Source organism: Columba livia, chromosome 4 (assembly GCF_036013475.1).
Source record: "Columba livia isolate bColLiv1 breed racing homer chromosome 4, bColLiv1.pat.W.v2, whole genome shotgun sequence".
NCBI classification, from domain to species: Eukaryota; Metazoa; Chordata; class Aves; order Columbiformes; family Columbidae; genus Columba; species Columba livia.
In genome coordinates this window covers 50823914-50965374 of record NC_088605.1, presented here as the reverse complement: position 1 = coordinate 50965374, position 141461 = coordinate 50823914, and the positions used below count along the sequence as shown (strand labels likewise).

General features: G+C 44.1%; 4 protein-coding genes, 2 long non-coding RNA genes and 1 pseudogene across 20 annotated transcripts; 5 read left to right on the top strand and 2 right to left on the bottom strand.

Annotated features, from left to right (window-relative positions):
* The first annotated feature begins 32460 nt into the window (after window positions 1–32460).
* LOC110365867 (uncharacterized) lies at window positions 32461–34443 on the top strand. The gene is made up of 2 exons (XR_002425766.2): window positions 32461–33173; window positions 34150–34443. It is a non-coding gene; the product is annotated as an uncharacterized LOC110365867 (long non-coding RNA).
* On the bottom strand, window positions 34062–35781 carry LOC110365868 (uncharacterized). Its single transcript, XR_002425767.2, has 2 exons — window positions 35160–35781; window positions 34062–34303 (listed from the first exon to the last, which is right to left on the bottom strand). It is a non-coding gene; the product is annotated as an uncharacterized LOC110365868 (long non-coding RNA).
* A 1257-nt stretch (window positions 35782–37038) lies between these two features.
* LOC110365866 (sulfotransferase 1B1-like) lies at window positions 37039–39996 on the top strand (annotated as a pseudogene).
* Window positions 39997–40118: 122 nt separating this feature from the next.
* LOC102090609 (sulfotransferase 1B1) lies at window positions 40119–42738 on the top strand. Of its 6 annotated transcripts, none has more exons than XM_065061647.1 (9): window positions 40119–40149; window positions 40253–40394; window positions 41183–41331; window positions 41429–41557; window positions 41664–41761; window positions 41868–41994; window positions 42080–42174; window positions 42250–42430; window positions 42503–42738. In XM_065061647.1, the coding sequence occupies exons 2-9, from the start codon at window positions 40288–40290 to the stop codon at window positions 42613–42615; spliced, it is 999 nt and encodes a 332-aa protein (XP_064917719.1). In that variant the 5' UTR covers window positions 40119–40149; window positions 40253–40287; the 3' UTR covers window positions 42616–42738. The 6 variants fall into 6 exon arrangements, with proteins under 6 accessions (XP_064917719.1, XP_064917717.1, XP_021156086.1 ...); XM_065061645.1 differs by having other exon boundaries at window positions 40124–40149; window positions 41180–41331; XM_021300411.2 differs by lacking the exon at window positions 40119–40149 and having other exon boundaries at window positions 40236–40394; window positions 41180–41331.
* A 231-nt stretch (window positions 42739–42969) lies between these two features.
* LOC102089270 (UDP-glucuronosyltransferase 2A2) lies at window positions 42970–63764 on the top strand. 5 transcript variants are annotated; one of them, XM_065061640.1, is made up of 9 exons: window positions 42970–43901; window positions 48698–48857; window positions 50035–50922; window positions 56629–57273; window positions 59233–59381; window positions 60657–60788; window positions 61210–61297; window positions 61440–61659; window positions 62367–63764. In XM_065061640.1, the coding sequence occupies exons 3-9, from the start codon at window positions 50190–50192 to the stop codon at window positions 62641–62643; spliced, it is 2244 nt and encodes a 747-aa protein (XP_064917712.1). In that variant the 5' UTR covers window positions 42970–43901; window positions 48698–48857; window positions 50035–50189; the 3' UTR covers window positions 62644–63764. The 5 variants fall into 5 exon arrangements, with proteins under 5 accessions (XP_064917712.1, XP_013225682.1, XP_005511978.1 ...); XM_013370228.3 differs by lacking the exon at window positions 56629–57273 and having other exon boundaries at window positions 42970–43896; XM_005511921.4 differs by lacking the exon at window positions 56629–57273 and having other exon boundaries at window positions 48729–48857.
* A 1193-nt stretch (window positions 63765–64957) lies between these two features.
* On the bottom strand, window positions 64958–87289 carry YTHDC1 (YTH N6-methyladenosine RNA binding protein C1). 2 transcript variants are annotated; one of them, XM_005511925.3, is made up of 17 exons: window positions 87131–87289; window positions 83104–83205; window positions 82055–82380; window positions 81568–81922; window positions 79719–79808; window positions 79153–79206; window positions 78456–78550; window positions 76431–76539; window positions 76213–76330; window positions 75011–75095; window positions 72713–72879; window positions 70112–70194; window positions 68608–68644; window positions 68476–68515; window positions 68309–68371; window positions 66675–66809; window positions 64958–65981 (listed from the first exon to the last, which is right to left on the bottom strand). In XM_005511925.3, exons 1-17 carry the CDS (start codon window positions 87156–87158, stop codon window positions 65757–65759), a joined length of 2112 nt encoding a protein of 703 aa, XP_005511982.1. In that variant the 5' UTR covers window positions 87159–87289; the 3' UTR covers window positions 64958–65756. The 2 variants fall into 2 exon arrangements, with proteins under 2 accessions (XP_005511982.1, XP_005511983.1); XM_005511926.3 differs by lacking the exon at window positions 79153–79206.
* A 126-nt stretch (window positions 87290–87415) lies between these two features.
* Window positions 87416–137600, top strand: LOC102090794 (transmembrane protease serine 11E). 5 transcript variants are annotated; one of them, XM_065061642.1, is made up of 13 exons: window positions 87416–87468; window positions 90709–90798; window positions 110850–110981; window positions 116974–117075; window positions 124682–124805; window positions 130442–130557; window positions 130970–131037; window positions 132339–132502; window positions 133565–133603; window positions 134496–134676; window positions 134926–135191; window positions 136062–136204; window positions 136616–137600. In XM_065061642.1, exons 4-13 carry the CDS (start codon window positions 117001–117003, stop codon window positions 136775–136777), a joined length of 1338 nt encoding a protein of 445 aa, XP_064917714.1. In that variant the 5' UTR covers window positions 87416–87468; window positions 90709–90798; window positions 110850–110981; window positions 116974–117000; the 3' UTR covers window positions 136778–137600. The 5 variants fall into 5 exon arrangements, with proteins under 5 accessions (XP_064917714.1, XP_021156080.1, XP_064917713.1 ...); XM_021300405.2 differs by having other exon boundaries at window positions 87427–87740; XM_065061641.1 differs by lacking the exons at window positions 87416–87468; window positions 90709–90798; window positions 110850–110981 and adding an exon at window positions 114555–114605.
* Window positions 137601–141461: the final 3861 nt, after the last annotated feature.

Sequence of the window (141461 nt, the reverse complement as noted above, 5' to 3'; positions counted from 1 at the left end):
AAGCAAGGCAAAGTAAGGCAAGGCAAAATTTCAGAGCAAGGCAAGTCAAATAGCAAAGCAAGTTAAGGAAAGGCAAAAGCGCAAAGGAAGGCAAGGCAAGGCAAGGCAAAAGGGCAAAGCAAGGCAAGGTAAAAGGACAAGGAAAGGCAAGGCAGGGCAAGGCATAAGGGCAAAGCAAGGCATGGAGAGGAAAGGCAAAAGGGCAAAGAAAGCAAGGCAAGTCAAAGCAAAAGGGTAAAGCAAGGCAAAGTAAGGCAAGGCATAAAGGCAAAGCAAGGCAAGGCAAGGCAAAAGGGCAAATGGGCAAAGCCAGGCTATGCAATGAAAGGCAAAACAACAAACCTAGACTAGGCTAGGCAAAAGAGCAAAGCAAGGGAAGGCAAGAAAAAAGGGCAAAGCAAGGCAAGGCAAGGCGAGGCAAAAGGGTAAAGAAAGGCATGGAGAAGACACGCAAAAGGGCAAAGCAAGGCAAGGCAAGCCAAAAGGGTAAACAGGCAAAGCCAGGCTATGCAATGCAAGAGGAAAAGAACAAGACTTGGGGGGCAAAAGAGCAAAGCAAGGGAAGGCAAGGCAAAAGGGCAAAGCAAGGCAAGGCAAGGCAAGACAAATGTGAAACAAGGCAAGGCAAGGTAAAAGGGCAAAGAAAGGCAAGGCAAGGCAAGGCAAAAGGGCAAAGCAAGGTAAGGCAAGGCAAAAGATCAAAACAAGGCAAGGCAAGGAGAAACGGCAAAGCAAGACAAGGCAAGACAAGGCAAAAAGGCAAAGCAAGGCGAGGTAAGGCAAGACAAAATGGCAAACTAGGCAATGCATGGCAAGGCAGAAAGGCAAGGCAATGCAAAAGGGCATAGCAAGGCAGAGCAAGGCAAGGCAAAAAGGCAAGGCAAGGCAAAAGGGCAAAGCAAGGCAAGGCAAGTCAAAGCAAGAAGGTAAAGCAAGGCAAGACAAGGAAATAAAAATGGGTAAAGCAAGACATGCAATGATGAAAGACAGTAGGGTAAGCAAGGAAAGGCAAGGCAAAAGGGCAAAGCAAGGCAAGGCAAGTCAATGCAAAAGGGTAAAGCAAGGCAAAGTAAGGCAAGGCAAAAGGGCAAAGCAAGGCAAGGCAAAAGAGCAAAGCAAGGGAAAGCAAGGCTAAAGCGCAAAACAAGGCAAGGCAAGGCAAAAGGGCAAAGCAAGGAAACGCAAGAGGACAAGGTAAGGCAAGGCAGGACAAGGCAAAGGGTAAAGAAAGGCTTGGAGAGGAAACGCAAAAGGGCAAAGCAAGGTGAGGCAAGGCAAAAAGTCAAAGCAAGGCAAGGCAAGGCAAAAGGGCAAAGCAAGAAAAGGCAAGGCAAAAGGGCAAAGCAAGGCAAGGCAAGGCAAGGCAAAAGGGAAACAAGGCAAGGCAAGGCAAAAGGGCAAAGCAAGGCAAGGCAAGGCAAAAGGGCAAAGCAAGATAAGGCAAGGCAAAAGGTCAAAACAAGGCAAGACAAGGCAAAAGGCAAAGCAAGGCGAGGTAGGGCAAGACAAAATGGCAAATTAAGGCAATGCAAGGCAAGGCAAAAGGGCAAAGCAAGGTAATGCAAGGCAAGGCAAAAAGGCTAGGCAAGGCAAAAGGGCAAAGCAAGGCAATGCAAGGCAAGGAAAAAGGGCAAACCAAGGCAAGGCAAGGAAATGCAAATGGGTACAGCAAGGCAAGGCAATGAAAGACAATAGGGAAAGCAGGGAAAGGCAAGGCAAAAGTACAAAGCAAAGCAAGGGAAGTCAATTCAAAAGGGTAAAGCAAGTCAAAGTAAGTCAAGGCAAAAAGGCAAACCAAGGCCAGGCAAGGCAAGGCAAAAAGGCAAAGCAAGGCGAGGTTTAGGCAAGACAAAATGGCAAATTAAGGCAATGCAAGTCAAGGCAAAAGGATAAAGCAAGGCAATGCAAGGCAAGGTAAAAGGGCAAAGGAAGGCAAGCAAAAGGGCCAACAAAGGCAAGGCAAGGCAAAAGGGTAAACGGGCAAAGCCAGGCTATGCAATGCAAGACAAAAAGAACAAAGGAAGACTAGGCTAGGCAAAAGAGCAAAGCAAGGGAAGGAAGGCAAAAGGGCAAAGCAAGGCAAGGCAAGGTAAAAGGGAAACAAGGCAAGGCAAGGCAAGGCAAAAGGGCAAAGCAAGGTAAGGCAAGGCAAGGCAAAAGGGCATATCAAGGGAAGGCAGCGCAAGGGAAGAGGGCAAAGAAAGGCAAGGGAAAAGGGGAAAGCAAGGCAAGGCAAGGCAAAGGAAGAGGGCAAACCAAGGCAAGGCAAGGAAATACAAATGGGTAAAGCAAGACATGCAATGATGAAAGACAATAGGGAAAGCAAGGAAAGGCAAGGCAAAAGGGCAAAGCAAGGCAAGGGAAGTCAATGCAAAAGGGTAAAGCAAGGCAAAGTACGGCAAGGCAAAAGGGCAAAGCAAGGCAAGCAATTCAAAAGAGCAAAACAAGGAAAGGCAAGGCAAAACCGCAAAGCAAGGCAAGGCAAGGCAAGGCAAAAGGACAAGGTAAGGCAAGGCAGGGCAAGGCAAAAGGGTAAAGAAAGGCATGGAGAGGAAAGGCAAAAGGGCAATGCAAGGCAAGGCAATGCAAAAAGGTAAAGCAAGGGAACGCAAGGCAAAAGCGCAAAGCAAGGCAAGGCAATGCAAAAATCTAAAGCAAGGGAACGCAAGGCAAAAGCGCAAAGCAAGGCAAGGCAAGGCAAGGCAAAACAGTAAAGCAAGGTAAGGCAAGACAAGGCAAAAAGGCAAAGCAAGGCGAGGTTTAGGCAAGACAAAATGGCTAATAAAGGCAATGCAAGGCAAGGCAAAAGGGCAAAGAAAGGCAATGCAAGGCAAGGCAAAAGGGCATAGCAAGGGAAGGAAACAGAAGGGAAAAGAGCAAAGAAAGGCAAGGGAAAAGGGCAAGGCAAGTCAAGGCAAGTCAAAGCAAGAGGGCAAACCATGGCAAGGCAAGGAAATACAAATGGGTAAAGCAAGACAAGGCAATAAAAGACAATAGGGAAAGCAAGGAAAGGTAAGGCAAAGTGGCAAAGCAAGGCAAGGCAAGTCAATGCAAAAGTGTAAAGCAAGGCAAAGTAAGGCAAGAAAAAATTTCAGAGCAAGGCAAGGCAAGGCAAGGCAAAAGGGCAAAGCAAGGCAAGGTAAAAGGACAAGGAAAGGCAAGGCAGGGCAAGGCATAAGGGCAAAGCAAGGCATGGAGAGGAAAGGCAAAAGATCAAAGAAAGGCAAGGCAAGTCAAAGCAAAAGGGTAAAGCAAGGCAAAGTAAGGCAAGGCAAAAAGGCAAAGCAAGGCAAGGCAAGGCAAAAGGGCAACTATGCAAAGCCAGGCTATGCAATGGAAGGCAAAACAACAAAGCAAGACTAGGTTAGGCAAAAGAGCAAAGCAAGGGAAGTCAAGAAAAAAGGGCAAAGCAAGGCAAGGCAAGGCGAGGCAAAAGGGTGAAGAAAGGCATGGAGAAGACAAGCAAAAGGTCAAAGCAAGGCAAGGCAAGGCAAAAGGGTAAACGGGCAAAGCCAGGCTATGCAATGCAAGAGGAAAAGAACAAAGGAAGACTTGGGGGGCAAAAGAGCAAAGCAAGGGAAGGCAAGGCAAAAGGGCAAAGCAAGGCAAGGCAAGGCAAAAGTGAAACAAGGCAAGGCAAGGCAAGGTAAAAGGGCAAAGAAAGGCAATGCAAGGCAAGGCAAAAGGGCAAAGCAAGGTAAAGCAAGGCAAAAGATCAAAACAAGGCAAGGCAAGGAGAAACGGCAAAGCAAGACAAGGCAAGACAAGGCAAAAAGGCAAAGCAAGGCAAGGTAAGGCAAGACAAAATGGCAAACTAGGCAATGCAAGGCAAGGCAAAAGGCAAGGCAAGGCAAAAGGGCAAAGCAAGGCAGTGCAAGGCAAGGCAAAAGGGCAAAGCAAGGCAATGCAAGGCAAGGCAAAAAGGCAAGGCAAGGCAAAAGGGCAAAGCAACGCATGGAAAGTCAAAGCAAGAGGGCAAAGCAAGGCATGACAAGGAAATACAAATGGGTAAAGCAAGACATGCAATGATGAAAGACAGTAGGGAAAGCAAGGAAAGGCAAGGCAAAAGGGCAAAGCAAGGCAAGGTAAGTCAATGCAAAAGGGTAAAGCAAGGCAAAATAAGGCAAGGCAAAAGGGCAAAGCAAGGCAAGGCAAGGCAAAAGAGCAAAGCAAGGGAAGGCAAGGCTAAAGCGCAAAGCAAGGCAAGGCAAGGCAAGGCAAAAGGGCAAAGTAAGTCAAGGCAAAAAGGCAAAGCAAGGCCAGGCAAGGCAATGCAAAAAGGCAAAGCAAGGCGAGGTTTAGGCAAGACAAAATGGCAAATTAAGGCAATGCAAGGGAAGGCAAAAGGGCAAAGCAAGGCAATGCAAGGCAAGGCAAAAGGGCAAAGCAAGGCGAGGTTTAGGCAAGACAAAATGGCAAATTAAGGCAATGCAAGGCAAGGCAAAAGGGCAAATGGGCAAAGCCAGGCAATGCAATGTAAGACAAAAAGAACAAAGGAAGACTTGGGGGTAAAAGAGCAAAGCAAGGGAAGGCAAGGCAAAAGGGCAAAGCAAGGCAAGGCAAGGCAAAAGGGCAAAGCAAGATAAGGCAAGGCAAAATGTCAAAACAAGGCAAGATAAGGCAAAAGGCAAAGCAAGGCGAGGTAAGGCAAGACAAAATGGCAAATTAAGGCAAGGCAAGGCAAAAAGGCTACACAAGGCAAAAGGGCAAAGCAAGGCAATTGAAGGCAAGGCAAAAGGGCAAAGCAAGGCAAGGCAAGGCAATAGGGCAAACCAAGGCAAGGGAAGGAAATGCAAATGGGTACAGCAAGGCAAGGCAATGAAAGACAATAGGGAAAGCAGGGAAAGGCAAGGCAAAAGTACAAAGCAAGTCAAGGCAAGTCAGGCAGTCATGATGAACTGGTTCTCCAAAGTTACCACTAAGGAAAGAAGCTGGGTTGACAATGTTAGTGAGATGATTTCTACACCATCTTGTTAGACCCTGTATGGGACACTAGCACAGTTATTTTCTGACCTATGGTAAATCTCCAGGCCTCTTGTATATTCAGTACCACTGCAGCAACTGCCAGCAGGCATCCAGGCCACCCCTTTGCAGTTGCATCTAACTGTTTGGAGAAACAGGCCACTGCTTGTCGATATGGGCCAAGATCCTGTGCAAATATACCCAAGGCTATTCCCTGTTTCTCGTGAAAGAGTAGGAAAAATGGTTTACTCACATCTTGGAGACCTAGAGCAGGGGCTGACATCAAAGCCTTTTTAAGTTCTTTAAAGGCTTGTGTGGCTTCCTTATTCCATTGCAGGTGTTTCTGGTCCATAGGGTCCAGGTCACGCACGTCTCCTTGGTTCTAGTAGAGATTAAAATTTCATCCACATATTGTAGCATCTGTCCCTCATCAGATGAGGCTTCCCAGGATTCAAAATCTTCTAAACGCTGCCAAACATTTACAGTCACCACAGGGACTTGCAGGTTTGCTTTAAAATGTTCCTGAAGAACTCAACAAGGAGCTCAAGTGACTGATAATCCAATTGACCAGATCTAAAAGACATTCCTATTGAAAACTCTGAAAACTGGTTTATGGACAGAAGCAGCTAACCGTGAGGGTTGTGCATGTGCACAGAGCAATTTGGAAAGAAAAGGGACTTTTGAACTCTCAAGGCAAACATATCAAACGTGCGGAGGAGATATTGAAACTACCGGAAGCAGTTCAACTTCCTAAGAAAATGGCAATCATGCATAATACAGCACACCAGAAAGTGAGCTCGGAATCAGAAAAGGCTGGCGAACAGAGAGGCAAAACAAACGGCTAAGCAAAAGGTAAAAACAGAAAGTGCTCTAGTCCTTGGGGGACAGGTCTCTTTAAAAGGTAAGCCAGAGTATACTAAAGGGAACCGAAACTCATCATAGATTTAGAGGAATAATATAATAAAGAAGGGTGTGTTCACACCCGTCAGGGAAAACTTATTGTCCCCTTTCATGTAGTTTGGCCTTTAGTAAGGGAAGAACATAAGAAAGGATTTTGGGGAATAGAACCACTATGCAAACATTTGATCAGGGAAAGAGGAGCTAGAAATTTGTACATCACTGTAAAACAGGTGACAGCAGTGTGATCTTTGCCTCCAGACTAATCCCAAAAATATGCCCAAGCTAGAAATGGGTCAAATGGGGAAGGGGAATAGGCCTGGACCACAATGGCAAATTGAGTTTTCAGAACTCCCAGGAAAAGGGGGGTACCAATATTTGTTGGTATTAACCGATACTTTTTCAGGTTGGCCAGAAGCATTCCCTACCAGGACAGCAAAAGTTTAGGAGGTGACTAGAACATTGATACGTGAAATAACACCAAGGTTTGGAGGTCCAGCTGTTATATCCTCTGATAGAGGGCCACATTTTATTTATGCGTATGTGAAATCTTTTGCAGAAAACTTTGGAACCATAATAGGAAGGTCCGTTTCAAGACCTCCTTCACTGCTACCAATATTAAAGAACAAAATGCCTGGATTCATCATTCTAGATTGAAGAAAGCCTGTGAAACACCATGGAGGGTAACCCGGGTGCAACCTGGAAAACTATATTTTTCACAATCACCTTTTAGTCCTTCTGGGTGACCAGCCTGGTGGTGCTTACCGCATTGGTAAGAAGAAACCTAAAAGAACAAAACAAGTAGAATTTTTGGTAGATATGGGGGCAACACTAACTAAAACCTGGAAAGAAAAAACTCCAACCCCATGATGGGAGGGGCCTTTTCTTGTTTTGTTAACTACAGAAACAGCTGTTCGGACTGCAGAGAAAGGATGGACACATGTCTCTCGAGTTAAAGGACCACTGATGGAAGAAAGAACCTGGAAAGCAACTCAAGAACTGGGGGAATTGAAATTGAAATTGACATGGGATCGGTGATGTAACTACTATTAGTATTATTAATGTGAATGCCCAGTATACATGAAAATGAGAATGGTTTAATAGTTAAATGTGTTGAACCAAGTTGTATATGTAATTCTCTATTTATATTTGATGTTTAGGTTGTAAATGGACTGTGGTATAAGCATATCCACAAAGGGAACTTACCAACAGGATTGTGTAATGAATGTCTAAGAATAGAAGATAAGGAAACCAGAGCTAGGTTGAGGATTCTAGTCGTCATTGGAAGAACAGAAAAGAATAGCGAAGAATGGCGGGAAGTATTTACTGAAGGGGTGAATGGGAATTTAGAGAGTCCACCAGTGATGAGAAGAATAGAGTGTAGAAAGAGAAATCAAATTCCATGTTGTCCTGTTGCTCCTGGGGAGTGAAGGCCAAGAGTTTGGAATACGATAAAAAGTCACCACCTAACGGCAAAGATAGGAAAGGCGGGGACACTACACTTGCTGATGAACTCTGCTGCCATCTGCAACCTGGTAGGCCAGAGAGGCAGAGGGTGTAGAAACCTGGACCTGATCCCCTTGCTAGGAGTGGTGACTTATTGTTCCCAACTTAGCCTGGCCAACCCCTGTACCAAATGCTATGAGCGCGTGAGAATAGGACGACTGACATAATATGTTCTCAGTTATCACACTCATGTTAATTCTGGGTGTTATGACAGAACAAAATTGGAAAAATGTGAAATCCAAGGGCAGAAGTTATGGGTGGCAACTAACCTAGGGAAAGGTGGACTCGGTGTAGGCTCTGTCTCCTGCCCTAGGGGAGAACAGAATATCTGTTTTACACAAGCTGCTATGTGGCGCTATTCAGGTGGAGGGGAAGGCAAGATCAGTATAAGGAGGAGTTAGTTAAGAGTGCCACTCAGGAATTGAAAAGAAGGCAAGAGAAACAGAAATTGGTACGGAAAAATAGTGATTGGTATGAAGAAATAAGGAAAAAAGGACAAGGGATTACAATTACCAACAGTAGGGAAAAACCTGTTTATAGATCTTATGGAAAAGATAGCCCGGGAATTAAATGTCACATCATGCTGGATATGTGGGGGCTCTCAAATGGCAGAACAGTGGCCTTGGAGAGGGGAGAGTGTAAGCCCAGAAGGATTACTGGTATGGAACAGAACTCATGTAACTCGAGAAAAAAGACCAGAAGGATGGGTATTAAGTCACTTAATAATAGGGCAGATATGCATATCAAGGGATGATGGTAAACTGGATTTTACTGAATACGTTGGACAAACCCCTTGTAAGTTAGTGTTACGAGCAAATTCATCAAATAGCTCTATTCCTCCCACTTGGTGGCCAGGTCCACCTAATGGGTATTGGTCTCGAAATTGTAGCCTGGGAAATGAAACAATATGCTGGAAGAATCGAAGCAAAGCAAATCCCTTTGAGGAAATTGGGGATTTAAGGAGATACTGGCAAAATCCTGGCTCTACTGATGTAAACAAACCATGGAAAGCCCCTGATGGATTATTTTGGATATGTGGGAATAGAGCTGATAATGAGTTAATGCCTAAATGGAGAGGGTCTTGTACAATAGGGATCGTACAATTCAACCAGCATTTTTCCTTTTACCAAAGGAAAAAGGGAGTCATCTAGGGAAACCTCCATATGAACCTTTGAACAGAGAGAAGAGGGGTTTAATAAAAGCCCCCATAGGAGGAACGCAAACTTGGGAAGATGATGAATGGCCTGCAAAAAGGGATAATTGAATACTATGACCCAGCCATCTGGGCCCAAGATGGAAGCTGGGGATACCGTACCCCAATATATACGCTAAACCGAATTATCTGGTTGCAAGCAGTGGTTGAAGTAATAAGCAACCGGACAGCTGAGGCACTGAATCTCATAGCAAGACAATTGTCTCAGACCAGGGCTGCAGTGTACCAAAATCGGATAGCCTTAGATTATCTTTTAGTTGAAGAAGAGGGTGTCTGTGGGAAATGGAATACTTCTGAGTGTTGTTTGGAAATAGATGATAATGGGGAAGCTATAATGAAAATAGCAGAGGAGATAAAACGAGTTGCGCATGTACCAGTACAGAAATGGAATTCTATACTTACTAGCCATTGGTGGGATAACTTATTTAGGGGAGCCTGGTGGAAGAAAATAGGATTCATGATAGTATGTGCATTTCTGGGTTTACTGTTTGTACCATGTATGATCCCGTGCTTTATTCAGTTAATACATTCAGTAGTCCAAGGCATGCAAATCTCAGCCATGCCTATAGATCCTGAAATGGCAACAAAAGGAACAGGGTATAAATTGATGATTTTAAAAGATAACACCAAACTGGACCCAGTCGCTGCTAGGCAAGTACTAGCTAACTTTGAGGCCAAAGCACGAATCAATAGGATAAAAAGAAAACGAGGGAATTGTGAAAAATGCTGTTGTGATTCGTGCTAAGTTGTTTAATGTTTACAGATATAACCAAATGAGGCACGGGCTCTGAACCTGGAAAAAGGAAAAGGTGGTTAAGCTCCATGAAACTTGTATATGAAGTTATATTGACAGAGGGAACTAACATTTTAAGGGTTAACTAAAACTTATAATGGGTGCCTATTAACGAACTAACACTTTAAGGCTTAGTCACACAATAAATGCTTAGTTTAGAGCTTTATGTTAAGAAGAACAGAACCCCATTGAATGCCAAGATAAGAAGTTTTACTGCACCTAGCTGTAAACTTGAGGAGACAAGATAACGAAGATTTACTGCAAAAGGGGGCACCAGTCTGCTTTTAATCGATTTGGCAGCTTGGGTTCCAGCCAATTCAACATAATGAGCCAAAGATAAAAAGTTCACTGTGACAAAGCTGAAGGAGCCTTCATCCAAAGACCCCCAAAGACACCTCCTCAAATTCACCAAGAGGCACTGCGCAGGCGCAACGGGAGGGTCTATGGAAATGGTTATCTGAGACTCATTTTAATCAGAAGCGGGGAAAGGTTATGAATATGTATAGGTGTTCCTGGGGTCATTATGAATATGTAATACCTTACTGTATTTAAGCACACTTCTTATTGTTTAAAGGTGTGTGTGTTGGGCGGAGTGAATCCCTCGCGCACCCAGTGCTGTTTTGCTTATGCTCTAATGAACACGTGTTTAAGGAATACAAGGAATTGGATTAAATGTTGTTTATCCATAGAAAAAAACGTAAGTTATTTATTTCACTTCTCAAAACATTTTTTAAAAGGTAGGGAGTAATTTGCTGTCATTCTCTAGCAGATTGCTAATGGACTCGAGAACAGTTTAAATTCATTTATCTGAGTTAATAATCACATGATAATAAAGAATGAAACATAATTTAGAATATACTTTTGCTTTTTTTTTTTTTCCCCAGATGGCTAACACCACATTTGTTGGTAATGATGGAGAGATAATAATACCAGAGCAAAACAGATAGAAATAAAAAGGAACTAAGTACCAGTGTTCACAGACATCAGCAAGAAAGACAGATGGGTACAAAATAGCAAACTATTCTGTCCATTCTCACAAGACGTTTTAAGATACATTTTCATTCCTACTTCTCATTGAGACACATCTATAGACCAAATAGTATTTCTGTTCATAAAGCAACATTATGCATGGCTGGTTGCTTTCTCTCTGGATTTTGTTTTCTGTTATTCCATTTCACAGTCTTAGTTCCAAGTCAACAGTAGTAGCAATCTACATTCTTCAGTCTCCTCCAGAGGCTTTATTTACTGCTGTTTGCCTGCTTTCTGCCTCCTTTCTCTTTGCTCCCCAGTAAGCTACATGAGCTAAATCCTGCTCTCAGTCCTAGTTCTGTAACTCTACTGTTGCCCACTGGAGACACAATTAAAAATTCATGGGCAGTTGTGGCAATCTACCACTACTGCTTGTCCAAGGTTGGTTATGTAAAACACTGCAAACTCCTAAACAAGTAACAAGCACCAAATCATCATCAAACTCTAGAGGTTTTAATGGACTTCTTTCCCTGGAGATCAAAATCCCATGTGACAACACTGCCTTTACTTTTTTCTTTTTTTCAGTGCTGATCTGGTGCCATGAGTATTGTGGACACATTGGGAAGCTGCTTTGAAGGCAGGAGGCTCAGCTGAAGAGCAGTTTAACAACATACAAACTTTTTCACTGACACAGGGCACTGTACTGGCCCAAACGCATGACATTTTAATCATTAATTGCCTGACTACACCAGCAACTTTCAAGGTTGGACTTTGTTCAAAATTTAGAGCAGCTTTCCCACTGCTGAATTACATGCCTGACAAAATTCCGTCATCGGGAGCTTCTGTAAAGGGCTGCAGTGAGAGACACAGTTGTCAATTTACCACAGTCCAGTCCCTGAGGTCACTGCCCAAGGTAAGAAACGAGGACCTGCAGTACTTTACTTTCCCGTCGGGGCATTCTCTGTCTCAGTCGCAAATTTCCATGGGACTTTAGCTGCATCCTGCTGGTGTCCTCACAGTGTCTTCTCCTGATTTGGGACTTGGGTGTTAAGCCTGGATATAAAAAATGTTCCAAAGTCCATTAGCTTTGCCATGTTCTGGTACTGAATCTGAATTTAATGCTAGAACAAAATAGCATGCGCACTCTTGCCAACTTACTGGCATCATGTTGTACCAATATTTTGTGCATGGCATGGGTTTTCTGAGGGTTTTTTTGTGCTTGTAATTTCTTTCTTGCTTTCCAACTGAGTCACAGCATGAGGCAGTTTAACTATATACAACATTGATATTACTTGAACATGTAATTTATAATAACTTTTAAAGCCTTCAGCCCTGAGCTGTGAGGTATGAGCTCACAGCTTCTGTCAGTGAACAAAATCAGTTGTGGGTCATGCGAATTCCTCTCCCCAGTGGCACCACATCAACCACAGTTTGGAATTACCTGGAGAGCCTGGACACTCACGACAGCTTGCCAAACAGAGGCTTGGGCAGATGGCTCTGAGGTGAAGCAGAAGTCAGGGTCACAATATTGCTTGGGGTGCACTTGAATTGTCTATTGGCTTCCTGACAAAGGCCAGTTTTCTCTCTGGATTCCTCAAACACAAAGAAATATGCTATGTATGGACCTAGGAGAGTGAAAACCAGTGAGCTACGACTGCATTAGGAAACAGAGTGTGTCTCAAGAGTGTGTTCTCAAGACATTGTCTCAAGAAAGTAATCTTAAAGGGCTGGAGAAAGCTCTTCCTGTGTAAAGTACCTGCTTATTTAGGCTACTACCAACCCAATGCCACTGCACTGGCAGTACTCTGTGGTGGATGTGACATACCACACTGTCAATTAACAGAAATTGATTAACATTGCACATAGTTTGTAACAGCAGCATGTACAGGATTATAGATGCATATTCTTCAAATATAAGTTTTCATATAAGGTAGGAGAAGGTCTTCAGCTGACTTACACCCTTTACTGTGTCAAATTTTCAGGAAGTTGCTGTTACAGTTCCCAGTCTATGTAATTTCACACAATTATTATCAAAATATGACTTAAATACAGATTTCACCTCACCACTGAAGCACTTGCATAGCTACAAACTGTGTGCCTGTTTTTTTGCTGGACACTGTGACCTACGAACTTAAAAAAAATCCCGCCCTACCCCAATATCCACTGCCCTGATCAAAAAAAAACAAACCGAACCAAAACCAAACAAAAGCCCAAAACCCTATTCGAAAATAGCTTCAACTCTAATAACTGATCATTTGTAGCCTTTCAGGCATTTTGGCTTTGAGTTTCCCAGGGTCCTCAGTCCAGCTAGTACCACTTTCATACAGACATGGGTTACATCTGGTTCACTCCTGTTGGGTACCACTGGTCTTCTAGCAAGCTTGTAATCCTGTGAATCAGGTCAGGAAAAGTGAACATAATTGAAATCAGAAACTATGCTTTAAGCTGTTTAGAAACAGCTTCAGGGTAACAAAAACGCAAAGCAGATCTGTAGCCCACACCAAGATCTTCCAGAAAAGGCTGAGAACACACAAAAATTTCAACATTATCCATCTTCATGCTGGGTAGGGGATAAGAGCCTTTAACTTCTGCCTACAACACATCTCTGACTAATAGACAACCAGATGAGAAAAATGGTCTGACCAAGGAGGGGAATTCCTCTAACTGCAGCGTTTTTTCAGAGGAAATTGTCTTGTGGGTTTTCTAATAGGCACCAGCTCAACACATGAAATCCATGCAGAAACCTGCATGACACCTCTCTGCAAACAATGGCTCCAGCTGTGCTCTCACACCCTTGCACATTTAGCAAAGACATTTGGGTTATGCTGTTATAAAAAGGGTGCAAGTCTTCTATGTAGGTCAGGCTGGCAGTGCACCCTAAGCATATATGCTGTTTGTGGATGAACAGTGGTTTCATTAAGTAACTCAAGTTCTGCTGCAAATGTTTTTAGAAATTGATTTCCCATGGTTAGCTATATAATTTGTTCAATATTTAAAACATGCATACAGCAGAATCCTCACCTCCTCTGTCTTCCTTGTTCATGTGTGTTTTTTAACCCCAGAAAAGGCCAGATCCTGCTCATTTTTTTTTCTGTTATTTAAAGTTTGGTTTCAGTTGGGGACCCTGCTATTGCAGGGCACATTCATGGTGTTCTCTGCCCATGCTGGAAACAGCTATCATGTTATACTTGAACTGCCCAGGCAACTTTCAGCCAGAAACATTTCTGCTGCTGAGGCTTGTTAGAATTGCCATGCTTTGATAAAGGCTCAGAAAACACCTGACCAAGCAGGGCTTTCATTACTTCATTGGAAAATATGGGTTTTTCCACTCTCGAATGTATCCCACTCTTTCTAGAGTGCATCAGTTCCAAAAGTTGCAGCTGTCCCTAGAGCCCCCGATGGGCTCTGTGCTCTAGAGACACAAGATAGGTGTCTCACTAACATCCGTACTACTCTACACAGTGACACTCAGGCCAGCCCTTGAGCATCATGAGCCCACCAGGGTATTACAGCCATATGGAATTGATGGGCATCTTTAACTCAATGGCTGTTCCACTAAAAACCCTCTCATTTTATCTCTCTCTGATTTATTCAAAATGTTCCTAGAGATGAGTTTTTTGCAGAAAGGAGGGGCACGTGTCCATATCTGCAAGTATATAAAAATAGGAGTATTTACAGGGCTGGAGCTGAACCTTTCAAACAATCCTGGAGAGAGGACTCAGGTCATATTTTTATTAGAACCTTAGAAAAAAAAATCCATGGACATGCTCAGCTCGTAAAAAAACCATCAGTTCAGGCAGGGCTGGCTGGGCAGTGATCAGGGAGCCTAATTTCCCTTTAAAAATGTGCCTTCCTTGAAACTGAACTTAGTGAAATTGTATTGATTTGGCAAAACTTTATGTCAGAGGACAAGACAAGGAAAATAATTCTGACAGTATTAGAACATGCCATTTTTCATAATAGCCCACTTTCATAACAACATAGTTCTACATGTTTTATTCAGTAATTTCCTATTGTACAGGAAAATATAGACTGTTTAAATGGACTCAATTTCAGACTTATTTTACTGTTTAGTATGAAACTTAATTTGGAAATCTGAAAACCCACAGCCAATCAGACTTTCCATTCTCTGCTTCGCTTCTACTCAGATGATTTGTGTAATATTTTTCTAAGCTACCAGTTTTCCTTCTGTTGATTGGTGAAAGCAAGAATTTATAGAAATTGTCTGTGTCATAGTTGACAGAAATCATTGTGCACAAGGTGCACAATTAAAAATCTGACTGCAAGTCTCTATGGTGTAATGTGGAGATAAGTGTAGATAAGATTAATGAACACGAGTTGTGAGAAAAACATAATTAAGCTGTTTCTGATGTTTATCAGAATGGAAGGAGCCATGAATAAAACACAGGCATTTAATCCACGTGGAGAGATGTGCTTATAGCTGTATGTCTGTCGCAAGCAGACTTCCCCCAGTTCCTTTATGAAGCTGTTTGTCTGGAGAAGCACAGCACAGCGTGATGGAAAGTCGTGGCAAAAGGGGGCATGTACGGAGCATACCTCCATGACTTCAGTGCCCTGCAAATGCATTTCCCTGGTGGGTCTGTCATATGGCAATAAATCAGACCACAGATACATTCCTGCCTCTGTAGAACGTGCTTGGAAAGAGAATATGGGAGCTGCAGCATGGTCATGAACTGTAGTCATTTTGATTTGCTGGTGGCACCCTTGGGACTCAGCATGAAACTGAATGTCTGGAAAGCTGATTTCCCCAGGTGGCACCACAGTGTGCCACACAGAGATTGGGTCATGATTTTCAGGGCCTTTTTCAAAAACATGTAGGAAAAGGGGAAAAAACATGTAAGTGCTCTCCCACTCTGAAAACATCCATCTGTCTTGTCAGCCAGGGGCAGTCCCTAAGACAAAGGGGAATGGCAGATTCAGCATCTTGAAAGGACTCTGAATTACGTGGGAGAGTAAGGTAAGTTTTCAGCACGGGACAGAAGAGTGGACCGCACACTGTATTGACTGCAAGGATGGTCCCAGTTAAGTATCTGACCCAGTGTGTAGAAGCTAAGTTTGCTGGCTTATTTTAGTGTGACAGTGACTGGGCACAGGCACAGCTGCCCAGAGAGACTGTGGAGTCTCCATCCTTTGATATACTCAAAAGCCAACTGGGCATGGTGCTAGGCAGCCTGCTCCAGGTGGCCCTGCTTGAGCGGGAAGGCTGGACCAAATGACCTCCAGACGTCCCTTCCAGCCTCACTCACTCTGAGATTTGTGGCTCAGTTACATTATTACTGTTATTATTGTGTCCACTTGCTGCTTCTCTGTAAAGAGCACAGCAGAAACTCCCTCTTCCAACCTCTGTCCTGTCCACTCACATCCAATGCCGTCCCAAAGGCAGGGAGAATCTCTGAGTCAGTAAGGTTTTCATGAGACTGTGATCTCAGAGGCAGTTTATAGCAAATATCGTATCACTGCATTCATTCTAACAGCCTTCTCAGTTATGAGAAAAGGAGACAGGATTTTCACTGTGTATCTATACAAAGCCAAAAGCAAAAATTTAAACAAGGTAGAACCTCTGAAGAAGCTTGATTACAACATCTCAAATACATTTCATATGAAGCAGCTGAAGAAAAACAGATATTACTTTCTTACCATGCATCCTTTCCTACTGTTGCAGGCTAAATAAATGCCCATAACTGCCTCTTTCTCCCATGTATACAATAAACACCTGTATCAACATTGCAACACACACCCTTTTTGCATCAAAAAACTCTTTCCTATGCTTACCATTTTAAAAAGGCTTTCAGGGCATGATGTGGCCTTGTCCTGGAGCTCTGGGTAAGTCAAACATGGTGGAAAACAGGTTTTGCTGCTTATTCTCATCACCAGTATGTCTATAATCTAGAAGTCAAAATATCCTAAGGTGGCTCACACAGATCCTATGAAATTGTTACACATTCTTTAGTATTAGACATCTGTTTGAATGACAAGAAAATTACAAGCCCTCAAGCAGTTTTATGTCATAGAGTTCCACTTCTAAGTTCATACCATTTTAGCAACAGCTGTAAGGCTCCATGGCTTCATGGTCAAGCTCAACTTGACAGATGGAAAAAAGCACTTGAAATGTACTTTAATGCCACACAACCACCATGCACAGGAGTACAAGTCATCCTGGTGGTCACAAGTGTTGGTATATCTTGGCACACAACTATCGGGCAGTTTAAATGCTGCTAAGAAGTGCCTCATTTTACCAAGGGACCAAAGTGTGCACCAAGTGTCACTCTGGCAGCATTTTATGAGCAAAATTCCCCTGAGATGTGAGGAAACCCTGAGCAGCTTAGGCTATCTCACACCGGTAGCTGGAGATGGACTTTGAGGTTCGACATCAGCCCATTCACCACAGTCCTTTCCCTTTTCTGCTTTCCATTGATTGCAAGCTGTCATTTAACCTTTTAAAACTCTTCATCCTGTCAGATGTATCTGGAACAGCTTTAGAACTGCCACAGCAAATGCTGCCTTAAACACCCAGGGACCAAACATCTGGAAAATGTATACTAACATCTCTGATTTCTACTGCACAGCTCTAAATTCACCCCACTAATCCCCCCTCACAGAGTTGAGCCTTTTCTGGGCAGGTTGAAGTAAAGTGTTTCTTTCCCTGATAAAGGAAAGTAAAATAGACAAACAGTGAAGAGGACAGCAGAAAGATCGATACATCTCACTTTTCTAGCTTTCTGTGACATTAGGTGCTGGAGAGTGGGTTGGCTAAAGATGTCACTGTTCAGCTAATGCACTTTCAAAAGGCTGTATCAAATACTTATGCTTTTTATTCTTCCTAGATACAGTTTTTTTTCGTTGAAGACAGCACAGCTCAATTCAGCCCTGGTGTAATTACAGCGGCTTCAGGGAGGTTGCAACCTCCTTACAACCAGGCTAAAATTATTTGTTCATTCCACATTTCCTTTTTTTCTGACAAACCATAGCTCCATTGTCCTGATTTTTAACTCTTGTACCAAACCAGCAATTGCTGCATAAAATGCTTTTTTTGTCCATTTGCAAGGGGTGACCTCCTTTTCCCTTGGCACAAGTCCCCAGGTGGAAGTTTAATCTTTCACAGCTGAGTGACTTTCAACATACAGGCAAAAGCAGAGTGAAAACCTTAGCATTGCTATTAAAGCTGCTCTCGATAAACAATTACTTGTCTTAATAGGGAGTAATGTAAGAACTAATCCAGTATTGAAGCAAAGTGAAACCACTGCAAAGCCTGTCTTGCAGCTGTGATTTCCTTCCGCAAATAGAGCTGTGGAGCTACCAAGTCAGGCATTCTTCATCAGGGAGGTTATCAAGAGAGGGAGAGTGAAGAAACAAACTGTTTTGATGGCTTGTTAGCAATGGAATGCTTACGGAAGACTTCAAATAAAGAAAAAATGACTAGTGTGTGCAGAGCACCAGAACAAGACAGAATAAGCTAGGTAATAACTTTTATGTGGTGAATTTTGAAGCACAGGCAATTCATTAGGAGCAGCAACAACACAGAACCAACTACTCAGAGATGCACTTGCATAATCAGCTAGATTAAATGCAACCTTGTGGACCTCTAATAAGATTACATTTCAGTGAGCTAATTCAGGCAATGTTGTGATTAAATGGAGTTAAAATAGACTGTTAGAATAGAAATAAGGCCAGTAATTTGGATGGAATTAGTAGTCTGCCTTTTCTCATTTTTACATTTCTTAAAATTCAAGCTTAGTGCTAATGGTTTTACAAAATCTTTTCTTTATTATGTTCTATCTGTTTATTTGCCATTCACTAGGATAGCTTTGTTCAGGCAAGCAGAAGTATTAGTAGAAATCTCATGCTTTGTCGTAATGTGTGAAAAAGTGACAACATCTGGGGAGATCCAAGTCTCGTTTTGCTAAGGGGCAGCAGTCATACAAAGATGCTAATGACCAAGTAGCTCAGGCACAGCCTTCTTCAAATGCTGTGTTTTGGACCACGCAATGCATCCAACTCAATGTTCTGATGACAGTGCTGGTCTGCTGTCTTCTAAGGTCATGTCTGTCTCACCTGCCTTGACATATATGTGGCTCGCCTTCCTCAGCTTCTCCATGGAGCTCAAAAAATGGCTCTGAGCTTAAGTGATTTGCAGCTTAGTATGGCATTTGCGAGTCCTACAGAGCTGTGTGGTTTCCCTGAAGAGCACACACATGGGCCTCAAGCAATGAGGAAATATCCTTGTAATCCTTTCCTAACACATTCCTGCAAGAAAAATGAGCCAAGATTTCATGGCCTTAAGAGCCAGTTGCCAAAAGCAAATCATAGTGTGTACCAGCCTGCTCCCATTTCAGTTGCACTAGCTGGCAAAGCTGAGCCTTGCAAGGATCCTGGTTCTCTGTGCATTGTTAAGCTGACAAAGACTAGAATACAACTAATAGTGTTCAGTGATGGTGTGTCAGCCAGTCTGATCATTTTGCCCCAAACTTTACTCAGGGTTACCTCTTGAACCTAGTATCCAAATTTAAAATTCCCTAACAGCATTAGCAGTCTAAGCTGCATGTTCTAAAGGAGACGAAATCAAGCTGGGCTATGCAGTGACTCAAAACCTTTGCAGATGACTGACCTTTGGCTGTAACAATTTCAGCCTCCTTAAGCAAACATAGCCGTTAAAAGACACAGTCCTGCCCTTCTCCTTGATCATTTATTTCTATGCTTCTTTCTTGTGCTAGCACAAGCTTTTCTGTGAATATACTGGGGTACTGAGCAGGTTGAAAAACAAACCTATTTTTTGGCTTTGTTGGCCGGGCTGTTCTCCAGCTCCTCAAGTCTTGCCTATCACTCAACTGCACAAATACTTGTGCTCACCCGAAGGTAAGTTTAAGGCCAGGAAAACTGCAGCCTTCCTGTTTGTTGTCATATGTGCAGACTTTTAAAGGCCAAGTAATCTACCAGTTGATCTCTGTCAGCAGCAGCGCTGTTTCTCCAAGCGAGGGCTGAAGTCCCAGCTTCAAGCCTCGTGCCACACTATGGCACTGTCATGCAATAACATATTCAGTCTCTGCAAAAGAAAACTACTATGAGTAAATGATCCAACAACAGCAAAATAGTGAGAGTCATAGATCAGTATATAGCTCGAATGACAGTTTCTCCTCCCATTAATATTAGGGGATTTAGATCACATATTTTCACAAAACTGCCCTAATTGATTTTTGCACAGGCCTGGTGATTTTGCTCTTGAAACTTTGCCTAGCAGGAGCTGCTGTTAAGAGATAATTGAAAGAAGGAGAAAAGGGACTTTCTAGTCTCCCTCCTGAATAGCTATTTTGTTCTGTCTTTGATATGTCTTCTCCATTCCTTGGTGTTCCAGCAGTAAGAGAGGAAAACCCATTTATTCTTGAAGTAAAGCTGTGAAATTAAAAAACCTGAGAAGGCAATGTTGAGCACAGCAAGTCATATAGGACAGAGGATCCTAGAATTAGGAAGACAGGACAGTAAACACAGCACCAGTTTGAGCCCAAGATCATCACCCTCTAAGCCAAAGGTAATATTTATAATCCTTCTCGGACAGTTAATCACCAGCATTTTAGCGACATTTCTCCATAGCTCGCTCTGCCTCCGGCTGCAGCCGTGGCAGAAGGGGGTTTGTACGGGTTCGGCTGCGTGGATGGAGCCGTGCTGGAGTTTGCAAAGGGCTTCTTGTTAGCACGGTGGTGACGGTGCAGAGGCGGGACTGTCCTTGTAGTGGCCGAAGAGGCTAATAGCGGGCTTAAGGGCTGTTCTCCCCGGCAAGTCACCAGATGGCGATGTAATGTCAGCAAAACCAAGCGCTGCTGGCAGCTTCCCACCTGGAGAGGTGCTGGGTCTGGCATGGTGACCATTACCCTTCTCCGAGCACGTTTGATGGTTAAATACTTGATAATGTCAGATATTTCCTTAATTAGCTCTCCCTCTCCTCACTACCTGTATTCACTGGCTGAATCTTTTCTTGCTGCTGTGAGACCTCCTTGCAAATTCTGTTCAGAAAGGTGCAGAATTTTTTTCTAACACATTCCTCTCACTTTATTTTCCCATCTATTTTCTAAAACATAACCAGACAAAACTATTACTAAATACAGCAATTTTTCCTGCATGCAGCCTGTCTGAATATTTTAATTAACTATGTACTTTGTTGTAGTTTGTAGTTAAGATGTGATAAGAATATCGGTACCTAAGACTTCCTTTGAAGCAAAGCTGCTGTTACATTCAGTCACACTGAAGTGACTTGCAATGGTCAGAAATCTCCAGTTCTCTCAGATCAGCTGCTTGCATTGTGTCTTAAACCACCTTTCCTCCACTATAAGGAGAGTGTGAGATCACGTTCCCCAAGTTTGGAAGGTCTACCTCTGCAAAAGCATCCAGCCCCTTTGAGAAAAAGATGTTTGAATTCAAAAAAATCTTAATACAAATTCCACCTGTATCTTCTAAGGATGCAATTAATTTTCTGGAGTCTGGCACTGAGACTACTGCTGTTATGTTATTACTCATGTCCATCCTTTCTGTCTGTTCACAGCTCAACAACTGTTTGTGAGTCAGCTTAAACACCCAAGGCTCCTCCTTGGGAGAGAGCTGAGAACAAATTTTCATAATATTTGAAATTAAATATTCTGTAAGTTAATTGTGGGATTTTTTTTTTCATTCTGTAAGGCTGCATAGCTCTGCAGTGTGTTTATTGTCATAAGTTGCCTTCAAAACCACACGACTGGTAAAATTTCAGTCTCACAACAAAATGTTTTCATTACAGTAATCTCAGTTCTGCTGGATGTAGCTTTGCTTTACCAAGAAACTGCAAAGCAAAATTCACAAAAGCTGCACAATTTCTAAAGCTACACTGAAATGGCTTAGTATTGAGCACAGCTTTTTGAAAAAAAAAAAAAAAAATACCTACCATTAATAAACAGAAAGGGCACATTAAACTTTCCCTGATCTCTCCTCACTTTCTCAAGCCCTGCGATGAATACTTTCTAAAGGCAAAGAATGAGGAAAGAAATCAAAAGGGATGAAATGGTCAAACAAAGCAAGTCAGAGAGAATTTCAGGGGCCTCGCAGACATGCTAACAAGAAAAATGTTGGTAGGGTTATTTTGGCAGGAAGAAGCAGTGACTAACCATGCACAAAGGAAGCCTCTCAAGTGTGGGAGTTTGAGGTGCAGGTGGGGTAAGAAGTAAAAGGATGCCATCAGGAGAAAGAACATTAACATTAGCATGACAGAGAATTCACATTTTCAGTGTGTGGCTGGGATTCCCTTCATGATGTCTCAATCTGTGTCAGTAGTACTCATCAAATCCAGAAGCTGCCATGATGGAATTTCAGGCAAACTCATACCTGCCTTGAAACCCTACAGACTTAAAAGAACAAGCAGAGAGCATTACATTAGATGCTGAGAATTCACATTTGACTGAAGAGGAAGAGGAGGAAGGAAAAAAGCCCATTATCTGCCAAATCTGCTCCTGAAGTCTAGCCGTGCCAGCCCTTGGGAAACCAGCAGGGAAATCCAGCTCCTAGGCACTGAAAATACCATAGTGGAGCTATTACAAACACACAGACCACAGCAACCTTATACCTCCTCAAGTTGTTTCCCTCTCCTTAGGTCCTTAAATGAATTAATTTCTGACTTAGAAGTGGATTTTTGTTTGCCTAATACACTACGCTGTTATATGCTATGCGGAGGAAAGTTTATTTTACCTTAAACAAATGAGTTCCATGTACCTCAACAAAAGCAAGAGTTACCCCAAAATGTTCAAACCTGTCATTCTTTTAAAAGCAACTGGACTTAAAACTAAGACCCAACTATATACTTGTCTGGTGATATAGAGGTATCAATGTGTGTGTCTGTGCATGAGCAACTGAAGGCAATTTGTTTCTGGGTCACCTGTGTAGACCACAAGTAAAATGTTTCCAGGGCCCAGAAATCCCAGAATACATGAAGAGAACTTATTCTATGAGTTCCATTTGCATCTGACGAACACATCACAACCCACTCTCAGTGCAACCTCAGAAGTGACCAGAGATTTTCAGCAGCACTCCCTTGTCTGAAATATAACAGAAACAACCAAGGCAGGCCTGAATCGCGGGGTGTGTGTGTGTGGGTGTGTGTGTGTGTGTGTGTGTGTGTGTGTGGTGTGTGTGAAATGAAGTGTTAAATAACTGTTGGGAAATAGGTGGACAAAAAATATTACATTTTTAAAAATAAAATGGAGCTGACCTTTTGAGAACTGTCTGGAGTGATTTTGCCTCAAAGAAGCAGCTTGAAAATGTAAAGAATAGGTAAAAGTGTTCCAGGAGAGAGAAGAAAGTATTTAGTCTTTTCAGAGCAATTGAAAGCAATTGACCAGGTAACCATCACAAAGATGTGATTAAAAAGCAGACAAGGACAATCACTGAAATGACAGACGGTATATAAGGAACAGAAAAGCAGGATAAAAAAAACCCTCTACATTATTGATTAGTTTCCTGTAGTTGTCTATGCTGTGGTTGATAGCTTAGATCTGGTTCTTCTATATAGTGGGTGGTAACCTGGGCACCCTGCACCCGCACCGGTATAGTGGTCAGGAGCATAAGCCAAGCTCATCTGGGAAGGTGTGCACAGATGAGCACATGTATGTTAGTCAGGATTAGATATTCAAGTCCCAGTTTACACTCTATCAGGCTCATCAGATTTTCTGCTGGAAGTGTGTTGTTTCATCTGTGCCTGGAACCAAAATTAAAACTACCAGAAGATGAAATATAATAACAAAGATGTCCTGTACCTCAGTCATGAAATAACCTGATTATATGAAAGATATTGTTCCAGGTTAAATCAATCTAAAGCAGGCTTGCTAGCTGGCTTACTAACATTCTAGTCTGAGAAACAAAAAAATATATATATTCAAGCATCATCTGAAGAACAGAATATCCAGCAGTTTTACACTTTGGAGTCAGTAAAATTATTATCCTTAAGACTACGATTTTGCCTTGAAATTTCTGAAACTATATGAATGCCCCCCCAAATTATTCAGAACTCAGTCCTATGGCATTTGCAAGACTTTTCTTGACATCAACAGAGATCAGTACCATTATATCTCAGAGTCTTATTGTGTAGCGCTCTGCAGCCAAATTCTTACACACACACACACACACACACACACACAAAGAGGCAAGTTCAGAGGCACATGAATGTGTCCTGAGGCTTACAAACATATTCCTCAGCTGTGGAAAAAACAGAGGAAAGCTGAAACTGTATTTCTGCTCATATAATTTTAATTTTCAACAGAAAATTTGAATGGGGGTCATCCACCCCTGCTGGGCAATTTCTAAGAAAGATAGTATGTGTAATTGTGTGGTTGTTACACTCTGTATTGTATGCATCTAAATTAGTAGGAAAGCTTGTAAGTAACAATCTAGGCCAACTCTTAGTCTAATCAGTCTATCATACTTACTATAAGTCAGTAAGGAATTGCTGGAAGGACTTCTTGAAGCTGTACAGAAAGGGTTGGAAAAGAGACAGTCACTTTACACATCTGAGAATGTCACCAGGAAGAGGGGAATTAGATGTACAATGTTATTACAAACAAATATTCAGATCACTCCCAATGTTTTTATCACACTCTACAATACACAAAGGTGAATAATTTGCAGTAGGAGCACAGGGACCGTCAGTAGTAACCTCTGCCTTGGGAATATTTTCGTCAGATACTTGCAGCCTAGGCACTTGCAAAGGAAAACCCAAATTAAATCATTCTTCAGAATTACTTTTAAAATCAAAGTCAGTCCTGCTAGGTATGAGTTGGAATTATTCAGAGGGGAGAATGCTACTGTGGTGTGTTTGGAGGTAACTGGTTTGTTTTATAAATCTCAGGGAAAATAAAATCTATGCCTGATATATCTAAGACATGTTCCCAGTTTGTGGCCTGCATATTCTGATCTAAATAATTTTTTAAAGCCTACAGTAAGTAATGCAGAAACATTTCAGTCTTGTCCAGTTACTTTGAGATTTTGATTTCTTGGATACTCTTCTGTGTTCCTGGGTGATAAATTAACGAACTCAAGGTGCAAAACCTGACCACACTCTGCTTCAGCCTCTAAAACAATATCCTGAAAACCCTGAACCAGAGCTGGACACAGGGCTCTTAAATATTCCAGTGTTCACATGAGAAAGCTGGGATGGAAGAATCGGAAGTTTCGAGCTGCTCTGAAATGGCATGTACTGCAGCAATGCCCAGGAGACAGACACCCTGGGGGCTCCCTCACTGCTTTGTGGACCTTGTTGCTGGCAACAAGAATGTTATGGTCCCCTGGAGCAGCTGCCAAGTGAGGGAAATATTTTGGTTTAAATATATTGCATTCAGGTGTTTCTGAAATAAAATTTTCTTTGATTTCTTTTTCACAGGTTTGTGCTTTAAATAGAAGAAATCAAATTCAAAGAATCAAATAACATCTCATAAAAAATGGACCCTGGCTGTGCAGCCATCTTTACTGTTCTCCAGAATAAGAGATGATTTGAGGACAGTTCCCGTTGCTTTTCTGCTGGTGGATAAAACAATAACATGGATGCTGGGTCTAGCTGTATTGCAGCTTGCTTTACTTCCACAAAATAGCATGAGGTAACTGCAGCCTTAACACCTGTGTAAGAAACCATCCACAACGTTGCCAACATCAGTCAATGCAAGACTCTTTAAAACAATGTGTGAAGTGGGAGTAGAAAACACTCTAGCTCTAATCCATTACCGCTTTCTCTCAAATAATGTATTAATTTAAAAAACATTACCTGTGGCAAACTCTAGCAGAGCAAAGAAGGAGGCAGAGCAATGAATTTACATCAGTGGCTGCTAGCTTTCCCTTACGAAGAGCCCAGTTTGGTAAACCTCTACAGGGATCACCAACAGGCCTACTGCTTTCCTTGCCCTTTTCTGAATCATGCCCTATCTCTAAATAATTTCAGCTCGCTGCTGTAAGAGTCGATTCAAAGAACAGTATTTGCCTGAACATCGCCATCAGGGACTTGGAGAACAGATGCCCTGATAGAAAGGAGAACAGATGCCCTGATAGAAAGAATTGTACAAGGACTTGGAGAGAGGCCTGAAGAAAAGTATTGTGTTGTACAGGTCTCTCTGACCTAGGGCTACAGGTAACAATAGCTGCTGTCCAGAAGATGGATTTCACCTGCTGCCTCAGCCAAACTTGCCCCCACCTCATCCCTCTTACTAAGGCCAACGAAGAAGAGCATGTGCAGAGGCTCGCGGAGGGTCTTGAGGTCACCCAGCGGACAAGTAAGAGACCCCTGAATGCAGGGTGGCGCAGGCGCAGACGGGTTCTGGCAAGCGAAACGGGGACTCTTTGGGCCTGCACAGTTAAGCCTGGATTGCGAAACAAAGGCGGAGATTGGCCTCAATCCATGGGAGAGAGGAGGGGTGAAGAAGCGTAAAAGATGGTTCCCAACTGGATATCGTTGAGATCTCCCCACCAAAGGACCACAGATCACAACAGAGGACCAGCAGGATGCTGCCTATGGGACCTGGGACCATAGGAACACCTTTGGACTTGTGGTGGTAGCCAGCCCTCTTTCCCCCTTTCCTTTTTCTCCACTTTCTCTATCGTGTGCCGCTTTACAGGGAAAATAATAAAGTAACATTTCTTGATAGAATTGTAACCCCTTTGGCATTTTGGTTGCCTTAATTTTGTGCTTCAAGATCAAAGTAAATGAACTATCACGAGCCCACCACTGAATGGACCATGACACCCACTCAGTCTTACCTCAATGAAACTTGGCACTGCAGGAGCAAAGATGACTGAGGAATTGTGCTCCTTCCCCAGGCAGCACACTGCAAACCTGCTGCTGCAGCCCAATCCATGGGCATCCTCTCTATCCAATTGATGTCTAAATAGCCAAATATTATTTTGCTGTTTAAAATGCAGCTTCTGGGGATGAGGTCAAGCAGGCAACTGAAGCAGAGTTCCTCCCTCTCCTGCCATGCCTGGCACCTACCAATCTCCTTTTGCTCTCTAGGCAGCTTAGCAGGCCAGCCCTTGTCCTCTATGCAGCAGCTGTGTGGTAGAAGTGGTTTACCAAAGACTGGCAAAGTAGTCTCTGTTTCAGAGAGGAAACAGAGAGGCAGTGTGATTTTCATTTGCCATTCTCTCCAGCAGCTCTGCAGAACGCCTCTCACCAGCAGGTGGAATCCAGCCAGTTGCAAGACCATGGTGCTACAGCCTCCAATGAGCTGATGTGCCAAGTGGAGGGTACAATCCCACTCTCAGGTGTATGCCCAGCCTTTTCCAGAGGTATTTCATAGAATCACAGAATCATTCAGGATCATCAAGTCCAACCACAACCTAACCTAACTCTAGCACTAAACCACGTCCCTAAGAACCTCACCTAAACACCTTGCAAGGGACATCTGCTGTCCCTGGAACAAAAGGCTCAGTAAGGCAAAGGCAAGTTTCTTACCCAGCTTACTGAAAGGAGGGGAAAATATGAAAATTATAAATTACGGGGCTTCCTTTGTATAATAATTTTGTATGCCCTGCTTATTCCTACTCAATAGTACAGTGTTAGATTCCTTTAATCCATTAAACAGGTATATTCATGGTACAAAACAAATGAAGTGGAACAATTTTGGACAGGACTGCCTTGTTGCAGCGTGCTAATGCACATGTGCCATCAAGTGGTGCAGCAAGAAGGAATCTGGCAAAGAGTTTCAGCTGATTACAGCAGATCTGGTGTCTCCCAAAGTCACCTTCTCATCCATAAATAACAGGTGACAAATATTGATGTGCCACCATACCACTGGGTGGCAAAGAGCTCTGTGGATGCAGTTACCGGGCACAGAGCTACAGGGGCAAATGTCTATTAATTCAACGGGCTTTGAGGCACTTATAACAGGCTTATATGAAAAAAAAAACTTTTTAAAAGTCTGCCCAAGTCCCTAGTTATACAGCGTGGTGCGTGTCCCACATTAGAGAACACAGCAGCTCTTGAATGACCCTTCTGAGGAGCTGGGGAGCAGCACGACTGGTTCAGACATGGGATGATGATTTGGGTGCAGCTCTATTAATCCTGGAAGGGAAAGTGCTGCTGTCTTTCTGTGATTTTATAACATGATCTGGGAGCCGCTGGCAGTGCCTGGTTGGTGACAGACTTGTACCCTGGTGCAGGGATACCAGGAGACTCACCATCCTGCTCCTCATGTTCCTTTCAGCCATGCTGGAGCTGAGTTCAGCTCCAAAATGTCTGACTGGGGTCAGGGATACAAAGGGACTAATTTAGAGAATCCCTGCTGGGGATTTCTTGGGGACCAACACATCATCCGCCACCAAAGCACCTCAGTACCTCAAACGTGAATACATCAATCCCTGTGTTACTGAGAGGAAATGTTTTACTGCCTTTTTTTTTTTTTTTTACATCCAGGTAACTTGAGCACATACAAGGTTGTACTTGAAGAGTCTGGCATATTTTTTACCTCCTCTATTTCTATTTCTATTACTATTGCTATTGCTATTGCTATTTCTGTTATTTCTGTTTCTATTTCTATTATTTCTATTTTTATTATTTCTTTTTCTATTTATATAGCACTTATGTGTTACTGCTGCATTTTCACTTCTGGTGAAGCTGAACAGCAGATATGCCCCGCTGGCAATCTCACTTGTTCTAGATTTTCAGCATTTGCTTGATGCAGCTGAGATGAATGCAGCACAATTTTCATTATCTCTTTTTTTCCCCCATTCTAATTAGAACTTTCCAGTATATGCTGAATGAAACAGAAAAACTCTGAGAAAGATAATTTAATATTTTAATATAGCCCTGCACGATAAATAACAATGGATAGCATTCAGGTAAAGATTCTTTAAAATGACTGAGACAAAGTTACCTTCTAAACACAGCCTGAATTGCTTTTATGGTGACCTTCCACTTCACTCTCGGACAATTATTTCCCTGGATATTGGCCAATGCCAAGCACATGCCCACATGCCTCCTTCTTTTGATAAAAAAAGGTAGTGCAAAAAAAAAAGTTGTGTGGTTAGCAGGTGATTGCAGCTGTGTTGAAGCAAACATTTGAAATAACAGAACTGCAAAATGTCAAGGAAAAACAACAATATGAGCAATAACTGAAAGATTGTTTGGAGAGTATAAAGGGGGCCCTAATTTACTCCTTGGGGAGTATTTGTTAATACCGACATTCTGAAATATCCAGGAGCTCTTTTCTCCTTATTATCAGCATTTACCAGGGCCAGAGATAAATGAAGTAGGAAAGCAGAGGAAGAGGGGAAATACCCATTTGATTAGTTTGAAACACAGTGATAAAATGGCTTTGTATTAAGACAAGCAGAGTACTATTAATATTGTCTGTTTTTGTGCTTGCTGGAGGATTCTAAAAAGTCTGCTCTCTTTTCTTCTTTTTAAAAGTATAATTCTTAACAATGCCTCCCACTGAAAAGCAAATAACATATGATACACTTAATGGATTTGCAAATTAATTATTAAAAAAAAAAAAAAATCTAAGGATTGATTTAAAGCTCACAACAGTCTTACCCCTTTAAATGCCGGAACCAAAGAAATTAAGAGCAGAAAAGACCACCAAGTAAAACAAAGACCAGAAAATACACACACATATCCTCCCCCCACCCCTGATCAGGCCAAATTACCTGCATTATAATTTTTGCAGCCACAGATGAGAGAGGGCCTAATATTAATTACTGGTGGAATTTAGTGACTAGTTGTGCAGAGAAAAGCAAAGGTGTATCTTCACAGCCCAAACTGAAATAAAAAAGCTCCTGTAACTCTTTATCAGACTGATACAGATTTCAAAAGTCCATCTATCAGCTCATATAGAGATGTCACGCTTGGGGTGACACCTCTCCGGAGAATTGTAATAAATGAGAATCTCCGTGAAGTCACCAATAACCTATAAGCTCATTTTTAGGTGAGTATCCTCCCTGCTCCCCATGGCAAACTAGATAAAATGTTTATTTACACAAATTTGCTTTTCCTCTTGTTCCGTTTTAATTCTGATCACAGTATCACAGTATGTTTGGGATTGGAAGAGACCTCAAAAGATCATCTAGTCCAATCCCCCTGCTGGATACCTTGAATTTTTGTGTTATAGAATTTTCATTCAAAAATTTCCATGCCTTTTTTCAAGCATTACCCAGAAAAGCCTGGAGACGCTTTGACAATACAGGTAAGAATTTCTCCTACTTTATGCAACTGAGGTGGGCAACACAATTCAAGTTAAAATAAGAGCTTAGTAACTTATAGCACAGAACCTGAGACTTTTGACTTCTGTGTCCCACTTCTAATTAAAAAAAAACAACACAAATACCTTCTGTGACATACTGCTCTTCCCTCCAAAGTGTATAGCAAATACAGGTATGAATTATTCCTAGGCCAGATTAAGTCTGTGATCTTCAGTATTTTGCTTCAATGGTGATGAATTTTTACCCTTTGATGATTTTTATCATCTTATTTGACTCTTTGCAGAGTCAAATATCTGTGTAGATGTCCCTCTCTCCTTGCAATGAGCTGGATTATGGAAAAATCACAAGAGAAAAGTCACTCATACAGACGAGCATGAAGAAAGTGGTGAAAACTTTTTTTCACAAAAAGCATTTTCTTTAATACAGAAAATACTTTTTTTTTTACTTTTTTTTTTTCTAGGTGACATAAACAACCCTCTAGATTTTTCATCTGAAAACTTTTGATTTACCAAAAAAATGAATATGTAAGTGTTGCTCAGCCTCCCCACTGCATCCTGCTTTCTCCAGTTCAGCCCAGTATCACTGTCTCGTGCCCTGTAAACCCTGTGTAGTTCATCTGATATCTGCACAAACGCGATGCAGATGTACTTAACCTTATGTGACACAGTGTGTCGGAGTAGAGTATGCCAGCCCTCATCATAATAATTGTGTCTTAAGTGGTTTGGGGATTTTTCTGTCTTTTTTCCTCCAGCATCCTCAGCCAGCAGCCCAGCAGCTCCATTGCTACTCTTCTCCCCATCCAGGGACGAAAATAGCGAAGGAGCTTAAAACCACACAGACTTAAAACCACATGGACACACTCACCCCCATGTGGCACTAAGTGCTGTTGGTTTGTGGTGACATAAATTCAGTGCCTTTGCTGCTGGAGCAAAAATAGCATAAATAAGGAGAAAAATCACCTCAAGTTTTTTTAAAGGGAAAAGTACTGTTTTCATACGCAGTTATTTTATGGCAGAGGTGCATGTAAAGGGTGCCCCTCCTAAACCATACTTTGGGATGCCCAGTTTTCTTAAGCAGGACTGAGAAGTGTAAGCCATCGCTTTTGGGGTGTCCCAGGCTGGGGGTGACACAGAAATGAGCAGAAGGGTTGAAACCCTCAGTTAAAAAAAAGCTTTTTAGAGGTGACTGATGTCCATTAAAGTCCTGCTTGGGTGAAAACACCAAGCTCCAAGGAACCGCTGGTTCTAGGTTTTGCGGCCCTGGGCCCCTTCAAGCAGACCTCACTTCTGCTGTGTCTCCACCTTTCCAAACCTTTTTAATTACCTTTTTCCTTTTAATTGTGTCACTTAGTGTGATACCTACAGAATTATCCCAAACATTTTTGTTTAGGAATGATCAGAGGCAAGACAAAAAATAAAGCTCGAGGATACTGTAACCCACCTGTTGCTAGAATTAAACTTTCATTTGCAACGGTTATTACATGTACAGGTGTCATGCAACCCAGGTTACATTTGCCATGCTGCCTTAAGAACTGAAATCTGGCAGTTCTTTCTCGGTTTGCATCTTTTTCTTCCTAAGGAAGATGCACATTAAGAAGACTTCAAAACACTATGGGAATAGAAATACTGAGCATCATTTCGAGGGACCTGGATGGTGCTGAGGTGCTGACCTGGCATTCCTCACCTGTGGATGGACCAGCCAAGGGCAGCTCCATTGTTTTTTCAGGAGATCCTCATGAATTAAGTTTGGCCGAGGTGTTCAAACAGATGTCCCCAGCCTCCCCTGCAGAGCATCCCCCAGCTGGTTGGTAATGGAGGAAAGAGCCCTTGGTGATTGTAATTCTTGCTTTTTAGCTTTCACATTTCAATGTTCACATGCAACTCCATGCAAAAGAGGAACTGTCATATTAGTCTCACGTTGGCAGGGGAAATGGCAGGATCCTTTCCACCCTGGGCTCTCAGTGGTCCCTGCTGAGGGACAACAAAAAGTCCTGAGGACCTTTGAGGGGGTGTTTAAATAGCATATTGGGCTTCCAGGGGCTCGAGTACAAGCAAAAGCCCAAATATGACTGGCAGCCTCAGTTATCTGTGTTAGGTTTGAAAGAAGAATGATTAGCAAGGCTTATTGTGGACTGAAGCACCGAAGATTTCTGCTGGGCTTGCCACAGGCTGTTCTCAGGCACATGAGAGGAGGAACCGGGGTTAATTCAAAGATCATCGCTCCATTTTAACCACAGTGACTTCACCTCCTCAGTTCATATACTGGGATAGCATCTGGTCAGTATTTTTTCTCCTTTTAAATGACAACTTTAGTCACTTTATTTTAAGACGTATTTTAGAGAGTTCGCGAGGTTTGTGCTGTACTTCACAGCCAGAGAAACTGACAAGAGTGTCTAAAAAAAAAAAAAAGCCAGGGACACAACGAGGAGCGGAGTGGCCGCAGAACCTCCTTTTTGGAGGAAACAGGGCAAAAAAGCAGCAGGAAGCGGAGCCCCGGGTGTCCCGGGGGAGTCGCCGGCGGGGAAACCGAGGGGGCCAGGAGCGAATGGTGGAACTCGGGGAGACGCTGCGGTTCGGGGGCCGGGGGGTCCCATGGGCGCTGCCGCGCCCTACCTCACCGTGCGGCGTCCGGGACCCCAGAGCCGGCGGCGTCCGGATCCTGTCCCGGCAACTCGCTGCTGCGGGACTGGCTTGGGGACCCGGCCTGGCCCCGGCTGTCCCATGGGGCTGGCGGGGACCGGCTGGTGTCCCCTGGCTGAGGCAGAGCCGGGGAGCTGACGGACCCCTCGGCCTGTACGGGGGCCGTGAGGAGGGACACCGGGGACCCCCGGGGGGCTCTGCCTGCTCCGACTTTGTGCTATCCTGAGCGCGGGAACGGGCCGACACCAGGACCACCGGAGAGGAGCGGGGGACAGCGGAACCCCGCGCCGAGCACAACCGGGCAAGGACGCCCCGGAGCTCCGCGGGGAGGGATGCCCGGCCCGCCCTGCCCGCGGGGACTCGCTCTCATCTTGGGGAGACACAGAAACCCGCGGGGGCCGGAGAGCCCGGCTCAGCGGGGCCGATCAGTGCCCCCCTCGCCGGGGTTTGCCCGCAGGGGCCGGGGCGGTGCTGGGCAGGCGGGCGCTGGGACCCTGCGGCCGACGGGTCGAACCCCTCTGACCACGGCCCCGCTCCCCAAACTCCGCCCCAGGAGAGCCTCCTCCCGCCGGGCGGGGCCCAGGGTGCCTGCGCGGGGCGGGGCGAGGAGTTTAGTATCCTGGCGGACGCCATCCCTGTTTCCTCGTTCTTTCTGCGGCGCAGGGGCGGGCGGAGCTGGGTCTCAGGGCGGGGCTGCGGCCCCGCGGTGCAGTGGAGGCCCCGCGGGCGGGGAGACCGGCCCGGTCCTTCGCCGGGAGCTCCGGGCTCTCGGGGAGGAGGGAGCGGAGGCGGGAGGGCAAGTGCAGGCGGTGCCCGGGCGGCTCCACGGAGCAGCAGCGACGGGGCGGGGGGCGCCGGGGGTGAATAGGGCCCTCAAGACTGGAGCCTGGTGCTCACCGTTCCCGCCCGAGCCGCCCGCGGCCACACGGGGCCCGACACCGCCGGGGCTCCCGGCCCGTGCCCGACACCACACGCGTCTTCGGTAAGGGGGCTGTGAGGTCCATAGGTGCTCGTGGAAGTGGAGCCCCGTGTCCCAGTGCTGGGGTTAAGCAGCACCGAGCGAGCCGGGCATTTCTTAGGCCTGAGAACGTGGCCCAAGCGCTGCGTTGTTGAGGTTGGGAAAGGGGCTCCTGGGCCTGGAGCAGAGCTCAAGGACTGGGTTTTCGGCTCAGGAACAGAAACCCAATCCCTGTGGCCAGGTTGCCCAATTGGGTAGGGGATGGGAGGGTGTGGGGAGGGAGGTGGGCAGAAGCAGGTGGCTGGAGCTGGGTGGGCAGCAGGCAGGGGGACCCCCTCCAGAGTGGGGGATCTGGTCAGCCTGGCCACTGAATCTTTGGATGCTGGCATGCACCAGGCTGAATTAAGTGTTTGACTTAGTTTCTGGCATAAAAAGTTATTTCCCCCCCTTTTTATTCAAAGAATGTTCAACTACTGGACTAGTTATTATTTAGTTCATATTTCACAGAATCACAGAATATTAGGGATTGGAAGGCACTTCAAAAGTTCATCTAGTCCAATCCCCCTGCCGTAGCAGGAACACCTAGATGAGGTTACACAGGAATGTGTCAGTCAGGTTTTGAATGTCTCCAGAGAAGAAGACTCCACAACCTCCCTGGGCAGCCTGTTCAGTGTTCTTATACCCTCACTGAGAAGAAGTTTCTTCTCAAATTTAAGTGGAACCTCTTGTGTTCCAGTCTGATCCCCTTGTCCTACCACTGGCTGTCACCAAGAAGAGCCTGGCTCCATCCTTGTGACAGTCACCTTTTATATATTTGTAAACATTAATAAGGTCACCCCTCTGTCACCTCCAAGCTAAGGAGCCCCAGCTCCCTCAGCCTTTCCTCATAAGGGAGATGCTCCACTCCCTTAATCATCTTTGTTGCCCTATTTATTCAGTGTTTGACAGTTCATATGGAAGTTGTGACAGTGATTGATTTATGATCTGGCCAATGGCCAAGCTCATAGGAATAAGCACAAACTGAAAAGAGCTGGAGCTGCATAACAACTGGAACGAGAAGGAACTGAAGCTGAAGAGGAGCTGGAATCATCCTTGAACTGGAGCCTTAAACAAGCCTGAAGCATCCACAGGCTGGAGCTGCCCATAAGCTGGACCTGAAAGAAACCAGAGAAGTGAAACTGGTACAGAGAAGAACTGGAGCCAAAACTAAACTGGAGCCTCCTACAAGCTTCATGTGAAACAAATGAGGGCACACAACAAATAAAAGGGCACACAACAAATAAAAGGGCACACACACCAAAACACAATAGGTGCATAAACCCAAAAAACACGGGTGCAAAACCAACAAAAACGGGGGCACAAACCATAAAACAAGAGTTGCAAAACCAAAAAAAACACAGGTTCACAAACCCAAAAACCGAGGGTGCAAAACCCAAAAAAGCACGGGCACCCAAGCCATCAAAAAACGAATGCAAATCCTCACGAACAGGAGCACAAACTAGTCCCACAGACCGAGCTGGGGCAGAAACAACCGGGGTCCCCAACAGCCTCAGCGGTGTCAGCTGGTCTGGGCCGGCCTGCCCCAGTGCCCGCTCCGGCCTCCCCGGCCACACCCCCAGCCCGACCCCGGCTCACGGGGGGCTGCGGGGATGGGAACCGCGGCCCCGTCCCTGCACCCCTAACAGCCTGCAGCCCTGCCGGGAGACGGGACGCCCCTTTCGGGCCTGCAGCACGCCGAGGGGCGAAATCCCAAGCACAGACCCGCCTGCCTGAGTCTTATACTGTTTTCTTCGAAGAAAAAACACTGCTTTAAAAAATTGCTATAAACAGACATATGTCCAACACAGAGAAAGATACAGGTCCTACAATGCCCCTCACAACTTGAAAAATGCTTAAAATTAAAATCCAAAGAACAGTGAAAGCCAAGGAGATCTGGGGACTACAGGAAGGAGGTTTTTTTTTTTGTTCTGGCATTCACGGGGTCAGCCTCCCAGCTTTGGACGTGCTCACCGCCCACGTCCTCCCCGCCGCCGGCCCCCGGCGCTCGCCGCCTCGGGCCCGAGCTCCAGGCCCGGCGCCAGGATGAGCCTCGGCTCCTGCCGCAGCACTCGGGAGCTGAAAAAAGGGCGCTTCGGTCCAAGCCCGGCTCCGCGAAGGGCTCACAGCTGCCCCACGACCCCGCCGGGGCAGCCTAAGGGCTGAGCCCCAGTAGAAAGCAGTTCCCCCAGCAGCAGCTCCCGCAGTCACCGCTTCCAGCTCCTCCGGCTGCGGCAGAGCCAGCGCCGGGCCGAGGCGCGGCGCTATCCTCCTGGCAGCCGCTGCGGACAAAAGCCGGGGAGAGGAAACCGAAGGAGGGAAAACAAACTGATCGCCGGGCTGCTTAAAGCGGCCGGGAGACAGTGCCGCCCGCGGTTCCGCCCGCCGGCTGCGTTCGCCCCGCGCCGGGGCCGTGAGACCCGCGGCCGGATACGCCCCGAAAAAACGAACCGCCCGGTCCCGGTGCAGCTACAGCCGGTTTCCAGCACAGCGGCACCCCCGCACCGGCCCGGAGCCGGTTCTCGAGGACCCCGGGCCGGGCAGAGCCCCCGCCGAGCAGGACCCGGCAGCCGGAACCCCACTCTCCGCCAGCCCCACTACCACCTCTGCACATCCTCCCGCAGTAGTGGCGGCCCCGGGCGGGGACTTTGAAGTCCCGGGACGGCCGCGCACGTGCCGCTGCCGAGTCACGTGACTGCGGGTTCAGGGCCCCGCACAGTGACGCCGCCTGGCGGACACGGAGCGGCAGCGCGGGGTAGAGCGGGGCGGCAGCGCTGACACTATCGTGGCGCCCGGGCGCGACCCGCCAGGCGTCGTCTGCTACATCCCGGCTGCCCTCGCCCCACTGTCACCCGCCCGGACACGGGCCCATGTTTCTGCCCACAACAAGGCTTCCGTCTAAGCTCCCCATGCCATCCCATGTCCACACCTAACTGGCACGGGGGTCAGTGTTGTCCCCCAGGCTCTACCAGCTACCCTCGATGTCTCCCCAGGAGATATCCACCCCAAAAGCCCCCCCACACTCGACTGTTGGCCCTTTAAACCTGCTCCCCATCCTCCTTGTCTGAGCTGGCCTTCATTAACCATTACCAAAATGAAGCTGGGGAGAGGCAGAAGGGCGGGAGTGCACTGAGGCTCCCTGGTGAGCAGCGCTGCTGACCAGCGTCCACGGGACCCTGGCGGGTACTGGTAGGGGAGATGGTGGAGGGGGACCCTTTGTCAGACCTGTCCCTGTGTCCCCAAAACCCCATGGCACCCATTAAAGGGGGTTAAGTGGGGTCAGAAACATGGTGGGTGGGAGGAGAAGCGGTGCTCCCAGTCTCTCACATCTTGGATTTAGTACATGGGCGGTACCAATATCATGGTGGTACCGTGCCAAGGAATGGAGCACCCACCACACTGACACCAGCAACACCTCCACCACTTGTGATATGGGGTGGACTTAACCCTGGGCTCTGCCAACCCCAGAGGAAACTGGGGGGCTCCAGGCTGAGCCCCAACACACGGAGCTGGGGCTCTGCTGTCACAGCCTGGGACAGCACCATGGGCCTGGCCCAGCACCGAGTTTGTGCTGGGAGTCGATTCCACAGGACGTGGGCTCTGGTTTCCAGACCCCGAAACTGGCCAAATGAGTTGCGTATCAAGCACCCAAAACACAGGACTTAGTGTCTGCTTCTGACCCCTATCAATGGTCAGATGAGCCTAGTTTCAATCAATAATAACACGTGACTTAGTCTCCTTTTTTAACCCCCAAAACTGCCCAAATGAGCCCAGTTCCAAGCATCCCGAATGCAGCACTTAGTCTCTGCACTTCTGCAGGCACGGTCCAGACAGTGCTGTCACCGCTCTCATTGCCACCAGGGAGGAGCCACCATGGGCCATGGGGAGGGAGGACATGGTCAGAGAGGAGCTGGGCAGACTCCACGGCATCCCCCTCTACAAGTACTTTGTGGAGGGTTGGCCACAGGTGGAGGCTTTCCAAGCCCAGTCAGATGACCTGCTTATTGCCACCTACCCCAAATCAGGTGAGTGGCCCCCGGGGAGGGGGTGCAAGGTCAGGAACGGGGGTGACGCCAGCCCCTTGCAATGTAGTCCCTGTGCCGCAGGTACAACGTGGCTGAGTGAGATCCTGGACATGATCTACCATGACGGTGATGTGGACAAGTGCCGGCGGGATGCCATCTTCAACCTGTTGCCCTTCCTGGAAAGGAAAGCACCTGGGATACCAAGTGGTGAGAACCCCAGCCTGGCCACCCCCCTAGGTTGGGTGGGCAGGGGTCTGAGCTGGGTGAGGATGCTGGGGCTCACACCGCTAAGCCCCCTGGCCTGCAGGTGTTGCGCTGCTGGGTAAAACCCCATCCCTGCAGCTGGTGAAGACCCACCTTCCAGTCCAGCTCCTCCCAACTTCCTTCCAGGATAAGGACTGCAAGGTAACACCATGGGTGACCCCATCTCTCACCCCAGATGGGTAGCAAAGTGGGGGCACCCCTCTGCACCCACCCAAACCACATCCTTGGCTGTCCCCAGGTAATCTACTTGGCCCGCAACCCCAAGGACATAGTAGTTTCCTACTACTACTTCTACCAAATGGCCAAGATGCACCCTGACCCTGGCACACTGGGCTAGTTCTTGGAGACCTTCGTGGCTGGCAAAGGTGAGCCACATGGTTCCCACTCTGAAATACTGGTGGGGAGAATGCCACCTACCACCCTGTTTTTTTAACTCCTTGACCACATTTCACAGTGGCCTACGGGTCCTGGTATGACCATGTGCAGGGCTGGTGGGAGAAGAGGCAGGAGAAGCGGCTCCTCTACCTCTTCTATGAAGATATGAAGAAGGTGAGGGCAGGATGGAGGGGAGGGTGTCCCGGCTGTCCCATCTACACAGCCTTTTCAGCAACCTCCCCATGTCCACCACCTCACAGGACCAGTCATGGTAGGTCGTGTCCAGGATCTCACTCAGCCACGTTGTACCTGCGGCAGAGGGACTACATTGCAAGGGGCTGGCGTCACCCGCATTCCTGACCTTGCACCCCCTCCCCGGGGGCCACTCACCTGATTTGGGGTAGGTGGCAATAAGCAGGTCATCTGACTGGGCTTGGAAAGCCTCCACCTGTGGCCACCCTCCACAAAGTACTTGTAGAGGGGGATGCCGTGGAGTCTGCCCAGTTCCTCTCTGACCATGTCCTCCCTCCCCATGGCCCATGGTGGCTCCTCCATAGTGGCAATGGGAGTGGTGACAGCACTGTCTGGACCATGCAACAGGAGGTACACAAGATCCTGCAGTTCCTGGGCAAGGAGGTGGCAGAGGGGACAGTGGTGAGGGTCCTCCACCGCAGCTCCTTCCAAGAGATGAGGAAGAACTCTGCTGCCAACTATGAAACCATGCCCACCTTCCTGATGAACCACAGCCTCTCCCCCTTCCTCTGGAAAGCTGGGGTTTGGACAGCGGCAGAGGCATCCCTGGACTGTCTTGCAGCCCCATTCCACAGCTGCAAATACTTTGGGGGTGTCAGGGTTATCCCCTGCTTGCTTTTTCACCTCCAGGAATCTCCAGGGAGTGGCAGAACCACTTCATGATGGCCCAGAACGAGCATTTCGACCAGCACTACCAGCAGTGCATGGCAGGTTCTGACCTCCATTTCCAGGTGGAGGTGTGAGGGGGCTTGTGTCTCCCCGAATCCGAGGGGGCTCTGCTTCTCACTCCTCCCCCAATGGAGTATCCTCACACTGATTCGCTTTTCTCCCTGCAATAAATTGGGATAACTGAAGGGCAAGCCATTGCTTGTGGGGAAGGGTGGGGGACTGAACACCCCCCAAATCCTGGGCATTGTTTGGGGGCACCCCCATGCACGTTGGGTTGGAGGGTGGGTGCACACATCAGATTTTTTATCTGGTTCTGCATTACCTGGGATGGGCATCCTCTTAAAAAGCCACTGGTGGCCTGAGAAGCCTCAGGCCACCAAGGCATCTGGAGGGAACAAAGTTCATTGAGAAGTGGAAAAATTCCAAAGCACCAGCAAACCCTCTGCCCCAAATACCTCATGTGCACAGGAGCTTTTGTGCATCTGCGTTTCTTTACAGGGCAGGCAGTGGCCAGGCTCGCCCCAAACTCTGTGCCCAGGACAGAGCACATCAGCCCGTGTTTTTTTGGAGCAAAGGCAAAGAGAAACACCTCCCCACTGGCATTATCACCATTCTTGCCTGATGGATAACTCACCCTGCTACCTCCCTGTCAAGCCCTTGCTCAGAGATGGCTGAAGCAAACCAGTCCCTGTACCGTTGGCACCAAGGATTTGCACTTTAAGCCCCAATTTGCCCTTGTTACACCTCATTTTTCCAGCCTGTTCTTTGAGTTTAAAGCTTTTTAGTAAGGCAGTCTTGTGGGGTTGTTTCATCCCCAAAGAGATATGACCTGGATCTGACTGCTAAACCCTTTCCACACATTTATTTAAATGCTGATGGGTATCTCTGAGTTTCCTCAGCTCCCGACTTTGCTCAAAGTGGAGCTTTTTCCAAAAAATCCCTGTGTGGGGTTGGCACATGCAGCCTGTTTTTCCTGGCTGATGGACAGACAGGAAGGGAGGGCATGTCCCTGCAAGCAAAACACCTGACACGAGGTGTCCCACATCACAGGGAAATCTGCCCCAGGGACAAATCAGGGATGTTTTCCCCAAGGCTGCAAACAGGCGAGCTGTTCCCCCTTCCTGGCTACCATGTCTGCTGCCCCTGTGCATCTCCAAAGCAGGAAGCAGTTAAGAAACATTCAACCACCACCGTCGCCTTTAAACCCTTTTCCTGGCAGCACAAGATCTGTTGCGTTTGTGTTTTTACAATCCTGCAAACTTTGGACCTGTATTTGAGTGCCCTGAGTGCGTGGTTGGTGGGGGAGGGTGTCACCAAAACCTCACCCCCACATCCTGCTAGCAAGCCGCACACTGCTGTGAGGAGCTGGGGACATCCATGTGGGTGGTGGGTGGCACCCGGCTGGGGACAGGGTGACGTTGAAACCCCCCGGGACGTGGGTTGGGATTTTCTCCCTGCATTCTGATCCATGATCCTTTCCAGTGCTGGGACCGGGGTTGACTTGGCTCCCTTCCCTAATGACGTCTCCTGAACTCGGGCGTCCCCAGGCACCTCCCCACGCCTCCATCTTCCGCACAAGCAAAGCTTTACCTCCTTCCTGCCAGAGCGCCCGAGGAAGAAGCAGGTAACGGGAAGATCCCAACCACAGTTTGGGGCTCAGCACCCCAAAAGTGAAGGGTCTGTATGTGCGACATGGGGGGACACGGGGTGGGGGTGGGGGCTTGGAGGAGCCCAAGCAAGGCTTCCCCATGCTGCTGCACAACAGAGGCCTGAGCAAAAAAAAAGGAGGGGGGGACGGGGCACTGAGTGCCCATGCCAGAGTCCAAGGGTGGTGGAGGTGGCAACGGTGGTGGCTGGCTGTGCCCATCCCTGGCCACGTCAGGAGCACCCCAGCCGCCAGAGTCCAGGGTCACCCGGGTTTTATCTTGCTGTCTGAGTCACATTGCTTGTACAGGGACCTGCCTTCAGAGCTGCCTCCCTCCTACCCTGAAAGCTCAAGATGAAGCTCAGGCAGGGTACATTTTGAGCCCCTTTTTGTGCAATCCTGGAACAGTCCCCCTGGCTGGAAGTTGTTCAGAAAGCAACCCAAAACTCTAGTCAGCAAAGCCCCAGTGAACTTTTACACCCAAGGAACGGTGCTGCTGGCTGGACATGGGAAGCTGTCCACTGCCTGCATCGACCTGAAGCCCCTTGGGCCAGCCATGCCCCCCCATGCTCTTTGTACCCCCAGCTGACACCCAAAATCCCTGCAGGAGGCAGGTACCACCTCTCAGGATATCAGCAAACAGGGGATGGTTTCCTTCACCTTGGCCAGGAGAGGTGGGCTCAGCAAGGATTTTGGGAACCCCCTGGGGATGAGGTGGTCCTGTGATGCTTGCCAGCCCCCCTGCAACAGGTCCCAATCAAAAGCAGGATGGCGGATTTGAGCCCCTACCTGCGGCAGCCCTGGCGCACAGTGCATGGCATTCCCATGGTCTGTGCCTTTGCTCTGGGCTGGGAGCGGATTGACACCTTCCAGAGCCGTCCCGAGGACATCGTGGTGGTCACCTTCCCCAAATCTGGTGAGTGTCCCAGCCTGGGATATAGGGATGTTCCTCCAGTGCCCGTGATGGGGCTCCGGTGAGAACAGCGCTGGCTGGACACCTGGCTTCTTGCCAGGCACCACCTGGCTTTGCGAGATCGTGGACATGATCCTGCAAGGAGGTGACCCTGAAAAATGCAAGCGGGACCTCATCTTGAATCGGGTGCCCATGCTGGAGTTCGCCGCCCCTGGGGAAATGCCAGCAGGTAGCAGAGGGGATGTGGTGCAGGGCAGAGAGTGCTGGATGGGGATGAAGCTTGGGATTTGGGGTTGGGGGCATCCCACCGGCAGCAGGAGGAACCTCCTTTGCAGGCACAGAGCTGCTGGACGCCATGGCATCCCCTCGCATCATCAAGACTCACATCCCAGCTCACATCTTGCCCAAATCCTTCTGGGAAAATCGCTGCAAGGTAATGGGTTGGAGGGGACACACCTGGAGGGACGCAGCAGAGATAAAGGGGTGACTTGCCCTGGGGGGACTTTGTGAGTCCCCACGTGTCACTGAGCCCTCTGCAGATGATCTATGTGGGGCGTAATGCCAAGGATGTGGCCGTCTCCTTCTACCACTTTGACCTGATGAACAAGTTGCACCCCCACCCTGGGACGTGGGACCAGTACCTGGAGGAGTTCATGGCCGGCAGAGGTGAGACAGGGCACCTGGGGTGCAGGTGGGGACCCTGTGGATACTGTCACCCAGTGACTCCCCGCTGGCCACTCTCTCCGTACAGTGGCATTTGGTTCCTGGTACGACCATGTCAAGGGTTACTGGGAGCGGAGGAAGGATCACCCCATACTCTACCTTTTCTATGAGGACTTGAAGGAGGTAGGGGACTGAGTTTGTTGGTGATGTGGGGTCTAGGGGATGATGCGGGGATGAGCATCAGCCTCTGTCCCACAGGACCCCCGCCAGGAGATCGCCAAGGTAGCCCAGTTCCTGGGGAAGGAGCTGCCGGAGGTAGCACTTGACACCATCACCCGACACACCTCCTTCAAAGCCATGCAGGACAACCCCACCACCAACTACACCATGGTGCCCATACACCTCATGGATGTGGGCATCTCCCCCTTCATGCGCAAAGGTGAGTGTCCCCAGGGTCCTGTCCCATCGTGTCCCCTCGGTCCCCACTGAACACCATCTCGCCCGGCCCCAGGCACCACGGGGGACTGGAAGAACCACTTCACTGTGGCCCAGAGCGAGCGCTTTGACCAGGACTATGTGCAGAAGATGGCGGGGACCGACCTGTGCTTCCGAACCCAGATCTGAGACAGCGTCACCTGGCACCCTCAGATCCGAACTGTGCCAATGGCACCACCGCCATGCTGGGGGCTCCTTTCCATCCCCTGGGACTGCTGCATAGAAATAAACCGTCCTCCCTGTCCCCTCTGAGTGATGCTCAGTGCCCTGTGCTTGCTCTGACCCCCACCTAGGGCTGCTGGCCTCTCCTCAGTTGGTGTCACCACACATCCCCAGGGAGATCACCCTGTCAAGGGTTTAGATTGCGGGGTGACAATAAAACCCTGGCAGATGTATTGTTAACCTCCTCTCCACCCCCACTTCCCTCTTTTGCCCCTCCCTCTCCCCCCTTCCCACTCAGGACAGGCGATCGGGAGGAAAGGAAGGACAGAGAGAAGAGAGTTGGAAAAATTAACAATGTTTTACTAATGCTACTAATAAGAATAGAGAAAATAATACAAAATATACAAAACCAATCTTGAAAGTCTCAGCAACTGCAGAGCTGACACCCAATGTCCTGAATTGGACTCTGCAGCCAACTGGAGCTGGATTCAGTCTCTCACTAGGCCTCAGTTCGCAGGGATGACTAGCAAGGTCCTCTCCTAATGTCGGCCATAAGCAGAAGGGAAAAAGGGAAAGGGCCGAAATCCTTGTGATCTTCCACTTTTATATGAAGTATTCACATGAATAGAATGTTATACACAGTTGGTGAGTTTCTTGGTCACTTGTTTCTCGTTGTCCCTCTCGCGAGATGTCCATCTGTGCTTATCAATAACTTTGCATTCCATTGCTAGGTTTACCAAAACATGCATCTGGTTCTCCAGGAAAATGAAGCCAATATGAAGGCTTTAGCTGACAGGCAAATTCACTAAAAGAGAAACTTGTTTTTTAACAAAACCAGGACACACCCCCAGCACCTCGTGGGATAGCAGAGGATTTTGGCAAAACTGTGTGCAGGGAAGGCACTGGCAGGATGCAGGCAACAAGAGGTGGCCTCCCCATCCTCAGGTGGGGGGACATGGCAGGGACATCTGCCAGGGACACAGAGGATAGGGAGTCGGGGGGCTGGTGGGGCCAGACTGGTGGGTTCCAGCCTTACCAGGAAGTCAGTGATCAATAGGTTGTCCCCAACGCTTGCTCCTCCCTCCTGGCACACAGCAGCCCTGGCAAACACTGCTCTGGCCACCCAGCCTCTTCCTTCTCCTCCTGGGAACAGCCACCGTGGGCTCTGTGTCTCCCCGTCCTCCCGCTGTCACGTCCCAGTTTCACCCACTGGTGTCACCCTTCTGGCACAGAGCATCACAGCATTCGGTGAGGTGGGTGCCCTGGGGCTGCTGCCTTGGGGAGTGGAGCTGAGTGGGTGGGGAAGAGTTTGGGGACCCCCTGGTGACAAGGAAGGGTGTCTGGGCTCAGGCTCGCAAGGATGCGGGTTTGGGTGACTTTGGGGTGCAGCTGATACCCCTGAGCCCCTCCCATGGCGGGGGGTGCTGCCATAACCCTGGCAGCTGGTTCCCTGCCCTCCTGGGAAGGCCGGAATGTGTCCTCCTGCCAGCGGCCCTATGCATGTCCCTGTCTCCGGCAGGATGATGGATTGGGGTAACCACCTGTGGCAGCCCTGGCACTGTGTGCATGGCATCCCCATGGCTTGTGCCTTTGTCAGGCCTGGAAGCAGAGTGGCACTGGGGCTACAGGCTGCAAAATGGAGTTAAATCCCCTTATTTTGCAAAGTGCTTGGAATTTGGCTGTTAGAACCACAAACACAAAGTGGAGGATGGGTGTCACCACAGAGTCTTCCCTACCTGAATGGGTGAGGAAGAAACAAGGAGAGAAAGACAAGATAAAGAACTGTGATCCCTCCTTGAAAGAAATGTTATTTTAAGTCATAATAGAATGATTACAATGGGTTTCTGGTTCTCTCTCAAATGCTGGGAGCTCCTCTGCATTGCATGATGCAGTTTCCGTATGTTTCAGTAAAAATAACTCAAGTAGAGCTATCTGGTGAGCAGTGGCTTCAGCCACTTCTGTTGTAAAGAAACCACATAGGAAAGTTGCTCCTGAGCCAGATGCGATTTCTCTGTGTCCAGTCACTCTGTATAGTTTTGCTTTCTACAAATCTGCCTTTGAAGCCCTGGCTCTTGTGATGCTCAATACCCCATAGCACATTGCACCTCCTCCAGGGATTCACTTTTCCTCCACAACTTGCTATTTTAGGGTGGTTGACTCACGTACACAACTTGTTCCTTGGTATTTGTTCCAGGCATTTTCTTTCCTCCCTGAATCCCTTGCACACCTGTTGTTTGTTGCTTCTTGGATATAAATCCAGAGCTTCCAACCACCCCCACTTTGCTCCTTAGATATTTGCACTTGGATAAATTGAACACGGATATTTGATTACCCCCTCAAAAAAAAAAAAAGCCACAACATCTCTGGTCTGTTAGATGAGTTTTTGATGACACCTCTTCAGATAGTAGCTCTTGTGTAATGTGAAGGTGCACATAAGGTGCTCTGAGAAGTGTTTTGTTCACTACTGTCAATGAGAACGAGTTGGTTTTGGTTTTTTTAATAGATACATCATTTGGTCCCAGCTCAGAGTGCAACCCTAACAATACCTACTCTCTGTGCTCTTGAAACAGCACTTGTTAGCAGCCAAAGAGATGCAATGTAACCAACTAAGGGAGTCTAACATGTCATGCCCCAGAGGTTTTGGGCAGATGTAAAGAACCTGCAGCTGGTTTTGAGGCCAGAGGAGGGATGGTAGGAGTAACTGTGCCCTTGGAAGCCCCATCCAGCACAAGGAGGAATACAACTCAGGTGAAATCCTTGATGCTCACAGTACCAGTGAGCAAGGGGGCTCCCACATCACACGCAGAGGGGTCTAGACCCCCAAGCAGGTGGTATCCGAAGCAGAGGATGTTCCTCCTTCTCTGTCACCACCATCTCACTCCTCTAGCCTTGAAACATCATGAGCAGCCCCCTCCAAAATCCAAACCACGCCTCCACTGCAAACAGAGGAGTTAAATACAAACTTCTCCTGACAAAACACCTCCAGGGATGAAACGACATCCCTCACAGTCACAAGGGGAAGCCCAAGTCCAAACCTCCCAACCTTGTTTCCCAGAAGTTAAGGGAGGTGCCTTCACCTACCTCCAAGACAGATGCACCGAAACGCTCCTCCACACCTGATTAGCAGGTGAAACACTTGTGGACCCAGGTACAAACTTCCTACCAAACAGCAAAGCTTTCCTCCTGCAAGACACAGATGTGGCTTAGGACCTCGAGCACACTGCATCTGAATAAGCAAAAATGATTTCTCATAATTTTCCCTGGCAGAGCAGAGCTTCGCTCTGCTTCCAAATTTCTTTAAACCAGAAAGCCAGCAGGGAGCTATGGTGCAGCAGAAGGGTCATGTGCAGTTGGTGGATTCAGCCAAAATGTAGCAGGGATTTCAATTTACTTCTCATTTCTCTGCAGAGCTATGAACACCCAAATGCATTATTGCATGTCTATTTATATTTATTTATAGCATAGTATATTTGGACCTGTTTGAGGGGGACCAGAGGAGCCGTTGAAAGGATCCAAGTCTGGAACAGCTCTGCTGGGAGGACAGGTTGAGAGAGTTGGGGGTGTTCAGCCTGGAGAAGAGAAGGCTCCAGGGAGACTTCCTTGCAGCCTTTCTGTGCTTAAAAGGGGCTGACACGAAAGATAGGGACAGACATTTTAGCAGGGCTTGGTGCGGTAGGACAAGGAGTGATGGTTTTCAACTAAAGGAGGGGAAACTTTTTACACTGAGGGTAGTGAGACACTCGCCCAGTTTGCCCAGAGAGGAGGTGGATGCCCCATCCTTGGAGACATCCCAGGCCAGGCTGGACAGGGCTCTGAGCAACCTGAGCTGAGTGAAGATGTCCCTGTTCATGGCAGGGGTTGGACTGGATGAACTTTGAAGGTACATTCCTACCAAAACTATTCTATTTTATTTTCTTATATTTATACATTATCACTTGGCTCAGTGTGATAGTGCTGGCCAGTCCCTCAGGGGGACCTCTGCTCCGTGACAGCCTGGTCTTTGCACAAATCCTCTGTGGACCAGTTTAACTCCTGGACCATAAACAAACTCATCCAACTCATTATTAGTGAGCTGACCTGGTGCAGGGCAAGGCTTGGCACAGGACCATGAGCAACCCGTGGGGAGGTGGAAGGCAGAGTGTGACTGCTCCTTTCCAGGCTGGTAAGCCATGAGATGAGTCCCACCACACTGACATCCTCGCTGTTTGCAGATTTGCTGATCTCTGTAGCACTCAGCTTCCCCTTGCGGGGGTGAGACAGATGCTGGCAGGACAGGGATGTGCCATATCTACAGGCAGATTCAGCAAGTGCTCACCACTGTGCCTCACTCTGGGGCTGGCAGGGACACACTTGGGCAGGAACACATGCCTTGGCCTGGATCCTCTCTCATTTCCTTTTTTTTTTTTTGTGTGTGCCTACACATTTACACACTGATGTATCTGTGCAGCATCAGAACAGAAGTGAAGAGAGTTCATCAAGTCTTGAACTGAATCAATAAAACCACATGGAATATCATCAGCCTAGTCCATGGTGTTTTTGTCCTGCAGCTGCAGGGTAGAGATTTTAAGATACAATTTAGCTGAGGAGAGGGTTATGATAAGGCTATTCCAGCTCATTAACTTTTCTACAATTTCCTTATTACCCCTGGGGATTACATGGGAGGAGGCTTTTACTGAGCATGTTGCACATGTACCTCTGCAAAATTGCTCCATCTACTCACTTTTGTTGGCACTTGAGGATGAACCAACCTTCAACATTCAAGACTTTAAAGTCTGCTTTCAGTCCAGAAGCTGCTTTTTTGCACTAAGTGAAAATAAAACCAGAGTTGTTTAATGCTTCTCAGGGCAAAAGCTTCCCTTTTCTACACTGACACTGGATTGTTGGGGTGCTGGCATCCCAGTTTTCTGGAAGTAACACAGGTGCTATGTATACCATCATCCCCATTCTGCAAAATTATGTGGAAAACACTAATTTATATCACCTAACTTTTGCACAACTCACCTTAACCTCAAAAAGGCTGTAGTTATTTAACAAGATTGCATCAGGTCCTGCAGCCTTTTTACTTAGTAACGCCACCTCTGTGAAATACAGACACCTAACACCACCCAGTTTCTTCAGCCCCACTTTACTCTCATTTACTGGATTTTCTCCTTTAATCTTCTCAAAATATTTATCTTCTCTGTATTAAGAGTAATCTGAGTATCATGTTTAAAAGCTGGCCACAGAAACCAGATGAATTTAACCCTCTGGTTCCCCTAATAGTTGCTCTGCTTTGTTATGGAGAAATTAGTTGCTGAGGGGCTAGGAGCTAAAGCAAAGTTTCCATCTGCCCTGGCCCACATGGAAATGGCCTTTCAATAGTTGCTGGAAAAGCTTTAAGTTTCTTATGGGACTAAGCTAGTTCTATAAACTAAGCGAACCCTAAAAAAAAAAAAAAAAAACAACCAAAAACCCACAAACAAATTACCCTGAATACAAAGATCTGTGGAGAGATCACAGTGAAACTCCTGGCTGTAGGGCCAAATTACTGATATACTATACCAGGAGAATTGTTTTGAAGTCTGAGAGATTTGGAGGAGTCAGGCTGAATATTATGGACAAAATTTAAAAGCCATGGTGATGCATCTTTACATTCCTATGTTTTCAAGTAATTAAAAACTTGCCTAGATCTCCAGAATCAAGGGCCACACAGGCAGCACAGGTAACATACCAACTTTTGAAAAACCCCACAAAACCAACCACAAGATTTTCTCTTTGTTCTTGTGGACAGTTTATAAACAAGTCTATTATTTAACAAACTTTTCTTTTTTTCCCCAGCTGGGACCCTAGAAAGGGTGAAAAATGTTTTTAAGCAGTCAGATATTGTATTTCTGAGCTACAAGGTGCAAAGTCCTTCTGAGAATCTGGCTCTATAATATGCTGTAGCATGGGGAAAGACATCTTGACTATTATTCAATTACTGGAGCACAACAAAGCAATGAATAAACCCATAATACCTGCCTCATTGTGGTCATCCCATATTGTATTACTTCCTCCTATTGAAAAACAGGGTGGAATTCATTTATGCTTCTTCTGCTCAGCACCCAACCTCACCAGAGCTTCCTGGGCACAGAGGACATGAGACACCAAAGACATAGGTGAACCAGCAAAGCAAATTGCACCTTATGACTCTGAGCACAACACTGACCTACCTTGGAAGACCCAGCTAGGTAAGAGCTTTTTTTGCTACATTCATCCCCCACATTGTGCTGGATCAAGTGAACCATTTCACACCTGGGGCTTAGTTGTCATTTTTGATCCAAGTGGTTAAGAGCTCCTTCCAGGACACCACACCTTACACTCAAGCACTGACTTTCCATGCAAGACCCACCCCAGAAGATGTAGAGTTTGCTCCAAAAAGAAATTTCAGCAGCCAGGAGAGCCTCAGATCAGTGTTCAGACCCCCAAACCAAACCCTTAATATGGCCAGGTTGGTGCTCACCTGCCCCAGAGAGCAGCAATGAGCTCCCTGCTTCAGGAGTTGTCCAGGAGTGGCTGGAAACCACCTGCCATATAACAAAACAAAGTACATATCATTGGCATTATCATCACCCAAACAAAGGATTTGCTGCCTTCTCTCAGCAGGGGGGGACAGGGCTCTGATCTGGGTGAAGATATTCCTGCTCATGGCAGGGGTTTGGACTAGATGAGCTTGGAAGGTTCCTTCCAACCCAAACCATTCTATGATTCGGTTTCCAATTGTTTCCAATAGAATACAGGCATTTTAAAGTCAGATGTGGTTCCCACATTCTCCAGCAAATCTCAGGACACATCCAATGTAGGCAGCAAGGCCACTTGTTTGCTAATACTTACTAGTAAATCTGCCAGAATTTACTGATGCAATAATTACACAGCAAGAAGAGACTCCCTGGTATTTGCTTTCATTTCCATGATAAGGGTTTTGCTCTTCAGAGTAAAAACTACAAAACGTATTAAAAAAATAAAGGATTAAATTCTTCTCATGGAAAGCAAGGAGCCTGAAGTCAGTAGGGACTTCTGACATCAGTGGAGATTGCTGCCACCCCTCCACTAGACATGAGGAAGAAATTTTTTACACTGAGGGTCATGAGACCCTGGCCCAGGTTGCCCAGAGAGGTGGTGGATGCCCCATCCCTGGAGACATCCCAGGCCAGGCTGGATGGGGCTCTGAGCAACCTGATCTGGGTGAAGGTGTCCCTGCTCATGGCAGGGGGTTGGACTGGATGAGCTTGGAAGGTCCTTTCCAACCCAAACTATCCTGGGACTCTACAATTCTACCCAAGGAAAGGAGCTATCTCAGGGGAAAACTAAAAAGGTAGAAGGCCAAAAGGGAAAAGTTAACACAAACCATCCTTTTTGTCCTTTCAGACCCAAAACCAAATGTGGATTTGAAAGACCCTACCTGTGCAGCTGCAAACTCTTGCCTTTGCTCAAGGTGCTTGTAAAGAACCATCTGCACACGGAGGTGGAGCGTTTCCAGTTGGAAAGGGAAACTCCTGGGTTATCTAGCACTTAACCCTACCATGGCCACAAAAGCCACCAGCTCTCAGAAATACCTCCAGCTGCTCCTTCTTCAGGTCACTCTCCTAGGGCCTGTCTCCTGTGGGAAGGTATTGGTCTGGCCAACAGAAGGTAGTCACTGGCTGAACGTGAAGATAATTATACAGGAGCTCATCCACCGCGGGCACAACGTCACCATCCTGGTGTCCAATGCTTCCCTCTTCATTAAACCTGCTGAGGCCACAGAGAAGTTTGAGGTCTATAACGTGCCCTTTGAGACAGACACCGTTGAGAACTTGATCAGGCATACAGTGGCACTGTGGCTGGATAACAGGCCAACCACCTTGACCTTCTGGCAGTTTTACAAGGAGCTGGGAAAACTATCAAAACACTGGAACCAGATGAACAGGCTGATGTGCGATGCAGTGGTAACCAACCAAGAGCTGATGGCCCATCTGCAAGAGTCTGGCTATGACCTGGTGCTGTCAGACCCCGTGACCCCTTGTGGGGAACTTGTGGCTCTCAAGTTGGCCATCCCCTTCATCTACTCACTGCGCTTCTCCCCAGCCTTCACCCTGGAGAGGCACTGTGGGAAGATCCCCACCCCACCGTCCTACACGCCTGCAGCCCTGTCTGAGCTCACTGACAGCATGTCCTTCAGCCAGAGAATAAAAAACATCTTGTCTTATCATCTGCAAGACTACGTTTTCCAGAGCTACTGGGGAGAATGGGATGTGTACTATAGCAAGGTCCTAGGTAAGCCTTCTGCTGCTTCACTTCTCATTAATCTGGGGCCAGTTCTGTTTAATCTCTTCATCAATAATCAGGACAAGGGGATCAAGTGTCCCCTCGGTAAGTTTGCAGATTACACCAAATTGGGTGGGAGTGTTGATCTGCTGAAGGGCAAGAAGGCCATACAGAGGGATCTGGACCAGCTGAATTGATGGCCTGAGGAGGTCAATTGCATGAGGTTCAACAAGGCTAAGTGCCGGGTCCTGAACTTGGGTAACAACAACTCCATGAACGCTACAGGCTTGTGGAAGAGTGGCTGGAAAGCTGCCTGGCAGAAATGGTCCTGAGGGCACTGGTCAAGGAATGGCTGATCATGAGCCAGTGTGTGCCCAGGTGGCTAAAAAGGCCAACAGCATCCTGGCTTGTACCAGCACTGGTGTGGCCAGCAGGCCCAGGGCAGTGACTGTGCCCTGTACTGGGAATTGGTGAAGCTCGAACCTTGAATCCTGGGGTTGGTTTTGAGGCCCTGCAGACATGAAAGACCTTGAGGTGCTGGAGTGAGTTCAGAGAAGGGAATGGAGCTGGAGCACAAGTGTGATAGGAGGCAACTGAGGGACCTGGGGGGTTCATCCTGGAGAAAAGGAGGCTGAGGGGAGGCCTTCTCACTCTCTGCAACTGCCTGAAAGGAGGTTGGAGTGAGAGGCAGGGGGTGAGTTTCTGCTCCAAAGTAACAAGCAATAGGACAAGAGGAAACAGTCTCCAGTTGCACCAAAGAAAGTTTAGATTGGAAACTGGGAACTATTTCTTACCAGAAGGGGTTGTCCGGCATTGGAACAGGCTGCCCAGGGCAGTGGCGGAGTCACCATCCCTGGAGGGGTTGAACAGATGTGGAGATGAGGTTTTCAGGGACACAGGTTAGTGCCTTGGTTGGGTTAATGGGTGGACTTTGTGATCTTGAGTGTCTTTTCCAACCAACATGATTCTACACAGCCTCAAAACCTGCAGAGGTAGGAAATGGGCAGGGTTGCAAAGTCAAGGTCTGAGGGAGGCCAGCAAGAAATTTGTCATTATATGTGGAAAAGGGAATGAGCCACCAGGGTCCATCAGTCACAACCACCCCCCCTGGCAGGGTGCTGTGCTGTTATGCCACTGTATCGAGATGAGGATCAGTGGTCATCTCCATTGATGGATTTGACATTCACCTTTTTATTTTATTTTTTTTTTTTAAATATGGAGGTTGCAGCAACATCCACACTATACAGGGGCCTCAGCCAGGAAAGCTCACATATTTGCCCTCAAGTGTCTGCTTTACTCGTCTTTCCAGATTACTGTGACAAGGAGGGGAGGGCTGGTGAATTACAAGCCAACCCTGCCACCCTCCATAGCAATACTGAAATGCATGGTGGCTTCGTAGACTCCACTTCCATCCCTGGTCGTATGAAACCAATCCTCTCCACACAAAACCCGTTTTATTTAAAATATACCCTCCACCCATGAGCAAACAGTGAAAGCAACAAGTCATTCGTCACAGGATTTTCTTCCAGCCTGTTTTGAGTAAATACACAGAAAAAGGTATTTTGGTAAGCATGAGTCACATGTGATCAGCAGGCCCTTTTTCCTAACCTCACATTGAACTTGTGGAAAAAAGGAGCACTTCCAAATCCCACCAGGTTCAATTACCTGCAAACACTTGCAGGCTTCAGGACTCCACAAGTACACCAAGCTGTCTGCAGCCGAGGAGGTATCTCACATTGTCTCACAGCCCAGCTGCTTCCATCACCCTGGAAAGGATGCTCTAGGCGGCACAGAAGGAAAAACCTGGCACAACAACATGATTAGGAAAACAGCAAACACCACAGGAGCCCAGCAATGATGGTTTTTGGCACAGTGAAGAGGGCTTACATTATTTCTTAGAGGCACATCAGAAGTATGACCATCAGTAAACTGTTTAACAGATTTTCAGGCTGCACTTGTGCATTTTTGGCACCTAGTGGCAGGTAGGACAGTCTGCACCATCACCTGCCAGCCCTGGCCTCCTGTGATGCATGCTCTGGAGAATGTAAGTTCATATGAGGAGAGTCCGATTTGATACTGGAGTCACCTACCATGGAGTTTCATCCACTTCAGAGAAAAACTTGTAAGCTGCAGCCCTGGATCACCATCTTAAGCACACCATGAACTGATGCTTTATAAAGCTGAGCATGCCCACACAGTGGGTTAACAGGTCCATCCTCTCTTTGAAACACAGAGGAGAAGTCACATCTTCTACCAAAGAACAAAACCCCAAAACCCACAGAGACCGTAATTAGACAGGCACAACAGGACACAACCCTTCTGGGACCAAGCCCCACAAGGCTCACTGCTCTCCCCACTGCTCCAGAGCAAGCCCATCTTCCAGCTTCAACACATTCTTGACCACCAGATGGCATCGGCTAGCCCCAGCCACCCTTTTACTCCAGGAAAAGACAGTTTTCCAGGACGGGATTTCACACCAGCTACCTTGGCTCCTTGCCCTCCAGAAGAAGGCAGCATCACACAGGCCCAGCCCAGTGTGAAGTCAGCCCACAGGGACACTTTCACACAGGGCTGGTGATGGCTGGGAAGGAGGTGACAGTGCTGTGGCTGTTGGCTGTGTTGAGTTGGGGGTCTGGAGGGAAGGTGTTGGTGTGGCCAGCTGACAACAGCCACTGGCTCAACATGGACTGCATACTCCAGGAACTTGTGGTGCGGGGCCACCAAGTGACCGTGCTGCTGCCTTCGTGCTTCCTCATCCTTGACCCCGCTCAACCCTCACCTTTCCAGTTTGAGGTGGTTAAGGTGCCGATCACCAAAGAGGAGATGGCTGCCTCACTAGAAGAAACTTTTTATTTCTTTTTTTACAAGGAGAGAACACTACCTGCCTGGAAAAGTATTTACGAGGCAATTCAAATTATGTACAAGCTGGAGAACTTAACCAAAATAATTTGTGATGAAGTCCTGAAGAACAAAGCACTGCTGGAGAGGCTGAGGACATTCGGCTTTGATGTTTTCTTGATAGACCCACTGGTGCCCAGTGGGGAGCTGGTTGCTGAGAAGCTGGGGATCCCCTTTGTGTACACCATCCGCTTCTCCATAGGCAACACAGTGGAGCGGCACTGTGGGGCACTCCCGGCACCTCCTTCTTACATCCCAGCCACCCTCAGCCACTTAACAGATAGGATGTCCTTCCTGGAGAGGCTAAAAAACACCTTTACCTACACCATACTGGATATGATGTACCATTACGTTCTCTGGGGAAGCTGGGATCAATACTACAGTGATGTTTTAGGTAAGGCTGCTCTTATTTCCACATATTACACCTGCTGTACACACTAAAGTTCTCAGAACTTAAGAGTGAAGGCACAAATTATAATTAAAATATCCCTGAACTCACTCTTTGCTCTCCAGAATTCTTGTGTGAAATCAAATGATCCAGTTAAATACAAGCCTTACCTGTTTATTTACATTGGTAAAACAAAGTCCATACAGATATCTTTGGAGTAGGTAAAACCCTGCTAAAGCCACAGCAAACAGGACTCATGAGTCACAGCCATACATGAATCAGGACAAAGAAAAGTGAAACAAGACTACACACCCACTAAACACTACTACTGAATTAAAAATTTTGAAATAGAAATTAAAAATGGAAAACTACATAGCAATACTACCTCTTATTTCCGCACAGCACCCTTCTCACTCCCTGGCTCAGCTGGAAAGGAAACGTAAAGGCTTCCTCTGGTCTTTTAAAGGCTTGGGAGTGCAAATGACCCTGCATGCCAGGAAAAGTGGATACAACTAAGACCAAATTTGCAGTGACAGAAGGCCCTCAGCAGAGTCAGGGCTTGTTGGTTTTCTAAAAATATTTAAAAGAAGTGTTAGAAGTTAGCTGTGTTTATTTTTTTCTATAGTTGTACAAGCATTTTCACATTTTTGTTTGAAGTATTTATTATTATGTTTAAAGGAAGCAGGGTAAATATAAATGTTGGACAGATAAAATTGATATTATTTTAATGTGAGGTTCTACATTTTTATTTATTTTTCACTAGCAGAATGTAATTTTGCTGTGAAAACTAAGTTGTCAGGAAATCCTACTATTATCACATTTGGCAGAGGCTACAAAATCTTGTGTTGGGAGGAGCATTGTTCATTGATGCCTTGTGTAAGTCTCAGGCCTGCTTAGATTTTGTGTTGGCTTTTTTATTAATTGTAAAATGTGAGGTTTGGCATTTAAGACGCAAATCAGTGCTCCTCACTTCGTTTTTCTCTCTGGCAGCAGCCTGATGCTGGAGTTAACTCTACCAAGACTTCTTCCTTTCAGCAGTGTTTTAGGTGAATCACTAGCTGTGAATCATTGCAGAACACTTTCACCTAGTGAGGAGATAAAAACCATAACTGACTTTACAGGTAGGTTTGTTCTTACAGGGTGAGGAAGCAAATTTAGGCTGGACTCAAGTGATAAGACTGGGCTAAACGTTGTAGCTGCTGGAAATGTCTCACGGGCTGCTCAAGTGCTTTCCACAGCCTGAGTTCCTGCTTGGCACAGGCAAGTGGAACTTGATCTGGTATGAGACATATGACATACTGGTTTTGGCTGGAATAGAGTTAATTTTCCTCATTGTAGCTTGTGTGGGGCTACAGTTTGGATTTGTGCTGTAAAGAGTCTTGATAACACAGAGGTATTTTAGTTATTACTGAGCAACATGTGTGCAGCATGGAGGCTGGGGGTGCACCAGAAGCTGGGAGGGGACACAGCCAGGACTGCTGACCCCAACTGACCAAAGGCATATTCCTCCTGTACCACATGATGATCTGCTCAGCAAAAAAAGTTGGTGGGGGGAAGCTGGCCAGGGCTGCTGTCGCTCAGGGACTGGCTGGGCATTGTTTGGCTGGTGGCCAGCAAATGTTGATTTTGCACTACTTTTCTTGGATTTTTTGTCATTGTTTTGCTCATTAAGCTGTCTCTGTCTCTTCTCACGGGTTTTCTAACTTCTGCCCTTCTAATTCTTTTCCTCTCCTCCTGTTGGGGATTGAGCAAGTGACTGTTGTGCCTAGGTGCCTACCAGGGTTAAACCACAACAATGGGCAAGGGCTTCTGGGCCTCATATGCTGCAAAAAGCACTTTGTGCTCAGCAGAACCAGGAATTGCCTTTATTTCAAGATCTGGAGGAGGTTCCAGCACAGGATTTGCTGCTTGCCCAGCCCTGCTGTGTACGCAGTTTTGCTTTCTGACGTGCCCTCTTACCAAGCTTGGCACCAGGCAGATCTCACTTATTGGCTGGCTCTGACGTGCTGGCACACTGGAGCAGTGTCACAGTATCACAGAACGTTTGGGATTGGAAGGGACCTCAAAAGATCATCTAGTCCAATCCCCCTGCTGGAGCAGGAACACCTAGGTGAGGTCGCACAGGAACATGTCCAGGCTGGTTTTGAATGTCTCCAGAGAAGAAGACTAAACAACCTCCCTGGGCAGCCTGTTCCAGTGCTCTGTCACCCTCACTGAGAAGAAGTTTCTTCTCAAATTTAAGTGGAACCTCTTGTGTTCCAGCTTGATCCCATTACCCCTTGTCCTATCATTGTTTGCCACCGAATTGCTCCCAGCTTGGTCAGACTGCGGCTGTACACATACTGCTGAGATGAAGGGGCCAAGGCTCACCTGGCTGCTGTGGACCTGCATGTGCTGCTGGAGCACTGGCTTTTGTGGAAAAGTGGTAGTCTGGCCCACTGATGCAAGTCACTGGATCAACATGAAAGTCCTACTGGAAGAGCTTGTTCACCGGGGTCATGAAGTGACTGTGCTGGTGGCTTCAAGCAACCTGCTCATCAACTACCAAGACACCTCCTCCCCCTTCACCTTTGAGATCCTGCAAGTCCCCTTTTCCCAGCAGAGCCTGGAGGCTCTTATGGAGGACTTCCTCAATTTATGGCTGAATGAGGCTTCTAATCTCTATTTCTGGGAGAAAATGCAGAGGCTGAAAAAGGACTTGGAGATCTTTTCCTACATATCAAAGCAGACCTGTGACACTTTGGTGATGAACCCTCAGATGATAGCAAAGCTGCGGCAGGCCAAATTCGATATTGTGATCGCTGACCCCCTGGCTTTAGGTGGGGAGCTCGTAGCAGAGATCTTAGCAATCCCTTTTGTCTACAGCTTCCGCTTCTCTGATGGGAACGTGGCAGAGCGGCTGTGTGGTGGGCTCCCGTCCCCACCTTCTTACGTGCCTGCTAGCACAAATGGGCTGACAGACCAGATGTCCTTTGAGGAAAGACTACAGAACTTTCTTTTCTACCTTTACACAGATTTATTTTTCTTGAAGTTTTGGCAAGACGAATGGGATGGGTACTACAGTAATGTCTTAGGTAAGGCAGCTGTTGAGTGGTCTCTGCTCTTGCATAGGTTGTGCCTTTTGAATGTTTTGGGAGCTCAATGGCGTTGTCTCAATATATTCTTTCTTAATGGCCAGCAGAGATGGTAATCCTGTTTTGGTCATATGGAGGTTGTGCTTTCTTTTTTAGGTCTGGTCTAGTCTAACAGACATCAGTGTGGCTTTGCTCTTGTTCCTTTTTATGGTCTTTATGGCACATAGTTTCAATTTTTGCCAGTGACGATACTGCTGCTCAGCTCTTCCAGTGAGTTGTGTGCCCATTTTAGTGCTTATGGAGGAATTTGGAGGACAGTTCTTAGCTCTTCATTTTGATGATAGGTACTCCTGCAATTAAGGTAGAGCAGATAGAGGCTGGAGGGCAAAATCATTCTTGAACATAGTGTAAGGCCCTGGAGAGACAGCTCCATTGGCAACACAGGGATGGAGTTAACCCTGTTCTGACTAAGAACACTGGCTGACTTTGGGCAAGTGCAGAGCATAAAAGCATACTTGGTCCACATTGTGTCCATTGTCTGAAGGTACCGCCTTACAACCCTGCTTACTACATGATGCTAAGCCTGCGTTTCTACTCTCCAAGAATAAACACTAAGAACTGTCACCTTCCCCTTTCCTTCACCATCCGGAGTTTGAAATAATCTCCTTAAACTACATAAATACCTGAAAGTCCTGTTCCAACACAGTACAGCTCATGCTCGAGACAAAGTCTATCAAAGTGGCCTTTGGAGTTCAATGGACTTTGAATCCTGCACAGAATATCTGTGTTTAGGCAGATAACAACTCAACAGCAAGCACAAGGACGTTTATCCTGTTGCATCCCTTTTCCCTTGTTTGAGTTTTCCTGCCATGTTAAGACTTAATTACACCTTCCTATCACTCTAGTTGTAATGCAAGCTTAATATTCACTCCAGTAAGTTTCAAATTGCCTCATTACTATTTAAATTAAAATAATAAAAATGTACTAGTGTCAATTTTAATGCTGATCAAGTAGTATAAGAAGATGCCCTACAGATAATTTTTCTTGTATTGCTTATTTTGCTTGGTTCCTGCTTGCATTAGGCTGGCTGTGGACAATCATTTACCAACACTTCTAACCCTTTTACTCCCCAGTTACACTTTGGTGGGAAAATACTGCAAAGACAACTTGCAACATATACCTGAGAATAGGTTACTTTTCCAAATGGGAAGCTATAAAACTGTGTGGTGTTTTTTGTTTGTTTGTTTGTTGTTGTTTTGTTTTGTTTTGTTTTGTTTTCCCCCCACTGGATTTTTTTCTATAGATTGATTCTGAGAGACACTGGATTTTGCACAAAATTACACTGAAAGCATCTACAGTTTTGGTCAAATTCTCTCAATATGTGTTGGAAGGAGATAAGCCAGTCACCAGGAAAAGTAGGGTTGACTGAACCTGGCTTTTATTGTAGCCTGAGCAGCCACCGACTGAGTCACCATTTGAAAAATGCAACAGAACTTTGTTTAAAACCTTTCTTTCTCCTTGACTGCTGATCACCGATTTGTGATTTTTTTTTTTTTTTTTTTTTTTTAATTTGGAACTAAGTTTTCTGTGATAGTTCTCTTCCTGTGCTTGTAGTAATAACCCACTTTGAGGTAATGAAGTCGTTTAGCAGTACAAGAATGGCATTTCTGTAACACAGGAACTAAATGTTTCCCACTTACTCATGTGCTGCTCTTAATTAATCCTGAAGGTTCAAAATCCTTTTGAAGATAGTATTGCCTTGTGGCAACCTGCCAAGGCCAAACACAGGGTAGGGCAAGGAATAGGTCTGGATTTGTCCATGTTTTAATTTCGTGCACGATTTGATAGACTACACTGACTGGCAGTGCCAAAAGACAAAGGTAAGGCTCCTGTTTCACAATCTACAGCAAACAAGACCGCTCCCGTGCATGTTGTAAACCCCTTGTACCTTGCCCATAGGAAGGACCACAACCCTGTGTGAGACGATGGGGAAAGCAGAGATCTGGTTAATCAGAACATACTGGGATTTTGAATTTCCACGCCCTTTCCTGCCCAACTTTGAGTTCGTTGGAGGACTTCATTGCCAGCCTGCAAAGCCGTTACCAAAGGTATCCTGACTTGGTTCTGCCATTGGTTGGGTATCTACCTCGCTGAACAAAAACTGTTTCTCTCCCTGATCATCACCCATGCAAGTTGCGGCCTGAGAAAGCTGATTTTTAAAGAAGGTTCTCTGCTGCCAGTGTGGAGCACAGAGCTATTTAGCAATTTGTCCTGCTTTGTGCAAACTGAGGGCTGGGTTTACAGCTTGCTCTCTGAAAAGATGAGAGCTGACATCACCAGAACCAGACTTGGTGTTTATTTTAGGAAAAATAGGTGCTATGTCATAAGATTCATTTCTATAATAGAGACTTGCAGCCTGTGGTAACATTGAAACTTTCAACACAAAAAGGCTCTATGAAGGGACAAATTCTTCAGGCAAAGCAGAGTCGAGACTTGCAGAAAGAGACTAGGTATAAATGCCTTTTCTACTGTTGCTTAGTTTAAGACATCTTAAGGGGAGTAAAATGCTCAGTCTCCAGCTTATGGTCTGATTTGACTGGAAATACTAAGGAGGCATTTGAAACTCCCAGATATTGATGACACCAACATGACATGCTCAGGTCTACATTATTGCTCCTGTAGGAGCCCTAGAGGAGACAGGGTAATTTCAATGCAAGTTGTTTACTGAAAAAAACAAAACAAAACCAAAAACCTTGCAACTCTTCTTCCCTCTCCCCTGTAGCAGGGCTTGAATCGAGGGAATGGATAATCCTTAAAAAAAAAAAGAATCAGGAAGACCTATTGGTCTGATTTATATAAAAGCCGCTCAGCAGTACATGCTGTATTGCAAGCAACAGGAAAATGGATGACTAGCAAAGTGATGGCACCAACCTGATGCATCAGGATGCTGCAAAGCCCTGAAGTTTTTCAGCACTCCTTCTTCCCATGGATTTGTGAAATCAGAAGTTCTTGTTCCGGGAAAATACAGAATCTTGACTGGCTGTGCTAGGGAGGGTGTCACAGGGTACAGCCCTGTCACTCCCCTGCCAGGATCCATTCCTGCTCCCTGTGCTCTGGAAGAAATGTGTCCTGAAGCTGCTTGACTTGCTTTCTAAAAGACAAAGCTCCTGTCACCTGTATCAATTTGTCATGCTCCTTCTTGGGGACAACCTGTCTGTTTTGTACAAGGTCAGGTCTATTTTAGTAATGCCCTTCTGTCAGCAGAGCTGCTCATATACCACGATCATCTTCTCGATAAGCTAAAAAGATTATTCTCTCTGTTGACAGAAATCTGTATAATCTACAATGCATAATTACTCAAATATGTTTTGTGCCTCTCCTAGGAAATGGAAGAATTCGTTCAGAGCTCAGGGGAACACGGCATTGTGGTATTCTCTCTTGGGTCGATGGTCAACAACCTCACTGATGAAAAAAGTAACATCATTGCCAGAGCACTCAGCCAGCTTCCACAAAAGGTGAATTTTCTTTTTAGTCTAAACCAGCTTGCCTTGTTTTTTTTTTTTTGTCACCCTGGTTGCCTTCAGCGAGCCTTTGGTGTTTCAACCAGCCAGTTTTTTCATCTGCATCTCTGCTGGATGTGCCATGGCTGGGAAGTTGGGCTCTGCAGAGAGGCAGAGTTTCCTCACGGGGAGTTCTGGTGTTTTCCTTTCTCTGAACCAAATGACATGGAGGTGCGTCCATAGGCCGGAGTACAAAAATCACTTTATGTGATTTTTATAATGAGCTCATAATAACCAAAGAGTTAAACTGGAGCCTAAGCTATGTGAATTACTGGGAAAAGGTATGTGGGTTGGAGATAAAGACCTACATTACATGTAATAATACAGAAGAGCATGTCACATGCACTGTGTTTATCTTACTCTTCCTTTGTTCAAGGTCCTCTGGCGGTACAAAGGGAAAAAGCCAGAAGCTTTGGGGTCCAATACCAGGATTTATGACTGGATACCCCAAAATGACCTGCTTGGTGAGCCTGATTCTATCTCTGATCATTGCGCCCTTGGAAAAACTGCTTCCTCCTGTTTTTCCACTAAAATAGCTACGTTTGTATCCCAGCAAATGCAGCCTGCCACAGCTTTGTCACACATGACTTTCCCTCCCTGCTCCAGGCCACCCCTTGGCAAAGGCCTTCCTTACTCACGGTGGGACCAACGGGATCTACGAAGCGATCTACCATGGGATACCCATGGTTGGGATTCCCATGTTTGCTGACCAGCATGACAACATCGCTCACATGAGGGCAAAGGGAGCTGCAGTGGAGCTGGATTTCAACAGGCTGACAACGCAGGACCTTGTCAATGCACTGAACACAGTCATCAACAATTCCACGTGAGTTTTGTTCTTGCCATACAGCAGGAGGAGGTTATTGGGCTGCTGATGTGAGAAATTCTGCTGGCTCTTCCAGGCACCAAAAATACTGAGTGGTTGGAGTTTGGTTTTCAGATGAAAACCATCCTGAGAACTAGCATCTCTCAAAAAGGAGAGATCAGTAATTTGATTTCCTTGTACTACATTTTGTGATCCCTTTGAGACAAATAGTTCTTGGAAAGCCCAGAGCAGCTCCTGAGAGTTTTCTGCTCTGTCTCCCTCCCTTATTCTCTGCCAGTCTAAATTATCTGGAGGCTCTGGCTGACAGTTTTACTTGTATTAGTCTGCTCTGTCTGCAGCCACAACAATTCTTTCTCCTGGCTTCTGAGTTATAAATATCCTTAGGTTATACTGGAACAAAAAATGCTGCAAATGTTTTCATGTTGCTTTTTTTAAAGGAGTGTTTGAAATAATTTTGAGTAACTTTTCTTTGCAGAAGATTGGCTTTGTCTGTTACTGTTTGCAACCCAGCTTCATGGCTTCAGGCAGATAGAAGTAGATTTGATCAGTCTCAAATATATTTAAATAACACTGATGAAAGCAAAAGCAGGCTGTTTACCTTCCTCAAGAAGACTGTCAGTTGCTGAATGGGTTGTTATGGGTTCTTTCAGGAATAGGAATTGCTGACAAATCTCTGGTTTCTTTTTTTTTTTCTTTTAATTCTCCAGCTATAAGGAAAATGCTCTAAGGCTATCCAAGATACACCATGATCAGCCAATCAAGCCTCTGGACAGAGCCGTCTTCTGGGTTGAATTTGTCATGCGTCACAAAGGAGCAAAGCACTTGAGACCAGCTGCGCACCATCTCACCTGGTACCAGTACCACTGCCTGGATGTTCTGGCGTTCTTGCTCACCTGTGCAGCCATTGCTGTCTTCATTCTTGTCAAATGCTGCTTATTTTGCTGTAGGAGATGTGGCAGGATAGCGAAGAGGAAGAAAGACTAGACATCCTGTTCCCACCAGTGCTTTTTCGCCTCCTAGGCTGATTCAGCAAGGTGAATAAAATTATTATTTTGGTGAATAAAATAATTATTGGTGAATAAAATTATTAGGAGGTGCTTATCATGAAGCACCCTGTTGAATTGAGTCATGCTGAAAAGCTGTTGTGGGGCAGAGCTGCCTGCTTAGCCAACAAATTCCTTCTGGCATAAATCAAACTGAATTATAGTTGCTTTATTCCTGTTAGCTGATCACATGGGGTTCCTAGAATCGTAACTGCTGCTTTAGCATTTCAAGTTTATTTTGGTATAGTTCATAAATTCAGCCTTGCCTGTGTTGCACTGTGAGCCCCCAAATCTGAAAGTAGTCTCCTCACCTTAGATCTGCCCTCTCCTGTAATAGCTCTTTCCAGATTGGACAGTGCAGCTAAAGTCACAGGCTGCCAAAACCAGCCAAGATGATGAAAAACTGGGAGCTGCAAGTGGCTGGTGAAGGCTGGATCATCACTTTTTTACAAATGCACTATTTGGGGAGTGAGCAGCGACCAGAGTCCTAAAACAAGCAGGGAAGCTACTTTTCTGAGAACCATTTCTCTTTTCCATTCAGTATATGCTTAGAGTCACACTGCACAGGCCATCAGTCCTGCTGTAGCACTACAGGGGTGTGAAAACAGCTTCTGTGTGGTAGCAGCTTGCCCATCTTAACCCACAAATACCTCTGAGCTACATTACCTGAGAAATGCAGGAAAACCTCTAGAGATGGAATGTGCCAGCAAGTAACATCACATGTGTGAATGGTGCAATAGTCCCTTGCCTTTCCTGAAATACTAAGAGGGAAAATAATGCTGCTCTTGGCTCAGAAAAGAGTGGTAGTACATGCAGAACTTGTTCACGATGCACTTACTGATGAAAGCTTACTAAAACAATGCTAGTTCAGCTCTCCTGTTCCAGGTAAGGCTATTCTGTGGCCATGCCACAGAAAAAACTGTGGCCATGCAAGAAAAAACTTGCTCAAATTTTAATGGATGTTTGCTGTATTCTGGAATGCTGCAGAATTGTTTTCAAACAAAACAGGCTGAGAAAACATGTTATATTTGTTTTAATAATAAAATTACTGTGTTAACTTTTTTATTGGCATTGTCAATAGCTTCAGCTTCAGGGCTGCTTAAATATCTTCATACAAAAGCTTAATAAATTGCTTCCAAACTAAAGAGGGGTTAGAACACCACAGCTCTTAAAAGTGCTTCTCACGGTAATATCCACTCCTGGTACGCTGTTCCTATGGTGATGATGGAATGATACGCAGACATATGCATAAAAAGCAAAGCAGAACAGCACAACATTTAGGGCCCAGATCTGAAAGGTTCAGAGAGCTGGGTCCCTAGGTTCAGCTCTACAGCACACTGCATCACTAACAGCACTCACTGTCCAGCTTCTACAAGCCAAAGACTTGCTGAGGGTGTTGTTGGTTCTGTCAGAAGGCCAGCAAAAGTCCCAACGCAAACAGTAGACACTGGTCACATCAGGATAACACAGGGCACAACAACAGCATAGCAGGAAAAAGCTGGGCAGAGAAAATGCTCTGCAGTTACTTCAAGGAGGTACTTCTTCTCTGTAACTTACTCAGAGCCCATATTACTGTCAGATCTCAAAAACATGTTTCCACAACTGTCACACTGTGGCCAACTGTGTATCACAGTTTATAGAAACAGCTACAGCTACTCAGCTCTGCGGTGTTGGAGGAAGCATGTGTGAAACCTGGCTTTGTTACATGAGAAGGTACTGAAGCAAGGTTATGAAGAAGTCCACTGATGACATGCTACCCATACAAGTTTTGCAAACTAGGAAATCGCTGAAGAAACTAAACAACTTCCACTACAAGTTTGCCTTTTTTCCACAGTTTTACCATCAGCATGTAGAATCAGGTAATTCCTAGTTAAGAGAAATAACAATTGACACGGTAATCACTACAAAGCAGATGGGGTATGAGTCTGGAAGTCGCAGGACTAATGCACTCCTGGCAGATAAGAATGACTACGGTTGAGGACAGCCTATCGATAGCTCAAAGATCATTTGATTAAATTAAACATGTAGAGCCTCAATAACTCCGATTACCTGCAGGAGCTGTAAGTAGCTACTTCACTGTGGAAAGAGAAAAGAAATTACCTGTTACTTCAGCCACCCTTTTCCTAAATTCAGCCTTCAAAATTTCACCTATCACAAGACCCTTTAAACTATTTTTGAACAAAAATAATTCCCTAGAAATGCCAGAATCTATCAAAGCTGTCAGGCTTAAAAGACCCAAGAAACCCAACCTGGAGTTTTAATCATTTGAACAGTTACCAATTTATTTTTATATATATATAAAAATGGTAGCAATGTAGAATACAGCAATATTTTTCTAGTTCCACACACGCAGGTTGTGAACATTCCAAGCAACGTGTACATTTTAGAAGGAGACTAGACAAGAGAATTGACCAAAATGTTACTGAACTTGGGAAGATTTAAAAAAAAAGATTAAAAATTAGATATCAATAGTGTCTTCTTAATATTGCTTTAATCACTGAAGACTGAAAAAAACGCTTGACTTTACAGACAGGGTTAAAAACCAGAAGGAGGTTGGAGGGAAATAAAGAAAAAAAGGCTGCTACAACACTGCCATACAGTCAAAAAAATCATACTTCAATATTTGCATACTTGATAGCAGCATTCTCCCACTGAACCATGTGAAACTACAGGAAGAAAACATCAAAACAAAAACAAAAACAACAACAAAAAAAAAGGCAGTTATCCATCAGTATTCAAAAACTGAGAATGAAGTCACTAAGTAGATGAATGCTTATTGAGAATTAACCAATATCTACATTCTTAGCTGTTTCCTGTTCTGCTCCAACAGAAACGTCAAGTTGCGTGTCAGCTTTGTGCATTTTATTTTTGGCCGATTTGAGTTTTTCCAGTTCATAGTTCACTGCATGCTTGGAATAGAGAGGGTTGTTATAAATCCTTCTACACAATGAACTTTACGTAGACAGCTGAAAATAAAATGTACTACTTGTAAACACACAAAAAATACAAGCTTTTTTGTTTGTTTGTTGCAAGTGAGCACGGGGTCCAGATAGATTATCTTCGGTATCTACCTCTTTCACCTCTGTCTCTGTCCCGGTCACAAATCCTCTCCCTCTCCCTTTCCCGATCACGACCTCTGTCACGTTCTCTGTCTCTTCTGTTATCTCTAGGACGGTCCCGTTCCCGCTCTCGGTCCCTCTCCCGGGGCCTGCTCCTCCTACCGCTGACAACTGCTTGCGTGCGTCGAAGAAAGTCATCTACTCTCATGTCATAGTCGTGCTGTGATGAAAGGATAGCTGTTTATTTTCTTTCCCAGATTAAAACACCCTCCCTTATCCACTGAACTGGCTGCAACTCTTGGGAAAGCCAAGTATTGAAAAAAAAAAAAAAAAAATTATGTCCACCATCCACAAGCACAAGTTTCTTCTTTCATCTTCAGGGCTGCACCATGTCTGTGCTTCCACTGTGCAGAAGCTGAAGTTCAAATGCCAGATACCAGCAGCAGAACCGAAAGCTAAGCAGCCTTCAAAAACAGCTAAGAGAAAATATTTAATCATCTGCTGTGTTTTTTGATGTGCCCGTAAAGTTATAAAACACAAACTTTTCTGCTGATAATGTAATTTGCTGTGCATGAGTGCAAGTAACATCACAGGTGTGTCCTTATTCAAAGTGGGCTTCAGCAGGAAAAGTTCACATGGAAAACGTTTGAAAGACATGTTAAGCAAACACTTCCGTTTCCGGGAATTTGGCACTTCTACATCACCTGGGAGAGAGAGGCTTTTCAAAGATGCCAGAAGCCTCTAGTTGATCTAAATAACCGACTTTTCCAAGGAAAACTAAACTGCACTTTTAAAACCCGTATTTTCAAAGTCAACAAATCTCAGGTTAGGCAACATCTGTACCCAATTCCTCCTGCTCCCCCTCTGGCCTGCATACTTGCCCCCCCCCCGCTCTGTCTTTGTGGATACTTACTACTCGTTTGTCCCTGTATCTTGCATCATGTGGTACAGGATGATGTCCTGAGTAGGGAGGGTGAGCCTGAGGTGGAGGCGCATGGTGTTGATAGTAAGTGTGGTGTGGTGGCTGCTCCATACCCGGATATGGTGGCTACAAGAAAAGTTACAGGAGGTTTGCTGAGTGCACCCAAACAAGGGAATGCATGCAAGGCTGAGAGCTGGGAATTAAGAGCAGAGGTTACTTTCATTCGGATAGAAAACATGACACCCAGATATCTAATCACAGCCTCCTAACTGAACAGCAGAATATTTTCGTGTTGCTTTCATGGAAGTTTGGCCAACGGCCTCTTCAAACCCCAAACATATCTGCCTCAAAGTTATACAGTAGATAAACTCTGGCTACTTAAAAAATCAAAATCAAACCAACCACATTTAAGATCTATACATGTAGAATATGAATTTCATCCAAACTAGTGAGCTCTTACAGAAACAAGTCTTTTTAGGGCTGTTCCTTATGTATATCTTCCTATCTTAAATGAACAAACTTACTTGGCTCTTCCATCTTTTCAATCAGCAAAGCCTTGCTTTCCCATATTACCAAAGCATCTCTGGACATGCTGTTGTTCAAAAATGAAATACATGGAAGTGCTGGATTTTAGGATGACTACTTGGACAGCATGCAGAATGGGTAAGAGGGGGAGAAAACAGGGTAGTATCTGGAGATCTAGCTGGGTTTGTAAAATCAGTTTCCTCCCAGTCTGACCACTTTGTTCACTTCCTTCAGTGATGACAAAGCGGAGTTGTGCTTCAGCTGATGAAGATGAGAGGCTACAGTAGCATCTCCACATCTGGTGATGCCTTTTGCTCATTCACAGTATAGCCAAGAGCCAGAAGACTCATTATAGTTATTCTAAATCAGGACCCTCTGGGCCAGAATTACTAAGTATAACCGAAGTAACTAGTTATAATGACCATTCCTCCTGACAAATGGAAGGCAAAGTAACAGTTGAATATAAGCATGAGCGAATTATCTGTTAATTTCCACGTATCTAGTGCTATACATATGTACTCGTACACGTGCTTATCTGACTGGGAAAAAAAGTGCATTTCAGTGGAGGCTGCAAAACAGCAAGACTTATTCTGATTCTGCTGTGCAGCACATTTTGCTGTTTTCCTGTGTGTGTCACTGCTACAGCCAAAAGCAAGCCACTGTGTAACACCAGAGTATGTCAGGCTGTTCCACGAGCCCCTGCAGCAAGTCCACCTCTTTGATGCATTTTTTGCTTGAAAGAAAGCCAATTACTATGAGTATTCAGTGGAATACGGAATTTCATCACACTCTCTTACGTAGGCTAAAGGAGCGCTCTGTTGTTTCCTCAGGGCTTTCAGTTTCTCATAGCTTCGAATCAAGTCAGATTCCTGCTGCCGTATGACTTACTAGAATGCTGGACTACTGTCAAGAGCTAAGCAGATTACAAAATACTTGATATAAATAATTTTTACCCTAATATTTTTATGTAGTTACAGCAAAGATACATTTTAGTAAAAGGGAAGAGTTGAGCACAGATCCGACTTTCTAGGCTCCTCCAGCGGGGAACAAAAAAAAAGCCATATTTTATAGAGAAAAAGCGAATTCAACAAGACACAAACCATTCCTTGCCATGGTGGTGGTGGTCCCATGTTGTGGAATTCCCTCACGTAATCATTGTAGGACTAAAATGAAAGACAGTAATATTAATATTTGTGATGTGTGTTCTTTGGAAGCGCTGAAAGCTGAATATAAAAAGTTCTCCAAAAGTCCACATGCACCAACTTACCCCATTTAAAAATACATCTCGTCGAACTCCTGAAAATCGTCTGTTGGGAACAAAAATTTGTAGAACTAAATCCAATTTATCCATAAAGACAAGTCACCAGGGCATAAAATGAATAGCATGAACACACCTTACCTGTCTATTTCAGGATATCTGGGATCCTTTATATACCCTGTTCGAACATCAAGCAGTATTAATTCAATTTACCATCTCATGACAGTCTTAAAAAAAATACACGCATTAGAAACTATCCTTTCATTTTGTGCCAGTTACAAAGCTGTATCTACCTAGCATTACCCTCGGTTTCAAGATAACTCTCAAAAACTTACAACTTCTTGCAGACAGTACAGAAAAATAGCATAATATGGTAACAAAAAAATAATATAGATATATCCATAGGAACTTTCACACAGTACAAACAAATATGCAAGGGGTTATCTGTGCAAATAAAGACTTGAATTTTAGCCGAACGAATGGGGAATGCCCACAAGCTTGAAGGGTATGGTCCCTTGGCAGTCAGCACAGGGCTGTAACTACTTATTAGCCCTGTATTTAACAGAATCTGTTCATCTGATCCACTCTCAGAGCTGATTCCTATTAGATTTTGGACACAATGTTACAGAGAAAATTAAGAGCAACCTAAAAAACATCTGGAAAAGCCCCATAGGGTGAAGAATTGTTACAGCTTTGGTAAATCCCAGGAAGTAAACTTTTAAGAGCTCAGTAAAATGGTGTAAAACACAAGGCATACTAATAAAATAGTGCTTCCAAGCTTCATTATTTAAAAAACCCCGATTGTTCTATACTACAAACAAGGGTCTTGGAAAATCAGGGAGCAGCAACACCACTTTTTTTTCCTATCCAAGAACACAGGCTTTGCAGTGAAGCTGAACAAATGAGTGTAGGTTCTTAAGAAAGATTTAGAAATCTGCTACTGAAGGAATGGCATATGTATTTCTAATAGCAGTGAAGCAAGTGTCAGTAGATGACAATTTGGTGACATTTTCTTTATAATTGCTTTCTGAAAAGAAAAAAAAAAATCTGCAATATTACTAGTGTTGTTGCTGCATTACCACAGCAAACATTTCTTTCCAGAGAACAATAAAAATCTCTTTCTCAAAATCACAATTAGACCCTCTTGTAAAATGCAGTGAAACTTCCCCCTCCCTTCCCTCATCTCACGCTTGTAAAAAAAATTCTCTCTGAAATCATAATTGAATATCATCTCTAAACACAGGCTGCTAGTCAGGCACTCTAGCTGACTTTCCCAGTTGAAAACTTATGGTGAACATTTTAATTTGATGATTTGTGCACTGACAAGTAGGTCAAACCAATTCTTGTGTCCTCAGGCATTTCAAACTAGCCCACATTAACAAAACGCTTGAGAGGACCACTCACAACAATTTTGAGGTTCTTGAAAGGGCTCTGTCTAGATTAACTCAGCTCTCTCCCTCAAAGCAGCAAAACGGTGTCACCAACTTGTGCGAGAGGTGGGTTAAACCAGCAGGCAGCACCTGGGACAAGCCCCATTTTTTCTGTCCTAGTCATAACAATATTTACTTTTTTACTTATGAGGATACACTGAAAGAGAAAACACTTGTGAACTGGTGCACAGAAATCTTCATGGTAAGATATTAACCTGGTCTTTGGTGAAACTCAGGGGGATAGTCAATCCTTGGTTTCTTTCTGCTGTTATGAATATCATAATCTTCTGGTCGACGCCTACACAAATTAGATATCAGAGATTAAACAAGGTTGCTCGGAGCATTTGTCACAGCAGAATACCTCACAGGAATAGCTTGAGCTGCCCAGGATCTCCATTTAATCATTCTGAATTCCAGCTGCTTCAAAACATTCTACAGCTTTAAATTTGAACTCAAATAATCAGGAACAGTCTGATTAAACACACCCTCCACTGCCACTTTCTGGCTACAGGACCTTTGATAGTTAAGGAAGAAAGTCTATCCCACTGTACCTTCATACCAAACAAACTGTAACAGATTTGCCTAAAATAAATTCAGACTTAAGCTTTAACATCACACTTTCCACACTACATTTTTAAACAACCTATTGGATAATGGAAGAATTTACAGCACTAAAGACAGATGGCAAAATGTATCACTATAGTCAGAAGACATGGACATTGCTGTATTTGCTAGCTATGGGGTAAAAGGTTTAGTTCTGTAACATTTATAAATAAAACTCTGCATGCTTTGTGAAATCGACTCTTTCACTGTAGCTTTTCTAAATGGGTAGGCCAATAACATTACTTCTAACAACTTCTGTTCTGGGCAATTTATCAGCACTTCATTTGTGCCTTTTACAGAAAGTTTAAGAATGCTTAAGAGTCCTAATTAAAATAATTGGGGCTCCTTTCAACACAGCCAGCTCTTTTCTGGAAAAATGCTATTTTTAAGAACTCCGCTCTCAGGGAGGAAGCTTGCTTATAAAAGAGTTACATTCCGTTTGACTGTTATGTTTATTAAAGAACTGACTGCTGATTTTGCTCCATCGAGGTACATGAACATTAATGGGAGACTCCAACGCTAATATAACAGTGTTTCTCAAGACAAAGCAGCTGCAAATTCATTCCCACCCCCACCCCAGCAATATAATTCCTTACAACAAAGACAAGAAATTAACGTTTTCTAAAATTGCTTAATTACTATGCAATTTGCTCATTGAGCAATAAGCTCATGTAGCTTTTAGTTTTATAAAAAGTAATTTCTCCTCCCCCTTCCCAATTCAGTATTTAAAGCCCACCATACCCAGTTACTAATATTTTTTAAATGAAAGCAGATTCTTTACTATGAGCAAAAAGCCCAAAAACTAAAACATGTGCATCTACAGCAAAATCAGATCAAGGAAAATAAAAAGCTGGTGTAAAGAATAAACATACCGCTTTCTTGTAGTTTTGAGAGTGCATTTACGACCGGTATAAAATATGATAGAAACAGTTCATATAGTAGTCCAACTACTGACTTTAAGCTGTAAGCCACACACATAAATGGAGGACCTGGCAGGCTTGAGAAGGTGTGGTGGTGTTAAATGTATAGTTTGCAGTCCATTGCAAAACCTTCACTTGTATATACTGTATTGCACTGGAAACCTCTTAGCTTAACTTCAAAAGGCATCTCGGTGTTCAGTCCTTTAAAGCCAAAAAAGGGGGGTGCTGCCAGGTTTCCTCCTACCTACTTGTTACAGTGTCCTTTTTTTTTTTAAGCTCAAAGAAATGGGGACTCTTGTTGGGTATCTGTACCTACCACAGGATGTTTCCACAAAGAGGAAACCTAACCAAAGGTTTCAGCCCAAACCATACATCAGTCTGTATGCAAAGTGGCTACACGGGGAAAAGGTGTTTGGCAGAATAGCCAATATCAGTTCTTTGTCAAGACTTCTCCAATCCTGTAACAAGATAAACCCCCTTTTTTTCTCTGGAAAATGATGTTAAGTTCATATAGTAGTGATCAATAACCATGTCGATCCTCTAAAAACACTTTAAGTCCACAGGTACTGCCAGCATCTGGGAAGGTTGTATAAACAGACACAGCAACAGCCATTCTTTTTGGTTTGTTGCCGGGTCTCCAAGGGCCACTCGATCCCTTTTGAAAAGAACCTACTGTTGGCAGAAGCTCAGCAAGATGTGTGAATTCAGTGGTTACCATGTTAGAGAATATTTGGCAATGGGGTTAACACATCACGGTGACAAAATTTGAAACAGTCCAAATAATGCTCCTCTTGAATATCAAAATAACTTAAATATTTTATCCCCAAAATGAGGCGGCATCTTCTGCAAAATTCTAAGTGATCCTTATAAAAGTCCCATATTTGATAAGGCTTATCTCCAGAGACACACCTGAAAGAAAAGGCTTTTACAAGATATTAACACATTTTTGGCATATAAATATTTCCTTTTCTCCATCTAGCCTGCTCATAATCAAGCCAAGCTTACCTACAGCTAGCATTACACATTGCATTATCTCAAGAAATGATCTAGTCTAAACTAGACAGCACTTTAAGAGCTTTTTTTCTGCAAAAGGAAAGATCCCCATTTTCCTCTTGAAAAATGACAGACTGGGGAACCATGTGAAATCCTCAATGAAGCCACAAACTTGTCCATGCAGCTTGATTTGAGGATTTTCTCTCTTCTTTATCGCAGGGAAAGCTTTGACGAATCATATTTCTCCATCACGTTATTCTGATACATGTGCCTATTATCAGTCCAAAGAACGTTTCTAACCTTCCCACATCCCGAATGGGGTCTCGACGGGATGGGCGTCCTCTTGATCGGGGTTGTGAGTGCATTCTTCTCTTGTGCCTCATTTTATGAATGACTTGATACAAGTCAATACTTTCATCAGGAGGGAAGAGAAGACAAAGTTGGGTTCCACATTCCGGCTCAATTTCCTAGAATTAGTTAGAAGTTCAGTAGTGGTTTATAAACCAAAGAAATGTAACTCTCCCCAAATACAGTGACAACAAACATTAAAAAATAAAATACACTTGGAAATGATTTCAGTATCACTAGAGACAGAGCAAATTTACTTACATTACCTTTTACTCTTTAGGAACTACTTAGAACTTTCATAAAATAGTCCAAAACTTGGCGCAACCATATCTTCCCACGAGACATGCAGGCCACATCACTGTTTTGCTACAAAATCAGAGGACTGTTTTTCAACAAAGAAAATTATCACCTATTACAGAGAGAAAAGTGACACATGTAGGAAAATATCCATCCCAGCTTCATATATAAAGCCATGGCCTGACGAATTTGTCTATTACTGCTCAAAAATGAGTTCTTCAGCCTATGATAGGTCCAGAAAAAACAATAGCTCAATGCTTGACAGCAGTCAAAACAAGCAAATTGCATGTTCAGGATTATTAGGAAAGGAACAGAATGAAAAAAACATTATATCACAATGAAAGTTCATGATCCACACACACCTGAAATACCGGGTGCAGTTTTGAACTCTTTATCTTAAAAAAGGGAAGACAGTAGAAGAGAAAAAGTTTCAAAGCAGGGCACCAAGGCTAACTGAATGAGGGCAACAATTCCTACACACAATAACTGAGCAGGATGGGTCTCTTCAGCCTAGAATAAAAGAGGAATACGTGGGATGGGACAAGATGGATACAATGGGAGTGTCTGACACCACAAGTTGCCTGGAAGAGATTGGCACACAGATCAATTTGTTCCCTCCCTCTCCTGGTATAAGAACTCAGGGCCATCAAAGGAAGCTAGCAGCAACCAGGTACCAAACAATTAAGAAAAGTGCTTTTTCAACTTGTGTCTAGCAGGCCTGGGGAACACCTTCCCAAAGGATGTCATAAATGCAAGAAGGCTGGTGTATACATCCTCAGAAAGAGGGATCCATTCAGGGTTACACAAAATGTAAATGGATAAATAACAACCACTTTGGGAAACAATCTGAGTTGAAAAGCAGGGAGAGCAAGCATCAGACAATGCCTGCCCAGTACCTAACAGTACAGCAATTTTACAAAAGAATACTAAAACCCACATTCAGAACTCTACAGTGAAGAGAACGAAACATTAGAAAAGAAAATCCACTTCCTTAATCATGTAACAGAAACAAAGTTAATTGATTATTAAAAATTTTAATTAAAATAAAAACAAGATAGAAAATACCGTTTTACTTCTGTTACTCAACAAACCCTTGTCTACGGGCAAAATAATGCACAGAGTTTACATTTTCCAGACAGCAGGAAGATTAAGCAGCCTCCCATCTTGGCCTAAGAAAGTAGAACTCTGTATATTAGTCGATGCTGGGCTACTTGATGACAGCAGCACTCTGTTATGTCTGACAGGACACAGCCACCCCACATACAATCCACTTAGCATATACTTTATAATGGTAGAACCAATGCCTTAAGTAATACAGCAGATAAAAAAGTGCAACACAAAACGCACCTGGAAATATCAGAATGTGTTGAAAACTGATGCTATAGATGTTTGCACACCATATAATGCAAGGCATGTTACATTTCAAACTCAAAATACCACATAGCTTTCAAGCACCAAACACTGTTTATCACAAAAATGCCAATAACATTGACACCACAGATTCATAGAATGGTCTGGGTTGGAAGGAACCTTAAAGCTCATCTAGTTCCAAACCCTCTGTCATGGGCACAGACACCTTCCACTAAACCAGGTTGCTCAGAGCCCCATCCAGCCTGGCCTTGAACACTTCCAGGGATGGGGCATCCACAGCTTCTCCGAGCAGCCTGTTCCAGGGCCTCACCACCTTCATGGGGAAGAATTTCTTCCTTATAGCTAATCTAAATCTGCCTTCTTTCAGTTTAAAGCAATTAACCCTTGTCATTTCACTACATGCCCTTGTAAAAATATGTTGTCTTCCATTTCCTTCTTCCCCAACAACATTCAAAATAAGCTGAGTGCCTTTGTCACAGAACTGCAAGTAACCTATCTAAAAAGATTCCAAATCTTCTGTACATACAAAGCTGTAAGCAGGCACTACAAGATGTAGGTTATAGAAAAGAAAAATTAACAAACCTGTCCATCGCGTCCAATCTTTACTGGCTTATGTTCGTTCCAAGGATTCGTCAGGTGAGCAGACTTAGTGAATGGCAATTCACGCCTAAATATGTGAGTGGCATAATTTATAGTTTCGCCTCTATTTTTTGTACAACAAAAAATTAAAATGCACACAGCAGGACATTACATATAGAAAAATCCTGTTACCCCTTTAACTGTAAAGTCTCTGAATTAATGTATTACTACATATTATGTATTAGTAATGAATTAGTATGAATTAAAGATTTCACTTTGAATTATTCCAAAACTAACTACTGTAGTCCATCCTACAACAGCCTATATTATTAAAGAGCTGAGGTCTTTTTGTCTCTGTACAATATTGAGATCATGCTTGCTTATTATCTCACCACCTGAACATGAGGACCAACCTCTATGTGAGGCGGTAGCTCACAGTAGCAACTGAAACAAATCCCTGAGCATGTGACCTAACTACAAAGCTAAAACTGCTTTGAGCTGGAGGCTGGAGTCAGCAACTTCCGGAGGACCTTTCCAACCTAGATTTTTCTATAATTCAAAGAATTACCTTCCCTGTATTTAGTCTTTCTGTCAGCACAACTGCTTATGCAACCATGCAATTTATCTCACAGGAGAGATACAGCCTGTTTTCTTAAGAGAGGTTTAAAACCTTTTCTCTAAGACCTGCTCAGTTACATCAATGAAGATACTGCTCATGTCCCATATATTATGCAATATGTGTACTATTTCATATGTTATTTTAGAGTAGTAGTGTTTTCTTTGTTCAGTCAGACACCAAGATGTCAGATGAAGACAGAACTGTCCTTACAGGATTTTTTCCCTGTTATCCGCAGCTGTCTATCCAAGTGACTAGCTGTTTCTACTCAAAGACTTCAGAATATGGTCTTTTGGTTTCAGTGCAAGAAATCGGTGAAGGAGCACAATCAAGTGTAAAATAAAAAAATCAAAAACACTAATTATTTGTCTACATTTAAAAACCCAGTATTTTCTACAGCGCATGTCAGGTACAGACCTGAGTTCCAAACTCAGTAACATGGTGGTGTGAATTTGGGAAAGTTAGAAGACAGATCACTGGTTGCATCAAGTTTTCAAAACGAAGCTGTCAGCACTCAGGTGAGTAATACATAGAAATTACATTATAATGCCTTGTTACTAAACAGCAACATAAATGAACAATTATTTACCTGCAAATCCAGTCAATTTTAAAGACACCTCCCAACATTTTTGCATTCATTCCTGCAGGCAGCACCCAGTGTATAGGCGATCCTCCATGATGGGACTCTGAAGACAGTCTTGCAAATCCTAAAGGATTTAATATGAATTGTAACAAAGACACCACAGAAAAGCTATTGCAGATAAAACTGACTTTCACTTACCTTGATAATAGCTCACTTTCTCTTACCTTGGAATTTGCCACTCTCTCTTACAGAAAAGATCAAAATAACACTCCTCGCTGATCTAAAAGCAGCATTAAGTTTCTTCTCATTCACGGGAAGTGTTGACCATACTCCCTAAAACAACAACAAAAAAAACCACCCCACCCCACCAACAAAGTATAAGAGTTAATCTCAAGTGATTTAGCTAACAGAAGTATATATTATAGATGACAAAAACAAGACCAAACAAGTGTTCTGGGATAAAAGATAATGGAAAGCAAAAGGCATTGCTAAATTCAGTTCCTTCAAAATATAGTTTTAGTCTGCCCCATGATAAAACTTCTAAAGCACTGGCCTTTCAGCCTTTTTTTGAACACTGCAGGTGCATTTAGACCACCTGTATAGCTTCAGCTGTAATGACAATCATGGGCAGATATATGACAATATCTATCTTTAGTATTTTTAGTCTATGTTTTAAGTGACTTTGGGAGTTCATGCATTATCTAATATACATAAATTATGAAAAACCAGCAGCATTTATACTGAAAGGTGGGCATGCAGACTTCAGTAACCTTCTTTGTATGACAGGTTTGTTAAAGACAGCTTGCAGACTTTAAAACGCTTTTAGAGAAAGGTCAGAAAGATGAAAGCCACCAGAGTGATGTTTTAAATTGGCAAGACAACTCCAAGCAGTTTGTCCAGCCTCCCACATCCCCACTTGCTAATTCTTACCTTTTCTTTTTCACCAGCCACATGCAGCCATGCACAACAAAACCCAGTCTAGTTTAGGGTATCAACTAAGCTGAGCTACCAATTTAACAGCTTGCTGTGTTACTCTTCAGCAAGATCAGCTCCCTAATTCACCTCTCTGGGCAAACTCAGAAGACAAGTTTATGTTGGTTTAAGATGTTCAAACTTCAGCCTCAGAATACCACCTAGGAGCTACCAGATGAAAAGTTCCTCCCCTTCCTTTTTTTCTTGAAGACATGTTCTCATGTCCTACTCTGTGCTCAGATTAGTGCTTGCCTGATCCTGACAATTCATTAGAGTCAGAGAGCTATCTGTTTTTTCCAGTTATTATATTAGCTGTCAGTCAGCTGTATACTGCTTTAGGCTGCTTGTGAAGCCCTGCCATGAACTAGAACAACTTACTATGTTGGCATGACACAAGAGCCAGTTTCAGGAAGTGCAAAGGCAAAGCAGTGATGCCTGTACACTGAGAAACAACACATCTGCTCCAAGAACTTTAGGAATAAGGATACTGTTGCAGCCCCAAGCCTGGAAGCACAGAAAATATATACTCCTCTAGAGAGCTAATGCAAACAGCAGTCAGAATGGTGTTCACTGCACACACCAGACCTAAAGCCAAACCTGTCTAGGAATTTTAAGATGCATTTGATCAGTTTATTGCTAGAAAATCTTCATTGATAGAATTATCTACTCTGTGTATATTGTAGAACAGCAAATAAGCTATTTTCTCTAGAAGCTGTTCCAAACAACACGTGCAAAAACAAAACCACCAGAATGGCCTAGTGCCATTCCTCGCAGCTGAATTCCCCTGCTCTGGAATTCCCCCAAAGACCTCCCTTACCCCAGCACTGCCAGGCATACATTTCTGCAATAAGGCTTCAGATCCCTGAATCAACTGAAAAAAATTACTTTTATAGCATGAACCCACAGCCAAAACCGCCTTCTGAAGCTGCTGACAGTACAGCAATATGCACACAGGTACCGATGAAAGGGAGAAACTGCCATCACAGCATTCCCAGAGTAGGTTCGCCTAGGGCATTATCCAACAGATTGAGGCCTCTCTAACTCTACTCTTGTCAAGAGAAATGACTGATGGTTTAGAAACTTTTCCAGGCTACATTGGGAGCAGCGTTGCAACCCCTGAAGAATCATGGAGCAGTAGCTTTCATCCTTGTCTCTACTAAGATCTGAGTGATGGTATATATTATATTGATATATAATGCATATATCAAAACACTTTTCTACAGTAAAGGGGATGTGTCTGAAAACAAAGCAATCAGTTTGAAGAAAGTTCAACATACCTTTGCTTTAGCAAGTGATACATTTTCATGGTTATTACTTTTGATGAGAAAGAATCTTGCATCTTGGAGAATGTATTTAAGTTTACTTGTTTGATCTGAAAAAAAATCAAAAGTGTCTAATAAGCTGAACTGTATATATTTACAGTTGTCAAAAATGTTGCTTTGAGAGTAGATATTTGCTTCTTTCAAAAATACACTGTATCCTACCCAGTTCCCACCTACATTATTATCACAGTCGACCACTCAACTTGAAATTTGAAGCCTAAGCCATAGAGCACAAAATGCCAGGGGAAACCAAATCAAAACTAAAACTTAGATAGTCAAGTAAAGAAAAAAATAAAATCAGCATGAGTCAGTGATGTTCCGATACACAGGACTCACTTCCTTGCTTAAGAATCTTTGTACAAATACTATGTAACATTTCATAACAAGTCATCCAAGAAAGGAGGCTAAAGTGTTCCTTTTTTCAGATTTAATAATTCATTTTTTGCTCTGCTACCTCTGCAAGGAGTGACAGAACTATTTGCATCTTGCTCTCAAGACATTCAAGAGCAGCTCAAGATTCATTTGTTATGCTCAGAACAATTACGTGCTCAAACTGATTTATATCGGAACATTACTACTTACAGGTAATTTAACGATTAGAGACAATGGCTTGCTACGGGGCATGCATTAAAAAATCAAATTTAAGTGATACCTTTTTGGACAGCACGAACGGAAGATGATAATTTCTCATGCTTCTTTTCTGAACCTGTGTTTAGCCAAAGTACATTTGTTCAGATTGAGCCTTAATAGATATAATATACAATTTCTACAGCCTTGTCACATACAGTTTTCATTCATGACAAATTATGCTTCCTGGCGCGCACCCCCACACACAAAAAATACTATTCAATGTGCACGAGTATTTTGGTTTTTTTGTTTTGTTTTTGGGTTGTTTGGTTTGGGTTTGGTTGGTTGTTTTTTTAAAATAGTATTTGAACAATTTCCTACTCAGAAAACTGGTCACTGAATCATCATCTTCCAAGTTTAAAAAAAAAAAAAAAAAAAAGTGAAAATTCCACTTAAGCAACAGAAGAGCATTAAAGTAACAAGAAAGCCTACTTCCCCCCAAAAGTATCCACACACAACATGCCAGAAGTCAATACCAAATTATACAAAGTAATATACCCCATAAATCTCTACAGACGGTTATGTTCATTTTAGATTACACATTAAGATTTGAGACAAGTCAGGATGACATGCAATAAAAGGAAAGAATACCTGCATACGATTCTGATGCAGAACTTCCACTTCTGTCGAAAACAATCGGAGAGATACCTCTAGCTCTCTTTCTTTCTTTCTTCTTCTCATCTGCAAAAAACCCATGACAAATAAAAACAATATTTTAAACAAATAGTAGGCAAAATTGAGATTAAAAGTACTCAGGCAGGAAAATAACGTATTTAATGGTCCAGTTAGCATTTGGTTTGCATGTGAAAATTCTAGTTGCAAAAAATATTATACACAGTATAAGCAAATGTTCATTACTCAAGCTCTTCATTCACAAAATGAACACCACTGATCTAGTAATTCTGTGCAACGTTTAGGGACAGAATTAATTTCTTAGGTGTTTTAGTAAAGGTGGTTTCAGCTTTCTCTCCAGCTTTCAGCCAGATTTGCAACACAGAGCACCTGCATAACATCATCTAGGTGCTCCTGCTCCGGAAGGCGGATTGGACTAGATGATCTTTTAAGGTCTCTTCCAATCCCTAACATTCCGTGATGGGCTTGTTTGCTCCAAGATCAACAAAATGGCAAGAGGTATGAAAACAAAACACCGTGGCACACAGGCAATATAATTACTTTATACTACAGAGCTTTTTAGAACAATCTAACAGCATAACTTGTCTTTAGGTTACACCTTTCTGTTCTCTAATTCCAAACAGCAGAGCTGAGCCAAAAAAAGGGCATTAAGCAGGACGATTTCAGACAAGGAAGGTGCACAAGAGAAATCTTAACAGAACTGCAAGCACCTTTCTTAAGAAAATCCAACCCCAACAAAAAAACCAGCCCAAACCAAAAGTATACCAGAGTTTCTCCACTGTACAGCAATTATAATACTGAGATCACGTTTTTCAAAGCTTACTTGATCCAAGCCCTTTATGTCTGCTCGTACGAAGACAACTAAGGGGCAACAGTTCAGCTACACTCAAAAGGTGGGTTTGTGCGAGACTGAAATCCTCCAAACAATGCAGAATTTACCTCACTAACAGTTCCTATCTCTAAGTTAAGACGAGCTATATAACTGCAAAGTATCTGTTTCTAGTTCCTGCTTAAAACATTTCTTTTTTTCCAAGTTTTCCCTAATAGCTAATCACTTCATCCTAGGTTTAGATTTCCCATGCTGTAGGCAGCCACTAGGTTAGGGTTCAACTACCCTTCCCTGGGGAGACGGTGCTTTTACTACACCAGTCTACCTGGTCACTCATCTAGATGAACAAAGAACAGCTTGATACCACAGGGGTGTGGGGGGGTGGGTCTCTTTTCTCATGTAACAAGCGATAGGATGAGAGGAAATGGCCTCAAGTTGCCCCAGGGGAGGTTTAGACTAAATATTAGGAAAAACTTTTTCACAGAAAGGCTTGTCAGGCATTGGAACAGGTTGCCCAGGGAAGAGGTAGAGTCACCATCCCTGAAGAGGTTTAAAAGATGTGGAGATGTGGTGTTTGGGGACATGGTTGAGAGGTGGACTTGGCAGTGCTGGGTTAATGGTTGGACTCAATGAGCTTAAAGGTCTTTTCCAACCTAAACAATTCTATGATTCTAAGATACCCAAGAAAATTTTATCTCTAATGTTTGAACATTGTTTGAGCATCGAACAGCAAAGCCAAAGCAATCAAGAACAATATAAATCTTCACCATGGTAATCCCGATAACCACCAGTTCTGGTATAAAGTAATACTACTCTGCAGCACAATTTTGCCTTGCCTGTGATATTTCAGAATTAACACCTTACTGACTTGTGCTATATTAAGCGTTACTTTTCACATGGCCAGGAAGCAGTATATTTCCAAGCAGCCCAATTTTCAAGGGCCAGGTATTTCAGACTAGCAGGCTAGATGGTACCTACCTGATGCATCTGAACCAGACGCAGATCTGACTGACCCATCTGTGAAAGAGGCAGATTCGGAATCTGAATCACTGGCTTCACTTCGTGTGTCGTAGTCATTTCCTTCCTTCTGATCTCGCTCATCCTGTTCATACTCCTCTTCATCCTCCTCCCCATCTTCTTCCACCTCTTCATCCTCCTCCCCTTCATCATCTTCCTCTTCTTCCATTCCTTCCTCCTCATTCTCTGTATTGCCTTGTTCAGAAGAGCCGCTACTGCCAGTCTCATGATCTGAACAATATTCCTCAGAGTTCACCTCTTCTTTAGAAGAATGGCTGGATCTGCTTGGTCTTCTATCCATATCATGCCTGATTCTCTGATGTTTAAAGAAAAAGTGAATCAGCGCTCATATAACATTGTCAGGATGCACACACAGTCCTAAGAGAACGTGCCTTATAAAAGCCTCATATAATTGTTTAATTTAGAAGGCAGCGAGAACATTTAATACCTCTGAGGCATCTGGTGTAGAAGACTTGGCCCTTCTATCAATATCCCTCTTCCTCATGCAAGGTTTTTCTGGTTGTCCTTTATAGGGTTCCCTGGAACTGCTCGACATGCGAGTCTTTCGATCGCCCTCTAGGCGCTTGTTTCTGTCAGATCTCTGATACTCCTCAGTCTTGTATTCCAATACCAGCTTTCCTTTTGTACTCACTATTCTCTTGTTATTGCTAACTGATGAACTAGGAGGCTTTGGCACCATCTGTCTTGACGAATGCACAGGTTTTTGTCTCTTGGTTTCAGTGTTTTCCGTCCTGTCAGTTTTTCTTTTTGAACCTTAAATACAAAGGAATATCAAGTTCAATGTTATTTTGGACATCAAACTAAAAACTCTGCAGAGACTCCTACTTTCTCTACTTTTGGTAATTCCTGCATTGCAGTCATACACAGCATCTTCCAGTTTTAAGCTTTGTGACAACACTCAAAACAGTGGATGCTTAAAACATATATATATTACTTTAAAAGAGCAACTAATCCTTTAAGGCCCGAGTGTCAAACAACTCCTATATTTATACAGTCTCAAAGTTACATTTGGCCCTTTGAAGGCAATCGCAAGGCTGCTGTGGCCCTCGGTGAAGATGAGTTTGACACCCCCGCTTTAGGCTTTGGTAGGTGCTTTCCTAATTTTATATATAGAAATGCTACATCAAATGCTTATTGGATTGGCCTAAAGCCAGACTAACAACTGAGCTGGAATCAGACTTTGGGATCCCCTTGGTCCATTTCCACTTAACTGAACGAAATATGCCATCATTTTCTCACAGCAATGACGTTCACAACAAGCCAGACTCAGCAACTGCTTTTGAGACAAAAGGAAACCTCATTAAATGTTTGTTCAGAAAATCAAGTTAAAAAGCAGATGCCCATGAAATAAAGATTTTTTCGGAACTCTTTGAATCACGTCACAATACCTGCTACTTCAAAGACTCCAACCTGACTCGGATAGATGTTTCTTACCATTTACATTCCTGTAGGACATCCACTGCCAAAGTCACCTACCCTTTTTCTCACTTTTATCTTGCTCACTGTCAGGGTTATACAACTCATCATCTTGGTCAGGAGCATCAGTCAAAATGTCATCCAGAACATTGAGTTCACCATCTGAAAACAAACCAAAAAAAGTTTTAAACCAACTATAAAAAGTCTGAAGATGTAAACTACAGTAGAACTAATATTTACAAACCAAATACAAACCCAACCGTTTTCTTTACGGTTACAGATCTGCCACGAGGCAAAAATTAACGTCTTCTGGATTTATTTGCACAATTTCAGTTGGAAGGACCAAGCAAAATCAATACAAGAAACCAAGTACATCACAGGATCCATTTAAACCTCTGAATAAGGTCCAAGTTGGCCCATGTCACCCTAGCTTTGCAGAGAAGCTGACCTACAAATGAAAGCTTAACACAAAAACCTGTACAGAATTTGAAAAACAGGAGATGTCGAGATAGCCTGAGTGCCATAAGCAAAGAAGAGGGACCTCCCTCACCAAAATCCTGAAGAACTTGCACCTTCAATTATTTCCCCTCCCACCCTGGTATTTTTCTTTTAATTGCTGGGTTAGGAGAGAGAATTTTGAGGTCCCACTACAAGTAGAAAACACGCAACAGGGCAAATTAACAAGAACATAAGCTAGGTCACTCCACTGACAAAGGGGAAAGCAGCAGCTATTTACTGCATCATTAATTCTGAGCTGCTTTGAAAAAAAACACCACAATTGATTCCCCTTGATAAAAAGAGCAAAAGTTTAAGAAACTTTGTGCTAGAAGCAGTAAACGGCCACACTTGGTCACATCACTTTTAAAACTTGTCATCGTTTCTGACTCTATTTAACATGACAATTCTGGCAGAAGGATTCATTATCTCTAAAACAGCAGATCTACATTCCCATGACTTAAAATTAAGAGTGGGCTAAGTCTAAGCAGGTAAAGTGAAAAATAATAGAATAGGTATTAATTTCAGAATCTCATATTTATTCTCCTAAACTCTGCAATTCTTACTTGTTTTCACTTTATACTACTATGATCGATTCCATTTTCTTGTCTTCAGGAAAGCAGAGCAAATCCAAGGATTCAACTAGTTGACAGTATCTGTAGAAGATGCATTGTACAATATTATAAAGCAGTGAGTAAGGACCCCTCTGCTGGTTGAATTCAGGGTAAAGCAGCAAACAAAGTCCTCCACAGTTTGGCAGCTTGCCTATCTCAAAATTTTGAGCTGTGCCACAGGAGAAGTTTTACAGCTTGACATAAAAAGACACAATCAACACCAGAAATAAAAGTTAGTATTAGAATTGTATCTCTACTATCTAACAGTCAATCTGAAGTCAGCCTGTGTGCCAGCTTTCCTGCTGGCTTTTCTCCGCATTTTGCGTTGTAGGGGAATGCAGAAATTGTCCCTGAACTGCACGATTGCTGTAGCTGATCCAGAGTGGTGCAGGGAGAGGAGGATCAAGCCTTTCCCTAGCAGTTTACAGTTAGAGGGCATTGAAATATAACAAGAAACTCTGTGACAATTCTCTCAGGAACAGAGCTTTATGTTTGTAGTTTGTATACCTATGTATGCACATCAAATATTCTTGCTATTACTGATGAGAAATAAGGGTCATATTCATGGCTGTGCAACTGCTAAACACAGGCTGCAATTCCCTGGCTTGCATTTTGCTGCCCCACAGACAACTAGGCAAGTTAAGAGCAGAAGATTCTGTTACTGGAGACTAGGGAAAAAGAGGTGCACTAGGCTTAGAATATCAAACATATTGCCCATCTCAGACCATACACAGTGAACCTTAACTTTGTCTCCTTTTTGGTGAGGCAGCAGCACACTCAAGTAAACTACATTTAATCTAGCTGCTGCAATAGCGTTCGGAGATGTTAAGGCTCATGTATCAGAAATGGTTCAGAAATAAGGGAGAACATAAAGTTTAATGGAATAAGCAAGCCTCTGGAATAAGCTATACCCTCTGATAAATCCTTTCCAGGTGAGATGGGCCTGATTTATAATTGAAATCTCGAAAAAGTATTCAGAAGATGGAAGCAGGAAAGGTCATTACCAGTTGATTCTGTACATGCATCTATCTGATTTATTTAAAAATATATATTTTTTTTAGATTTATTTAGCATTGTGGTGATACAAAAAGGGCAACCTGAACACAGAGCTCCCATCTCTCACTCACATCACTTATACTACTGTTGACTTTGACAGGATGATTCCACTCACTGAACGGTGACTGTTCAACCCAATGAGCAAAATTACCTCAGAGAAATCAAGGTAAGCATCAGGAAACATACAGAAAAAGAAGAAAAACAGTAGAGGACAGATCTCTTACAGTTCATCACTGCTGACAGCTGAAAGTCCAAATAAGTCCTTTTAATTACAGACACTCCCAACTTGGCTCTCCTGCAACCCATCTTTTGTGGACTCTGGGGTGTGTTGGATCCTTCCATGAACAAATTTAACTCACGTGAAACAGCAGGAAAGTAACCTGGGGAGGCCTTTTTTCCTCTGCTGGCCATAAGAGTTAGATCTATTCATGGAAGGGTCCAAGCAAGAATCTCATTTGGCAAACAGAGGGGATAAGACCAAGCAATTTCAAACTAAAAGAGATTTATTTCCACTTCCTTGAAGCTGTGAAACAGCATTTCTCTTCCAAAAAGAAGCACAGAAATAACATTGCATTTACAAGAGAAATAAATTAATTAGAAATAAATGTGCAATCACATCTGCTATTCAGTTAGAATCAGCCCTTCACAAGACAGAAAATGAAATATGAAAGATAAAATATTTGTATGTTACTCATGACTTGACCACAATTAAAGATCAACTTCAACCACAACAAAAAAACAACACAAAAATTAAAGCTCACAGATATAAATGATGATATGAATAGAAATTTACAGATGACAACACTAAACATTCCCTTTTCACTGCTCATCCACAGTGGAAGCTCATGTCTGTTTCAACACAACTTGATCACACCCTACCCCACCAGTCCTACAATAATACCCTCAAGAATCAAACACCAGAAATAATCTTGTTTATCAGCTCTAACAAAATCCAGTGGGAATTTTCCACTTGACTTAATTTCATAAAAAATATTAGGCACAACAAACTTCTGCCACTCTGACGTTTTATGGACATCTATTCTGCAGAAAAACTTGACACGAAAGGCCTTCCATAGAAACCCACAGCACCACAGTGATCCTTTACCTTTTTGATAATATTATCACCTGCATTAAGCACAAACCAGCAGTATTCTACATCTAAAATTGTTACTTCTTAAACAGACTATTTTGCAACAACTGACTCACATAACCTCATATACAGCAGGTGGGTCACTTCAGCTTTCACAAATAGCCATAAGCAGTCCTGAGCGTTCTGAACACACATCACCCTGGAAACACTAAATTCTTTTAATTCCAACTTATTAACCCACAGTGCCCAGAAAGCGTAATCGACTGTGCAAAGCCGAGGGGGGAAAAAAAAAAAAAAAAAAAAAAAAATCACCAAAATAATATAACACTGCCAGCTTGCTAAAGTAACTAAAGTAACTATGTCCTTCGGCAAAAAAGTTATGCAGAAAATGCGACCAGGGATCTAAGCAGAAATAAAAGGCAGCAGATATTTTCTGCGAGAAGCTGCCCAGCAGCAACTCATGGATTATATCGATGAACTTACTGCCCACCAACTCATTCCGCTGCGGCTGCCCATGTTTCCTCGCCGTAGGCCCACAGCCGCCGGGGACTCGGCGTTACGGCCGCAGTGGCCCCGTCCACTCCGGTACCTCAGGGGGAGTTTTCCAACACGCCACGCCTAAAGGCTATAAAAATGTTCCTCAAAACGGGCTTCCCGACCCCGCCGTCCCTTCGCTCTCCTCACAGACATCTCCCAGGGTGAAGGCCCAGAGTCAGCAACCAAATAGGCTCCCTGGAGGGAGAACAGCTCAGGCAGGGAGGGGTTCCCCCCGGCCCAAACTATCCCCCCTGCTCAGGCCGTAGTGACTACCCCCACAGCTACCACCACATACCTTTTACCTCCCGACTATCAGCCGCCATCCCGCCGGCGCCGCGGCGCGTCCAGCGCCTAAGATGGAGGCCACCTCTTCCTGCGAGCAACGGCTCCCCCTTCCCAGCGTGCACCGCTTTGTTTACGCGCCGCGCGTCACAGGGCGCCGCGGGCGGGGAGAGAACGCACAGCGCATGCGCGGGAGAGGGAGGGAGGGGGGAGGGGGACGGGGGGGGAGGAAGGGGAGGAGGGGACGGGGGAGAGGGGAGAGGGAGGGGAAGGGGTGGGGGCGGAACAAATGAGTGCTTATAAAAGGTCCCGCGCGGCGGCTGCACTATCGAGGCCGTGGCTGGATCTGAGGTCTGCGTTGTGTTTGCCGCTTCTACGCGGGGGACTCGGTGCAGAGCGCGGCCCCTTGCACACTGTTTGTTGGAAGAGGCGCTGTGGGGCAGGAAAGAGGTTTCCGCTTCCCCTGAGCGTGAGGGAAGCCCCTGTCGCTCGGCGTCCTTGTGCTGTCTCATGAGGCGTCGGAGCTCTTGCCGTGGGGCAGAGCAACTGTGGTCTTCTGTAGTGTTAGGAGTTGCTGTTCCCCAGGTTACCTCGGCTCTGTGAATGGCTGTGGTTCCCATCAGGTGTGCCTGCAGCTTTTTTTTTTTTCTGAAGCATTTTTTTTCTTGCACCTGATGATGTTCAGCTTCTTTCATAATATGTGTGTTAAACACGTGTCTTATAAATTTAAGTATTGTTTTTAAAAGAAATTTGGGATTAGGGCATGAAGGCAGTTTCTGAAGAGGCCTGGCTACTCAGTAGTCCTTCAGTAGTTCATTAGGGCTGTGTGTAACTTGCAGTTATCAACTAAGACCTTGCTTTGTGCACTATGCTTTTTAAAATGCTATTAGCTGGCATGTTATGGCTATAGAAGCTTTAACTGCTTGCAGTTTTTTTAACTGAGGTTGATTAATAGCTGTAAACTAAATGATAATTCTTGCTTAAAGGCTGCAAATGATTGTTAAGAGTTGCCCTGATGGGTGCAGCTGGTGCGCTCAGTGCCTCAAATTTCTTCCTCCAGAACATGGCAGTTCCAGGATGTTTCACTTGTGATGTTTAGTGTGTTTACTTGTGCTTGTAGTATAGCCAGGTTAGTAAAAACATCTAGTCAGCCACTGTTTAGCCTGACTAAAATGTGATAAGGAAGCACTTTTCCACATATCCTTTCCAGTGATGAAGGCTGGAGTGCAAAAGGCTGTCTATAGCTGTGGTTGTCCCTCTCTCTTCAGAAATGGGAAAGCAAAGCCTGAAAAGAAAAATGTCCCCTGATAAATTGGAATATTTCTACAGAGATTATAGAAATTACAGTTCTGTGAAGAGGCCAAAGTGCTGAGTTGATTGTGAAGCTTGCAAAAAGAGATACTTATTCTTCAGAGTTATATTGTTGTCTTGATCTGAATAAAGGTTATTTTTATTGCTGTGCTTCTACAACTGATTCAGCAGTTGCTCATCCCAGGAGTCTTTATTTGTTCTCTGGAGTTTTATCTTGTTAAATATGCAGACTTGACAGTGGTAGTTTTACTGATACTTAACCTCTTGATTCTGTAGTCAAAGACTGTATCTAATCGTGTGTTTCTGTGTTCCTATTGCATCACCTGTGTAAGCTGCTCATGGAGTGAGGTTCCAGTTACTGGAAATCCCACAACAGGTTTATTTAGTGTGTTTTATTCATAAGCAATACTTATATTTTTCAACTTTACTAGAAATTACTCTGTGGTATTGCTTTACAGGCTGTTTTGTTACTGACCAAAAAAAGTGTTCATCTGCCTGTAATCCACTAGATGGTGTAGTTGACATGACTGGAAAGTCAGAAGCAGCTGCAATTGATAACAGTTCATGTAACATCTTGAATTTGCAGATGCCCCAGGACAGCTTTGGAGAATGTTTTACATCCATGTGTTGCCCTTTTGGTGGGTTTCAGGCCTTTCATGTTGCACAAAGTTGAAGTATTGGTAGTATGAGCTTTTAGAACCTTTACCATAGTCTATTTTAGGAGGGAAAAAAAAAGTCTTCCAGTAAGGATAGCTGCTGAAACTTTTCATGAGACTTTAATAGTGCCAGGTAGATAAAGCCATTTCCAGAGGTCTCTTTCAACCTTAACTACTCCTCATTTCTCTTCTTCATTGGCTCTTGGTCAAGAATGATGGGGTAAAAAAGGCTCCTTAGTGCAGCAAAGCCCCTGATAGCAATGCTTTCCCACATAGATTACAATACAGCAAATCCATGCACAGGAGGGGGAAAACAGGACACTAAGCTTGGAAGTGGCTTTCCTTTTAGTTCTTGCTGTGCCAGATATTTGGTAGTGTTGTAGTTTAACCCAAGCTAGCAATACAATCATGGTAGCTGCTCACTCAAGCCCTCCTCCACCCTCCCCCCTGCCCCCAACAGGGGAGAGAATCAAAAGGGAAGGGATTTGGATTGAGATAAACACAGTTTAATAAAATAACAAAATACTAAGACACTACTAGTAAACATATATGTATGTAATAGAAATAAAAGATACTTGACGCAACTCCTCATGAACTCTATCCACACTAAGCAGCCAGTCCCAGGAAGCAGCACCCTGGACCTGAAAAAAGAGGAAAAAGGCAGAAAGGCTGAGAGGCCTCTGCAAAGTGACAAAAAGCCAAATTAAACATCCTGCACTGAACTCCCTTGACTGTATGCCAGAGTGAGTGAGCAGAAGAGCCAACTAGAATGTCCTGACTCTCCTTAAATCTGAAGTATGATGCTAGTGGGATGGGATACTCTTATTGATCATTCTGGATGTCAGTCAAGTTCTGCCGTATCTGTGCCCCCCTTCCTCAATGCCTCTCACCTGTGGGCAGAGTGCTCAGCATGTCCTTGGCTCTCAGACCAGAGCAATTAAAAACATTAACTCTGTGCTAGGGTGTTATCTCTTGTTCTCAAACTAAATCCAAATAATGAGTGTGCTAGCTATGGGGGGAAAAAAGGTTTCTAGCTGCCTGAAGAAAATAAACCCATTTTCAGTCAAGCCAGCACAGCTAGGTATCTTTTTATTTTATGGAACGCATAATTGCTTTGCCTAAACCTGTTTTAACAGGAATGTAGAAGAATTCCCTTGGTGTCTGCAGGATGCCTTTCATAACCCTGTTATGACAGCAGCTTGAAACTTCTCTCTTTAAAATGGTGTTTATAACATCTCGTAGTTAGCCTGTTTGTCCATGCGTTTTTGTGCAAGTGACTGCTGATGGGCGTTCTCTGATGACTGAGTATTAGAGGTGAACCACAGTTGAGGAGTGACCAGGGTGACTGACAATAATCATGCCCTAGGTTAGAGAAGAGTCTTGGGCCTGCTTTTATGTCTAGACCTTCTGCTGTCTGTCAAGGGACTGAGTGAGGATGGTTGCTGACTGCTGAAGAGGCATATTTTAGAATAAAGATTTCTTTGCAGACCTGTTGTAGCCTGTACAACTTGAAACTGTAGAGAACCAAGATGAGGTGGGGATTTCACTTTTTGTAAAGTAGGTTAGCTTATCTAAAATTAAAATGTAAAATACACTGATTCAGAATTTGTTTTCTGGATCGTAGGACAGGACTTTGTTACTGCCCCTGCTTTTCTCAGAAGGCAGACTACTACGAAGCAAATCGGTGGGGAACCGTTCTTGTAGCTGCGTCCTGGTATGTAAGTCTTTACTGATACACCAGTATGTTTGGCTGATGTTACCATGTGTATGATTCCCATAAAGCCTGATACCTTTTAGAATATGTGCATACTAACCCTCGCCTATAACCCTGTAACAGTAAGGTATATGTTAAAGCGAGAATTTCCTCTACCTTGCTCCGATCTACTTAGGCCTACAAGCCTTTCTAAAGCTACTGTACAATGGATGAAACTATTTTGGCTATGTCAGCTGATGGAAGATGTTTGCAATTTAAAAAAATTGTATAGTGACTTTTGAAGAAAGCTGTGGAAGAGTGCTGGGAAACACTTGTTGGCATAGATAGCTGCAAAGTATTATTCGTGTTTGGTTTAATTTCTGATTTGCACCGTAAATAAGCTGCAGGAGGTGCTAGTGCAGAAGGATAGTTTCTGTGTGGCTCCTGTTCCTGCAGTGCATTGGCGGTAGCAGATTCCTGTTGACAAAGTAATTACTGTATTCTGGACTGAGTCTGTGTCAATGCCAAGTACTTCAGGTTGCTGAATTTATGTCTCACAGAGTTACTTCTGTGCAAACTCAAGACTCCCTATAAGTATTACTCCAAAATGTATTTTTAATTAGTAAGGCAATAAAAGAAGATAGAGGATGGAATAAAAAAAAGAAAAAAAAAAGGAAACTAAAATTCTTGGAAGCCATCAAGTTTTTCCCTGTTTCCCCAGGGATATGGGTTTTGCTGCTTTTTCTTGCTGTTGTTCCTGTTGGTAGTGTTGGCTACGTTCTTTCTCTCACTTTTTCTTCCTCCCCGTTCTCCCCTTGGGTAATGTGATTCTCCTGCAGCTAGTGTTAAGGGTGATACCTGTTGTTTGCACTGTGTTTCAAGGAGAGTGAGATTTTTTCTGAGTAAATAAATGAAACCTGAGAAATGCTTTTAGAAGTGCTTATTGTGAGACAGACTGACCCTGGAGAGTTGAATATCCACTTTGGTGACAAGGAAGGACAAAGCTGAGTTTGTTGGTCATCCCATTGATCCTGGTTTTGTGGAGATGCAGGAAGAACCTGCATTTCTTAATAATCACTGCAGTTTTTCCTTGTTTGAGCACTTCCATTTTAAAAAGTTGCAGGATGCAGCTGCCACACACCTCAAATCCTCTAAAGTAGGGTTAGATGATATAGCTGAGGCTGTCAGCATGTTTCTGCTGTGGAATGTGATGACCCCTGTTCTGTTGCTCTTGTCCCTTGCTTTCAGTTGTGCTGCCACCAATTCTCGTAGTCATCACTGTCCTGATTAAAATTGCTAATCTGAAGGAAAACAGATTCATTTCTCTTTCATGAAGAACTTTCTGGAATGCAAGTAGAAATGACTTTTCAAGAGGCAGGACAAACACAGAAAAGGCAACTGTCCCCTTTTGGCAGTAGTGAGTAGTGTTTAGATGCACTTACTCTAGCTGTGACTTGGTACAGCTTTGTGGGTTTTCTGGGTCAGTCTCCTATTGAATCAGGAGGTGGCAGCATCTTGCATTTGTTGCTTATTTTGATCCTGGACCAACGTAGGAAAGTGGCCTACGATGGTTATGACTGAAGGAGAGGAAACACAGGGTCTGACCTATACTGCCGGCATGAAAGCACTGCTTGGCCTAGACAGACCTTGTCTGGAGATGGCAGGATTTGTTCTGGGCTATATTTTAAGTGGCAAATTTTTGCTCCTGTGCTGTGTCTGTTTTCTTGGGAAACAAGTGGGGCTGTAACGTTGCAGTTAAGGTCATCCCTAAGGTGTATTTCTCAGAACTGTTTTTGACATTTGTGTATGCTTGGTCTGAATCCAGCTGGTCATTTGCAGAACTGTTAGAGCTCTTGCCTGAGTCTTATAGAAGCCACAAGGTCCTAAGCAGATACTTCAAGTTAAGCATGGCCTTATGCTCCTTGCTAAATCATGTTACAGTTAGCTCTTGTTATTGCCAATGAACCCTATACTAGGAGCTCAGCCTATATGCTATGCTGCACTAAAGGGATGAGGAAGGTATTTGGTGTTCTCTACTTGCTCCCTTCTGTCTGCTATGATTTAGAGTTGCTGAAAAGTACAGCTCTCTTCTTAGTTGTCATCTCACCGGAAGCATATGAACAACTAATGTAGGGTACAAACTGTCTAGCCCAACTAGGCAGATGTTTAAAGAACAGGCTTGACAAGACTAGGTGTCTATAAGATACTGTTATAGACCCTGTCATTAGCTAGATAGCCCTACCTTAACTTACCCTGAAATAGATGAATAGCACCCTGATGCGAACCAAGGAATTTTTTTGGTCACAAAAATAGTGTCTATTGCTCTGTGTGCAGTAAGTGTTCACACCCACTGGTTTAAAGCTATCTGTGATGGACAGATAGCTTCCAGAAGCGTAATGGGAAGAACACGTCAGGTTTCCCTGGCTCATGCCAGTGTATTTTTCTGTTATGTATTGTCTGAGGAAAAAAATGCAGTTTTTCTTTCTGGTAGTACAGACTGTCAAACAAGAATTGCAAGAGAGGCAGCACTGTGTGCTGCTGAGGTACCGGATTGTAAAGGTCACCTTTTCCAGCTCTCATTGTTGCAGCTGAGTACAGCAAGAGCATCTACATGCTGGCAGTTCTGAACATCTGCTTAGTTTCTGACTGGAAAGAACTGTTCAGGGTTGGAAGTCTGATTAAAGGCTGAATATAATCATTGGGATAATGTTGCTGGGAAGTTATCTTTAGAGAAAGAACGAGGCTTGTGTTTGAGTTTGCAGGGCGTTTTCTGTTAATAAGTAGTTCTTTGGGAGGCCTAACTGAAGCAGAACCCAGTTACCCATCTGTCTTTAGCAGAGTTTCTTGTATCTAACAAGGTGTGAGCATAAATAACTTGTTCTCAATAGGGGCAGTAGCCTCTTTTCCCACCCTTCTTCCCTGTCTGTCCTTTAAAGTTCTTAAAATTTCAGAGCCCATTGGGTTTGTTGGCAGACACTTGTCTGTATTAACGGTCTTTCTTCTAAAAAACGAGGTTCTAAGTAGCAGCTGCTCAGAGGTTCAGACTACTAGAAGCAATATGAGGGGAATTGAAGAGCAGGAAGCAGCTAAGAAAAATGTAATCCATCTCATGATTGTAGAAATGTTTGTTTAGCATGCTTGTCTGTGTTTGAGATAGAGGTTATGTATGTATCCATCTCGTGACCCCAAAAACATTAACCCCAGCAGAATGGAACTGAATTATATGCTGTTCATAAAAAAGAGGCAGCATGCGAATAGACACTAGCAGTTTGTGTGAGGAGTTACTGTTTTATTCTGCACATATAAGCATGTGAATAGTGGTCAAGATGAGACACATATGCATGTTCTACTGTGGCAGGAAATTCCTTTTCTCCTGGTATTGTTCCTTCTGTGCATCTGCAGTCTTTATGGTCAGAGTCTTGGTTGTGAATAAATGTCTTGGTTGAAATTTCAAAAGTCGTGCTGATTTAAAATCTGGCTTACTGTAGTTGATTGGAGATGACTGTGTGCATCACAATTGGCCGGTAAGCTGGTAAGAGCCACTTAAGTGTTTGATGGCTTTTGTTTCTGTGATGGATATAGCTTTTCCCTATGACTTGTTCCCATGGAGCCAGGTTGCCCTGTTTTTAACCTCTCATTCCAGCACCAAAGGAGCTGTTAAGGCTCTGACTCTGTGTGTTGTCATTTCAATGCAGGTTTTGGCTTGTCTCTTGGTTTTGTTCTCTCCTTGTCTTCCAGGTGAATCACTACTGTTATCTCGTATCACACCCTATTTTTTAAACCACAGTGCTCTTCTGTTTCTAGAGGTGCTGTGCTTCATAGCACTGGCATTTAAACTTGCTCTTTCTGTGTCCTGTTCCAATTGGTTCATATTATGTTTAGTTTTTTCTGTGTTGGCTTGCTTATCAAATGGTTGCCAGTGTTGCCCTCATTGGATCCTTGAAATTGTGAATCAGATGGCAAAGCTATGAGGTTTCATAGAAAACAGCAGAGGTACAATAGAATCTAGGGCTGAAAGAGTAATGGTGGGTTTTCAGATTCCTCCTCCACTACATGCATGATCAGCTAAAGTTTAAGTACTCCTGATTGTTTATATAGAGAAGCTTTAGAATATCTGTAACTGAAGCTTGGAAGAACAGGTTGGACAATTAAGTGCTCAGATACCATTAGGGTGGGTATTCTATTGCCTTTGCATTTTAGCATGAGTAGGATTCATACTTTAGTGCTTTGCCTCACCATGAATGTTAAAGGAATGAAACTACATTACCAGGAAGTATCTTGTCTACAGCAGACAAGTGGGAAGAGATGGAATGTTGGAAGGAAAACATTAGACTGAATCAGTGATCAGAATCAGTATTGACAGGATAGCATGTGTTTGAAGCCTTGATCTCACACAGAAGGTTTCAGTATAGCACTGAAAAAGTTTACCTCAATTAAGGTCATCCTTCTCAGTAAACTGTCCATGAATTGGATTCCAGAAATGTCTCTTAATTGGGATGGCACTTTGGCCTGTGTGTATGTCCCTCTAGAATCATTCAAGTTAATAATATTTTAAATTATGTTCTGAAGGGCTTCTGCACATTTAGAACCCTTAAGCTTCTCCTGACTATGCGTGTCAAGGTGTATAATACAATGCAGAATACAATGCATAATACAAGGTGCAGAATACAATGTGCATAACCCCCTCTCCTCCAGTGTGTTTGTGGTTGAGTGCTCCAGCTGGTTCAAATATGTGAGCGAACTCTTAATGACTGAGTCCTGCTGCTGGAAGCTGTGGTGCTAGTTGTGTGACAAGTGTTCCTTTGGGGCTTGATAAGCCTCGCTGATAAGCAGTGATTTTCAGGGAGACAGAACCACCCAACCTTGCCAGAGGTTGCAGGAGGGGTCTTATGCAATTCCTGTGCCTTTGCAGGCTTTGTCCCAAAGAGGAGTTATGGTGGGAGCAGACAATGAACTAGAAGAGATTTGAGATGGAGGCTATCAATGATGGCTCACTCTGGAAAAGCTTAAGCATTTATCTTGGTGTCTCAGTTATTCTCTGGGAGCATCCACCTATCAAGCTTCTTCATACAGCTCTCTGATGAATTTGAAATATTGCTTTTCCTTTCTATCTCAGCCTTGATTCTCTATCAGTTGGCTGTTGGACTGATCTACTTCTGCAGCTTAATTCAAAGAAAAGCAAAAATAAATTTGCTTTGGGAGAAAAAAAGTTTTTATGCAAGGTCATTCTGACAATGCTGGATCACTTAAATCTTAAGGCTTCTGTAGTTTCATTAAAAAGTCTTAAACTGAATTTTTTGAAGCCGTTCTTAATGGCAAACTTCCTATTCTGCTTGTAATGTCTCTAATTTCGAGATGTGACTGCAGGACCTTTTGCTCAGCTTGAGTAACTATCTCCTAGTCTCAAGCCTGACAAGGAGCCTGTGACACTGAGGAAATGGGAACCTTCAGACTGGTTCCTGATCCATGTTTTCACCGCATCTTAGAAGATGGACCTGGCAACTGTCCCTCCTTGGAACAGGCTTTCCTAGGTTTTGAACATGCTGTAGTTCTCAGCTGCTTTTTTTTTTTTTTTTTGCTGTGAGAGCATGTGGGCCCTATTTGTTGGCTCAGCCATCTTGCAGTGCTTATGGGATTGTTTGTGAGAGGTACCAGTATCAGTTCCTGTGTTATCAATCAGATCATGTAACATTCAGATAGTTTAATTTGAGCAGTGAATTCAGAACTCTTAAATGGATGGGATTATGTTGTGTTCACAAAGATGAGCAGTGTGGACCACCTGAAGTTTGGTTTTCCTAAAAGAAAGACGGGAACAGTAGAAGGTCATGAAGCCTACTGCTTAAGACATAATCTCTGCTTGACTGATAAGTGGCAGAAGGGATGCCAAAGCACTGGGCGTGCCCCACTGAAGGGAAGATGCTACAGACTTGAGGAGCAGCTGGCCAGACCTCTTGTGATGGACAGAGAAACTTCCTTGAGGAAGGGATTGTACAGGATTTGCTGCAATCCAGAAACCCACTAGATTGACTGGAATCAAACCTAGGAAAGAAGTCTCTTAAGAGAGACCTCTCTAGAATCTGGTTTATTTTTGTGTTTTGCATAGGCACTTTGATTTTTCTGCTTAAGAATTTAGATTCTAGTAAAGCCTGGTACAGATCCAAACCCTGCTACTTCACTTGTAGTCCGAAAGAAAAATGGAAATACTAGAAGTGGATATAGTTTGATCAGGTCACTTCTAGAATAATGCTGTGGGAGATCCTGTAAGGATATACTTGCTGCTTATTCTTTCTCTTTTCCTCTACTGCTTTGTAATGCAGTCATCTAGGTGCAAGTGGGGAGACCAGAACAGTTGTACATTATAGGTTTAACTAATGTGGTAACTTGTCTTTTGGTAGCCAGTGGCTGTTGTGCAAGGAGTTATATAATTCCTTGGGATATCCTTGTTTTTACAAGCTGCTTGCTGGTCACTTTGGAACATGCTAAGTGAGGGCTTATGCAGTGTAATCTTAGCTGGAGACATATTCCCTGTAGTTACGAGTGATGTCAGCCCAGAACTGGCGTGATTTTAAAGCTGGATAATCAACTGCTTTATACTTTTTCATGAATATTACAAAGCTGTTTGTCACATTTATATCCCACAGCAAGGCAGTAATTGTATAATGTTTAAAAACCCACTGTAAACTCATTACTTTGCATTTTGCTAAATGCCTGTCGCATTTGCGTAGTCTAACTTTGGAAGTGCTGCAGCTTAACCTGGTCTGTAGATGGTTAAGTCGTGTCTCTTGCTTGTCGGAGGAGATGACAAGTGCTTAGTGTTTCAAATAAAAGCACTTTACACTTTCATGTTGTAGACCCCTATTTCAGTTCCTTGTTTAGCAGTTTTGGATGTGATTGATTTCTGTGCCTGCTCTTAATATGAGTGGTATATTTCAAGTAAGCTCAGTGTCAACAGTTCAGCCATTTAAAGCCAGGGAGAATGATCCTATCACCCTGTGGCTCTGTAATCACATTGTAGAAAGATTAAAGGACATCGAAGAGCAGGCAAGCTGTCTTCCCTTTTCCACACAGCTAATGTTACAGTGAGCATTCTCACTGTCTTTGCTCATTTTGAGGCATGAGACTTAAAAATGAGAATGATCAGATTAATCCTTTAGTCCTTACTGGCTCTTAGGAATGATTCTAGGAATGAGATTGTTGAGCTGTGTACATGGTCGAAAGTGTTTCCACACTGACCTTGTTCTGAGACACTAACTTCCAGCTGGGAAACCCAGCCCTACCTTTGACAAGGCAAGCTGGTGGCTGCATATACTGCAGTAAGTAAAGGCAGCCTCTGCAACAGGCTGGGAGAAGGCCAGATGCTGCAGAGGCTGTTCTAGATCAGGACAGTTTCTGACCTTGTTGTGTTTTAACCCGAGCTAGCAATACAGCCATGACAGCTGCTCACTCACCCGCCTCCCCCTCCTGCCCCCCACCGCCACAGGGGAAGGGAAGGGAGAAAGGGAAGGGAGAAACTTGGATTGACATAAACATAGTTTAATATCATAACAAAATACTAATACACTACTAGTAAATATATATATATAAAATAGAAATAAAAGATACTCAAGGCAGTTCCTCATGAACTCTGTCCACAACTGAGCAGCCAGCCCCAGCAAGCAGCACCTGGTCTCCAACAGTGAAAAAAGAGGAAAAAGGCAGAAAGGCCCAGAAGCCTCTGCAGAAGGGCAAAAGACGGACTAAACGTCCCGCACTGAAAATTCACCCAGCTTTGACAAAAAGAGTGAAGAAAGAAAAACAATGCATGCAAGAGAAAGCTCCTGAGAAGCCAGAGAGTGAAAGTGATCAACTCCTTAAATATGGAACATGACGCTAATGGGATGGAATACTCTTATTGATCAGTCTGAATGTCAGTCAAGCTCTGCCCCATCCATGCCTCCCTTCCTTGATGCATCTCACCTGTGGGCAGAGCACTCAGCATGTCCTTGGCTCTCAGACCAGAGCAATTAAAAGCATTAACTCTGTGATGGGGTGTTTTCTCTTGTTCTCAAATTAAGTCCAAATAATGAGCATGCTAGCTATGAAAAAGAAAAGTTTCTAGCTGCATGAAGAAAATTAACCCATTTTCAGTCAAACCAGCACAGACCTAGTGGGATGAGTATGGATTTCCCCCAACTCTTCTGCAGTATGATATTAATATTTCTGTGAGTGTGTCATGCCATCTTAATGAGAAAAATCTGAGAGAAGGCACTTGGCTTTTTCCTCTTGAGAAAGGGGGAGGATTATTCTGACAACAGGTGCTTAGAAATGTTGGCAGGGATATTTGAAAATACAGACTGATTAAAACTAACATACTGTATAGACCCCTGCTACTTTGAAGGCATGTTTGGTTGTTTGCCGCCTTGGTATGTGGACTGCTGAGGTTTTCTAGGCCTCTAGGTTTTTATCCCATTCTGTCTTGAGGTTTAGGTAAGAACCCAATAGAAATTTTGATGCCTGTTGCACTCCTGTTCTTGTGTTTATTGCCATGAGCTGATGGTCTCCATTTGATTTGCCAGCTACCTTGTATGTGAGAAGTAACATCTTGAGAATCAGATCAAGTCTTAGTCTAGCTGCCCTCATAAGTCTCAGTCTTTGGGAGAAGGAGTTTCTGTTCTCACCTCCCTTCTGCTTCTCTTTGAGAGAGTTCTTTGAATGTCTGGGTGAATATTATCAGACCTCAGTCAGGTGGTAATGGAATAATGAATAAAATAAAATTCCGTTCTTTTGACACTAACTTTGGGTAGAACATAGGAGATAATGTATCTCTAAAAAGAGGTTCCAGAATATGAACTTCCCAGGGCTGGTGTGAACAACTTCCCTAACTCTTTGTTTTGAATGCATCTTCTGTCGATATTCCTTTAGTAGTCTGATAGTCTGAGCCTATAGACTTCCTGCTCTGACATGCTGGAAAAGGATTTATTAGTGAGATTGTCTTGATCACATTGTTCTTTGAATTTTTACCTGAACCTTTTTTATGTTTTGTTGGTGTTTTGTGAACCAGAGGTGTTTTTGTCATCTGCAGTTGGGCATATCTCCAGCTTCTTGAAGGGCATTTTCTTAATAGACTCCCTTCCACTTTTCTGTGTTGTCTCTTTCTTCCCTTGTTTCTAAAGCCTGTCTTGTCACAGGAGAATAATCTTGTTCGAGGCTTCCAGCATGGTGACCTTAAACAACCTTCATATTTCCTACAAGAATTTAGCCCGTTTAGCTGTTGAAGCCTGATAGGTGAGACTAAGAATAAATGCAACATGCGCACGCTGCTGTCACTCACAGGACTGGATGTGTGACAGACATTCTGCAGGTAGCATTAAATTGGTTAAACTGCATTCTGGAAGTTGTCTGACCAGCTAAGCTCAGTAGAGGTTGTCAGAGCTGCTCAAGAGGCTGAGGGAATAAATATTGCAGTTAACCTGCAATAGTACTGTGTATGTACTTCTCTTCTTGTTTGAGTTGAGCTACTGTGGTGTGTTTTAGGCTGGTTTAGTTTGGGTGCCAATAGCTACTCAGAGAAAGTTCTGCATGCACATTGGGTACATGCTCTGTCTGTGCAGTCACGGTGTCATGTCTTGAAATGTATTCCTATGGGTTGAGGGGTTTGCCTCCAGCACTGTCGTTTTGTGGATTCTTTCCTGTTTCCTCCTTTGTCAGGAAGAATCAAAGGTTGATTCAGCCTTCCAGCCAGTTTTGCAGCATCGTTGCTGTGTAAAACTACTGCAAAAGATGTCTGTGGGCAACTTTGGCTGGTTCATAAGGGTGTGGAAGGAGTTACTGGTGGCAGCCCATGTGCAAGGTGTCTCTTGGAGGAAACAGGAAGAGTGTGGCTGATATGGCGGTAGAGAATTTGAACAAGGACTGCATTATCTCTGTGTTGGAAAAGAAAAAGTTAAGATCATCTTTTAGGTGCAGATGAGCCTGACAGCATGTTCGAACTGTTTTTTCAGTCATATGAAAGCTTCTCTATGTAACACATAATGATGCTTAAACAAGGAGAAAGAACAATTCTTCCTACTATAAGCTCTGTCAGGGCAACAGTGTGAGCTGTGTCAGTAACAAATGTGGTCTTTCTTAATCCTTTGTGTGGGTCATGGGTTTAAATACCCAGCTAGAGTGGCTGGGGACAGGTAAGCTCAAGGTGGAAGCCATAAAATGCAAAGCTCAGCTGCATTCCCATGGCTTCACCATTTCTGGTGTCTGTTGTGCAGAAGAGGTAGTTCATTAAACATGTGTGTGGTGAAAGCAGGGCTGCAGAATAAAGAAGGGGATACAGGTATTGTACTCACTGAGTTTCCTTGTCCTGCCTCCCTTCCTGCAAGAGGTAGGAAGTACTTGGTTAATGTTAATGCCAAGTACATGTTAATGTATAATTGCAAGCAGCAAACCAATTCTGGTTTTCCTTTCCCTATAGAAGTCGACTGAAGTTTCGGGTGGTCAGAATCTAGGTCCTAGAGAAGCCTCTTTAAACTAAAGCATGTTTTAGTCTTCCATTTCATTTTCATCAGGCTTTTTCTTTACTGCTGTCTAGGTTCAGGCAGTAAGAGTTAGTCCTCTCCATCATGGAGGTGCAACTGAATGTAGTTGGTAATCAAGCTGTCATTTTAAAATCTCCAGTGCACAGAGGAAAAAAGCATGGTTGTCACCAGAAGTGGAGGTACGGAAGGTCAAGGGAGACTGGTCTTCAAGACAGAAAGGTGTTGGAGACATTTGTCTGGAATATAGAACAATGTAATGCGTCCCATTCTGATTGTAGGTTACGGCTACAACAAAGCATGCTCCTTCACTTAACTGTTAGGAATGTCTGATGAAGATCTAGTAGCTTAAATTACATAAATGAGTCTTCACTCCTCACACAATTAAGTTATCCATGTTACTGACAAACTTTACACTTGGAGTAGAGCAAGATGAGCTTACATTTTGTTTAACTGATTATATTTAGATTTCTGTCAGGCCTTGGTAGCGTGTGTGGGAGAATTCTGCCTGTTAGGTTTTTATCTTAAATCTTGTGGCTAGTGACAGACTGCTTCTTCCTGTTACAACAGCAGCTCCACCTCTTTTCAGCATCAATTAGGAGAGATTGCATAAAATTTAAGTAAACTGGTCCTGGGGCTATTTGTGAGGATAACCACAAAGATACGGGACATGGAAGGGAGAGGGGAGGAAAGAAAAGCTACATTTTAACAGGTTTCTTGTTTTTGGACTTTTGTATGTGTGTTTTCCTTCAGGTCAAGGGAAGGGTTTAACAGTGAAATACTGGTAACGTGGCAAAGATGCCGCACCCCAGTGTTGCAGGAAGAATCCTTGGGGACGCCGGAAAAAGAGGTGACCTTTGGATTGCCTTTGTTCAGTGTGGTGCAGCTTAGCTGAGTCATGTTGACTGTATGCTGGTTTCTATCCCATCATGGCACAAAGTGAAATTATTAGCTTAATGTGTTGTAAATCAACTGGAAGTAAGTTCAGGTTACCCTGCAACTGGCAGTTGCAGATAATTGGTAGCCAGCTAACATGTGGTGACTTGACTGTTAGCAGTCATCTCTCTTTAGCTTTTAATCCTTACAGGACCACCTCACACCACTTGTTCTTTGCGATTCTGTTAACTTTTATGGGATTTAAGATGGGTAGCTTTGAAAGAGAAGCTGGTGTGTTCAACCATAGGACTCTCAAAGATGCTAGAAACACAGATAGCTGTTTCTTTCAAAAATCCTTGGAGCTGTTTGTGTAGATGAATAGACATATGTACTACCAGGTGAAAGCTTTCAGTTTTGGTGCAAATTTAGGACAGAATGATGACTTCACAGAGTATCCCACAGGTTGCTTTTGATGTATGGACCCTGCATTATTTAAGGAATAAACAGAACTTTCCTGTGTGGTTGTGTCTAGGAACTAATTTCCCTCCAGCAGTGTTGAAGTTTTAGGGAGGATATTTAGTGTGTTATACCACCAGTGTAATGGAGATTCCTGTGCCTGTACTAGGAAGGGCATTGTCTCCTTTGATTTGATTCAGTTATCATATTGGCATCCAGCACCATCTGAGACACCTTGGGGTGTCTGAAATGTCCTCTTGGGTCTGTTTGAAGTGTGGCTAAATAGTAAGAGTTTCTGTCTCTGGCCAGAGATGCTGGAAACCTGTTCTCCTTTTCAAATGCATTAGTGCTTATTCTGGTCTTGCTGGTGGCAGAGACAACTTGAGCTAAGGATCTCTGAAAAGTGGTATATTTTTTTTTTTGTTGAAGACTTGTCTTTCTCCAAAACCCATGTCTTGCTGACCCTTGTGGGCATGTCAGGCACAGTGAAACACCTCGAATACATATTCTTCCTGTTCAGCGTAAGATTTAGGGTTGCCAAGCGCTTCCAAAGTGTTTGGCCTGGGGAAGTTCTTGGGTATTTGAACTAAAACACTGTTTACAATGGATGAGCACTGGTCTGTGTGAAGTCAACTGCCAAACCCTTGTAGAGTCACCATCATTGCAGAGAGTTTGTTTTATGGACTGTGTCAATGTGAGTCTTAATGTCTTCCTGAATAAAAAAATAATGCAAACTTGTAGACTTTTGCATGCTGCTCATGCTAGCACCTGTGGGATGCGCTTTGGACCAAGCACAGAGGGCATTTGCATGCCTTCAGGTTGTAACAGTATTGGTTTTCTTTACTGAGCATCATTCAGTGAGGAGGAAAAAGATTACCAGTTCATGTTAGCGTGAAATGCTAGAAAATGTCTTGCAATGCTTGTTCTTACAAAGCATCTCTTCTAGAATGGGTGCAAGAACAGCTTTTAATTAATATTATGCACTGACTCTGGCTAATCCTTTATGTGCACCTCAAGACTCTAGCTCAGGGTGTAAAAGCTTTTGAGAGAGGGCTTCCCAAGTGTCTCTGATCAGTTGCCTGTGAGGCCATGTGATGACCTGAGCTCACCTTGTAGTGAAATTGGTTGGTTTGTATGCCGTCCTACAAGGAAGCCAGCCTTTTGGAGAGGCAGCCTACAGATAAAGGCTGAAAAGTCACCATTTGTGTGTGTTTCTTCTCCTGAAAAGCACCACAGTTTGTCTGCAAAGCACAGAACGATTCTGTCTGTTGCCCAGCAATGGCAGTTGTTCCGTTGGCTGGCTTGGAGTTTATGACACTGCAGCTGTTTATAATTCCAGCTATGTCTCATAGTGGAATAACAGCCAAAGCAGTTTTTGATTGTCTAGCTCTTGTCCTCCATGTCCTTTTAAGGTGGACTTTAAGCTCTGTCTTACATTTCTTTTGTTGTTAAACTTGTAGTTTTTACCCTCCTCTTGTAAGAATAGCTTTCCATTGCTTTCATTCTCTTGAGAACCCTCTTTGTGTCTGCTCTAGGTGTGGTTCATCTGTGGCAGCAGAATTTTACACGATGCTCCAGAGGGAGCCTGGATTACTGTGCATGGCATACTACTTTTGTCTCTGTAGCTCCAATACTGACTGATTTACATTTTCCTTTTTTGGTGGCTGAATGACAGTTTTGGTTCCAAGCCACTTCATGAATGCCTACAGCCTGGCTAAGTATTTTGCCCTTTTCAGTGGATGATCTTTCAGAATTTAAGACTTCTTGTTAAGCCTCCAAGCGTTTGATCTTGCACTCCCAACTATTGCATTCTGTTGTATTTGTTACTTGATTTACTTCTGAATTAAATCCTGATTTGTTTCCAAATACCTGGAACCCACTTCTGTCTGTGTACTGTCACGTTGGTCTATGACAGCTTTCAGAGCTTTTTATTTTCTGTTCTTGCTTGTAATAACCCTTTTGTTGAGGCCATACAGTTGGGTGTATCATCCTTTTAAGATCTTAGGGTTGCTGGCTTACAAGCAGACTGAAGGCTCTGTCTCTAGAGGGGAGAGTGGGCTTGGTGTCTCTTGCACTGTGCATACTGACTTTGCTCACTGCTGATGGAGGACATGAGTTAAAGACTGCAGCGGCAGCAGGCCCTTATCTGCCCACTCGGTCCAGCTCTGCTCCCCTATCAACCTGGAGCAGAGAAGAGAGTGACGATTTGTGCCCATTTGCCTCAGAGCTGTTGTCTCTTCCTTCCTTGCAAATGTCAGAGTACCATTTAATCAACATCTCCAGCTGTACCTAAATGCTCTTGCAAGTGATCTTGCTGATTTGTCCCCATGCAAGTGCAACACAGGGCCTGGCTTATCACTGCCAAAGCTTCTTCCCTTGTAGTTGCTTTACACTGGAGTGTGCTGGCCTGGCTCCCTGAGCACATGCTACCTGTCAGTGTCTGTGGAGCAGAGATGATGTGGGAGAGACAGAGGCTTCTTCCACTTAACTCCGAGAGCCTCATCTCTCCACAAGTAAGGGAGGTACCCAGACTGTTTGTAGAATGCAGACACAGCCTGAGAAACTTGGCTGTCACCAGCACTATTTGGTTCCATCTCCCCACCCAAATGCGTTATGAGCCTGCCTCCCTGCACCAGCCTTCTCTTTTTTTTTAGCAACCCAGGCCAGGCTCTGTCCCACCCAGTCTCAGCAAGCAGGGAGGGTGGAACATCCCAAGGACTTTATCTGTCAGAAGGGAGATCACCCGCATGCTCAGCACAAGGATGTTATTGCAGCCCTGTTATAGCTAAGCATTCCATATGTATGTGTCCTTCTGATTTACTGTAAATATGTGAAAGTACTGGCACCAGAGTGGGGGCGGTCCTCTTCTGTTTAAAAGGAGGAAGGAAAAAACAATCCTTAAAATCCTGTGTTCCGGTTAGTAAATATCTTGAAGTACTGTGAGTCAGTGTTTGCAGCGGAAGGTTGCTGGTTTTAGAAAGGTAGAAGGATGCAGGCAGTTGGGTACAGCCCAGGGACAACACTGTTTTTGCTGGTGATGGCCTAGTGCAGCTCTGCACAGCATGGGTGGGAGCAATGAAAGGTAACGGGACATGGATGGTGTCCCTCGCAGCTACCTGTATGGTGCCTTTGCTCTGTCTTCTCCAAGGACTGTATCTTTGTAGTGCGACTGTGACGAGACCCTCAGTGTGGCAAATGGGCTTCTGGATCCATGAGACTGCAGGGTCCCCTGGGCTGGTACTGCAGAGCTGTTCCTTTGTGCTGTCCAGCAGTTCAAACATTGATACGCCTTCATTTGTTGCTGTAGCCTCTCATTTGCCTCATTGATGGAGGCTAAAAGTAGGCATGGGAGTGATGCAAATTTCTTAGTGTTCTTTTTCTCTACATATCTGAATTTAGATCCTTGTCATACATGGCAGCCTCAACCTTCAAGGGCAAATGTTTCAAGATCTGATTTGCAGTATTTTTTTATTCTCATCCTACTGTTCCTCACCACCACCTTCCCTTTCCTGATGTAGAAAACAGAGCAGTGTTCAAGATCACATCCACTTAGGTTTCGTTGAGTCTCTTTCTTCATAAAGGCTAATGATAACCTGGAAATACTTTGTTGTGTCAGGGACATGTTATTATTTTCATCCTTCACAATAAGAATGAGGTAATTAAAGTTATCTTCAGCTTAATACTAGCTTTGTAGAACAATTGTGTTAAACAGAAAATGTGAATACAAAATTGCTTTACTCTTTGGAGTCGTCTTTCATTCCCTCAAGATGAACATAAACCCAGAAACAAATTACAAGGAGAGGTATTTTTGTTAATCTCTCTGTTCCGTCTCTACTTTTTTGTTACTTTTGCCTTTAACAAGACTTGTAGCTTAGTATTTCAACACACACATTGTGTGTACCTGAATGGCCATCCCTGAAGCAATGGGAAGAAATTTTCAGCTAGTGGTTATTAGCACAGCTCACTATCAGGTAGCCAAATGAAGATGACTTGCATTAGCTGTAGACCTTTGCCTGCATATCAGTTTTTATTTTTTGCGTTGACTTCTACATGGGCACTTCATTACAACAGTGGATGATTCTACTTCTCTGGGTTTAAAGAACTGTCCAAGGAGAGGTTATATACTCTTGTGATAGCATTTACTGTAGTCATGTTTATGTCTCAATGTCATTTAAGGAAGAAAATGAGAGCTGTCATGGCAAACATGATGGGGAGGAGTCACAAGGGCTGTTGAAGCAATTCCAGTGACACATTGGTATAGCAAGATCACAGATCTTGTTAAGGCTTAGTGATCAAGACAATTCTTCAGCACTCTGCAAGTCAGGCAGTTCTAGATAATGTACATTTCTCAATTAGGGAAGAGATTGACAAGGCAGCAGGAGGCTCCCACCAGAAAATTACTTCACAGTGGTTTAATAAGGAGGAGGTTTTTTAGGATTATCATAAATGAGAGACTGAGTAAATGCATCTTGACTCAGAGCGCTGGGTGAAACTACACAATCCTAGGGGCACAGGAAGCAAAAGAAGATGAGGGGGGTGGGGATGGTGGGATGACAATAAGTGAAGAGTCACAGGCATAAAAAATTTCTTTTCTATCCACTAACTTTGAGTCTCCCCCACCTGCTTGCAACATGCATGAGTTTAATTAAAATTGGTGGTACAGCAATCAAAAATTTCCTTTCTTAAGGAAATATGTCGGTTTGGTTTGCTTGTGCAGTAAGCTCTACTGTAAGCCATTTCCAGTTTGTACACAAGCTGTTCAAACAGGTTGCTGCTGAACAGAATTGTGGATATTCTGTAGCTTGTGCTGATACAGGTCTAGCAAAGCAACCTCGTTAGTGTTTTATTACTGACAGATCAAAGCGCTGTGCTAACAGGAGGTGGTTAGAAAGTGCCTTTCCAAAGGCTGAAATGGCATTTACCTGTGTTTGCTTATGGCTTTCTTGCTGTCTCCTTTATGCCGGAAATGAGACCAAAGTTGGGGTTATTGCGTGACAGTAAAGGCAGCAGAAGATTTGTGGACCAGCTGGGACGGTGAGGTCTGTGGGGGGTGGAACTGCTCACTGTGTGCGTCATGTAGGAGACTGTGGTGTTTAAGATGAAGCTGTGAACCTGCTCTGGGAGTCAGCTACCTGCCTACCAATTCATGGATATTTTTTTTTTTTTTCCTCCAATTCTCTTTGATAACAGAACCCGGGTTAAGTTATACACTTGCTTTGCTGCCATGGCATGTGTTTGTTCAGATACCATACAAAAAAAACCCGAGCTTTCTGTCAAGTTTCTTCCAGCTTCAGTTCTTCCAGTTATTATGTCTGAGTATTACTTTAATTCCCTTGTACAGGGAGAGCTGGCATCAGCAAGATGATCTGAACACAGAGGTAGACCAAGTGTCAGGCTAGAGCAGGCTCTGGAGTTGGATTGAAGACTTGACGTTTTAAGTGTATTTTGACTTGAATTAAACTGACTATTAGTAAAATAAACCTGGCAGCAAATTCTCTGGCAACTGTAATCAAACATAGCCCTAGGAGAGTCTCAGCTGCAACAGTGCTACATAGGAAAAAAAGGCAAAAAAGTGAATGAAGGTCCTTGTGTATTTCAAGTTTCTCTTATTTACTGAAGTTTTGTAATGAAGCATACTCGTTTGATAAAATCAGAAAGGAAAGTGAAGATTTAATAGCTGTTGTTTTGGGAGACCTGATAAGGATATTGATGGCTTCTGAAAAAGTGACTTGATTTTGTTTTTCAGGAGCTGTATTTTAACTACTAGATCAGGATTTGTAACTAGAACTTAATAGGAGCAGAGGCAGGTCTGTACCAGGACACCTGTTGTGCTGGTTTGTGCTGATGTGGCTTGAATGCTATTCCTGGGGCAGAAAGGGACCTGAGCACTGGCCAGCGTACGAAGCTGCAGGCACGCTGTGTTCCTGCCTGCTGGTTTGTGTTTAGTGAAATTTGTTTAACTAGAGTTGGTCCCTGCAAATTCCATGTATGTAAATTTTTGCTGCTCCTAAACACCTGGTTTTAAGAATCATGGTTTGGAAGCTAGGGTTTTGAATCCTTTGTTAGGGAACTTTGAGATTATGTAAATATGCAGATTTTCTCTTTGGAAACCCACTTCACAGAATCACAGAATCAACTGGGTTGGAAAAGTCCTCAGAGATCATCAAGTCCAACGCTTGGTCCAACTTCAGTCCATTTACTAGCCCATGGCACTAAGTGCTGTGTCCAGTCTCAGTTTAAAAACCTCCAGGGATGGTGAGTCCACCACCTCCCTGGGCAGGCCATTCCAATGCCTGATCACTCTCTCCATAAAGAATTTCTTTCTAATATCCAGCCTAAATTTCCCCTGGCAGAGTTTAAGCCCATGCCCCCTTGTCCTATTGCTAACTGCCTGGGAGACCAATCCCCACCTGGCTATAACTTCCCTTCAGGTAGTTATAGAGAGTGATGAGGTCGTCTCTAAGCCTCCTCTTCTCCAGACTAAACAACCCCAGCTCCCTCACCCTCTCCCCACAGGTCTTGTGCTCAAGTCCCTTCACCAGTCTTGTTGCTCTTCTCTGGACCTGCTCCAGCACTTCATTATCTCTCCTAAACTGAGGGGCCCAGAACTGAACGCAATACTCCAGGTGTGGTCTCACCAATACAGAGTACAGGGGAAGGATCACTTCCCTTGTCCTGCTGACCGTGCTATTTTTGATACAGGACAGAATACCATTGGACTTTCTGTTGGCTCATGTTGAGCTTCCTGTCAATTAGTACCCCCAGGTCCCTTTCTGCCTGACTGCTCTCCAGCCACTCTGTGCCCAGCCTGTAGCACTGCAGGGGGTTGTTGTGGCCAAAGTGCAGGACCCGGCACTTGGCCTTGTTGAACTTCATCCCATTGGAATAAGCCCATTTTTCCAGTCTATCCAGATCCCTTGGCAGAGCCCTCCTGCCTTCAAGCAGGTCGACACTCCCTCCCAACTTGGTGTCATCAGCAAATTTGCTGATGATGGTCTCAATCCCCTCATCTAAATCATCAATAAAGATGTTAAACAGGACTGGACCCAACACTGACCCCTGGGGGGCACCACTAGTGACTGGCCGCCAGCTAGATGCAGCCCCATTCACCAGCACTCTCTGGGCCTGGCCCTCCAGCCAGTTCTTAACCCAGCAGAGAGTGCACTTGTCCAAGCCATGGGCTACCAGCTTTTGAAGGAGTATATTATGGGAGACAGTGTCAAAGGCTTTGCTGAAGTCTAGATAGACCACATCTACAGCTTCCACCTCATCCACCAGGTGGGTCACCTGATCAGAAAAGGAGATCAGGTTTGTAAGACAAGACCTGCCCCTCCTAAACCCATGCTGGCTGGGCCTGACCCCTTGTCCATCCTGAAGGTGCTGTGTGATTGCATTCAGGATGATCTGCTCCATAACCCTGCCAGGCTCTGGGGTCAGGCTGACAGGCCTTGTACAGAGATGAGCCGAAATGATCTTTGTGTGTCAGTTTGGCGTTTGTAAAGACACGTGAATGTGACTGAAATGCAGTGGCAGATACGCTTGAGTTGTGCATTTTATGGGAAATAACACTTGAACCCTAAGGACAAGTCATGTTGTAAGGCATGTTGGGTGTATACCGTGCTTTTTCCTCATACGAAAGTTTGAATATACCTTTCCTGGACAGTTTTAAAGAAATATTTTAAAAGTATTCTTGCTGAATATATAAAATATTGCTAATATATTGCAAGATACTTGTGTGTAATCATGAGGAAAAGTGTAAGCTATGGACTTTGGACTTGTGTTTGTAATGGGTGAAAACAGAGCTGCACTGCTGATTTTTTTTGTGACTTCAGTTATACAGACCTGGGCTTTTCCATTCCAAGTTGCACTGCCTGGAGGCAGCTTTTGTTTCTTTTGCAAATGAAGATCAAACTTAAAGAGTTGCTATGCCCTGCCTTGGGGATTGGACTTTCCTAAACTTGTGGCTACAAAGGTAGCACTGAGTTTCCTTCAGCCTTTTTTTTTCAGGAAGGCTCCAGGGTTGCTCCCTGCCTCAAGAGCTGTATTTGGGGTGACAGCATTGGGATGGTATTAACTTTTTCTTGAAGAAAGTGCTATTGTCTCAACAAAGGAGCTAAGCAATTTGTCTGGCAAGAGCCTTCGGAAATACAAATGTCCTCTGAGGAGTTTTCTATCCTAATATAAATTTAGGATTGTTATGAATAAAGTGTCTTTTTTTTTTTTTTTCCTTGGCAGGTACCTTGGTAACTGGCCACCTTTGGAGGACAAAAGATGACGAACACACTTGGCTCACTGGTCACTGATGAACTGATGTCATCCCAGTGTCCACATGTGAAAGAAAAAAATCATGTTCTGCCTTGAATTCAGGTAAGTGCCTGTTGTATGTTGTACCTGGCTTGACAAGCTTTGGGGCTATCTAGGAAAATCACAGTGTGTGTCTGAAGTTAATTTCCAAAAACACAGTGGGAAGTTTCAGTCATGTGCAAGATATGAGGTGTTATCACTTCTGTGACATCCTTTTAGGCTCTATCAGATCAGAAGAACACCATCGTGTTTACCTGGGAGTGCCACAGCCCCTTTCTGGAGTCTGATAAGTTATCAGATACAGACACTGTACTGATATGGCCATCTGCTGCAAAGCACAAGCTTCCTCTGGAACCTGAGCTGAATGTGCTGTTGGATGCTGAGAAGCATGATGTCTGCTTTCTTGGTGGTTGAACTAGATTGTTGTAGGACCCTTCCAAATTAACTATTCTATTCTGTTCTGTTTTGGTAAGCAGGCTGCCATGGTTCTTAAACTAAGAGCAAAGACACTGATGCATCATTTCTGTGGCTACTGATCTAGCTAGGCAGGTCAGATGACATCTTACTCAGGAGATGGATGGGAAAACAGGGATCCCAAGCTGGCAGTTCTATCACAGGATTAATAATGCTTTATTATTATTAAGAAGGAATGCCTGGCAGCTAAATGAACTAGAGACTTGGGGACAAGTCAGTGGAGGACACCTAAGGAAGATGCAAACTCAGCAGTCAGGGTATGGTGCTGATAGTGGTTTCTAAACATCCAGGGGTTTGACATGGAAAATTCTTGCATCACAGAGGTGAAATAATCATATTCAAGAGCTCTGTGGTGGATTTTTCTTACAGAAAAGTGATTTTCCCCTTTAAATGTGTAAATATTTGACATTTTACATAGCTTGCAGCAAGGAGTCCTGTACTTTGCTTTTATATTATGCTCGTTTTAAACCTGGCACTCTTGTTTCGTGTCTTCTAGCTACTGTATTAGAAGAACAGTGAGTAGTGTTTTCCTGTTCACTTTCTCCATTCCACTCTCTAGACCTTTGTCCCTCTGTACCACTCTCAGGTTGCAGAATCCTGGTCTCTTCAGGCATCCCATGTTTTGAAGCTTCGTTCCTTTAGTCAGTTGTGCTGCCTCTTTCAGGATCTTTTATGGTTCCTCTGTGTCAGCTTTGAGATAGGCAAATGGATACAGTTGTGATGTGGATTAATGTTGTGATGTAAGTTGGTTCCTTTTTTGTGTCTGTGTTGTCTTTACAAGTACTTTGTAGCATGTCTCTAATTTTTTGACTACTCACGAGTTGATCTTGTTGGAGGTGCTTTCTCAGTCTTTTCCCTGAAATAAATAACCAACTCAACACCTGACACTTAGTAGGTGAGGTTAGTACTGTTTATGTGTGAAACTACGTTCTTTTCCAGAGTTTACATATTTTTTTGTTACGTAGTATCTCAGTCTTATATGTTTCTGCACTGTGATGTAGTAGGTTTTTGTCTTTACTGCCATGAGTAGACAGTTATGATTGATTGATTGTCATCTCTTTATTTCTTCTTTCCAGACAACTTAAGAATATATGAGAGATTCTGGTGAGGTGTTAACCTGGCTTCACAAAAAGCATTATCATTTATTTGTCTGTGTTTCCTCTCAGCTGGCTTTCCATCTCAAGCCTTCAAATCCCATGGCAGCTCAGATGTTTTAAGAAGCTTTTGTGAGAGATCTTTTTTGTTTGGAAATCCAAGCAGACATTATCAATCAGTCCTGCCTCATGCACCAGCTATTGAGATAGGTTTGCAAGGCAGGAATTTTGTTTTACAAAAGATGTGATTCTACCCCATACAGCATAGTTATAGAAATACCTGCTACTTTTATTACTTAGTTGCTTGTGCTGATGTGGCCATTTTGTGTATCTTACTACACTATCAAAGGTTCCCCATGCTTGCTTTAGAACACTTTTTTTGGCAATATTTCCCCCAATCTTCTGTTTTTTCCCCCAGTCTCTTACACTGATACTTCACTCCTGAGAAATATCAGCCAGATGCTTCTGGCATGCTTCTTCATCATTTTTTTTTTTCTTTTTTGTCGTTTACGTGCCTGAGTTTATAACTATTGTTTTCAGCTGTTTTCAAGTATGCTTTCTTGCTTCCAATATTTTGAGTTTTTATCTATTATGTTTACCTTTGGGCTTCCTGAAAGCATTTTTCTTTAACAGGCAGGATGCATTTGCTCAGCAACATAATGTCTTAAAATAGTCTGTCTCTCTCCAGAAAACATGCAGTTTTTCAAGGTTCCCCTTTTAGGTTCTTGAATTTCTGTTTTTTGTGGCTCCTATATTTGAAATTGGGAATGGCAGTAGCTGGTCTTCTGACTTTGGTGTCTCTCTATAGAAATGCTAAATCAAATGCTGATATAATTTAGGTACATGGCAGAAGTGTGATGAACTATCTGGTCAGGACTGAATCAAGAGTTGCTTCTCATGTTGTGGGTTTTCTGGCTGTCTGTTCCTGAAACAGGTATTCACAGCGTCTAGAAATCTAGTATTGCCTCAGTGGTTAATGTAAAGGCTTCACATTTTACTTTAGAGTAACGAAGATAATTTGAAACAGTGGTTCCCTGGGATTTTTGTGTTCTGTTGCCTTCCTGCTGTCATGTTTCCTTTACACCTGCTTTGTCCATGTCCTTGTTTAAGGTCAGCCTTCTGGATCTGTGCCATCCTTAAAGAACTGTGTGGAAAGCATTGCTTTGGCTTTCTGTCTCTGGATCTTCTTCATATCAGATTGGTTTTTACTACTTGACTTCCATCAACTTCCATCCTTGTCTTTACCTGATGTTGCAGTGCCTACTGGGGTATTCAGAACAGCATATCCTGTGTGTACCAGTCTGCTTTTTCCTGCTCATCACTTCAAAGTCTGTGTGATCTTCCTGATGTGAAGTGTAGATCCCACTTCCCTCAGTTCAGGTGGAAATCTGGTGATCCTTTACTAGGTTTAATCTACTTAAGAAGCTGCCCTAGTCCCTGATGAACCTGAGCCTCTCTTCCTTATTTCATTGCTTTAGTTATGGGTTGAGACTTTGCCTCTCTGCCAGCTGTGTTATGATGGGGGTCCTGGTATTTGGCATCGGATGTTCTTCCTCCAGAATCTTCTTTCTTGTACTTGGTACCCAGATGGACCACAATCCCTGCCTCCTCCCCAGCATTTCCCAACTTGTCTAGGATTTTTTTGAATTTTATTGTTGTAGCATCAGAAGACACATCAGTATGCTGTCACTGGAATCGGGAGCCAAACCTGTTAGGTACCCGATAACTGAACCACTGGTGGCAATTGCCTGTCCCTTTCTCTCAGGTGGTGTTTCTGCCCCAGGGAAGTATTGTCAGTCCAAGAAGATGCATAGACACTTTGTGCAGCAAGGGGACTGTTGATCAGAATTATCACCTCCTTAATCAGTTTGGTGCCTTCCTGCCATGAAACTAGGGCTGGAAGAGCTTTTCAGTGCCCTAAAAAGCCTGCTGAATTGAACTTCTCTGCGTAAGCAGCAATGAGTTTTTTGCCTATAGGTGAGACTGTTCAGAGATTGCCATTAAGCCTCTGAGCTGTGCGTTATTCCACCTGTGCCACCATCAAGTCACAAGAAAGGGCTCTGAGGATCATGGACTGCCTGAAATGGATAGGTCTTCACCCCACCTACACACGGGTCAGGTAATCATATGACACTTGATCCTTCACTCTTGGAAACTGTCACCCTCTAGGTAGGCTTCTGTCTGTATTTCTCTGGACTGACTGAACAGAAGTGTTCCTATATGGGATAGCAATGCAGCTTTCAGTTAAAGTATTGAGAAGTGATTACATGATGTGCATAGTTAGCAACAGGACTCATTGCATTTTGTAACAAATGATGCTGAGACATTGACTGAATTGAAATGATGAGAAGCTAAGGCTTACCTTTAGCCTAGGTTTAATTCCAAAGAAGCTAACCTTCTCAGAAAGGTGGTGTCACGGAGGCACCCCGTAGGTTAATTTAAGGGACGACAAGGTCCAAAACCAACTTTTATTAAACTGGTGAGAAACAGGGTTTTAGCACTCCAAAAGTGACTTAAATACAGGTTCAGATATCAGTTGAGGAAAATTATTGAGAGGCAGCAACTAATACAACAGGCGGTCCACAGTGTGCATGCACGTGGCTTCACCCAAAACAATGCCGGAGCCGTCCCTGAGTCCTGGAGAAATACACACTTGCCTAAACACGGTGCAGGATTATTTTTAAAGAGATACACGCACTCATAGTGAGTACAGGAAGTGTACACTCGCAATTCCGTGAGGGTAAATTTATAATACACCCGCAATCCTGCGAGAGTTAATTTACTTACATGTGCAAGTGTGCACGGAATCCTACACGTGCTTATGTGGAAGCACGGAAGGAAAATACACTCGCGATTGTGCGAGGGGCTCTCGGCGGCCACTCGCGATTGTGCGAGGAAATAATTTATACACGTGCTCGTATTGGGCACGGAAAGTTACGCGTGCAAGTGTGCATGGAAGGAAAATACACTCGCGATTGTGCGAGGAAATAATTTAAAGTACGCGTGCATATGTGCACGAAAAGTATAAATATACTCGTAATCCTGCGAGAAATTTTACTTACACACATGGCGGCAAGGCAAGTGGAGTCCCCATCCCGGGGAGGGGGGCTCTCGGCGGCAGCATCTTGCTCGTGCTCCGAGAGACCCGCGACAATGGGCGGAGTCTCGATGAGAATCCCGTTTTTTATCTGATCAGATCTGACTGTAGGCACTCTAGAAGCTTCTCTGCACCCCCCACACTGGCTGTGGGTGCCCCTGAAGCCTCCCAAAAACATCCCCCAGCCTGGGCGTAGGTGCCCAGCGGCTCACTGCTGCTTTGGCACTCCCTTCTAATGGCCCTGGCCTGGGTGCTCTGGGGCCAAACAAAAGAAGCTGTTAGCCTCAAGTAGCCGGGAGAGAGGGAGATGTGCCCACTCCTCCATACTGAAGGAGGGAGGGGGAGAGAGGCGGGGGGGGGGGTTTGCATTCTGCCACAGGTAGTGTTTCTGTTACTTGGCTATGGACATGACATAAGGTGAAAGGAAGAGCTCCAAGCATGTAAGATGTATTTGCATCACTGTGTTTCCCAGCTGGTGGTCCCTGAACTGTAGAGAGGTCAAATGAAGGCAATTCAGGTGGAGAAAGAGTCCCTAGATGTTTGAAACTTTACTGCAGCAAAGAAAATATTCTGCCACCCATCACCCATCTGTCTTGTTGTGGTATTCTGGCATCTGTATTTGCCTTCTGAAACTAATCTGTCTGTAAGGTTGTGTGGGCATATATATCTATTAGTAAGTTTGGAACTGAGAACATATAATTGAAAAAAGAGGTCCCAAAAAAAAAATGAGAAATGCTACCTTAGGTTAGAGTGTTTGTGCTTGTGTTGCTAATTAACTTGCTGTAACTAACAGAAGTAGACATAATTATATCTAGATGACCTGCATATATTTATATCACAAATATTTGACCTTGAATATTTTTTCCAGGATGGATGTGTGTGCGTGGCTACCTGGCCACAAAGAAAATCAGTGTCAAAGGAGTAGAATAGCAAACCTGAATGTAGTTGTTGCTATAGGAGCAAGTTCTTGCCTGACTAAATGACCCATTTCAAGGAAGTTCATGGAATTTGAGAGGCACGTGCTGCTGAATCTACATTAATTTATGTCAGCACTTGATCTGACCTGGGACTGAACACTGTCTCTTTGGAACATGCAAATTTTCTGCATTGGTCCTGCCCATAATTTCTGATTTGTTTTTAATTATACCAAAGAAGGAAATAAACTCAGCGTCCTTGCAAAATTTTCATGGCTGTTCTGATTTGGGGTGTTGCAGGGTGTAGTTAATGCTCTGAAAAGGCTTTGAGATTCCTGGATGAAAGGTGTGATGAAAGAAGTGTACTGTTATTGTTTTAGGGGAGGAATCATGCTACTGGGTAAGCCTCTGTCACTAGAGACTTGCTGGACTCGTTTGTTCTGACTTGGCTATGACTCCTTTCTTTCCTAATTCAGGAGATAAAGCCTCAAGTCTATGCTGAGATGCTACACACTGTGTTGTGGCGTTGGGGACAGTGCATCTCCCACACAGAGCAGCTGCTTGCTGACCTCTCAGAGGTGAGTGCCACAGCCATCTGACTTGCTACTGGGTACTTTGAGCAGTGTGGCTGTCTTGGGCTTTCTAGGACAGTTTGAGCTTTCACTGAGGGTGTGGGGAAAATGGCACTACCTCTGAGTGTACCTTTGATTTGAGCTGTCTTCCATGCATCAGTAATCCTTCTGATACTTCTCCCTTTCTCCTCACCTGAAATGCATTTGTTTTCCAGGCATTCTTTGGCTCCTCTACAGCATGGTATGGTTGACAAATCAAGCTGGTCTCTGGCCGCTGAGGGGTGGGAGGGCAGGTGGGAGTCCTCTCACTGCACCCCCTCTCTCATCTGCCCTTTGTGCTGGTGTGCTTAGAATGCGTTACAGCCACAGCTGCTGAGCTAACAGCGTGGTACAAGAGGGTGAGTGCAGTAAAGTAGTAAAAGTGGCTTCTTGTGCTCTTGTTTATTTTCATGGACTTCTTATGCAGCCAGTGAAGTGTTAATCTGTGCAGAATCAGCTTGGAAACACTCTGAATCTGGCACCAGACCATTTCACCCACCCTACCTTGGAATGAAAATCAGACTGAGAAACCACAGAGACTACAACTGCTTGCCTGATATCTCACTTCTGGAGTGGATTTCAACCTGTCAAGGGGGAGGAAAAGGAGGCAGGCAGAGCTACTGTCAAATGCTAAAAAGTGGAGACCTACTGCTGTGTTCTAGCACTGCCGAACTGACATAAGATACCTGTCTATGAATGCAGCTGGAAGTAGAAATTGTGAGGGGTAGAAGATGTTGTACACATGGCAGAACCTTATCCTAAGCTGGTTGCAGTCAGTGTCTGTGTACCTAATATTTCCCTTGCACTGGGATGGCCTCTCACATATTCATGCAGGTTATAAAGTCCTGATTTATTGAGAAGCCCTCCTAGTTCCACTAAAGCTTATTACAGAACACGGGAGTTTTTCTCAAGATGGTGGCTGTGGCAGTCAACTGCAGAAAGATGTGTTATTGATTTAGGTTATTTTAGTTTTTGGCCTTCTCTATTGTTGTAACACATTAAGCCAGCTCTATCTGAGCAATTAAAGAGCTCACAACCTCCAAAAAGCTGTGTGCAGAACAAATGAGAGAGTAAGGAAAAACAGACGCTTTGTGCTGATTGCTAAGGTGATCAAATAATTGGTAAAGCCTATGTGAGTAGCATTTGGATGTTATGGATACTGGTAAACTCTGGGTTAAGACACCCCACAGAGTGAACGCTGACATTGAATGTTTCTGCAAATCACCGGAACAGTATTTGGAGCTGTTGTTGTTGCCCAGCTGAAGTGTGCTTCTGGGAAGCAGCAAGACCTCCATAGAGCTGGATGGTGGTTAAGGGGAGGAGTTCAATTAGTAAGTGGCAAAGACATTAGTGATGCTTTATCTGACTGCAGAGGGGTGGCACGCAGCACCTACTGTTTTTGTGGGATGTTGGAGGGTGTGGGGAGATGAAGCTGATTCAGCATGACACATAGAAGAACACAAACGTTTTGTTTCCATCAGCAGATGCCTTCAATATTTGCAGGTCTACCATTGTATCAGATTTGCTTTAGGACATACCAAGCATTGAGAGACTGAGACTTGTAGGTAACTGACCTCATCCAAACAAGGCTCCTGCAGTACTTGGGGACTAGCTGCTTCTGTTTCAGTGCCCAAAGTAGTGGCAGAGGACCTTGTCCCATTCTTTTCTGAGTGCGTGTAGTCGTTATGCTGTAGGAACGGAGGAGAAGCATTAGGTTGGCACGATTGCTTGTGGCAAAGGTGGGAGTAGACTTGGCATGTCTGGCTTCCTGGCCCCATGCTTGTGCTACAGCGTGCCTGGGGTAAGCCCAATGCTCTCCGGTTGCTGCCTTTGCCAGCCAACCTGCCAAGGTAGGTAGCTTCAGGGACATAGTCTGGATTTTTAATTGGCACTCCCCAGGCCAGCAGATTAGTTAGTTGGCTTGTCTTAGGAAAGGTCCCATTTCTAGGAAGAGCAGTTATAGGAATATGCTTGAATTAATCTTTGAATGGAAAACCGATCATGGCTGTAAATGTGGAGAGACCCTCGTTGGCACATGTGCTGCCCAAGCTCTGCGGCTGCCTTTTCGGAGAGTATTGCAATACCAGTGAGCAGGAGTATAATAAATAACACAATAATTTTATTATAGTAAGACAGCAGCAGATCAGATAGTAGAAAGAAAAAGGTTGCATATTTTTCTCTATCTCGAGTGGGGCAAACAGGTTGGATTAAATAGCTGGTCCTGCCAGGAATAAATCTAGATTTTAGATAAATCTAGATAAATTTTAGATAAATCTAAAAGCAAATGAGGTGCTATGAGGGCTTAGCTTAATAAGTCAAAAATAGTCAAGGGCAGATCTTTAAAACAGAACAGGGTAGCTGCTCCCTGCTTGCTCAGCAGCTCAGTGACTAGGGCCCTTTCCAAGGACATGGGTGATAAAGTTTCACTTCTTTTCCTTGTCTGAACAGATGTTTTCTGGTCAGTTTTCTAGTATTGTTGTTACTGAGGCTTTTGATAACGCACAGTTGCTCCACTGGAAGAGATCTATAAGCTAAATATAGCTAATACAATTATGTCAGGCAGAGGTGGGAGCTGAGTTTTCATCACTTGCATTGTGAATTAATGTAGAAACCTTTTAGGGAGTTTGGTACAGGGTGAGAGGAAAAACAGCCGATCACCCATGTATTGTGCTAGTCATTTGCTTTTGGGTGAATGGTCCACAAGGCCAAGAATTCATTTGGGGCTGATCACAGTTTTACTGTGTTTAAAAGAACTTAATTCTATACAAACATAGCTATTTCCAAGATAGTTAATTTGGATGGATTTTTAATGATCAAAACACATTCTTTGCCTCAGAGCCAAGGTGTGTAAACTCGGAGACTAACAGTTTGCGCTTCCAGACCCAAATGAACTATGGATGAAATGGTCAGATGCTACTGTCTCCATGGGTTGTCTTGGGCTCCTTGGGAATTAAGCATGTTTTAAATGAGGGCAGGGATGGCTGAAGGAGGTCTGTGTTCATCCATACTATTGCCAAGATAAGCAATTTGGTACTGAACTTAAGGTCTTGAGTTGGAAACTTCCTGCCAGTTCACTTCAGACTGAAAGCTGCCAGACACAGACTGTGAGTAGGTTGTTTTCTGAGCAGAGAGCACTTGGCCTTTGAGTTCTTCTGGTGGAGTGTGGTTTCTCATCTCTTGTTAAGATTTGCTCTTGAGGAATTAAGACTGTACTCATCTATGCTGGAGGACAAATGCATCCCTGTTAGCTGAATTTCCCTCTTTGCCCTCCTGAGAGCTAATTTGTAACTTACTGGAGTTAGGGCAGTAAAAAAAAACAGCAACAAAAAAAACCACAAACTAAATCAAAGAGTGGTATAAGGAAGCAAGAAACACGAGGCTGTACAAAACGCCTGAGTCTGGAAGGTGTCTACAGAGACGGTGGTGTTGGGGGTCTTCTGAGGCAAACACCTATCTATTAAGCAGTGCTTCTTTGCCACAAGAAGAAAGGAAGGATGCATTTATGGTTGAAGGTGATGATATCATCTCTGCTTCTGCATTCATTAGTGCTGCAGAGGATCAGTGTTTTTCTGGCCAGGGAGTGTTGCTGGGTAGAGCAGAGTTTTCTCAGTTACAAGAGCGCAGATAAGACCACACAGAAATCTAATTCCTAAATAGGGGAAACAACCTGCTGCTGAACTATTGAACTGTGGAGATGGATGTCTCAAGCCACAAAAGTCCCTCTTGGGGGGTTACTCTGGTAGAGCAGAAAAATTCTGCCCTCCATAGCATAATAGCAAAAAGACCAGGGCAGTAAAGGGGCTGGCTGGAGGTAAACTGCCTGTGATTAATGACTGGATGTGGTGAGTGGGCATAACCTGGATGACAACTGTCTTTCACTAAACATCTGAGTAGGTCTCAGCAGAGCCAGCCTCAAAACCAGACCTAGTTGTGACTGGGGTTTGTTTTGTGTATACATCCCCTAGCATGTGAGAAGCCATCCCATTGCATAGTTGTGGGCACAGCTGGAAATATATGCTGCTCTAATACAAGCAGTAAACATTTGATCTTGCCTGTGCTCAAGCTGTTATTCAAAAAGTAAAGGATAGCTGCTCTTGGGTCAAACAAGACCATCTTCCCTGCACTTGTGCTGATTCCTGAAACTGGTGGCAAAAGATCAGGTATTTCTTAGAAAGCTAAAACCAGGAGAGTTTGTTCTTTCCCAGTCCTTCAGCACAACTGGTGACCAGCATGTCTGCTGATGGAATAGACAGAAACATGTGGGCTACTGACTTGGGTCCTGCACTCAGGCATTGCTGCTGAAGCACATGTATTGGCAGTTGTAAACTGCAGGAGGTGATGAGACTTGCTGCTTCCATTGCGTGACACTTCTTTTTTCTTTTGGTACTTATTATACCAAGATGGAGTCAGGAGTGTCCTGCTCAAGGGAGGAAACTGGTTTGGGTTTACAGAGGTGTTTTCACTTTAATTTGTATATTCTATGTACAAATTAATTACTGATATGAATGTAGAAATATATGAAAGTGCTTCCTGGCAAATTTCTTTATAATTTTAAAGTGAAATTTGTGTCAGAAGTGGAGTTTTTGTGGTGTTTTTGTTTTGTTTGGTTGGTTGGTTGGTTGGTTTGTGGGGTTTTTTTTTTTCATTTTTCACGTGTTTTCATTTCCCCCAGATCTGCAGGAGTTCCTAGGGTATCTGTTTCCCTTTGTAAGTCTGTGACCTGTGGAAAGCAAGTGGTTCTGAAATGCTGGAGGAGGAGTGGGGTCTGTGCTGCCAGTACCTATCCATGTAGCTGATATTTGCACAAAAAAGAAATACAGATTGAAATGCAGCACAGCACTGCCTGTCAGAGCATGAGTCCCACAAGCAGCGAGGTGCTTGTTTCTCAAGTAAGAGTCTTAAGCTTTTGTAGCTTAGGTGTAAGGCCAAGTCTTGAGGAAATCTCTCTGTACTTAGTTCAAGAAAGCCGGTGGCTATGCAATGAGTGCTGTTGCCTGGGTATTTGCAGAGTCAGCTGTACACTGTCAGGTCTGTGCTGTGTGTTCTCTGTGTTGGGAGCAAAGGAGGGGTGTTGCTTTGATTGCTGTTGGGGTGGGAGCGCAGCTGAAGGGCAGGGAACCAGGCTGGTTGAGTTTCTTGATGGGGGGGGCTCAGACTGGGCAGGGAAGGCTATCCAGTGAGGGGATCAAAATTGGGTGCTAAGGCAGCATCTTTAAAACATGAGGGATGGCTAGCCAGAGAAGAACAGAGTCATATTGCCATAGAGGGGTTCCGGTTAGCCAAGTGAGACACCATGAGCTGTGAGATGAGGATGCCCCAGGGGAGACTGCAGCATGTTAAAGAAACAGAGGCAGAACAGTCTCACTGGTCTTTAGTTTTTATCTGAATTTCTGCATCTGTTTAAACCCTCAGGAGTAATGGACAGAGTGTGCAGTGAAAGTCTAGATGGCCAGAAGTTATTACGGCCTCTATGGATCAGCTTAGCTCTACTGTCTGTATATGATATGCTCCCTGCAATGTGCAGTTTACAGATTAAGTAATCCTGTCTAGCCTGGGCTTCTAGGCTGCTCTAAAGTCTGCTTTGCAGAGCCTTGCCATCAGGAAACTGAGCCAGTCTGGTGGGGAGACAGCTAGGTTTGGGGAAAACTTCAACTGTGCATTGCCAAAACATAAGTTTGTCCCCAAAAATGCAGGCACAACAGAAGGAGAGGTATCAGGCTTCTCCACAGAGAGCGACACTGAAGCAGAAGGCTTCATCCTGGTCACCTGCCCTGTGTTTGTTACTAACACTTAGTTGCGGTCTGTGACTACCTGCATTTGTGGTGCTGGCTGAAGCTACCCTGCTTAACTTTTTTTTTTTTTTCAGTGTGCTGCCAGTTTGAGGGGGTGAAAACTTGCATCCCCTTCTTAAGCAATGGACTGGGATACCTGCCAGCACTGTCACTAGCCAAAACCAAGCTTTTATGTGAGGATATTAAACTCTGAGTTGCTTCCAATACCACTGTCCCTTGCTGAGCACACTCTTACTGTGTGCAGACCTCTCAGCTGCTTCCTCCTTGGCTCAATTTTTTCTGTTTTGCCTTGCATGCCATCTCTTCCTTGTAGCTTTGCTCAGCTTCCTTGCCCTTGGGGCAGAGTGTAAAACCCCACTCTGCTCTCCCACCACTTCACTCTTTTGCTGTTTTGGGTTTGTATATAACACCCTCAGATCCACCGCTGATTCACCCTCTCAGCTAATCTCCTAAAATGGAGCCTCTGCTGTTATTCTGCTCTGTATTGTCTTTCTTGTCACCTGATAGAGAACCTGCAAAGCCTTGTTCTCTCTGACTCCTCTTCTGTGCCTTCTTGCCACATTTTCCTCAGAAGTGGTTGTGCCATAGGCCTGCAAGGGGAAAAGAGCATTTTTAGCATGTCTGGTCCACAGCAATACAAACATGGATCAGTGGGTGAGTAGCCAGCTGAGTTCCTCCTTCCCAGAACTGGCTGCTGCCACTTGGCTCTCCAGGCACCTTTGAGAGATTGTCTCATGTGTTTTTCTGGTACTCTGTACTGAATACCCACCATAATGTGGAGACTCAGTGCATGGCATGACAGCAATTACTACATAGCGCACTGGGGAATTACCGGGGATCTGGAATAATTGCACTTAAGGCTTTGTATCATCCTACAACAAAGCCAGTGGGAACATGCATAAAAAATGCAGTTTTCCTAATGTTCTCTTGCTTAATGCTGCACAGGAGGATGTAAATGGAGGAGAGAGGCTTATGTGCCTTTGTTCACGTGTGAGTCAAGTTCCCAACCCTTTTGTGAGTCTGTTGGCTTTCAGCAAGTCCCTATTTCTGGGTCTTGTTGCCATATCATGTTTACACATGAGTAGCTATTTCTCTTCCCTCTGACAGGCTGCCTGGCAGGTTACAGGATACGGTCTCTTACAATGTACATGTGGTTCTGGTGCAATAAAACCCAAACCCTGTAGGGGATCGATAAATTTTATTACTCATACCAACTAAAAATAATTCCAAGCTGTGTGTTATATGGCATCTCTGGTAACCTAGAGTGTCCTTGGTGCAGAAGTTACTTCATCAGTCCTGAATTATTAAATTTATGTTCAGTTTAAGCACTTGTGTGTGCAGCCAGCTACACTTGAAATCTGTGTAATATTTCTTGATCAGAAATTGTCTCTACTAGCCATACCTGTGCAACCCTATGCTTTTCTCAGGGGTGTGTGTGAGGCAATGGAGGCAAATTAGAGCACAGAAAATTCTGACTAAGTGTAAAGAAAAAGCTTTTGCCATGAGGGTGGTCAGAAACTGGACCAGGACCCCTGAGAGTCCGGAGGTTCTCTGTCCTTGGAGATATTAAAACTTAACTGGACAAAGCCTGGAGCAACCTGCTCTAGTGAGACATGGTTTGGGCAGAAGGTCAGACCTGCAGAGTCCTGAGGTTCTTCCCAACCTACCTCATTCTTGGAGGTTTGTCAGCTGAGCTAAACTGTGCCAGATGATTTGGCTCAGGATGCGCTATTGTCTTTGTAATAGAGTTGAATTTCCCCCTGTTGTTTCCTTCAATGCAGGTATTGATCCAGATGGACAGAGCAACGCAGCGTCTAGAGCCATGGAAGATAGCAGTCATTGTTGTGGTGGTGATAGCAGGCTTAGCCCTCATCATTGGCTTACTAACATTTTATTTGTGCCATGGTAAGCATACCACTTTTTTGTTGTCACAAGACTTTTGGAATATGTTGTGTTTCACTTGGTATTGTGGTCTTACCTGATGATTTAGGTATAAAATTCACCCTGGTATAGAATCCACATGAGAAGATGTACTAGACTGTACTTGAGTTCTGAATTGATTAGAAAACCTGCAGGAATGGTTAAAATATCACTTACTTGAAATAGGCATTTTAGTATTGTCCATCTATTTGTTTCTTGTTTTACCGTGGTGCCTGCACTGGTATCCGTGGTTAACCAAAGGCCAGCAGGCTTCTGTGGAAGCCATGGTGGTGTGTCTAGAGCTCAGGCTATGCAGAGTAAGCTTGACCTTGAACAAAGCTTATCTTTGCTTTTTGTTAACTCCGCATTATGGAGCCCCTCTCTGCTGGTCACCCGAGAGCCAAATTTTCCACTTGCCTGCTGAGTGGATGCAAACAGCTCTGAGGCACCTGCCTCTGTGTCAGAAGGGACATATGTGACCTGATGTGTCCCACGCTGTGCTCACCTCAGGCTGATGTGAAGATGGTCCCCAGAGAAATATTGTAGTGGGTGTAATATCAGGCTGCCTGGGACTGTCCTCAAAGTAGAAATGAACCCCTAGTTGGTCCACGGAGTGGTAAGGTGGCTCAAAGCCCACCTCAGCTACTTTAATCTTAGCAGCTTGATGTACTTGTTGGTTGTTTAGATGTTCCTCAGTGGCTCGACTTTTAGGCACATGAGCATCTACATGATGAACTTTCACAGGCAGGCTCTCTAGCCGAGCAGCAATGTCTTGCCACAGTGTGGCAGCCCAAATGGGTTTACCTCTGCGCTGCCGGTTGCTTTTCTTCCATTGCTGTAGCCACCCCCACAAGGCATTTACTACCATCAATGAGTCAGTGTAGAGATAAAGTATTGGCCACTTCTCTCGTTGAGCAATGTCCAAAGCCAGCTGGATGGCTTTCACTTCTGCAAATTGACTAGATTCACCTTGTCCTTCAGTGGCTTCTGTAACTTATCATGTGGGACTCCACACAGCAGCTTTCCACCTTCAATGTTTTCCTACAAGACGACAGGATCCATCTGTGAACAGTGCATACTACTTATCAGTCTCTGAAAGTGTAATATACGGTGGTGCTTCTTCAGCACGTGTTGCTTCTTCCTCATCTGGAGACATCCCAGAGTCTTTGCTTTCTGGCCAGTCTGTAATCACTTCTAAGATCCCTGGGCGATTGGGATTTCCAATTCGAGCTCATTGTGTGATCAATGCAATCCGTTCACTCCACGTAACTTTGGTTGCATGATGTTGAGAGGGAACCATCTCTTTGAACATCCAGCTCAGCACCGGCAGTCGAGGTGCTAGGGGGAGCTGTGCTTCAGTACCGATCACTTCTGAAGCAGCTCAAACTCCTTCATATGCTGCTAGTATCTCTTTTTCAGTTGGAGTATAGTTGGCCTCAGATCCTTTGTATCCTTGACTCCAAAAACCTAAGGGTCGACCTCGGGTTTCTCCTGTTGCTTTCTGCCAGAGGCTCCAGGTAAGTCCATTATCTCCGGCTGCGGTGTAGAGCACATTTTTAACATCTTGTCCAGTCCGAACTGGGCCGAGGGCCACCGCATGAATTATCTCACGCTTAATTTGTTCAAAGGCTTGTCGTTGTTCCGGGCCCCACTCAAAATGGTTCTTTTTATGAGTCACTCGATTGAGAGGGCTCACAATCTGGCTGTAGTCAGGAATATGCATTCTCCAAAAATCTACAACGCCCAAGGAAGTCTGTGTCTCCTTTTTATTAGTAGGTGGAGACATTGCTGCAGTTTTGTTGATCACATCCATTGGGATCTGACGACAGTCATCTTGCCATTTTATTCCTAAAAACTGGATCTCTCGTGCAGGTCCCTTGACCTTGCTTCATTTTATGGCAAAACCAGCACCCAAAAGAATCTGAATTATTTTCTCACCTTTCTCAAAGACTTCTTTTGCTGTGTCGCCCCATACAATGATGTCATCAATATATTGCAAGTGTTCTGGAGCTTTACCTTGCTCCAGCATGGCAGATGGTAGGACTGTGTTTCCACCCCTGGGGCAAGCGATTCCACGTGTACTGGATGCCCCTCCAGGTGAAAGCAAACTGTGGCCTGCACGCTGCTGCTACAGGAATAGAGAAAAATGCATTAGCAATGTCAGTTGTAGCATACCACTTGGCTGCCTTTGACTCCAGTTCAAATTGCAGTTCTAGCATGCCTGGCACAGCAGCACTCGGTGGTGTAACTTCATTCAGGCCATGATAGTCTACAGTTAGTCTCCACTCGTCACTAGACTTACGCACTGGCCAGACTGGGCTGTTAAAAGGTGAGCGAGTCTTACTGATCACACCCTGGCTTTCCAATTGATGGATCAACTTCTGGATATGAATCAAAGAGTCTCGGTTGGTGCGATATTGCCGGCGATGCACCATCAGTTGGCACCTGCTGATCATCAGCCATCAGCAGTCCTACAACAGAAGGGTCATCTGAAAGACCAGGCAAATCAGACAGCTGTTCAATTTTCTCAGTGTCCACAGCTGCTATACCAAATGCCCACCTATACCCTTTTGGGTCCTTAGAATACCCTCTCCTGAGGTAGTCTATGCCAAGGATGCACGGAGCATCTGGACCAGTCACAATGGGATGCTTTTGCCAGTTTTTTCTAGTTAGGCTCATTTCAGCCTCTACAGCAGTCAGTTCCTGGGATCCCCCCGTCACTCCAACAATATTGATGGATTGTGTTCCTTTATAATTAGAAGGAATTATTGTGCATTGAGCACCAGTGTCTACTAAAGCTTTGTACTCCTGGGGGTATGTTGTACCAGGCCATCGTATTTGTACAGTCCAATAAACTCTGTTATCCCTTTCCTCCACCTGGTTGGAGGCAAGGCACCTCTAATTTCTGTTTTGCACAGTCTCTGGGTGTGAATTAGAGGTTCCTTCAAGAGCATCAGGATCTCTTCTGCTCCTTTTGTAAACTGGAGCAGCCACCTTCCTAGGAGTTTTTCCTTTTATTTCACGTACTCGTTTCTGAAGTTCTGAGGTAGGTCTTCCATGCCACTTATTCATGTCATGTAGGAAGAACCACACTGAACTTCTTTTTGTGGACTGCCTCTGTCCTCTCTCTCGAGACTGGAAACGCCTTTTCCTAATAGCTGAAACACAGGTTGGTGCAGGTCGTGAATGGTACGTGTCTTCTCTGAGTTCTTTGATTTCTTGCAACAGCTTTTCAAACCGGTCATCAGATTTTTCACATAGTTTCTCCACAGCAGAGACACAAGCCCGAAGAGAACCAGCAAGGCTGTCCTCAAAGTCTTGGAGCTGCTCAGTCACTTCAGTAATCTTTTGTACACCTCCAGATGACCAGACCATTCCTGCCAATGACTTAGCGTATGCAGATAGTGCACTTTGTACAAATCTGTGCCACAGAGGTCATGTACAATTGATTCTATCTGGGTCTGTCCCCTCTTGGCTGTTTGGTTCAAAATAGACGATCTCTCGCACAACTAATTCTCTCAGGAACTGGATACCTATCTCCATAGTATTCCATTTCCCTAACTTGGATATACAATCTTCCTTGTAGGGAAATCTTACTTTCATAGCTGCCAGGAGTCGGGTCCGGAGGGTAGTGGCGTTAGGCTCTCTTGAAATTGCCCTATCAATGGTGGAATCTTTTGACAGAGATCCCAGCTGCCTGGCTTCACCACCTTCTAATTCAATTGTTTCTGCCCCATTGTCCCAGCATCGAAGCAGCCAGGTTAAAATATTCTTGCCTTCATGATGACTAAAGTCTTTTCACAGATCTCTCAGCTCACCTGGAGAAAAGGACCGAGTGGTGGTCACTTATCTCCTCCCTATGCTGATGATGCTGGTTGATGTTGGCCCTGTGCCATCACCTGCTGCATGGGTAGTCTTTCTAGTGATTTTCTTACAAGCGACAACTGATGCTGATATGGGTTCGCCATCATTTGATTCATTTCCAGAGTCTGAATGACTGTCACAGTGATTGCTGTGGTTACAGCAGCAACAGTGACCAGTTTGTGAAGAAGCAGGGACTGCCTTTGAGACTGGAGAAGTAATGTTATCTGCAGCGACCTTGGCAGACGAACTATGTGTAGGAGCTGTAGCTTCAGCCTATGAAGCCACCGTTGGGGGGGCAGTGGCTGCAGCGGCAGCTTTCACTGTTTTGCTTTTTCTCGAGCGGCTAGGAGTGCTTTTTGCTAAAGCTTCCGAAGATGCACCGCAAATCTGAGGACTAAAAAGAGATGCAAACCTCCTATTGAACCTCATTTCTCTTAACAGTAACACGAACTGACACACATTCAGCAAACCATGTAACACCATCACAGTTCTATCAAAGCTCCAAGGATATTCAAAATTCTCTAAAACATTTGCGAACTGTCTTAGCGAAAAAACGAAAGTATTGTTAGTCAGCCTTTCTAAAGATTCACTAGACCAATTAGCAAACACAGAGCCGTATTGCTCTTTAATCTCTCCCGGAGGCTTTTCAAGGTAAAGCAGAAGCGAGTAGAACTTCATTAGTGGCTGCAGTATAATGAAATAAACCAGTGCCAAACCACACAATATCATCAGAACCATCGTCCAGTTTCTTGTTGTTATATAATGAATACTTCGATTTAGAAAGAAGGCCCAGCACAGATATGGAATCACCGAACACAATGTAGAAAATAACTGATACAACTTATGCCATAACATCTTCAAATCGATGTAATTCACTTTGCCTTAATACCACTAAAGAATGTCCGAAGCGAACAGATGCATGAGTATCACAACTCTGAGTTGGCACTGTGCCAAGAAAATTGAAAGGTACGTCACAGAAGTAGAAAAGCCAAAAAATCTTCAAATTTACCCCTTTCTCGAGCCCCACATTGGGCACCAATTATCTGTCGAGGGTTTAGATTGCGGGGTGACAATAAAACCCTGGCAGATGTACTGTTAATCTCCTCTCCCCCCCACTTCCCCCTTTTTGTCCCTCCCTCTCCCCCCTTCCCACTAAGGACAGGCGATTGGGAGGAAAAGAAGGACAGAGAGAAGAGAGTTGGAAAAAAATTAAAGATGTTTTACTAATGTTACTAATAAGAATAGAGAAAATAATACAAAATATACAAAACCAATCTGAAAAGTCTCAGCAACTGCAGAGCTGGCACTCAAAGTCCTGGAATAGACTCTGCATCCAACTGGAGCTGGATTCAGTCTCTCATTAGGCCTCAGTTTGCAGGGACAACTAGCAAGGTCCTCTCCTAATGTCTGCCATAAGCAGAAGGGAAAAGGGAAAAGTGACGAGATCCTCATGATCTCCCACTTTTATATGAAGTATTCACGTGAATGGAATGTTATACGCTGTTCAGTTGGTCACCAGTTTCTCGTTGTCCCTGTTGCAAGATGTCCATCCGTGCTTATCAATAAGTTTACATTCCATTGCTATGTTTACCAAAACATGTATCTGGTTCTCCAGGAAAATGCAGCTAATATGAAGGCTTTAGCTGACAGGCAAAATTCACTAAAAGAGAAACTTGTTTTTTAACAAAACCAGGACAGAAATGCTGTACATGTCTGAACTGTACTGAGGAAGATAAGCAACCTTTCCTTCTCTGTAGATCAGGACCGGTATTACAATGCATCGTTCCTAATCACCAATGTCAAGTACAAACCTCAGTATGAAAGACAAACCACAGAAGAGTTCAGAGACCTGAGTGAAGAGATTGAAACCATGGTAAGCCAAGATGTTTCTAAGTTTCTGCTTCACCTATGGTGAAGAGTCCTGTGACTGGAAAGCGGGTTGCATGTTATCATGCCTCATCCTTATGTGGCTGGCCTCACCTTTCAAACCTCACTGTAGTGAGTTAAAATGACCACTGACTGTATGCAAGCAGATGGTAAGCACAAATGCTGTCTGTTCCAGCAGTCTTGTGGTGGAACAGGCACCTTCAGAGCAGAAGGGACATCAAAAATCTGCCTACTGATCTGTTTGTTTTGGTTCTGCAATCTCTGATGGGAATTTAGAGGTAACTCTGGTGTAGAGGTGGAGATCTGAAGGCATTTTTTGCTTCAGAGGCTCACAAGACTTACCTTGGAAGTGTGTACATATTAGAGGTGTATTTTAACATGTTCTTTTCCTTTAACAGATGTCTGCAGTGTTTAAGGGGTCCTTTCTAATTAAAAGGTACATCAGGTCCCACGTTGTCAGCCTAAGGTAAGTAACATGAAGGTCAGGAATAAGCAGGGGTTAAATACCCTTTCTTCCTACCCCTTGACCATATGGAGTGTGCTTGGTTAATGCTTCCTGTGGAACCTTGAGCTGGTGTTTGTGTCTTTGCACAGTGTACAGCAGAATGTGACTGTTCTCCCTCTCTGAAAAGGTCTGAAGGAGTAAGTTGATTCCATTGTGAGATACCAGCATACAGAGTTAAGGGAAGGAAGCGAGTGGGACATATGGGTCTAAAGGTCCTGTGGGAGATCTTTAAAGTCTTCTCTGGGCAGTGATTATGTATCCATTCTCAGCAATAAGTCATTGCTTCCCTCTTCACATTACTTTTGGTTTGGAGTTGTAGTTCTTGAAGGTTCAATTCCGCTGTAGAATATTTTCCCTAGAGAGCAAAGAACACTAAACTTGCTACAAACGGCCTCCTTTACAGCGCTTCTGGGGTCTCTTGTATTTACTTGTATCTGGATGGAATGAATAATTTCCTTGAACTATTGCACGTTGTTTTCTGCTTCTGGTTTCTTCCACAAACCTCCCACACTGTGTATTGTCTGAAATCACAGAAGTTGAGGGCTAGACTTGAACCAACCTCTTAAAACCTTTTGGGTTGACCAAACAATGTGTCTTTTCCAAGCTTGTTTTTGTTACAGATACCTTATTGTGCAAATGAGTGCTGGCCCAGCCTAGCTGTATGGCTGCTGTCTTTTCCTCTAGGCTTCAGCTGGTTTCCCTTTAGACTGTAAGCCTAAAGTATTAGGCCAAATATTTTATACAGGTAGTAAGTGACCATGCCTTGCTCTGGTAACTTAAGCTATTGAGATTTGTTTCTAGATCCAATGGAGCTAACTATCCAATAAATGGACAAGTGACTTAAATGGAAAGAGAGGCCAAACAACTGTTTTAAACTTTTGTGGCTCTAAACTGGGTCTTTTGAATGGCTGTTAGGAAGGACTTGTTGGGTACCTGTTGAAGGGTTTTAACTTGTTGCATTGCTCCTACTGCTCTGTGTCCTACTGACTATGAGCTGTGTGGAGACCAAAGGGAGTGATCCCTCCATGTCTTTCTCAGCTGTACTGCTTATAACAGCTCCCAGAAGATTCCCTCTGATCCCTGCTTACCTGCTGACATATGTAGTCATCTTCCTTTACTTGTGCACACCTATGCTATTCATTTTATGCACCTTGGAAGACCAGATCTGTTCTCATATAAGGAAGGCAGATGGTGCAAAGCAGAGCAAAGAGGATTGGTGAGCAAAGAGAGAATGACACCACTTTGTTTTTGTTGGTTTGCAGCCCAGATCCTGGTGGAGTGCTGGCATCGGTTGTTCTGGTATTTAAATTTGTCTCGGCTGACAGTCAGGCAACAAGCTTGGGTCACATCAACCGTGTGTTACGCATAAGGCTGCAAACAAGCTCCAACTCCTTGAATGTTGACCAGTCTACCCTTATTATCACAGGCAAGTGTCTTAGGTTTGTTTTTTCAGGTTGGAATTTCTTCCTCATACTTTGCTGTTCTCAGTCTAAGGAGTTTCACTTCAGTATGCAGTATGGGCCATTACTGTTTTATCTTGTTAAAATCATGGTACAGCTGGCAGCCTGTGAACTTGGGAAAAAGTAGGTGGAAGACAACTAAAGCAGACTGGCACTGACTTAAGAGTATGAGCTCTCCTCTGTGCATCAGAGGCTTTTTCATGTGACCTAGCCCTGTTAAATGGCATTGTCCCCCTGGCAGTTAATCCAAAAAAGGCCTAACTTTGTGACCATGGCTTCACAGATGATTTTGCTAAGGCACACAGTGAGTTGGAGAGGAACCTGTAACACCAAGCACTCAAATGCTGAGTCTTCAAGCTGTTAAAAAACAAAAAAAAAGATAAACAAAACCAAACCAAACAAACACACACAAAAAAACCCACCAAAAAACCCCAAAACAACCAAAAACCAACAGCAAAACACAAGGCTGAAATGGTTCTGTTCTTCCCCCCTTGACATTTCCTTTGCCTCTTTGATAGTTTGCTGTAGTGAGTGATCATAACAAAAACCTGAGGTGCCCTGGGCAGTAATCATCTCCCATGAATTTGTTGTTGGTTACCATCAGAATCTGGCAGAGGGTTTTTTGTAGGGAAGAAATCTGTAATGTTACCATTTAGCTCCTGGTGCTGAGGATTTGTGAAGGCTATTTTGACCACCTTGCTATACTGAACCTGCACAAATGCCTATAGGCTTTTATATAATAGCCTGCAGCACATGTAGTTATTACTTGGACCTATTTGCACTTAGTTTCTGCTTTTTATTTTAGCTTTAAGCTGAGGCAAGAAAGATGTATCTTTGGCCTTACACTTTCAGTGAGAAACAGAGGCTTAATTGAACTTCTCCAACAATGCAAATTATCTATTTTACCATACTGTCAGCTTCATGCAGCAATGCCATTTAATTTGTGTTTGTTGAGTACAGGGAGGGAGTCTCTGCTAGATCACGTGGCAGTATGAGAGGTACACAGTGTTGTTTGCTTTTCTTTTCAGAGTTGAATAAGGAAAAGGGAGACAACCTTCTAAACAACTGTAAGTACAACTACTCTATAGAAAAGGTCCAGAGACATGGTGCTATAGGTTCTGTATTTACAAGATTCTTATGTTTTTGAGATGCAAATTTAAAAATAACTTGTTAAAAATACTAGAGCAGTAGATAAAACATGAGCCAGGGAAGACCTCAGTTCATTATTTTGCAGTTAGGCTGGCTCTGTAGTGTTTGCAGAATTGAGCATTCTGCCTTGGTGGTGGGAAGCACTTGCTTTTATGTTGGTAATGGGAAGTGGGGGCATGTAGGTGAATTGCTGTTGGTGAGCTTTACATGAGGATTACACTGACATTTCCATGCAGTACTAAGAGAGGTTTTGTCTTTAGATGGAACTTAGATGCTGTTTTTATGAAAGGTATATGAATGTAAATGCTTAGGTTGATTATCAGTGCATGTCTCCATGTGTGACCATCTGTGTGTGCACCTGTATGCACAGACATGGTAATGAGTATGCACATGTTACCTTTCCCTTTGTACAGCTCTGATCAAATATCAAACAAAGCAGGGTTTGTAGAGGGGCAGTATTTCTCTTCTTAAACTATGTAAACAGTTATAGTTGGGGAAAATAAACAGTGTGTCAGAGGCACAGCCCTCAGTTCCCATGGGAGCACATATGGGCTGGTGTGTCTTAAAACTGGCTTAATGACAAAGTAGTGACTCTTCTACCAAACTTCTTTGTTTACTCCACATCAGTCCTGAGATGCTTGTGACTGTGATGTGTGGTTTCCCTGCGATGGGAGGCACTGCTTTAGGTGAAGGCTGTCTCTTGGCATCACTGCCCCATTATGCCTGTGCCTGCAGCCATGTGGGCCTTTCCCAAAGCAAGACCCTGACTTCCCTCCATTGGCTAAAGCAGAGCTGCCTTTTCTTTGACAGGCTGTGGAATACGCAAACAGCTGTTTTCCTTTTCGGGAGTGGAGAGAATAATTGACGGGCAGCGTGCTCAGGAGGGGGAATGGCCGTGGCAGGCTAGTATTCAGCTCGATGGGTCCCATCGCTGTGGTGCATCAGTGATCAGTAATACCTGGCTAGTGACTGCAGCCCACTGCTTTAGAGGGTAAGTCATCAGCACCTACATCAGCACCTATATGATACAGGCTTTAGGACTTGTGGGTGCTTTGACAGGTCTGCTCTGACATTTTGTGGCTCATTTATGTCTGTATCTGCTGAAAGATAATGAAGTTTGGCTCTACTCTGCCACTTGGGCAAACTTGGCCACATTGCATTTTGATGCATAAATGGAGAGTTAAGCTCCTTTGGGGATCTTGTTTTGTGTGGCTGTGACATAACCTCCAATATCTTTCAGAGTACAAGATCCTCGGAGATGGACTGCCAGCTTTGGAATTCTGCTGAGACCTCCAAAACAGAAAAAATATGTCCAAAGAATTATTGTTCATGAAAGATACGGCAACTTTGTACTTGATCATCAATATGATGTGGCTGTTGTGGAACTTGCCTCTCCTATAGAGTTCACAAGTGATGTGCACAGTGTCTGTCTTCCTGAAGCATCTCACATATTCCCAGAGAACACCTCCTGTTTTGTCACAGGTTGGGGAGCTTTGGAGAATGATGGTGAGTGTCTCTTGCCCTTCTATGCCCTGTCATGCATGTATCGGAGAAGACTGCTGTTAGTTTTATGGCTTTTTGTTTGTTTATTCTGGGTTCCTTAGACCTGGTGTATGTGTGATAGGTGCTTCTGCTAGTGATGGACTAATGGACTTGGTTTGCCGCTTTTTCCCCACTCTCTTTGTCACCAGCTTGGAATATGGGGGGGAAAATCCTTGGAGGTTAGCCTTACAGGAATAAGAGCCACTTTTTTTGCTGGTGCATGCATTGTGGTGGTTGAGTGCATTCTGTTGTCCCTTCCCACTGGCACATTCCTGGGTTTAGCTCTGACATGAGTTCTTTGCCCATTCAGCTTTGTCTGTCATAGACAAATTATAACAGTCTTCATCAGTTTTTCTCTATTTAGTCATAATTCAGACTTCATGAATGAGCTTTGTTCAAATTAGTTGATGTTAGTGAGATTAGAGATGATGGGACTATACATGGGCTTACGAGAGTCATTGAACTATACGTTGTGTTCCCTAGTAGACTCTTGGGGTGTGTAGTGGTTGTCCAAAGCTACATTGCAGTTAACCAGTGCATTTTTCTAGTGACATAGAAGACATATTTTGTAGCCTACAGTTGAATTCAACACTGAAATGTGCTAAAGTCCCTTTGCCCATTATACTAAAGAGCATCTGGTGAGACTGAAGCATGGAGAAGGGTTATGAACAAGCAAAGGACTTCAGAGGAAAAAAATTACTTTCTTCTTCCTGAGATATTGGCTGGGTAGCTCACTTTGCTGCCTATAATGGTAGAAAAGCTATAGGAAAAACTGACTGCTCCTAATCCTTGTGTGTTTTAGGTTGAAAATGCTAATGTCACTTTTCCTTCTAGGCCAAAGTGTTAATCAGCTTCGACAAGCAGAAGTGAAAATTATAAGTACTGAGGTTTGTAATAGAAGAGCAGTGTACAATGGAGCGATAACACCTGGAATGTTGTGTGCTGGATACTTAGAGGGGAAGGTGGATGCCTGCCAGGTAAGTCTGTTCATAAGGTAGCAGTAAGAAGGAAGTGGGGGGGGAGGTGATGTTTCCTAGAAACAAGAAATACAATAACACTGGCTAATCTTAAGTTGATGGGCTTCAGGATATTGACAGATGTAAACTAGAGCTTTGCTTCTGCACTGAAGTCTGTACTGAGGTGCTTGGGTTTTATATGTAATGCACATGTGAGAGAATGCAGAGGTGAGGGTGTGGAGTGGGAGAGATGGAGTTAGACATAAGCTGTAATCCTCTGTCTTCTGATTAAATTGTGTAGAGGTTGGATTATAGCTGTGGTCTAGAAACAAATATCTGTCAGTCATAGCAGAACACTTTGTGGCTTGCTGTGTTGGTTAGGTGAGCACTGTTTACTTTTTGTTCCTGCCTGCTGATGTTTTCTCTCCTTAGGGTGACTCTGGTGGCCCACTTGTGAACGTGAACTCCAGAGGAATCTGGTATCTCGTGGGAATAGTGAGCTGGGGAGATGAATGTGGCAAGCGAAATAAACCAGGAGTGTATACGCGAGTGACTTACTATCGAGACTGGATCGCCTCCAAAACGGGCATTTGAAACCTGCAGCGGCTTAAGTTTTGTGGGCTGTGTGTAAGGCTCTTCCTCTGACACATTCTGCTCTGTGGCTGCCCTCTCACCAGCTGCTGGCATAACCTGTGGTCCTGTATCAAGTGCCAGTGAGCTTGGAGTAGTCTAGGACTTGAAGTTGGTTTGGCCTAAAACCAGAAAGGAACGGACTTGATGCATGTGACAGCTTGTTTGTTCAGGAAGTACTCTGACAAAGGGACAACTGTCTCGGTCTGTATGCAACATACTGACCATTTTTTCTCTGTGGCCATATGTCTTGGCCCCTATTTTTACAGCCAGGCAAAGTGTCTGAGCTTAAACTATCATTTACCAGCATCTGTGACATCTTCTGTGTGCTCCTGAGGCCCCATTGATCCACAGACCAGCTGGAATCCAGCCCTTGATTTGAAGGCTGCTGCACTTTGGAATTCTTTTTGAGATTTTCTCCTGCCTCATTCCAGGGAGCATACTCTAATGAAGACCAGAAGATGGCTTAGAGAAGTCCTGGTTCCTAATATCACATCAGAGTGTTACCTAAGTGAATAGAGAATTTTTCCTTGCTGTGTTGTCCTGAAAAAGAGATTGGTCAAAACCATCAGCTTCTGTCCACCTTCTTTGAACAAGCCCACTCATCGTTTCATATGAACAGCTTCTACCACAGCATTTGCTGTGAGAGTGATGTGTGAGTGTGACTTAAGACCCCAAACCACTTTATGTTTATTCCAGTCTGTCATATCAGAGTATGTGGCTGAATTGACTTCCATTTTTAACTTTCCAGATTGTATTGTTCTGAATAAAAGTCTTTGGCTTCTCATGCATAGTGGAGGATTGTAACAATCTTAGTGTGACCATTGCCAAAGAAACCCCTCTAAGGCTCCTTATTTGTGTGAATGGTGTTTTCAAGTCTTCATAATTTAATCTTCAGCTGTGTCAGGAAAAAAAAAACTTTTTTGTTATGGCGGAAATTCCTGTCTCCTCCAGAGCTTCTGACTGACCCAGTGATCTTATGTAAAGATCTCTCTTCAGTCAGGAAGCAAGAAGAGCCTGTATCTCACTGCCAGACCATGGCTAACCTGTTTCATCTCAAGCACACAAAATTAATATTCTCTCTGATTTCATGTTTTTGGGAGTCTGTGTTTCCTTCTCCCAAGTAGATCTCAAACACTTTCTGCACCCCAGCAGCAGACCACACCTGTTCCTGGTGGGGATTCTTTCCTTGGGGCATCTGCATCCTCTTTCCAACACTGTGTGTGAATGCTGATCCTGACAACAGCAAGTGCTGTGGTCTTAGTTGCTAGATAATGAGCCACTGAATTGCTCTTTGTTTTTTTTTTCTCTGTGGTCAGAAGAGAAAAGAACTTGGGAAAAAAACAGCCAGAGTGCCAAGACTCAGAGCTGGTCTGGTGTGGAAGCAAGCAAGAATTTTACGCCTGGCTAGAAAAGGCAAACAGCAGGCTTTTGTCCTGCTCATAGGTAGATTTGGGGAAAACAGGCCCTGGGTGATTAAAGGCTTAGGATCAAAGTGATCTGGCTGCTTGTGAGTACAGAGAACTAGAGTTTTCCAGAATCTCACTTGGGTGCCCAGAGAAAGGCCTGCATGAAAGACAAGGGTCTGAAGCTGTCGGGTGTTCTATATTTGTATATATCAGGAAGACCTGGCACTTTAAAAAAAAATCTCAGGAAACTGTTTTGTGGAATGTTGTGAACTTCAGATACAAAACCTTGGTGTCCTTAATTCTAGATAAGGAGTAAAAAGTGTCAGACTGGTTCTGTAGGTCTGTTGAGCCCAACAAATCTCATTTTAGTCTCTTAAGCAGAACACAGCTTTGAAGTATATTGTTTGTAGAGGAAGCTTAAAAATGGTGTATGGAAAGTACACATGACTTTTTTTTCTTCTTGGTAGCAATTGTCTTACCAATACAGTGAATAAGATCTGAGTCTTTGTGAAGAAAAAGCATCATTAAAAGACACTATGGATTTCTAGTTTGCTAAGCACTTTAGGCTTGGGTGCTCAAAGGGCATAATGATTTCCCCATCCTGCTGGATTTCATTGTAACTTAGAAACACAATATTTTTAGGCTTGCAAATTCCCAGCTATATCACAGATTCCCCCAGGCAGGTAAGTATATGCCCAAAAGACTAATTCTGCATCTGTGATCTTTCCAGGTGTGCTCATTTTGAGTACAAAATCAGAAAGCCTTAAGCATTTTGCCCTGTGGTAAATACCATTCTCTAAAGTGGTGTGCACAAGACTGAAATAGCAAACTCGTCATCTGCTTAAGGACACACAAGTTCTGAGAATCTCCTCAGAGATCCAGTTCCTCATTCACCTGTGAGGCCAAGCACCAGCACAGTACATCCAGAGGAGCAGAGCTGAAGAGGACCTGACATCTACACAGTGTATGTTTTAGGAGCCTTTATTGACTGCATTGTGAAATTTGAGTTTTCCTCATAGCAGCTGAAACAAACTTGTGTGATCCTTTTTTCCTCCCCCCCCCACCCCCCAAAAGCAAGGTAGTTTAAGTGCTCTGGGGCCTCTCGGTGATGCAAAGCAGTGTTAAGGGGACTGTCAAGTAAAGGGCTTGAAAAAACATCCCTCAAATTATGCAAACCTCAAGCAGTGTAGGTGGCCAAAATGCTTTACTTGGTTTGGATGGCCTAACAGATCTGTACTTCTAAGCTGCAGTCTCATCTTTTTATGAAGCCACGAGCTTTATGTGTTCTCAGCTGTCTTCTCATAGTAATTAACATTTTCACTCAAGACTAATGGGATGTGTACAATCCTGCATGACACACAGGAATGTAATTTATATGTAAATTAAATAAAACCTGTTAAATAATTTGCCTTCTGTTTCACGTACTTGTTAATTGCCTGCATCACAGTAAGCAACTATAAGATGAGGACTGTTTAAGAACATGTTACACTGATCCTATACCATGTATTTATGTACTGGCTTTGATGTAGCCTTAACCATCTGGTTTTATTAACTTGTTAGAAGAGCATAGCTGGAGGAAGAGCATAACACCCCTCCAGACTTTAGCAGGATTTACCCTCCCCGGCTGGAGGTTCCCTGAATTTGTGTGCAGGCCAACAGATCTTGTGGCAGCCACTAGAGGGTATTATCTAAGAGCCTTGAATTCTTGGCTGTTGATGCTGCTCTGTTTCAGCTCTGTAGAGAGGATCTGGAGGACAAGGTACCGTTTTGGTGTTGCCTCAAAGAGATGCTACACTTGCAAAGTTTGAGGAAACTGCAGCCATTTAGCTTTTAGTGCAGAACTGGGCAGCACTAGGTGAGTTTCAGTCTCTTCCCCCATCACCAAATTAGTGTTAAATGTTCCCTTTCCGTTGCAGGAGTATGCTATGGCTATGTGCAGGGGGCTGAGCAGGTGGTTTTTTGTTTGTTTGTTTGTTTTCTGCCAGACTGTAGCCAAACCTTTGTCCTGTGGAAAAGTAGACTGGAAAGGCACATTGTCAGGTGGTGCTGGCATCATCGGTCCATTTTGTCAGCTTGTTTAGCCTTCCTGCAAACAAGATAGCAAAGAGCGTAAACAATTTTGAGAATCTTGTAGGCTGGGAGGTTTTCAAGTGGCATACAGCTGCTGTTTGCTTTGACCTCCTGTTTTGAGAACTCCTGATTATTCCTGTAGATTGAAGACACATCAGATTTCTTCTCGCCCTTTCCTGTCAGGATGGGAAACTTGATACAAATAGCACTATATTCTGAGGTAGAAAAGCAAGTTCTTGATGAACAAAACATGGTGGAGTTCCTTGACCATCCTGGTCTATAATACTTAATAGCCAAAGAGATGGTCTTGGAATTTGAAGTAGTCCAAAAGAACAGAATGGAGTACAACAGCTTTACTGCAGTTTTACAGGACATGCAAGGTTGGCTATGGATGGGAGGGTGGCTGCTTGTTTGGAAGAATAGTAGCCGGTTTGTCACGCTTTACTGGGTCACGTGCGATAGAGGGAGTCTGAAATCAGAGGCAGGCGACTTAAAAAAAACGTTGTAACAAATCTATTTGTTTGTGTTTTTTTTTTTTTTTGTTTGGGTTTCTTTAACATAGTTTAGGGGAAACTGAGTTACTGACAGAGCGTGTACTCTGTGTGTGACACTTAAATAAAGCATTTATGAGCATTCAGTAGCTGGTAACTGTGTCATGACCCAAGGTTAGATGCGGCTGGTGTGGTTTTATCTGGCTGGGGGAGCCATGTGGGTGGAGTTACTGACAAAGAGTTTGAAGTGAAGAACATCTCTCATCTGCTCCTGTATGTGTGGCTCAACCTGGATCCTTCTATAAAACACAGCTGTCAATATTTCAGCTTGTTTAAGGTCTTTAATCCGTTATTGCCTCAAAGGAACCTTTAAAAACTCATCTGGTTAGAATATTTCAGAAGCAAATACTACAGACTGCAGTTAATCTGCTTTATCTTGGGGTAAAGTTTTCTTGGTAATTGAACCCATTCTTAAATGACACTACTTTGAATGCTCTTTGATGATCGCATGCTGCCATTTATTGCCAGTGGTGCAAATAGGCTGTTGCCATAAAGACAGAGAGAAGTCTTTTGGGAACTTATTATTAAAAAATGCATTTATTTTCTTTTATGCAAGCTTTGATAGGTCCAAGGAATGCATGGCGTGTCTCTGATTCACCAGATTAACTAATGAATTCC

Excerpts from the sequence above, each read along its gene's own strand:
- LOC102090609 (XM_065061645.1), top strand. The coding sequence starts at position 40,288 with ATGACGTCTCCTGAACTCGGGCGTCCCCAGGCACCTCCCCACGCCTCC. Across the intron at positions 41,762-41,867 it reads TCTGGGAAAATCGCTGCAAG|ATGATCTATGTGGGGCGTAA; the intron begins GTAATGGGTTGG and ends AGCCCTCTGCAG. Across the intron at positions 42,431-42,502 it reads CTCCCCCTTCATGCGCAAAG|GCACCACGGGGGACTGGAAG; the intron begins GTGAGTGTCCCC and ends GCCCGGCCCCAG.
- LOC102089270 (XM_065061640.1), top strand. The coding sequence starts at position 50,190 with ATGGCCACAAAAGCCACCAGCTCTCAGAAATACCTCCAGCTGCTCCTT. Across the intron at positions 50,923-56,628 it reads GTACTATAGCAAGGTCCTAG|TCTGGCCCACTGATGCAAGT; the intron begins GTAAGCCTTCTG and ends GAAAAGTGGTAG. Across the intron at positions 57,274-59,232 it reads GTACTACAGTAATGTCTTAG|GAAGGACCACAACCCTGTGT; the intron begins GTAAGGCAGCTG and ends CCTTGCCCATAG.
- YTHDC1 (XM_005511925.3), bottom strand. The coding sequence starts at position 87,158 with ATGGCGGCTGATAGTCGGGAGGTAAAAG. Across the intron at positions 79,207-79,718 it reads TGCATCAGAATCGTATGCAG|GTTCAGAAAAGAAGCATGAG; the intron begins GTATTCTTTCCT and ends GGCTAAACACAG. Across the intron at positions 75,096-76,212 it reads AAAATTGACTGGATTTGCAG|GCGTGAATTGCCATTCACTA; the intron begins GTAAATAATTGT and ends TCACATATTTAG.
- LOC102090794 (XM_065061641.1), top strand. The coding sequence starts at position 114,570 with ATGGATAGGTCTTCACCCCACCTACACACGGGTCAG. Across the intron at positions 134,677-134,925 it reads GCAGCCCACTGCTTTAGAGG|AGTACAAGATCCTCGGAGAT; the intron begins GTAAGTCATCAG and ends AATATCTTTCAG. Across the intron at positions 136,205-136,615 it reads GGAAGGTGGATGCCTGCCAG|GGTGACTCTGGTGGCCCACT; the intron begins GTAAGTCTGTTC and ends TTCTCTCCTTAG.